At 36.6% G+C, this 133,772-nt stretch overlaps 3 protein-coding genes across 3 annotated transcripts in view; 1 reads left to right on the top strand and 2 right to left on the bottom strand.

The window, feature by feature from the left end:
- The first annotated feature begins 12,187 nt into the window (after positions 1-12,187).
- On the top strand, positions 12,188-55,181 carry CDHR2 (cadherin related family member 2). Its single transcript, XM_072401042.1, has 32 exons — positions 12,188-12,290; positions 17,227-17,296; positions 18,320-18,388; positions 19,677-19,816; positions 21,370-21,423; positions 22,256-22,345; positions 23,538-23,627; positions 25,045-25,188; positions 26,168-26,311; positions 27,350-27,425; positions 27,507-27,625; positions 28,717-28,944; positions 29,375-29,530; positions 29,861-30,025; positions 34,373-34,434; positions 35,166-35,409; positions 35,503-35,742; positions 36,712-36,781; positions 37,173-37,784; positions 38,109-38,180; positions 39,275-39,324; positions 40,239-40,390; positions 40,499-40,601; positions 41,782-41,870; positions 42,884-42,964; positions 43,914-43,991; positions 44,966-45,026; positions 46,131-46,255; positions 46,671-46,784; positions 46,973-47,056; positions 49,976-50,036; positions 54,346-55,181. The coding sequence occupies exons 2-32, from the start codon at positions 17,245-17,247 to the stop codon at positions 54,460-54,462; spliced, it is 3,942 nt and encodes a 1,313-aa protein (XP_072257143.1). The 5' UTR covers positions 12,188-12,290; positions 17,227-17,244; the 3' UTR covers positions 54,463-55,181.
- A 726-nt stretch (positions 55,182-55,907) lies between these two features.
- On the bottom strand, positions 55,908-90,444 carry GPRIN1 (G protein regulated inducer of neurite outgrowth 1). The gene is made up of 2 exons (XM_072401041.1): positions 90,317-90,444; positions 55,908-65,845 (listed from the first exon to the last, which is right to left on the bottom strand). The coding sequence occupies exon 2, from the start codon at positions 65,792-65,794 to the stop codon at positions 63,188-63,190; it is 2,607 nt and encodes an 868-aa protein (XP_072257142.1). The 5' UTR covers positions 65,795-65,845; positions 90,317-90,444; the 3' UTR covers positions 55,908-63,187.
- Positions 90,445-125,470: 35,026 nt separating this feature from the next.
- Positions 125,471-133,772, bottom strand: part of SNCB (synuclein beta) — a 47,824-nt gene continuing 39,522 nt past the window's right edge. The window contains exon 7 of the mRNA XM_072401040.1: positions 125,471-126,381. Coding sequence (XP_072257141.1) covers positions 126,349-126,381 — 33 coding nt within the window. The 3' untranslated portion in view covers positions 125,471-126,348. The remainder of the gene's footprint in view (positions 126,382-133,772) is intronic.

Genomic DNA, 133,772 nt, shown 5'->3' with positions numbered 1-133,772 from the left:
TCAGTGACCACAAAAGTATTACCTAGATTTAGGTTAAGTTCCCATTAGTGGCTTCTAACGGTGGTAGCAGGCAGTAATGGTAAGGCCTTTGCAAGCAATTGCAAAAGTCTAGTAAAGCAGTTTGGGCTTTTTTACTTTCTTTTCTTGTAGTAGGGGAAATCACTGGTATCGGTGTCAATTTGATGACCAGGTCTGTTAATGGGATCTGGGTAGACATAATCTAAAACATTATTTACCTTTAAAGATTCTTGTTGCCTGGCCATTGTGCTGATCTCCTGGCCTTATTACTGTCTACGTAAAACTGACTATTTGGAAACATGGAATGAGATAAATCTGAGGATTGCCATTGCTCACTTTTCTTGAATATGCTTATCTCTCAGTTGTCATGGCAATCCAATGGCTTCAATACTTTATGAGCCTCTGGCAGGCAACGCAGGTCAGGAGTCTGACTTTATTGACTTACTTGTTAGAGAGTAATATTAATAATATTATGAATCCTATTATTTTTAGGCATTACATATGCAGCAATGTACAATAAGTAGGGGCTGTACTGACAAACCCTTAACAATGACACCCTGCATGATGGAGCCTACAATATTCGACGCGGGGGGAGTAATATACAATAGGTAGGGGAATGGAATGGTAAGTAATTAGTGTTGGGTTAGGGGAGAGCTGAATAGGCAATTTTAGGAGTGGGGTTTAAGGGGTTCCTTTCATTGATTTTTAACATACTTACTTTTTTAGGTGATAAGCACTCTGTAAATGTACTCTCCCCACCCAGTTGATCACAAGCAGTCTTCATATCATTCTTCATTCCACTAGATACATTTAAAATGTAATGGCTATTTTTTATCTTCTAGGCTAAGTTATTAAGATGCCATATGATTTTTTCACATAATAAATTGTATTCTATATGTGAAGTTAGATGGGATTTTGTATATAAATGTATGCACTTTTATGTTTTCTGTGGCCCTGATGAAGGGATAATGCTTAACCGAAACATGCTGGACTTTTTTTTTGTTACTATGTAATGGGCTATTAAAATAAATTCTGGACAAATTCTTTACAAAGTGACCATGGCACTTTTTTTATTTGTTAGAGGTGGATTCCTGTGATCTACAGGTATGATTATGTGCTTTGCTCTGCCTACCTCAAAGCTAATGAACATGTTGAATCATTATTGCACCTTTGGAATAATAATGAAGGAATAACATGAAGTCCAAGTCATTCCACTTGCTTTCTGTTTAAATGTGTGCACAGATTGTACTATAGACCAAGGGAGGATATGAATTTACCAGAAGAGGCTCACATAAACACGTTTTAATGTTGTGTGAATGAGTTGTAAATGAACTTGTTACAACTGTTTTCTACCGCTGCAGTCAGAAAGTGTCTCCAATACTACACTGTAGGTTTTTATGATGAAAGTGTCACATTTAAAGAGAAATGTCACAACTGACTTGGAAGGAAAACTTGCTGTTGATCTTAGCACTGGGATGGCTTAAAACTTGTTTTTTCCTATAGGCTATATAGGACGTCAAACTCAGAGATGAGTTCCACTTCAGAGATGAAATCTCTCAAAAATAAAGTGAAATTCCCTAGTGAACATGTTTCCCCAATAAAACATTTACCTTTACCTTTAGATTTAGTAAATTTTAAAATAAGCTTGCTTTTTTTCTGAATTTAGCTTGGATTCTGTTTCTACTTGACTCAATTCCTCCTGCTGTTGGCTGTGGCTTAGACCAGGAATATAGAAAATGGTGTATTATTTATTCCTAGTAGTGTTTCTGGATTTTTCAAGCCGATTTCTGGCACTATGTTTTTTGTAGGTAATTATGTAAAAAGTCAAATTATTTCTCTGATCAAGCATCAGCATGATCTAAATTAAGTTACAACTAGTGACCACAAAGGCCACAGGGTGCCTGGAAAAGGGGGTCTGGTAATGAGGTCTTGGGGAGGGGAGTCTGCTATTGAGATCTGCAAGGGGGGTCTCTTACTGAAGTGAGTCTATTACTGAGGTCTGTAATGGGGGGAGGAGTTTGTGACTGAGGTCTGAAATAGGGGTCTAGTAGTGAGGTCTCTTATGGTGGGGTTAGGGGGGTCTGTCATGAGGTCTGCAATGGGGGTCTCTCTCTTACTAAAGTCTGCAATGTGAGTGTGTTACTGAGGTCTGCACAGACGATCTGTTACTGAGGTCTGCAATCGGCGTCTCTGTACCAGGATTGGTGAGGCTTTCTGATGCTACTACTGGAGACCCACCTAAGAGTTATTCTTTTTTAGCAAGTTATTATAAAAAATGGAATACTGAATACATGTATTATGGATGTATAGGTTGATTTGTGTAAATTGTCTGGTTTGTGCCTTTGTGATCATCCTGTGCCTTTCTTCTCAACCTTGTTGGGGGTGGAAGAGACCAGATACGAAGAAAGTTATGGCTGTTGATGCCCCGACAGGATAAGAAAGAAAGCAGCTGGTAATCTACAAAAAATAATATCTTAATTGTTAGTACATTTCTTTACAGTGTAATGTAACAAGGACGTTTGTCAAAAATGTCCAACAGTCACGTAACAATTTGATTGGTTAAGATCAGTGTATAACTGTTAACTACAGATACTTTTTGCTGACACTGACCCTTTGTGGGTATGCGTAAAGAAATGCCAGCTTTTCCCTGCTTGACTCTTCCCAGTTAGATGATATGGAAATGAGGACTCCCTTGGGGTAAACCGAGTCGCGTGATCTTGCTGTTGGAGCTGTTGCTGTTTTGGACCATTGTACGCATCCAATAAAAATAAGTACTAACTTTTAATTAAGCAGTGCCTGAGTGTTTTGTGTCATTCTTTAACCCTTCCTGACACTTGTAGTCCCACAAATACTTCCACATTGTTACATTCTGTTACTAGAGTCTGCAATGGGGGTCTATCACTGAAGTCTATTTAACTGCATTCCTTTTAATCTCACCCAATATTCAGTGCTATGTAGCAGGCTAACTTTTCACAGCCAGATGGAGGGAGTCATCAGTCTGGTGAGCCAGCAAGGGAGCCAGCAGTAAGTGGAGCCTGACATTTTACATGTACTTGTCTTCCTTGCAGGGTAGCTCTGATCCAACACTTGCACCTGGTTCCTGGTGGTACGTCAGATGCAAGTGAAGGGTCTGGGCTAACCAGCAAGGGAGCCATGAGACAGTCATGGCTCTGAATTAGCCAGCAAAAGAAGTGCAAGTGGAAGGTCAGGCTCCATTTGCACCTGGCTCCCTTGCTGGTTACCCCAGACCCTCAACTTGAATTGAAATGTCCGATGGCAACCCTGCTTATATCACATGGTCTCTGAAAAAAGCCTTGTTGGTATTTCACATCATTGAATACTGCAGAAAAATCTGCTTTCAGAAAAGGCAAACAATACATTCAATTCATAGAGCTTTAATTAAAGGATGGGAATCCCTATTTACTTGTAATTGTAACCATTATTCATCATTGTAAATAAAATACCTGTCACTTAAAAAAATATGAATCCTCATCCTGATTTTATTTTGGTGAATTGAGCATGTCTGGTAGACTTGCAGAATGATGAATATAGCCATGGACTTTTAATTCTATTTTTAAATGTTTTCACCCAAGATTCACCCAACGTTTACCCAAGATGTGCAAGAATTTAGAGGAACTATATTTTACAAATAAATCCCTGTTTGTAGGTATGTTGTAGAAGGGGCAAGTGATATGCAGTCTTCTGTAGTGCTTACTCTGTGCAGTGCTACAAAAACTGAGCTGTGCAGTGTACAAAACTGGCATACCCAGCTGCTGGGAATGAATGAACTCCCGCACACATGAGCAGGAGGAACATCATTCTGGCCTGGCCAATCCAGATGACCAAAGACCCAAACCCAGGAGAGAGGATCAGGTGAAGATGCCAGTGCACAATACAGAATGAGGTGAGTGTACTTGAAAAATTGCAAAGAGGAAGGTAAGTTTAATTTTTTTGCAACAGGGACATCTGTGACTGTCCTTTATAAAAATAAAACTTTAAAACTGGGTCTAATAAGGAAATATTTACATTATGGTTAAAATAATTGACACATTTACTAAATAAATAAAATTAAATACAAATATTAATAAAATATTTATAAAATAAAAATATTTATAAACACACCCCTACAGGAATACATATAAAATAGGCAAAGATGTCTGTAGACATGTACACTTACAACACCTAATAACTACATAAGATTTAAAAAACACACACTAATAAGATTACTTAAATAATGATATCTTTTATTGGTATCTTAAATAAACAATTAAAAAGCACAGTTTTTCTGTAATACACTGGTTCTAAAGGGGATGGTCTGCAGTTAATGAATCCCTGACATGTCAGTTTTAGTAGGTGCAGAATTCTGCTTAATACTAGACTGTCAGAGACAGCTGATGTGTTCTGTTCTCTCTGTGTTCATCCATCTATATATAGAAACACTACCAAGATACTGAGCAATCTGGATTGTAATGACTGCACTGCCACCTGGTGGCTAACTGTGATTATTACACCCCTATAATACAAGTACATTTTAGCTCTTCATAGTCCTAGTCTTCACTTTAACTTTAAATACATCTAATGAACAATGCAACAGAATTACAATTATTATAATTTCAAATCAAATAATATGAAATAAATTTAAAAAATAAGACGTGCTTATGTTATAATAATTATGCATTTTACATGTAAAAGTGTTTTCAGCACAACACCTGTGACCTGGCCCTGGTATACAATGCAAAGTCCAAACTGGAGAACCTCTATCAACGAATGATGATAAAAAAGAAGCTCATTAAAATTAAAGTGTATATAAAAAATGCAGTTTGTTCTCCCTAATGTATATATAAGTTGAGACCCCTATCAAGCTTGTTTTCTTTTTGTGCCCCCCAGTTGGTTTCCCCTCTGTCCCAAAGAGTAGAAAATTACAGAAAATCTTTCCAAAATGAGGGACCATGCCTTCTTACTCATCATGCAGACCCTAGAGTTTCTATGACAATTACAATCATTTTGTGATTGCCTTGAGAGAAAATCAAAAACTGTTGAACCAACAATATTTCTATGAGGGATATCAGGACTTTATAGGCATAAGGACTTGTATATGATTTTCATGATCTTTCAAACAATGCATCATGAAAGATCATGAAAATAATATACAAGTCCTTGTACCTATAAAGTCCCAACTTCCCTCAAAGAAATATTGTTGGATAAAGTTAGGGGATGTGGCACTGTATATGTACTATGGGATACTTCAATATTACCAACTGTTAAAACAAAGTTAAACAACTGTTGTTTACTATTGATGGGAAAGTACTGAGATGCCTCCTGCTTGTTGACCCCTCTCCTCATAGAACAGAGCAGCGCTGCCTTTGCAGAGCTTGTTTCTACTTTTACTGAAAATGATCACTAGTAGTCACTTTCATTGATATGTGCGAAACATGTTCAATCAAAGGATCCTACTAATCTAGTAACTACACAAATATTTTGGATTTCCCATCACTTTCTGTAAAGAAACCAATGGTTATCAAGAAAAATATAGTAAATGTCTCTACTGACAAACATAAAAACCTAAGAGAAAATTTACCCCCTTTTCACATCATGATGAAGACTTGGGGTTTGCATATACTTAAGGTTTTATAAAAAATAACTCATACGTTGAGATCATTTCAATTCTATTCCTAGCAAATGAGATTAGATCAAATTTATATATCAATCATATTACAACTCAGGACTTAAATGGTATTTTGGTGATGCATTCTGTACTTTAATTTTTTATGTGATTAACCATTCAGTCCTATCAGAAAGAGCTTTTCAGTTCAGCACATGCAGAAAATTTCAGCATACTGTATACTTCCAGGGACTCCTCTTAGCACGGACGGACACACCCCTACCCTGCTTCCAGTTATGAGGAACCTGTTAAGCAATACACAAAATAATTATTGGTTGAATTTTTCTATTTCTCTTTTCACCAGCTTTTCAAAATAACAAATGTGATTGTTTAGAACAGGGGGGTCAAACTCAAATACACAGAGGGCCAAAATTAAAAACTTAGACAAAGTAGCCGGCCACCCTTGAAATGTATTGAAAAAACTTAGGACATTTTTTCTTTATATTAGATATACATCCTTTTTATATGGAAACAAAGAGGTTTTGCTTCACATTCAGTCTGGAACAAGTTTATAATAGAGAAAGAGGCATAAACATTTTTTTTTTTTTTTATTTAGGAAAAAAACTTTATGCCTCTTTCAATGGTAACCTTTTGCACAGGCTAACATTAATATTACCAATATTCTTCTATGATAATCCAACCATCCATGTCCATGCCTTGGAGTAGCAAAAGTACAGCTGAGGGGGAGTGCTGGAGAGCTAAATCTTATGAGTGGCCTGCCGCTGAAACTCTTCAATGAAATAGAGCTGCTACTAAATTTCCCGGCATTATTTGCATCTATAAAACAGTCCAATGCAGGGGGCAGCAAAAGGGGGGTAATCTGTGCCAGGCATTTGTGGATACATTGAATCACTGAATGGGCAATAGGATTATCATGATTGTCTCATAGATACTGACCCTGTATAATGAAGGGGGAGTATTGTGACCATGGGTGTGGTTGGGTGGGCAAAGGTTGGAACACCTTGCCCTCACTTTTTTTGGGCATGGGCTGGCGTGCCCACTGTTATTTTGCAAAGATTTCTTTGGTGGTCCGCGGCTCAGGCCGGTATGGAATTGCAGGCTCAGGGCCGTTGGTTGTCTCCCATCGCGGGCTCAGACCTGAGATGGGAGAGTGGGCAAGTTCTGGTATCAACACGTCACTCTGGGGGAAGTTTCTTTTCCTTTGAGTGACACATAGGCAGGGGTGTAGTGGGGCGGGCATGTTTACAAGGATAGAACCATGCCCCCTTATCTTTTTTTTACGACTACACCCCTGCAAGTGACACCTAAAAAAATCCTGTAAGTGATATAATTACGGTACATATTTCATAGCATGCGCACACTTAACAAAAAAAAAATCAAAAACAAAAATATTGGCATTGCCTAGGACTATCCGCATTCAAATACATCCTGCCTAGGAGCTCCAATTCTACCATATTAAAATCGACCCATCAAGGTACTTTGATATTACCATCCCTCCAAAAGCCAATCCAACGTTTGCAGAAGGCCTGAAGCTATGTACAGCACCCTGCTCATTCCTTCCATCAGCTTTGATCTACCTACAATGCAGAAGCATGAATACCCTATTAGTGATGACATTGCTGGGTGTAAATTATGGTATACAATGAAAGCAGAAAAGATTTGTCGATAACAAAATCATTAATCTGTGGATGTAAGGAGAAGGAGGAAACAGAGAAATTAAAATATTTACAGATTAAACTTTAGCTTTAACTATAAATGTGTCATTAGACAAAAACTCAGAGAACCATTTATGAAGCTGAATATTGCTTATGTTCATATGATGTTGTTCATTCAGAGCATTTATCTGATAAGATCTTGAGTTAGATTGGAACCCAGGATGTTAGATATTACACCATATAACATATAGTATAAAACACATTACTGTATACAAATGAAGAGAAATGCAGAATAATGATCTTATCTTACATGATCTATGTTATATCCAGTCATATAATGTATATGAATTACACGATTATGATGGCTGGGCTGTTTGTCTCTAACACAAATACAAAGAGATAAAAGGAGGGAATGATGTATTACATATATATAATAGACGAGAAGCAGCAGACAATATCAGCAGATATCCCATGGAATGTAGAAATACACAGATGAACAAAGAGTTGCAAAGGGAACATCCGCATGGCAGGCTTTACACCTTCCATGGCATGGAGACAGTTCTTTAGAAGCAAAATAATTAAAAGGGTTCTAAAAACCTAAATAACATAATTGTCCGGTCCAACAACAAAGCAGCCACCGCGTAGGTTACTTTCAATGGCGATGTCTGGCTGAGTGAGGATTTGCCTTTGTGTCGGTTCCTGCCTCTTAAAATGCTGGTTGTCATGGTAATAGCTGGGTGCTGGTGTTGCAGTGCTATACCAATCTGTCAGTGAGCAGGAAATATTAACATTACAGAGAGTGTTTTATATATATATATATATATATATATATATATATATATATATATATATATTGTATTGTGAAGATTGGAGAGTAGGGACAATTTATTTGCTAAAATGCAAAGAGATTCCTTCCCATTGTTAAATCAAAGCAGAAAGACTCACAGCGAGCAAATATAGTCAGTTACAGCAGAAATGAAGTGATAGCAATGTATGATAATTAGGATTTCTGGAGCAGAAAAGGTCAATGGGAACAGACTCAGGAACTGTGGAAAGTAGGGACCCATGAACCCTGGAAGGCAAAGGGTCCTTGGAAGACAGATGCTTTAGAACTCCATAGCCATAGCTTAGGAATATAGGAACTCTGGAAGACATGAACACAAGAACTCTTATAAATCCAGATTGACACATAGATGAGTCAATATTTAGTACATAGTCAAGTTCAGAGGTCAGATTCAGCCAGATGGAGAGAGCACCAAAGCCAAAATGTAATTGGGGAATATAGTAAATAAGCCAAAGATCATTACTAAGTATAAGCAGAAGGAAACAAAGATGTAGTCTGAGATCACAGAATAGGTATATAGACAGGTATGACACCTGAAATGATTGTAAACCATAAATCTATTTTTTTGGTCTGTTTGGCATCATGTCTAAATGTATACAGTTTTATTTTAGTGCAAAGTTTCTTGCCTGGAAATCCCACCAGTAACAGCATAGTCATGTTAAGAAGTATTCACAACCCATGGCAATTACAATTTTTTCACCATATTTAAACAGAGTAGTATTAGATTTTCATTCAAACAGTGCCCACAGATAAGGCTGATATCTTTAAATAAAATATTAAAAACTAAAAATTGCTTTGTATATTCTAAAAATATCAATAGATTTAATAGTGTATTAGGGGAAAAGTAACACACCCTTGGTTTCATGAGCTGGTATTACTCACTAGTAGACATTTTGCACATCTTTTCACCAGTATCTGACTTTTTTCACTTACAATGTTTGCTTCCATGCACCTCCTGTTGAACATTTCAAAGGGACTGACATCAGGGCTTATTTCCATCTGCAATCCTCAATTTTCTGTTTTTGAGCTATTACTTGGTGTGATCTGGATCAATTACAACTTCTCACAGTTGTTGCAATTACAACTCACTGTCAACTTTTAGCCATAACCTACTAATATCATCAAGCACATGTTGATTACTCGATGAACCCAATGACTGCAAGCTCCCCGGGCCCTAAAGCAGCAAAGTAACCCCAAACCATAACTTTGCATCAGTGAAACACTGTCTTCATTTTGTGCCAACACGTCTACTGTTACTATGTTTTTATGTAATCATTCCACAGCACATTGTTCTGGTCTTTTTCAATATGGGGTGGCAAACTGTAGTCTAGCTTTATTGAATTTTGTGGACAGCAAATAGTTTTTTTTAGCTCTTAGACTGAATATTCTGGGCCTACCATTAAAAACCTCTTTTCCTTACAGTGTAATGATTATGTTCAAAAAAATTCATGATCTTTTGCTGGACTCCTAGACACCTACAACCTTTTTTCGTAGTTGCTTTTTCGATGATGACACCACACATCAATAGCATAGAGAACATCAGACCCTTAATCACTGCAATTTCAGAAATACAGGTTTTACCAGTATACTCTTTAAGGAGAGTTGTATTGTTGACATCTGATTCTAATTACATATATTTCAACTGTTAGTAAATGTACTTATTTTTACCCACGTCCCAATTTTGTTAACGTAGATTATGCGTTTTCAGTATCTCTAATAATAGTTCAATTAAAAAAAAATCTACAGAAACACTTTACATTTTTGCTTTTGCAAACTGTTAGCAAACTTAAACCCCTGTATTGAAATGTAGTTGTTATGCATCTTGTTAGGCTCAATTTGTTTTTGTGGACAGAAATCAGACGTCAGTGTTACATTAGTCATTATGAATATTTCGAAAGCAAGATGTCTGGAATGTGAGAGGTAATGATATGGGATTATCATGTATCATTACCTGAAAAGATCATATTACACATACAGTAACATTTGCCCTTTGTGCTTTGGCCACACCTTTATATTATCTGGTTGTTTCCTGAGAAATTTTGTAATGCAGACTTAAGCTAGGTACACACTTGCAATATTATCGTTAGAAAACGAACGACTAACAATTATGCACAAATATGCACGATTATTTGAAACGATCATATTGTGCACAATTCTGTACATGTTGTAACAATACGATCGTTAAAATATAATCCACCAATAGTGTACACGCGCTAGATACGATCATTTGAACAATGCAGGAAGTGACATGTAAAGGAGAAAGTGTACTGCAGAACCATCCACGATCACTGAACGACCGTACACACAATAGATAGTGAACGATCGCCGATCAATCAGATCTGCCGGGACGGTCATTCGTTTCCAACTTTCTTTGTTAATGATTATCGGACGATCGGTTGTTAGTCATTCGTTTTCAATGATAATTCTTGCAAGTGTGTACGCAGCTTTAGATTCCTGTCCATGAAGAGAGCTACCAGCATGTATATATAATATGGGTTTTGAAGAAATGTAATTAGTATATAAAAACACTCTTGTTTCTTTTTTCCTATTCCTATGCACCAATCACATTTATTTATGATCTATATTACTGTAAACTATATTTCATCTATGCATAGGTGTTAATAAAGCATCTGTCTATTGATAATCTCCCTTTTGCACTGATTGTTTTAGGAACCCAGCATTTATTTTGTATTTGCAGTATATTTACTATATATGTAGGAATTCTTTATCTAATTCATTTGGACATCCCCATTGCTAGATATAAAATACACAACACAAAGGGACTGATTTATTAAAGCTGTCCAAGGCTGGAGAGGATACACTTTGATCAGTGAAGCTGTGTGATCTAGCAAACCAGGAATGGAACCATTTGCTATTTTTTAGTAAATGATTTCAGTCCTGGACCAGAACCTCTCCAGGTTTGCTCACCCAACTTCACTGATGAAAGTGTATTTTTTCCAGCCTTGGAGAGCTTTATTAAATCAGGCCCAATGTGTAACAAATCAAAATATTTTCCCATTGTTACATTGTAAATCATAGGTTTTCTATTCCCCCAAAAAAGTAGATTAAATCTGCTAAACCAGGGAACGCCAACCTTTTCAGGTCCACATACCACTAAAATTACCGGCTCCGGACCGTGTGGCGAGCTGGGTGTCACTCAAAGGGGAAGAAACTTCCCCCATTGTGACGTCATGATGCTAGAACCCGCCCACTCTCCCATCACAGATCTGGTCCAGAGACACAACCTACCCACTTTCCTAAGCTTGCGATCCGTATGTTGTGTGTATTTTTTTATACAGGGCAAAAATTTGGCTTATTCCATTTAAAAAATGACCATTTTAAATTCAGTGAAATATAAATAAAAATTATGTAACTTTTACAATCTAACTAGATCTAAGGATCTAACCCCATCTATCCCTCTCTATTCAAAAATGTTTGACTATACAATGTATTTTTAATATTATTATTATTTTCCTTTTCACAAAGTGTCAAGAAAGTACACAGTTCTGTCTAATAAATAGGAATTGTGTCACATTTAAATAAATAATGACTTTTAAATTAGTACATTACTACTATAGTTACATTAAATAAAACATTTAACGTAATTCTAATTTCTTTTGCAACTATATTCAATAAAATATTATTAATTATTCAGTGTGTGCTAGGAAAGGTTTGAAAGTAATATTTAAAAAGGATTTTATTGTGAAATTATACATAAATATTTAAATAGACACATCTAGATGTTAGGAATGAATCAGGTACAGTTGACAAAATCCTTTGTCAGTCATTATCAACCCCTTTTAGCGCAGTAGATCAGCGTAGATATCAATACTTCTATGGGATAGGAATAAGATAAGAAGCATTTTATTTACAGCTTAGTGACGCTTTTTGTTCAGTGTAGTAAAGAGTACAGTATGTCATGTTTATTGCACAGTATATGCTCTGAGGTCTTCTTTGGCCTTTCTGATCATAGGGTAAAAGTTTGAAACACAGGGAGGAAATGGTAATTATTTTTTTGCTTATTACCTACTGTTAATCATTGATCCATCCGTGATGAGATGAAGAGGTGAGCAGGTTACAAAGGTCCACAAAGTGAATTCTTCTTACGTAGCCCGGTGCAAGACGAGAAACAGCTTTCCTTGGACTCCAGGTAGGGAACATTTCTATTTCTATGTTATTCTTGGAATTTTCCCTAATAGCAAATTTTTATGAAGGTGACTTATTTACATAAACTTGCTTTTATTTATAGAAAAAGCATATGGTGCTTTGTTCCTGTAGTTTTAGGCGGTGGCTGTTACTCAGACCAGGCTTTGTTTTATTGCGGCAAGTCCAAGTCAGGGTTACAGAGCTATTACTATTTGTTCTGCTAGGTTATCACACACCTGTTAAAAATATGGCTACAAATTCACCTTTTAACAGAGAACATACACTTCTGGTGCCAAAACCTGCAGCCCAGGAGCTACCTGCTATCCTGCAGATAGTAGTGTCTTGGTGCTTTTTGGTGCTGGTAAAAGTCAAGTATGACTTGTTGATTTTTTTTTTTTCCTTTACTACTTTTTTACTTTTTTGTTCTTTCCACCCCTTTCACTTTTTTTTTTTTACTTTTTTAATAAGAACTTATTAAGATAAATATATGGTGTTAAATGTTAGGTGGACTAAACCAAGATCAAAAGTTAATACAATTTTGTTTTGTTCTCTGATTTTATGTCACTTCAACAACCCCTACATCATGTTCACAGTCTTGGAATATCTCATGTTGTATGTCTGCAGTCTAATAAATTTCTGTAGCATGACAATGATGTGTGACCTTTTGGAAATGTTAGGAATCACTTTCAAAGCCTCCTGTACCAAATAAGTTTACAACTACTGCCATGGACCATTTTCATAAATTCTTGTTCCTACAAACCTTTACGATTTAACATTCATACTAAAGTCACCCATGCATACAGACATGTATGCAAGACATTTAAACTACCAGTTTGATTTTTAGAATCCATCTATCTATCTATCTATCTATCTATCTATCTATCTATCTATCTATCTATCTATCTTTCTCGGCTATTTTAATATTATTCCATCTATGAGAACCTATATTTAAGGCCTACTTCAGTGAAAAATGTTATTTTTAGCTTTGAAAAGATTGGGAAAGGCTTGAAGATGAGCTAGGTTTTATTTCTGTTTGTGTCCCTATATGAGGAACACTTTCTGACACTTCTTGTGTGGTTCCCAGGACAGGAAGGTAACAGGACTCCAATTAAGACACAGCAGTTTACACTTGGTAAATTGAAAAAGGGAAGTATACCTAACTAAACTTTATTTGCTGTGTCCCCAGTGAGTGGACTCATCTCAATTTACCTTTGGTCATAAGGACAAGTAACATGGACAAAAACAGCAGCAATATAAACCACTAATTCTAACCTTTCCTTGCTAGACCTAGAACTAGAACATGTTTTCTGAAGGTGAAATAATTAAATATGTTTGCAGTATTACAGGTCTAAGCCTAATTCTTGGTACTTATTTTAGGATGATGTTTAGATTCCATCACAGTCATTGTAAAAAAGCAAGAATAGGTCTGAAACAGACAGCCAGTCAGAAGTGGCGCAGTTATCGCTTCTCAGCTACCAGAAACTGCATTGGCATTCTTCCATATCAATTGATGGATTGAACTAGCCAAACAGACAGGTGATTGCCAGCCATTGTAAGCAGTATCATGACAAAGTGTAATGTTTAATTTGGACCAGGGTTTATTTTCAAGTGTAAAATGCAGTAACTCATTGCAGCCATTCAGTATACACTTTATTAAAGTTGGGCAAGTAGAAGATAGAATACGATTGGTTGCACTTTGCCCCTTGCACTGTTCTGTTCAATAAGCTGATATATGCGATGATATTGTTGAGTGTGGCAGCACCTACCTTATCTCTTACAAAGAATGCTAATTATGACCCAGCAGAAATCTTTTTTACTTGTAGAGATTTGTATATGGTTGGAAAATGATATCAATGTAACTGCAGTAAAGATCCAAAAGGAACAATACTGTGTATGATGTATAGTTACCATGTACTGCTGACACAAATATTCAGAGAGAGGAAGAATACACTTTCATCAGTGAAGCTGGGTGATCCAGAAAACCTTGAATGGATCTGGGCCAGGATTCAAAACATTTGCTAGCAAAAGAAATGGGACAAAGCTGCAAAATCTATTGTTAATCGTTAATACATTTGTAATAACAAATAGCTGTCATAGGTTGGACTTTTGTAGGAGAGGACCTGTACAAAGCCATCTTGGTCCCCTCTGCAGACCTAATAATCTATGGCTATTATTGACAGATTGATGGGTGGATATATATGCAGGTATTATCCTGTCCTGTGTTTGAATGTGTTCCTAAGGAGAAAAGGGGGCCATACTAACAAATTAAAACTCCATTGCAGAGAACAGGCTGTGTTTAAAGAAATGTTGAAATGTGTATTTTAAACGGAAAAGCTGAGTAAGAATGTTAAGTGCACCCAAAAAAACAGCTGTAATTCTCACCTTCTCACTGCACAATCCACAAAATGAATAGAACACTTCTGCAGAAAATTAAATTTCTGTTGAACCCTCAGCCTAAATTTAAGTGAAAAACCTGCACTCGGTACATAGTAAACCTAACCTCATGCAATTTAAAAAGAAAGTACCCTTAGATAGGCATCTAATTTTAAATGGACTTTAGGTAAGAAACAAATGAAACTCAACTTCAGCTACAACTTTTTAAGCATTTACAGCAACATTATAATAAAGATTTATACATTATGAATAAAGCTGACAGTGGTAAGTGCCCCTCTCTGTGTCATATGGGTTGTCCCAAAGCTGAAACTATCACTTTTAAACGTGAAAAATGTTTTTCTGCTACTGGCAGGGGCAACAGATTATACAATGATACACGGGAGTACCTGTAATATGATACAATCAGGAGGGCTCAGAAAAACGTAAACTAATGTGGTTGACAATCTGCCTTGTTTATTTTTGCCCAAAGTTCACTTTAAGCATCATCTTGCTGCTTGTATTGCAGCTTCTCCTATATAAATGGAAAGAAAAATATTTTGTTTGTATTGGTTTTCTGTATAAATTATGTTCAGTTTAAAAATGTAATATTTAACAATTAGCTAATTTTTAATGTGTATTAGTTTTTTATACCCAGCTAATAGGTGACACAATTCCTTTTCTTTTGTGTTATTTTCTTTTTTAGAGCTCAACAGTTCAAGCTACAGTTTGGCCAAATAATTAGTCAGTTTGATGACTTACCCCTCCCCTAATGAAAGGGAAGAGGGGTACTTGCCTTTTCCACACTTCCTTTTTGACAAATCAGATTTCAAAGACTTTTAATGGATAAGAGCAGGGGCACATACATACTCACTTCCCTCATTTCCTATCCAAGATGGGTCCAAGAAGCCCATTCAAGAAATAGGGGAGAGGGAGTCACATAGTATTTTGTAATGTATTTTTTTTATCATATATTAAAAAAAAAAAAACACTATATCTTTTACCTGTAATTTAAAGTCTGTCATTTTCACCTGAGCCCAATTAACTCTAAAGCTGCATACACACGTGCAATTATAGTCGACTAAGGACTGAACGATGTATGAACGAGTGCTGTACATGCAGCACTGTTCTGCTCCACAGAGAGAGGAGGGGGAGAACGACGGAGTGGCACCCTGCTGCGCGCTCTCCCCCTTCCCTTGCATTACAATCATTCGTTGTCCATCGTCTGTGGATCCACCAGGGCGGTCATTCGCACGATGGACAACAGGCGCTGTACACACGTCAGATTCTCGTCTGATATCGGCCCTGAGCTGATTATTGGGAGAGAACCATTTGACGTGTGTATGGAGCTTTACCCTTATCATCTGTCACTCTCACCCTTGACACTGCCCAAGGTTTATACTCAAGTCAATGTTTTTTTCTCTGTACTTCTGTTTATTTGGATCTGTATATATTCCAGTATATATAGTGTATATTCATAAAGAAAACATTTGATATGTCTGGATGCATATGAAAAAGCTGTCCTTTTGGATGAGGCTACAGACAGCAGATCCAGTATAGCTAAAGATTCTCCTTCCATATCTTTACAATCCTTGACTACGGAATTTCTGATGTTCTTTTGCATCCTGTCTTGGGGATTTTTAATTAACCTGTCGCAAAATGCATTATATTATCAAGGAAATGATAAACATTTCATACATTGTTTATTTTTCCCCTGCTTACTGTTGGTGATGTAAATGTTGAAACACCATTGCAATTGTGACTAGTTTTCTATGCTAATATGGGCTTTTTCTTAAAGAAAGACTTTGCTTTGCTTTTATATACTAAAACCCCTTTGAGTGGATATCACCAAACCCTTTATGCATTTTTTTTATACAGGTATATTTTTGTGTTTCTTTTTGCTGATATTGATGTTATTTTGTAAATTTTTGTTGCTTTCTTTTTGTGAAATTAGTTTTAATAATTAAATGTGAGAAATATAAAAATTTGTAGTCCTGCAAAAACAAATTGCAAATCTGTGAATGTGGGTACATGTACAACCCCTTTGCTGTTTTTGAGGTTGTATATCCTATATTGTCAGGTTGCTAGGTAGTTTTTAAGGTACCCCCTCCCACCCCCGGCTATAGCTACATGTAAACCTTTTTTATATAAATACTTAACATTACACATTCATACAATACATATTTCAACATTCTGAAAAAAATATTCTCAGAACTAATTTTTCTTGTACATAAAATTTTCAGACCATCTTCATCCCTCCCTTCATTGGTTGGTGCACTGAGATCTAACTGTCCAATAATAATGCTTTTCAGAGGGTAGCATTATAATGAAATAAATGGTCCACAGTTTAAATAGGCTGGGTTACAGGTGAGATATGTAATCACAAATTGGAACTGGTAGAGAATGATTTGGCGAGAAGCCATCATTTTTAGTATATATTGGGAAGCCATAAAAATGTTTCAACATGGCAGGAATGGGTCACTTTGCAAGTACTCTTTAAAGTTTTACAAGGTTAAATCTTCTAAATATGGTTTACAATTATTACTTACCATTCAAAATTTGTTTTACAGGGTACAAATGTTGAAAGGATGGGCTTTTCTTTGCTCCTGATCCCACTGCTCCTTATGAGCGCAGTTCAAGGTGACTGTATATTTATACTTTTGCTTAAAATACCATACATTGGGACTGTTTTACTATTGGAATATAGGCTTGTTCACATAGCAAAGTTATTTATCCCCTTGTAAAGGATGAAGCTATGCTGACTTCATCCTGACCAAAAAAAACCCTTCCTCCTCTTCTCCTTTTCTCAATATGCTTATTCTAGGGTTGGCTCTAATTATATTAACTGAATTATTGGACTGAATCTGGAAATATAGATTTACTCACTATGATCTCAATATCAACACTATACTATTCCAATACCCAGTAAAATTAACCAAGTATATGAGAGCTCAGGGAGTTGTGCCATGGACAAGGCAAGTTTACTAAGTGTCTATTGATAAAGTAATGAATCTGACTTTAACTGAAACATTCCCTGGTGGAAAGTCTTCCAGATCCATTTGTTTCAATAGCAGAATTTGATTTGTTCCAACAGGGAACATTTTAATGATTGTTTTATTCACTGCTTTATAAATTGACCTCTAAATATCAACCAACACCTACTGACTTTATTAGGTACACCTGTTCAACTGCTTGTTAACGCAAATATCTACTCAGCCACCCAACACATAAAAGGCATATAAACATTGTTAAAACAAACTGCTGAAGTTTTAGAGTATCAGAATGGTAAAGAAGAGTGATATTGAGGATTTTGATCATAGTAAGGTTGTTGGTGTCAAGAAGGCTGTTCTGAGTATTTCAGAAACTGCTAATCTACTGGGGGTTTCATACACAATCATTTTTAAGGTTTACAAAGAATGGTCAAATATCCATTGTGTTGTAATTCCCCGGGCCAAAATGCCTTATTGATGACATCACTTGTCCTTGTGTCATAATGAACCTACCTGAATGCAGGTTTTTTTTAATAACTATAGTTCTACTTTAGGGCAAAAGGGAGTCCAGTCCTAGCAAGATGTACCATGGTTTAAAACTAAGTATAACCAGTATAAATATAACCTAAATAGGATGGTGACAACTTATCATTTATGTTTCTTTGTTTTTTAGTCTCTGCAAACAATAGACCTCAGTTTGGACCCACTCCCAATGTAATTATACCAGAAGATACTCCCATTGGTAGGTGATTTTGCACAAAGTGTGTAATCTTTTAAGTATTTATTATAGGAAATCGCCAAATGTAGTTTTGCACATAACTATCAGAAATACCTGATGTTGCTTTTTTATCAGTCTCTTTTAAGTGACAGCACAGGGAATTAAAGGGTCAGCATTACAACTTCATCAGTGTGCTGTTTCCTCTAATTTTGTAAAAACACTATCAGCCAAATTGATGACCAAGCTGCATTGCTTAACTGCTGCAGAACAAATGAAACTCACCAACCTAGATGTGCTGTAGGAGAGAATTGTCTGTATTATAAGACCTTGGCCTCTGAGAGCTCTGAAGGTAATACATTTGCTTAAAGATTAAGGAAGCAGGAAAGATCTGTGATAAAAAGACACAGTGCAGTCATGAATCCGTGTTATCTTTACATGCACTTAAAATTTTCCATGTTTCAGTTGTCTCAACAATTTTCTCAGTGGGCCCTTACTCCTTGGGTTAACATACTGGTACCGAATGATGTACTATGATGCACGTATTGAATGCAATAACCTAATGAGAACCAACTCCTTGCTCAGCTGCAATGTTTCATCTGTCCCTAACATTTTGAGAAAACAGTTGCTTGCTGATGCTAATATTGAGTGATGATCCCAAAATATAGAAGTTTATTCTTGGACATGCCCCAAAATAATATTCATTATACTTACCCCTTTCTTCTGCCATGGGGCCTATGTGAGGATAACATCACCATCCTCCTTGGCAGAGCCGTGCGAAACATAGAGCAGGCAAAATCTCACCCTTGTAACTTGAAATGGACTGGGGGATCTTTTCCCAAGATTTCATCTGCTTTTCAACATGACACTACCCAGAATTAAGATAAGGTTACACCCACTGATGTGGTAGAATTTAGAAAGGGGGCTCTGCAATCATAAATAGACCTTTCTTTATACTTGTAGGTACACTTTAGTCCAGCATTTCTCAACCGAGGTTCCATACTATCCTAGGGTTGCCCGAATGATTTCTCAGGGTTTTTTAAACAATGATCAATTTGTGCCTTATTGCTCAGTTTACCTGACACCAATGATCTTTTTGGCTGTAGGGGTGGCATTCACTGGCCAACAATGAGGGATGCATTCTTTCTACTTCCATGCTAATATACTGTGAGCTTTGTATATAACAGTTATTTATGGGGTTCTCTTACTACTAAAAATGTTGCCAAAGTCTGCTTTTGACATTCAAGTTTAGCTTTTAAAAGTCTACTTGTTTAAGTTATTAAAGTAATACTACTTTATTTTTGTCTTGAAACAGGAGCACATATATTCAATATCACTGCTACAGACCCTGATCGTGACATCTTGACATATGGCATAGAGGGACCAGACTCCTATTATTTCAGTTGTGCACAAGATACTGGTGAGGTGGCGCTTGCTGTTTCTGTAGATTATGAGGTATGTGGCTATTAAATAGCTTACATTTTTTAAATGACATACAAAATCGACATAGACAGAAGGAAAATCACAAAATATATATTCCTAATAAAGTTACTTAGGATGCTACATATTACACATAATATATTGTAAAAGGATTACAGTTAATATTTACTCTTATTTAGTAAGGGGAAATATGTTTGCTGTAAAAATTGAAACACCATATGACAGAAGCACTTGGCAGACACCGCTCGCCTCAGCTATGTTTCTTCCAAAACTAGGCCCAACAGGGAGCTAGGTAGAGGTAAATCAATTCATATTCACTGAGCTTGGCCCCAGTTTTTCCCTAAAAAAATGTTGCCTGCAACATTCATACCACCCACCTCACTAAAATGAATAGCAAAGCACAATATGCAGCAATGCTAAGAAGGACGCAGAACATGATTATGTAATGATACATATATAAATATTTTACATATCTATATATGTATTTTTATATGTATATTGTACATGTACACATACATATAAAATTTACAGGTATATAGTGAAACTCTTTTGCTGCCATGCCCCATAATATATTTTTTCATATCAGCTGGTCTAGTGAGTTGTAATATTTAGTATCACTTTCACAAAAAAAAACCTAGTACATAGTCCACAATATGGAGTCGAGAAGGGAAGTGTAGGTCAGGTTTTTATTGCACTTTCCCTTTTTGTCCTGATAACAACTGTCACTGGGACTGAAAGTGGAGGAAAAAATATGAAACGTTTTAGACACTCACTGGATAGGGAAAAAACCGGGGACACTACGAAAAGTTTTTCTTTCTTCTGGGAAGATATCATTTCACTTAATATTGTGAAAGGAAACAAATCTATTTTACCAATTCCATGCAAAAACTAAAACAAAAACTCTTATTGCCTTTAGATAAATTTAAGCCCATCTTTAGTGTATCTGAAAAGGAATACACTTGGACATCTATTACTGTGCAATCTATGCAAACTCAATAGAAACTGTATGAGCAGAAACTGAAGAGAGAATCAAAGGGCAACTAAGAAAGATAAACTCTCATCCTTTAAAAAGATCTTCCAAAACAAAAAAACAACAACAGAAATAAAAAAAACAACAAAACTGACAGGTGTTTTGCCTACTCTAACCTAAAATTAAAAAATATTTTTTTACCATTATACTATACTTATGGGATACTTATACAAATCCCATACTGAAAGTAACTGGATTAGGAGCTAAATGCAGGATGCCAGTACTTTCACCCACTTCCCGAGTTGCATTGGTAAAAAAAAACTGCTTAGAAACTGTAATCATATATTCTTACCTTGCCATTGGTAAGGATGATATAATTCTCCTTTTGTTGAGATACCAGTGAATTCAGAGTATCCCACTCTGCAGAAGTATCATCTCATGGGGTTTGGTATACTAGGATATCATTTAAACTTTGTATGTGTTAGTGACCAGTGTCATACCCAAGAATGTGTATGAAAATTTGTATGGAGCTGTTTGGTAAATTGTAAAATCTAATGCTATGTTGTTTGTTTAGATTTTGATTTTGTTTCCTCCTCAGATCAAAAACCTTCTTTCAATTACTTTGACAGTGACTGATGGAATCACTCAAACAGTAAGCTTCCACTGTTTTTTGGCTTCTATACTGGTCGCTTGGGGTTATGTGACATATACATCACATCAATATCAGCACACTGCAATGGAAGACAAAAGGGCAATACCGGAAATAAAATACAAATGCCTGTGATTTTGCATGGTAGTTGATTGATTTTGGGCACCACAAGTCTCCACACATGTCCTCATCAGAGCTCCAATTCAGAGGGAAAACTTTAGTCTAATCTCCTCTTAAAAATAGATGATGTTTACAATTAGCTTTGCAGGATGTAAATGTATGCATATGCTAGTGTTGATGGCACCAATTTGACATGTACTGTGTGCACTGTCTTGCTGTCAGGACAAATGTGCACATGTATGCCAGACCAAACAGAACCAAAACTTTCAGCAGGGCTGCAGTGTAGACCAGGGTTGCATACATGACTGAATGTAATAGAATATTTAACTAAGAGGAAATCAGACAGCAATACAAACCTGTCCGGCTGGAGTTCTACTTCAAGTGAGCATCTCTGCAGCTGTACAATCATTATACTAGGTATAATTATTCATCATGCAATTAGAGAAATCTTTGATACTTAAAAGGTAGCCTTGATAAGATCTCTTGCTTTCTACCTCCCTTTGAACAACAGCATCTCCATCCCTTGTAGATGTCCTAAAAAACAAAACAAAGTAACTTTTTAATTGTGGCTCCTTGTTACTAGGAATCGATTAAATCTCAGAGTGACTTTAACTCTTTTTTTTTTGCATGCATGTATAGAGAATAATACTAGGAATTGTATTTTTGATTGTTGAATGCACTGGTAAATGTTCTTTTTTATTCCTTCTCTTCATAGGTTACCAAGAATATTGTAGTGACCGTGACTGATTGCAATGATAATACACCAATATTTGAAGGCACTCCTTATTTTGCCACAGTCAAGGAGGTAGTGTGAATTTTTTCCTTAAAAAGTGGTGATCTCAATTTCTTTCTAATGTATACATCATAAAAAATTTGTCATATATTATTTTGTAGAGGTATTGCTAGACCTGGGCTTTGGAGAATGTGCTGTTCACCACCTGTCTAACATGTAGGGTAGCCATTCAAAACCATGGTTCTGCAGAAGTTGCAGAGGTTGTTTGGGGACCCTTTACCATCAATTTAAGGAGCATTTTCCTATGGGAGACCATTTTACTAGGGTCCTTTACTGACCAAAAAAGGCACTTATTTACTGATCAATAAAATCAGGGAGGAATAGAGTTTTCATTGACTGCTGTATTTTTTGTCTATTATATTTCGATATGTTTCATTATTATTAGTAAAATATTATTTTTTATAGAGTAGTCCTCGGTGTCAGGCATACTTCATTCATAATAAATTTTAGGAGCAGTTCCCCAAGACTTGATAGTTATTTTTCTTAAAAAAAAGTAAAAAGAATGAGAAAAGCTCGCCCACGGTCTGGAGCCTAAGACTGCCTTTCAACTACCTCCATCCCTGGCTTCTGCCACAAACCTATTATGACACCAAATCAGATTTGCTGTAATAGTGCTGCAGTGGTATGTAGGTGGGGACAGGAACAAACACCAACACCTATCCCAAGAAATGAAGAATTGATGAATGAAATGAGCCCATGTATATTTAAAAACCTGCCCACTAAGCTTTTAAATAAAAAAAGTTAGACATCACTTTGTAAATCAAAAACACAACAGTTCTACAAATTATCATAACCATGCTTTTTATTTCTGACCCTCACCAAACTACGAGTCATTTTTAGGAAATCTCTGTTTATAACAAAGTGTGGTATATTGTCACTGGGTATTGTTTTATTGACGAGTGGGAAAGCATACCACTTACTTTTTTAGCCTCACTCCCCTTGCACTATGATCCTGTTGGCAAGTGAATTTTTTTATAGGTACTGGAAAAAGGTCTCAGAACTTTGTTAGTGATATGTCACCAGCATCAGGATCTGCTCAATTTCCCACCACCATTAAGATTGACAGTGTGACATGCCCCTAAACCCTTATGTTTGAAAACTATCCAGATAACATAGCTTTGTGGTTTACTTTAGAAAAACAATGTTTTGCTTAAAAAGTTTGCATTCAAGATATTTTACAATTTTCTTTCCTCCTTACTTGTAGAACACCACACCAGGCACTATCATCTTAAATGTTACAGCAAAAGATTATGATGACAACGGGAAAGCACCAGTTTCATTTGAAATCATTCAGGTATTGATCAAAATCAATTAGAATGAAATACTTTTTCATTATTTTGCCCAACTGATGTGGACAGGGTGATTAAACTGTGATAAATTACAAAAATAGTAATATGTCCAATGTTTTAACACCGTTATTCCTAGGTATAGCTGATTTGCATTAACAGATCAAAAGCTGATCTGTAAATGGCTACCCTCTTAAAGCCCAACTTGCCAGATGCTTCAATCAGGTATAGGGCAAAGCGAGTTCCAGTGAAGTGTTGGAACTGCAAACTGTTTTTAGATTGCTGTGTATGTGATTAGGTATTCTTTGCAAAGTGAATTTTAACCACACTTTCTAAGATAAATCTGTGATGTATTTCCTAGCATATACTGTATTTTCTGTAGCAGCAATATTGGTTGTTATTATTGTTACATATGCATTTGACTTCGGTTTTATATATAAATAGAATAAAATTTTTAGAAATAAAAAAGTAATATACATAATAATAAAAGTGTTTGTCTTACAATATATTTCCCCCTTAAATTCCCACATTTTGGTTTCCTGATCCCTTCTACAGATATATAGGGATAAACCTAATATTTTTTTCAGATTTTTCATAACAGCTGAGCATTTTTCTTTGTCTGCAAGCCCACAACAGATCATGGTCACCTGATGCAACTTGTAGAAGCCAGCTACTAGAAATGCCAAACTGTGTGACCACTTTAACCTCCCTAGCGGTTCATTTCTTTCCGTTTTTTTATGTCTAAAAGCGGTACATTGTTTTTCATGAAAATTTATTTTACAGTATAATATAATAGTATGAGTATAATAAAGTTTGAAACACAAAATCATGTAAAAATAATAAATACATTAAAAAAAATAGTTTTTTTTCTTTTTTTAAAAAAATAAATGTTAACAATGTACTGCTTTTACACATAAAAATCCAATGTATTGCATTCAATACGGTTTTTTTTTGAGTTTGGCGCACTGACGTCACTGGGAACTCCACGGTGACTCATCGGATGAAGAAGCAGGAAGAAGAAACAAGACAGAGATCAGGGCACTGGACAGCGCCGAATGCCGGCGTATTAGGTAAGCGCTCTATTTACTAACCTTCCCATAGGTTTTTTTTTTACTTTTTTTTTGCTGGAACTTCATCTTAAGGGTTCCCTCATGTTTCAAAATGTGTTTTGAATAATTAATACAGTATGTTTCCTATTTTACTAAAATAACATAGTTTTTTATCCACACAGTCACAGCATTTGAACAGATACACTGAAACTGGGAAGGGCTTTAAGAACAGTCTTATCTGTGTACCGAGGCCTCCTTTGCTCCAGGGAGCCATAAAAGTTGCACATGAGTTGATACTTATTGTTATGCCCTTGGACATTATATAATACATTTGCCAAAGTTTACTGTACTAAGTATTGTTGCTTTTATTCCTTAGATCACACCAAATATTCCAGGCTCTCACCTTTTTTACATCAAGCGAGAAGCTGAAACGAGCCCCACAGTTGGAAATATTTATCTTAATGATACATTGAACTACAACAAGTTGAGCACCTTTTACCAACTAAGTATTCTGGCCAAGGTAAGATAATGTACGTTTACTAGGCAGAAGCAGACATAACATTGTGCAACTGTAGGAGGGCCTGGGGCCTTCAGCTGACAGGGGCCTAACTATAGTCTGATCTTCATTCATGACAGCCCTTGGGGTCACAACAAAAGTGCCCCTGGGGCACCAACAGTCTTGTTTAAAAAGAGTAGCATTGCCCTTGATAGAGATTATAATGAGATGAATTATAGATGCAACCATTGCAACTAGCATGGTTCTTATTTTAATCTCTCTACTATAAACTTTTTGTCCCATAGATGGGGGTCTCCAAGTCTATTCTGTACAGCAACCCGCTGATGGCTGCATCCGCCACTTGTATTAGGCATCAGTTTTTCCTCCCAAGTAGCTATATGTTTAAATACTGTTAGAGTATAGATCAATTCTAATTTTTGTTTGGCTTTGAGGTTGCAGCAACCTCTCAGCAGGTGCTATGTCCGATAATCCTTTGTTTTTTAAAAGCATAAACCAAGTAAAATTATCTGAAGCTAGGCTTACACAAGAGGATATATTCATAATCAGGTATATGATAGATATCTATCTTGTGTTGATTGTTGATAGAAGTGCACTACTTAATGTCAGTCAGATTTCAGCAGGAATATGCTTAAATATGGATCTTATCTAGTATTGCAGTTTACTTTTTAAATAACCCAAACATTTTTATATATATCTTACATTACAGGGAGCACGAACATAGCCTAGAAGAAACAACCTCCAGATTATTAAATTTTTATCCTTGAATCAAGCAAGTCATCAGGTTCAGCTATTATATTGATTTTTAGTCAGTGAGTCGCTGGGTAGGGAAGCCTTGCCTAGTATTGATTACAGCCCAAGTGGTGGCACCTCTAAAAAATGTGAATTATCTCTTATATTTTAGAAAGTTTTATAGAGTTTTATTTGTATCTTTTTAGCTGATTGTTTTTACAATGTAAATAAATATTTTTATTGAAATTTACAGGACCGAGGTGGACAACTCAATGGTGTATATATTGAACAAAACTCCACAGTTTATGTATCTGTAAATGTTGTGGATGTACCAGACTTAAATCCAGAGTTTATTGGAGCTCCATATGTCATTTCTGTTCAGGAACATACTGGACGAGTAAGTAGCCCATCAGTTGATATTATTGTACAAAAAAACATGCAGAGCTTTCAGAACTCCACAGGGATGTCCCTGTTTGGATGAAAGAAGGTACTTTTAAACTGTAATATGACAGTCTCAGTTGTGTCATGACAATTACCTGTATCAATAGTAGATCCAGTCAATCAGATAATCCCTAACAGGTTAAAATTTTCAATCTTTTAAAATTAGCATCTTTCTTTAAAATAATAGCTGGTAATCTTGCCATGAAAGTCATTGTTTAGGCACTGCCTTTTATGGAGTGACTACAATTAGTCCTCTACTCACCTGCATTGTCACCTGAATCTGCTTCCAATGGGGACTCTAATTGTGCAGACATAATCTGCTGTTTTTAATAGCAGAAAACGCTCCATGATCAATTATTTGCAGCTTCAGCTGGAAGGACTTTAAAGCTGTGTTAGTGCACTTTGTTTACCTTCATTACAGTTTATGCCACTTTTACACTTACACATGAAGTATAGAAGCACAGCAAGTAATTTGCATACAACTAGCTGCATATTAATGTTAATAAAGGACAATGTTTTATGTTGTGTGCATACAGTCAAGTGCAGTGATTGGCATCAGTTAATTGCTTGTTACTCATCACCTGAAGAAGCGGGTTTACCCACGAAATTGTGATTGACAAGTCTTTTTGGATGATTACTCTTAACCTTTATGTACACTTCCCAGTGTTATATTCATGCTTGATGTACTATTATTAGTGTGAATTGGTATAAGATTTTAATCATTTGTACATAAAATTTTGGGTGTTTTAACTGTAACAAGTTGTAGCCACATTACTTCCTCCTTTTGAATCCTCTTTTGCCTTTCTAACTATTGAAGGCTTGGTTCTGTTTTTCTATATCATGCAGTGTTTAATGTGCACACAACAAAGAAAAAAAATCTTATTTTTTTATAGTAGAACTGAATGATATTCTGTTTACTTTTTAATTAAACCTCAATTTTTGCTATGTCATAATAAACCACCTTCTTATTATTGTTGTTTGGGTTTTTTTTTAGGGTGAAGTGGTCCAGAAAGTTTCAGCCATTGATGCAGACAGAGGAATTGATGATAAAATCCTTTATTCCATCATAAGTAAGTATACAAACTCCCTGGAACCCTCTATTAAAAGTGTAAACTGGATAAAGAATTTTCATGTGGATTTTTGTTCTTAAGGTTCCACAGTGGGTGGTCTCTTCAGCATAAATGAGTCGACTGGAGAAATCCATGTAATTAATGACATAGACAGAGAGAAATTGTTGGATAATGATGAACAGGTTATACTCACTGTGATGGTAAGTAATAAATTCAGATCCCCCTGAAGCTACTATGAATGTGAGCTTATGCTCAGTTCTGTAGTAACATATGGGGTACATGCCAAAATACATCACTATTATTAGAGAGGTAACAAGTAAACATAATAATTACAACTAAAAGTCAACATATAATAAATAAAATGAGCCAAATTGAGTCCTGAGTTCAAATATATTTATTTAAAGAAGGTAATCCGTTAAACTACATATATATGCCATTTTATGCAAATTTGCATAATGATTAAACACAATCCTGCATACAAATTGTGACAAGGATCTTGCCTACAAGTTGCCCATTTTTTGGCATATTTACAAAAAAATAGAAAAGTCTAGGAAAATGATGACAATCTGTGGCATTTTCCATATATCTAAGTGCATTTTAGAAGGATATAATGGCAGCAGAGGAAAGCAGAGCTGAGGAGTTGAAAGTGTATTACTCCAGGTCCAGATGTATACTTCTTAACCCCTTGGACCAACTTACTAGCCTTAGTATCAACAAGATCCAGTATCATAGAGACACAAAACACTAAAACTGAAATAAAAAAGACTAAGGGTCTGTGTTGACCAGCCAGTAAGGTTACAGTACCATCTTTTGGACAGCAGTTGATGCCCACTTTGCCCCCTAGTTATTTTCCATGAAGTTTCTATTATTCTAGATTAAAAACTCAAATGTGGAGGTCTCGCGTTCATTTGGTATAATGTCTTTGTACTTGTCATTGTCTCAAGTCTTCAATTCCTATCCATTTACTTTTCTATCTCACTGCCTAATATAAATATATATCAATATCAATAATGCTTTGGTGAGAATATATCCGGTAAATGTTATGCTGTCCCTGGTATACTGTAATTGTTAATTCTATAGACAAGTATAAAAATACACACCATAAAAAAATCTATGCAAACATTTGATGTGGTTTTATATTAATTATTCAGATAAAACTTTTTGATATTGGTGGTTCTGTGTATATAATGAACAGTTAAATTTTCAAAAGCAAGGTTAAATATCTTAAGTGTGACAGTGCTGTGCTTTTATATTAGAACAGCTTCTGAATATTTTTTTTTACTTTTCTCAGGCAAAAGAACAAAATTTAAATATACATGGACAACCTGCAACAGCAACCACGACTGTTACAATCCGTGTATTAGATATTAATGATAATAAACCCCAGTTCTACAACTGTGAGGTAACTGACTGTAATTTCCAAACTGACCAGAGCAACTTCTATGGGGAAATAGAGGAACATTCATCAGTCCGAGTACCTGTGGCAAATCTCACCATCACTGCTAATGACCCTGATAAGGTATTTAGCTTTCTGGGCTCAGACCTCTCATTGTGATTATATTTAGTTGATTAAAGTCCAGTAAATTACAGTCATGCTCCTATAGGTGATGCCTTAAAGCCTATGTGTGCATCGATTGCTAAACACATACTGGGTAAGTAAATCAATGTTGCCATTGTCAACTGGCATGGTTTTTGCAACTCCATCCCACTGGATAACCATAAGATACCGATAAGATAACCATAAGATACCAGCAAAGGCAAAACGACAATGGTCTTTGAATTGGGGGTATTCGTTCCCCATACTAGGTTGCATTTGTAAACAGCTTGTAATGTATTTTGATGTTACTAGTATTTATTCAACAAAAATTGGATACACTACATGTATATTCAAGTTTATCTTAGTTTGCTTTGCACTTTTATTTATTATTCTTATTATTAATATTTTCCAGGATCAGAATGGAGCATTTAACTTGTATTTAAGGGGAAAGGACGCTGACTATTTTACAGTATCTCCAACACGGGTGACTAACACTGGATTAGTCCAGGTTCTGGTGAAAAATCCTGAGGCTATCGACTATGAAAAGGTTCAGAAGATGTATGTAGAGGTATGACAGCAATATATAAGATGAACATTTTATCTGTTGTTTTGAGAATTAAAGCTGAATGTGATGAATATCTTTTTTTGAAGTACATTCTGTAATGGTAACTATAAATTGTCCTTTTCCAACTGATTCTCCTCTCCACTATGTTGAGTATGCACCTAAAACCCAACATGAACATTTTAAAAGCATGTTTATGCAAGGTGTGTTGGAGTTTCATCTTACAGTTTTTAAAATCAAGTAAGCAAGTAATATCTAAGCATGTCTATCTGACACCAAATCGATTGTTTTTTGCATTTTATTTATTTGTTATTTATTTATCTTTTCCTGCATTAGATTGTGGCTAATGACACCAGAAAAATAACTGACTGCTGCTCTGTGGCTTCTGTAACCATCCAGCTGATAGACATAAATGATCACATTCCAGAATTTCCTTTTCCACTGTATGACCTGAAGGTTAAAGAGCATTGTGCAAATGGTACCAGTCTAGGAAGAATAACGGTAAATACAAAAATCCATATGATAACTCATAGTATAATCCCAGTTACATTGGTTTGTTTAGTCCTTGCAGTTCTTCCAATCACATATAAACTGTATTTTTTCAATTCTTTCTTGAAACATAACCCAGTAAAATATTTGAATTGCATCATACATTTTCTAAAGAAAAAAAGGATCTTTTTTTTATTTTCTTTTTATTGAATTTTTCCACATACAAACCAGTACAAATATAAACAACATGTATACCATTAACATCAAGGGTGACAACAGGTGGAAATAAATGGGAACGACATCTGCTATATGGAGCTTTTCCCCCACCTTTGGTCACATTAGTCGCCATCAGAGACGTATAAAAGTAACCCTGTATTGATTTATAGAGCTCAGAGATAGAGAGTGAAGGTAGAAATAAAAGATTATCATAACGGTTATATCTTAAAGCTCCTTGAACATCTGGCACAATTGACTTAATATAACTGGTTACCTGCAAGTAATGTAGCGGGTGTGGGAGAAGCATCGTTTGCATCAGTTTCACTCGCAGTTCCCTAAAGGTAACTAGATGCCCTGCTTCCTGATTGTACAGATCACCTGCTGCTGTCAAGTTTGCGGCCCCACTTACGGAATAATGGATAAGTATCCACCAGTGGGAACAAATGATTCCCACGGATAGGAAGATATCTTGAGAGGCTGAATGACAACTTCATCCTCCTCCTCACCTCTCTCCATGCCAAAATCGTGTCTGTAATGAGAATGCTATTACCTAAGTGTGCGGGAAGTGATGGAATCGGGATGTGAAGCAGGGCTCTTATATGTCTCGTTAAACAGGCCAGGTTATACGTCCTAACATCTGGACAATTCACCCCACCCGCTGATTTAGGCAGATACATTTTCTGTAAGGAGATACGGGGGCGTGCGCCTTGCCAAATAAACTTCACGAAAAGCTTATTGAGATACAATATATCTCGTCTTTTTAATAGCAGAGGTATGGTTTGTAATGGATAAAGAAGTTTAGGGAAGGACATCATTTTGAATAAATGTATACATCCGAACAACGATGCAGGTTATGTCACATCTTGTCCAGGTGGGACAACCTGTATACATCCGAACAACGATACAGGTTATGTCACATCTTGTCCAGGTGGCTCCAAGCCTCTTCAAATGGCGTAATACCGCGATTCGTTTATTAGGGGATCTCAACCTCTTAACATTCCAGGAAATTATGCATAGAGCAAGAAACACAGCATGTCAAAGGGCATATATACTAGTATAAAAAGACAAATACATATAATCTTACAACAGTGTAGGCAGTGTAGAACCTATGCATTATCCAGAGCTAGATCCATAGTCCCAGGGAAACAGCGGACTAAAACAAAACAGTCTGCCATTAAATAGAAAAGGAACAGGCCAGAAAAAAACTTTGTAGAGCTTAGATGTAGGGGGAGTCAATAGGTGAGGTGTCAGCCTCAGAGATCGTCACATGAACAATCAGATGATATGATACATGCCAAACAAACTAATCTCGTGTAGGACTTTCCATGTGTTCCCACGGAAGTAGATAGAAGTAGTGACATCCTTCCATTTATTAAATCAATGAAAAGGAGAGATGGGCTCTCACTCGCAGGCGTAAACAATATGATAAAATATGATTAGAAAAATATAAGGCAACGATCCAACAATAGTACGGTGACTTGCAGCAATAAAGGCTCAAAAGGTGAACAGTCATGGACAAAATTAGCGGTTTTACATGAACTTTTTTCAAACTTCCCTTCCATGGACTTCTTAAACACAGCATCAAGATTTCATAGCTTGAGAAGATGGAGGCCCGTCCGGTGAGGTGCTGCCCTCACGCAACAGACATAATCAAGGGTTCTGCGAGGTAGGCATGTCGCTATCCCCCAATGGCTCTGGAACATCAGTGGTACTCATAATAAATTCCTCCGCCTCCTCTGCCGCTGTTAAAGTGTGGTTGTCACCTTGTAAATTATTTAAGTGCAAAGTGGCTGGGTATGCCAAAGTAAATCGGATTTTGCGTTTAACCAGCAGCGTGCAAACCTGCTGAAAGTGTTTGCCTTTACGTGCCATTTCTGTGGAGTAGTCAGTAAAGATCAGGAGACGGTTTCCCTTCAAAGAAAGATTACATTGCGCTCGAAAAGCAGAAAGGACCCTTGAGCGATTTGCATTGTCCAGGTATTTTACAATGACCAGTCGGGGTCGTCTGCGATGACGAACAGGAGGGCCCAGGCGATGAGCGCGTTTCACTCTGCAAGTATTATCTAGCCCCAGTAATTCTGGTATAGTGGAGGAGCAGAGTTGAGACAGATGATTAGGCTTAATGGATTCAGGGAGACCGATAATTCTCAGATTATTCCTTCTTGATCTGTTGTCTAAGTCATCCACCTTGTCAGTTAAAAGACGTACTTGGGCTTCCATACTCGCCAACTGTGATCTAGCTTGTAGTAAATCATCCTCATTAGTGGGGATTCTGCTTTCAGCAGTATTGAGTCTGGTGGATTGACTTTTGATTTCCTGCTTCAGTGATTTTAATTCCTTAGACCAGGGGTGTCAAACTCTGGCCTTGGGGCCCCAATGTCCTTTTTTTTGGCCCCCAAAGGAATCCTTAATATGAACTGCAGCTGGCCCGCCGCTGCATTGAAATAGCGCCACTACTACAATTCCTGGCATTACTCGCGTCTATAGACCAGCGGGCTCTCTGCCTATGCGTGGCCCCTTATTAGACTGTTTTATAGAGGCAAATAATGCTGGGAATTTTAGTAGTGGCGCTATTTCAATGAAGTGGGAGTTTCAGCGGCGGGACAGATTTAGCTCCGCATTGGCCGCGTCTGGCATTTCAAGCACTCATCTTCAGCTGTACTTTTCAAGGCATGGACTTGAATGGTTGGATTTTCATAGAAGAATATTGTTAATATTGTTAGCTTGTGCAAAACGGTTACCATTGAAATTTAACTCATTTATTTTAACTAAAATAACTTTCTAATAACTTTCTAATAACTTTCTCTATTATAAGCTTGTTCCAGATTGAATGTGAAGCAAAACCTCTTTACTTCTATATGAAAAGGGTTTTTATCTAATGAGAAGGAAAATTTTCCTAAATTTTTATAATAAATTTCAAGGTTGGCCCACGACTTTGTCTAAGTTTTGAATTTTGGCTCTCAGTGTATTTGAGTTTGACACCCCTGCCTTAGACAGTGCTGAATCTATCACCTCCTGTATGGTGGGTTTTAAAAGTATTGCCACTGCCTCTGCTATCTTATGATCCCTAGGGGTACACTTCAAGTCAGCCTCTGCATCCTCTGATTCTGCAGTAGCATGCGTGGAGGGGCTGTCCGCCATCTTGGACCGCTGCACGCGGCTCTTGTATTTCTGCTTGCTTGGCGCCAGGGAGCTGTGGTTTGCAGATTTAGCAATGAATTTATCCATCGCTCAGGTCCTACTAGCCTGTGGAACATGTGGAGGGTGTTAGGGTGGAGAATCGGCTGTTAAATTGCAAGGCACCTCCGAGTGTGTAGGAGCCTCAGCGTTCCACTACTCTTCCATGGCGGCCCAGAACCAGAAGTGGGTCTTTTTTTTAAAGCAGTACCCTTTCCTGGTGGAAAAGTGGCAGTGATTGATTTACCACCAGTCAATGTTTGGTGAATGTCAGAATCACTGCCTTAAAAATAGATCCCAATGTGTATGTGTTGTAAAAATTAAAAGCAAAACATATTCTACTCATCTTGCCAAAACATGTACGTTTGTTTTTTGTTTTCACCTTGCAAGCCATAAAAATACTTATTGAGAAATGCATTGAGCTTCTAACTTACGGAAGTGTGGTTACAAAAGTGCATCTGTTTTAGTGAAACCCAAGCTGTTATCAGTCGTAAGTGAGTTTGCGGTTTGCCTGCCTGGACTACAGAACAGCATTTTCAAAGATTTCATATATTTTATTTGGGGGACTGTAGAGAGAAAGATTTGTAATTCAGCAGAACAGAAGATTTTAGTGCACCAGAGAGTTTTTTTAGCCAAAAAGGAAATTAGTTGCTGAGTATATTTCTGACAGATCAATATTTCTGTATTTGCAGTGTATGTGCATATAATTAGGGACCTACTGCATATGTTTTTTTGTCCCCAGACATTCCAATATATGCAAAATATGACCGTCAATTGAAAATGATCATGATACCTGCTATCTCTACTGGCAAATGTAGACTAAAGTGTGGCATATTATATTTGTTATTTTAACTCATACATCACTTTTCATGTAATTTTCAATTAAACATGCAAAAGAGTGGTTGTTAGTGGTTGCTTCTTATGTAGATCAGCCTACAGTCATCTCATTAAGTCTTATTGTTTTAGGCAACAGACCCTGACTCTGAAATTTATGGATTAATCACATATGGCTTGCTGCCACCATCCATGTGAGTATAAAAAGCTATCCGTGTCTATATTATCAAAGAAAGCATCTTCGTTTCTTGTATAAAAATTAGAAACTCACTTTCCATTATAAAAGCTTTATTTTATGAAGTTTGAAAACAACCAAGTGGATCTCCATTCAGAAAACCAAGCCAATCCATAAATATATATTCTATATAGATGTTTTATACAGTAAACCCAGTACCCTGCCCCTAATTAAGCCAAAAAGTACCTTTGGTCATCACTTCTGGGAGAGCTGTTAGAGGAGAAAATCATCATTAACAAAAGAAGATCTGAAGAGCAAGAGTTATCATGTAACTGTAAAAACTACAGCTGGGAGATGGGGGGTTCCCAGGGGCAAGTGGAGACAACTCAGGACTCAAGGGGTGAGCCAGTAATCCAGTAATCAGACATTAGCATGGGTGAGGCTGCCTGTCAAAAGATAAATAGGCTCCTAAAAAGCTAGAAGAATGGAGGGTACCTGGTCACTGTCACACATGACATCTTCAAATCAGGGAATAATTGCTAAAGGTACAGTACTAATCATTTTCATCACAGTAAATTCCCTGTGTCCCTGGCAAACAAACTTTAGATTTCAAGTATAGGCCCAAAATAAAATTTAAAAAAATAATGACAGAATATGCAGGCCTGCCATTTTCTTCTAACTACATTATGAATATTGACAATTGATTGGGACATCATTTACTGTGACTAACAGAATTTACTTTTTTTTAAGACTGAATTCTTTCAATGTAAATACCGCTACTGGAGAAATCACAGTGGTCAATGGAGATCTTCTGGATAGAGAACGTCTATCTCAGTACTATGCTACTCTACAAGCTCGAGATGGAATAAATGCCACTGGAACTACTCTTCTTGAAATCACTTTAATAGATATTAATGACTGGCCTCCAGAAGCAACAGGGACATATAATATATTTGTCAATGAGAACAGTGATGATGTCCACATTGAGATTACGGTAAAGAACCATGTTAATTAGTACTACGGTATGTGATTGCTTGCAAGTTTCTGCACCATGCCATCTCATATAGTTGTTTTTCATTTTCCATAGGCTTTTGATAATGATGAACCAGGCAATAGTAACAGCATGATAAGATTCCGATTGCTACCAAGTTACTTAAGTGGAAATTTCAGCATTAATTCTATCACTGGCGTTATCACCAGCAATGGTCCTTTGGATCGAGAAGAAATTGATATAACACTGAATGGACGCATTGTACTTACAGTAGAATTATATGATCTGGGAGTCCCATCTTTATCATCGGAAGTTATAGTGACCATTAATGTTGAGGTAATGTTACAATTAGGGGTAAAAACCTTTTTTTCACAATGCATGGAGATAACTTTTAATAAAAATCCACTACCAGCTATAGCATTTTAAAAGAACAATTACTTTGAAAAAAAAATGGTATGATCTTTTAGTATATATTTTGATCTAGATGAAAAATTTAAAAATATTTGTTTATAATGATGCAAATATAAAATAATACAAATAAAAAGCATTCCGTTTTTTAATTTTTAGTCAACAGGCTGTGGTTTGGGCTTATTTGCATGTTTACCAGGCTAATTTTAGCTGCTATGCAAAAAAAAAAAATATCTGTATTATATACAAAGCTTAAATAAATGAACAGTTGAATGAAGCAAAGGTGTGATGACTGAACCCAACATCTGCTTTTCTTTCTTTGCTATGAAAGGGACAGTCCAAAAGCAGATCGCTACTGCTTTACTATAAAAATGTTTAAGTTAATCCTTTACGTACCTATAAGCATTTTACATAAAATAATACAATTCCACATGGAAGTTGAGTATTTAAGCAAAAGCTTCTTTATTATCTCTATTTCTTTTCTGTTATTTCTATTTTCTATTTCTATTATTTCTAGGCTTTTCATTCTGCTATAAGTGATTTTCAGTGCCAGACATGTATCTCATTTCAGTACAAAGTAGGGCTACATTGGTTTGTGTGACTTTTCTGTGATGTGGACCTAAACTCAAAGTTAAGGCTTGCCATTTTACAGCAAATATAAGGATATGTTACTCATGCCTAAACACTCCAAAAATTATAGCAAATCAAGCACACAAATTAGGTAGGGCTTACCTTACTCTGTGGGTCTGTTTGCCTATATGTACTACTGAAATCCAGTAGCAGCTTGGTAGAACTAAAAATGTATACATAAAATAATATATTGTTTTCTTTTATTATTATTAGTGCTACTGCAACATGTAACTTTAAGGTAACATAGTATACTCATTTCTCTTTCAGGATTTAAATGACAATGCTCCAGTTTTTACACAAGAAGAATATAGATTTTTTGTTAATGAAAGTACAGAAGGTAAGTATTTATCAGACTATGATATCAAATTATGTAAATTGCTTGTTTTTGCTTCTCATGCATATATTTTCTACCTCTTTTTTTTTTTATAGTTTTACTATAACATTGTTACTTACTGGGGTATGACTACAAACTTGCAGACCCACAACAAATTATACCACAAATCCTTTCTTTTTAAATATGTGACTCTTTTATATTTTTCCTTCTCTTCTCTTTCACTCTTCTTTTTTACAGGGAAACATAACATAATAGGATGCGGTTCCACTCTGAGCATATTCTAAAGCAATGCCTTGCACCAGGGCATAAAAAACATGGAATTCATATGATTTAAGATTGAGTATGATATATATTTATAAAATCATAGCTAAATAAAACCCATTCTTCCTTTCAGGAGTCTACGTTGGGAGCCTCAGTGCCAGTGATGCAGATCAGACAGAACTAAACAACCGTATTAGTTTCCGAATTTCTCAAGGTGGATCTGGAAACTTTATTATCCGAGGACAGCAAGTGGATTTAGGCCAATATATTGGGCAGCTGTTTTTAGATCCTGAAGTCCAACTGGATTATGAACAGCAAAAGAATTACACTTTGATTATTGAAGCACAGGACTATGGATTTAAAGGCGTCAGTAACTCTGCAAATGCCGCAGTCATTGTAGAAGTGCTTGATCTCAATGATGAACCACCATATATAAACCCCACAACTCTGGTTGATCTCTATGTTGTTGAAAAATGGACAGGTGTTCCAGAGAAGATTGCACAATTGAATGCCACTGATCCTGACACAAACAGTGATCTAGAATTCCAGTCATTGTCTGTCACCTGCTATAAAAATTCGAAAGATGCAGGCAGCATTTGCTACAACTGGTTGTGGCTGGCACCTGATGGACAGCTGTTTGTGAGTTACACTGAAGATGTTGACTATGAGCTTTGCGACCGGATAGACATGCTGTTGCGTGTGGAGGACAAGCTAACACTTCTTGGGGACAGATACAGCAACAATGGTCTCACCAATAAAATTTATGTTTAGTGACAATTTATAAATCTGTTATTATATAATCAATCCCAGTGAGGAACACACACACACATGAATACACACACATATACGTGAATTTATTAAAAATATACAGCATCTAATTAAATAACTGCTGCTGCATGAGATAGGTTGGTTGAGCCTGCAGCAGATGGGTCTAAAATGGCCCTTAGTCTATATTTTAAATTTTACAAATAGCTTCTAAAATGTATTGAAAACTTCTTAGTATGTTTTTAATGATTTAAAATGTTAATGTACTCTTATGTATTAACATATTGTTTTTGTCTGTGCTTAGTGACCCAGAGAGTCATCATACTGGATACCAATGACAATGCTCCAGAATTCTTAGAAATTACACAAGCCTTTGGTAAGTTATAACTAACATTTAATCTTTGGGATCTTGCCTACAGTGCTTTATGCTGTTGGACTTAAAATTACGGCTTCCAACAAACCATTTAGATGTGTGAAACTTGCTAGAAAATTCAATGTTTATTCGTTTTCTGTTTTCCAAGTGATATTCTTTCATGTCTCAGTGACTGAAAATATTTAGTAAGTGACAACATAGTTTAATGATGTTTTCTTGCTATTTGTGATTGCTGTGGCTAGTGGATTTCACTCTCCAAAAGCAAGAAGTGCAAGTCAAAGCACAGCTGCGAATGACAGCTTGAACTGTCAGTTAACAAACAAGCCTTGCACTAGAGGACTTTTCTCTAAATGAACTTGAGATTCTGTAATGATTTGCAGATAAATTGCTGAACTTCATTACTGACAAGCTGCAGTCTTTAAGACCTAGGTATATAGGACATTTTTGAGCACCACCATAGGTGTGATAATAAATCTCTTTGTTTTAGGAGCAGGTAAGCTCACACAGGCTAAATGGATGCTGCACTAACCTTAAAAAATGCACCAACCCACAGTCACAAAATTAAAACTTATATTATTTTACAACTATGGGAATCAATATAGAATTGTGCTTTCCTTGGAATTGCAACAGCTTCCACTCTTCTGGGAACACTTTCCACATAGTCTTGGAATGCGTCCAAGGAAATGTCCAAGATTGTGTACTGATTCGGGATGAGTAGATCTGTCTCACAAACATTGTTCCAATTATTACCAAAAGATTTTATACTGTTGAGGTCAGAATTCTAAGAAACTTAGGTTCCCCCACACCAGACTTTGTCTTTATGGACCTTGCTTCAAAAGCCCATACATGCTAGAAAAGAGTGCCTTCTTCAAATGATTGCAACAAGGATGAAAGTGCACAATTGTCTAAAATCTCTTTGAACTCATCTTTAAAAAGTTTGAGCTCAATGATTTAGAGGGGTGATCACATACATTATCTATACCATACACTATATTAGTAAAGCGACCTAAATTTTCATTTTTTTAAAACACATTTTACATTTTGAACAGTTATGTTTTATGACAATGGTGTTTGTTTGTTTTTTTATATCCTTACAGTGGTTATACCGGAAACTGCTGTCATCAACACTGAAGTGGCCTCAGTAAAGGTAGTATTCTTTTTTTTTTTTTTACAAAATAAATAGGAATCTAGGTATACAGAGAGGATCTTAAAGTGGACCAGTTACTTTTCTGTGCATGACCAAAGCTTAGGTTCACTTTAAGTATTAGACTGAAGAGTTAGGGCCATTTTATTTTTTAACTGGAGTGATTGGGAACTATTTTGTGCACAAATTTGTAATGGTTGTGGTAGATCATGGTGCAATTCTTGAAGTTTTTTTTGGAAGAACCACATTACAACTACAAGGGTAATGCATGCAAACACATTAAGCTGTGGTATGGTCCCTATTCCTGGGCGCATAGCAGCAGTTTGGTATGGACATTGAAGCGGCTACCCATGCAGTTTTCCACTGCAAGTGTCAAGGTAACTTTTAAATCGGGTGGTTAGGCATAGTTTTAGGAATTAGGTAGAATATTGTAAATTTGATTTTCCTAATATTGGCATGCAGATCTGTATCTGACCCAGTTTATCAATCAATGATATTGTGATCAACATACTGTATGGTCCTCTGCAGGCTGAGTACCTCAACATGTCAAATACATTTCTTATGTTCTGCAAATCGATTGGCTCTATGGACTCAGAACTTTAGGACACTTTCATATATCAAAAGTCAGAGCAAACTTGTCAGAGCAAACTCTATCTGCAAACTTGTTTTAAGCTAGTTGCTTCAAATTTTAAAGCAAGTGGGTTAGTATACAGCCAGACAACTAGCACTTGCAGAATAGGAGGCTATTAAGCATGAAATACTCAAGTAGAAGATTTTGGGTATGCAGATTATTAAAGGTCATATAAAAAACCAACAACAAAAAAAGTGTATGGGTAAAATGTTACCATTGTGCTCATTGTGCTCAGTGACCAGATACAAATTGCAAAGAATGTTAACAGGTTTATTGACTTTTGCAGGCACAAGATAAAGACAGTGGGCAAAATGCTGAGCTATTTTTTTCAATCGAGAAAGTGGATTTTATCTTTTCAACTGGTGGAGACCAGCAACTTGGCAATTTATTTTCTGTGGTTACCATCAATGAAAACAACATTTATGTTGGCTCTGTAAGGTCAGTTACCATTATAACACTAATCAGAATGTTCTCCTTGCGTTATATTGATCTTATATTCATTAAACTATGTACCTACAAATATTTGTCAATTTTTTGTCTTTGCAGAGTTGCCAGCAATCTAGATAGAACCTTGAAGGGGCAATACAATGTAACAGTTAGAGTGATGGATAAAGGAAACCCTCCACTTAATGCCACCCGCTCTATAACTGTAAGATAGCCACCATGCTAAAATGCTGAGAATTAATACTGTTATATTCTTTTTTTAAAGTGCATGTATAGCCATTTTCCTGTTTTGAATAGAGTGGGGAAGTAATATTATCTCGACTGTCAGGTTTCTGTTGGTGTCTGGGTCCCTGTTGGGGTGATTTACCCTTGTGATAGGAAATGCAAAATTATAGAGGTGTCACAATACCAAAATGTTCTCTCTTGTCATTTGGCAGCAAAAAATAAACATACAACCATTTTCTAATATATTTCAATCTAAAAAAAGGTTTATCTGGTTTTAGATTGTTTGAGCCATAACCCCAGGCCACATATTCTACAAGTGAAAGTCCGACAGCTTCTATTTTCAAAAGCAGAGTTTGACAATATCAGCCTGCATGAAGCACATGCCAGGTTTCTTTTAAATCACAGACAATTTGACACTGGATTTTTTGGCACATTTTTTATTGATTTTGGAAAAAAATTGATATAAAAGTTGCATTTTCTTGTACATTGTTTGACACTAGCATTTCAGTTATTTTGAAGCAGACAGTTTAAATAGACCTATTGGGCCTGATTTATTAAAGCTCTCCAAGGTTGGAGAAAGTACACTTCAATCAGTAAAGTTGGGTGATCCAGAAAACCTGGAATGGTTCTGGTCCAGAATTCAAAATGTTTGCTAACAAATAGTAAATGATTAAGAAATCCCTTCTAGGTATGCCGTATCACCCAGCTTCACTGATGAAAGTGTATTCTCTACAGCCTTGGAAAGATTTAATAAACCAGGCCCAATATTTGGGAAAACAGAGGACATAGACATGAATATTGGAAGTGATTGCAATAAAGGTTACCTGGGCAACTTTGATGAAGAAATCTAAAACAATCCTTTATTTCATCAGTAACATAGATATTTGCATGCTACAGGTATGGATGATGGTATACAATGGGACACACTGGCATGCAAACTGTAGCAGCATAGATAATTAGTCAAATAACTGAACAAGGAATAGTTAACTTGTTCTTAGAATTCAGTGCATTGTGGGATGCCTAAATAAAGGTATAACATATTTTTTATAGAATAATTTATATAAGAAAAAAAGTAAATACAACATTTTTTGCTGTCATTACCTACAATTTATACATCCTAATGTAATGAACTCATATTTCCCTTTTTGCTTTGTGTTAAGATATTTACAATAGATGAGTCTTATCGATCTATATTGCGATTCTCAAGGTCAGTGGATGAAGTGACAGAACAAATTGCTGTGATCATGGGGTAAGGAGAAGCATATTTATTCTCATTGATTTGACATTACATTAGGAGCACGCATAATATGGAATAAACCACAGTAATGAGCTTTCTCTCAACTAATAGCTAAATATTTTTCTTGTCAACTAATAGCTAAATATTTTAAGAAATCTGTTAAAGGTTTGCTGCATCACCCAGGTTCGCTTATGATACTCTATCTTCCACCGTCTTGGATAGCTTTAATAAATCATGTCAATGGGCATGATTTATTAAAGCTTTCCAAGGCAGGAAAGCATACACTTTCATCAGTGAAGCTGGGTGATCCGGCAAAGCTTGAATACATTTCTTCAAAGTTGTTTGCTATTTGCTAGCAAATGTTTTAAATCCTGCAACAGATCCATTCCAGGTTTGCTGAATCACCCAGCTTTACTGATGAAAGTGTATTCTCTCCAGCCTTGGATAGCTTTATTAAATCAGGCCAAATGAGAGAGGAAAACAATCACTTCTTGAGTTTGCTGTTATTCTCTCTGTAGTTAATTCACAGTCTGATGGTCAGAGTGGTGACCTAACTCTTTTGCCTAACTGTCATATATTCTGGTCACCATCTTGGCTATGCTGCCTGATCTGGCTCTGTACATTTGGGAACTGGCTGAATTTACATGGCATGTAAAAAAAGCTCCCATATACCTTAAGTATTTTTGCTGTTTTTCTAAAGTAGAGATAACGGGCCTGATTTATTACAGCTTTTCAAAGCTGGAGAGGGTACACTTTCATCAGTGAAGCTGGATGATCAAGAAAACCTGGAATGGATTTCTTCAAACGCATTTGCTATTTGCTAGCAAATACTTTGAATCCTGGACCAGATATATTCCAGGTTTGCTGGATCACCCGGCTTCACTGAATAAAGTGTATCCTCTCCAGCCTTGGAGAGCTTTAATATATCAGGCCTAATATCTCAGACATAGTAGTAGTTTCTTTATGATAGTTCAACTGATGATTGCTTCAAGTTACATTTTAATATCATGTATGATGTCCAACAGGCAATTATCATTGGCAACCGGTGCATCAGTATTTGTCTCTGGAATTGAACCGGAGGAAGACACAAGCAGAATCTATTCTCGGTAAGGACTGAAGCTAAAGCACGGGTTTACTTGCAATAATAAATTGATTAGCTAATATTATTTTTTCCAGAACAAATTGACAAGTATCAGTACCCCTTCCTGTAACTGAATAGAAGTATTTAGCATTGCAAACTATTTTACAGGGTCAAAAAAAGTAACAGATTATTCACTACTGGATACTGGAAAGAAGTGTATTTTTTTACTGAACTTAGATTTCACTTTTGCTAATATTAATTTGTTTCACTTTGGGAGTTCTAAGACCTTAGAAATCATGGGTAAAAGTTCATCCTTACATTTTCTAATTTAATCAAATTTATACATGTCTACATGTTGGGTCTTGAAAACCCCTAGAGTCTCAGTATTTCTCCTGTCTCATCCTTTATTCAGCAGAAGGCTAACCTATTTTAATCACTGAAGTATAACTTTTTGTTCAGACATAGATCAAACTTTTGTGAACCTGCATGAAATGTATTTTACAATTGAATATATTGGAAATTGCAAACTGAATAAAAGAATTACCTGAGAAATAGTTCCTCTATATTGCCATATGGTGGAAAGTGGGTTGCACCAAATGAGTAATTTTATCATCTCTAGCCTGCTGCCTACTGCTAAACTGTGTTATGGTTGTTCTTTCACTGACAATCCATCCTAATAAATGTGATATGAACAAAAATATGTCTGTCCTATATTTTTCATTCCACATTCTTTTATGTAGGTATGTGCATGACGATATATATAAAACATCTGGGGAACAGCGGTAACTATATAGCAAATACTAAAAGTGACCTACATTAAAAGGAAAAGAGAGAGGGAAAGAAATATGTTATTACACTATTACTCCTGCTCAGACCAAATGCTAGGCCATTTTAAATTGGCAAACTTTAGCACATCTTACAGGTTTTGTTCAGTTTACAGTGTTCTCTTACCATTTATTAATTTTGTTTTTTAGGGCCAGTAAACGAAGCATCCTATCTGTATATTGTGTGTTCGCCAATGGTACTGCAATAACACCAGATGAACTTAGCAGGTCAGTATTAAAGTGCATAGTAATGAAACAAGATTGATGTGTGCAAACATTAAGTTATCCAACATTATCAACTTACAAAATGCTTTTAAATATTATTACAAAGCCCACTTTCTTATGTTCAGTACTCAATGTTTCTGGTGACTGAATGAGAACTGGCGGTTGTTTTAACTTTAATAACTACCATACACATTAGCTGACCATCATCCTATAAAAGGGTGACAGTTGAGCACAGGACTGTGTAACATATTACAAAATAATGATTACATGTTGAATTCAAATTATGTTGGAAGAATTGGAAATATTTAAAGCATTACCAACAAACCAGAAGAGGGTAAATACCCACATCAGCCAAATAAAATCTTCAATATCAACAACAACGACATTTAGGAAAAAAGCAATTAAATGCAAACTGTTCCCAAACAAATATAATTAAGTTAAAATATTGATCGACTTAAAAGACTGTTCAAAGTTTAAATAGGTCTAACAAACATGCCATAATAAAAAGCATGGTCTTCAGATATGAGCCCAAACTAAACTGCTAAAATGCATCTGCATTAACTTTGCAATCATTCCTTCATTGTAAGGTGACCCTGGCGCCATCATATAAGTACTCATTGGCAGCCACCCTGTAAGATTAGGCTGAATATTTACCTGGTAGGTGGCAAAGGAAATCTTTATTTACTTCATGAGCTTCCATCGCTACTGCTATTTAAAATTTCTAGGTGTATTGCATGGTGTGTCCCTTGCCACTGTGTCCTGCTGCTGTGGTTGTAACCCCTAAATGACTACATTACAAACATGGTCCCAACAAATGAGTCCATTCACAGTAACTGATTAGATAAGTGTTTAGTTGTTTTTTACAGGGTGGTCATAAGGTATTTTTAGATTACTTGCAGGGCTGTTTCAATTTAGTCGTAGAAAACAGTTGTGTTCCTATCACAACATTCATTATGTATATGACACCTTTTTTTCAGAATCATACAAGGTAATGAAGAAGTTCTCCGTACCCTACTGACATTAGGCCTCACTCTAATTGTAAGTATTTGTCATCACATATACTTTATGCAGTTCTCTTTTTTTAATCTTTTTTAAATTCCAGTACTTTCATACTTTTTATACTTATTATCACAGGAGTAGTGCAGGAGTCAGTCACATCACTTTTGTTAAAATCAGCAAGGTAAGGTTCTGGTGTTAGAAATAGATGAAACATTACACAATACGCTTCATTTGTTAAAGCTCTCCAAGACTGGAGTAAATAGACAGATGAACCTAGGTAATCCGGCAAGTGTTGAATTAATCTAGTCCAGGATTAGAAACATTTGCCAAATTATTTTTAGGAAAGCCATTCCAGGTTTGCTGGATCAGTGAGTTCTCCCCATGACAGTCTGTCATCTCCAGACTTGGAAATCTTTAATAAATCAGGTTCAGTTTTCTTAATCATCCTGACCTATCAGCTGACCCCTGCTCAAATAGAGAGAGAAGAAACCTTGTGGGTTTCTCTTTATTTACCATACCATAGATTTTAGACTATGCATTGAAGAACACCTCCATGCATACCAAGGCAAATACAAGTGCTAAGCATTGGTGGTAAACATATTTTTAGAACAATTAGGGCTTGCGTAGACTAGTATTGTTTTCCTGTCTTTAAAATGCATTTTGATAAGTTGATGAATTTTGGGATGACAATTCAGAAGTTGTTCTTTGGTCTGCTATGTGCTGCATTTCTCTGGATGCCGCATGTCCTTTTAAGATTGGTTTGCTTTGAAGTCTAAGTAAACCAAATGCAGCCTTTTGTTGTGTTTTATTTTACATGTGTGTGCTTAAGGTCCTTTAATATAGGGCCTGGTTTGAGTATTGAAAAATGTATTTTTTTTTAAATTTCAAGACTTGAAATACATACACAGGTAGTTGTCAACTTAAACTGATTCCTATAGATAAGCATATCTTGTATTTGAGCAATGAGAATGAAAACAAACCAATTCACTGTACTGAACAAACACATTCTGTAATAATATTATACTATATTATTCATTATAGATTCTTGCAGAAGCACTGATATCCAGTGGGGAGATATATTTCATTATACAAGTTTAACTTTTGCATATTATGTTTACTTGTCTCTTTCCTTTTTTCAAATAGGGAACAGCTGAAGGTCCACTACAGCAGGGGAATAAAATACTTTATGGAATAATTGCAGGCCTTGCTGCTGTTTTGATTGTTCTTGCCATTTCCATGACCATCTCGTTGGTCTGTATGAGGAAAAGGTACTTTGACTTTTGAGTTTTGTAGACCATAACCATTTGAATACAACTAGCCATTATTAGACTGATATAAGAATCTAAGTATTCAGTTAAAAAAACTTAACTGCAGCCTAGGCAAAAAGTTTGCATTTTATTTTCTAGCCCAAGAAACAAAAAAGCAGCTTTGGCTGTTCTACTGAGCTTAAATTTGACACTGTCTCTTAAAGATTTAACCATTTAGGATTCCGGGGTTGCTTCTCTTCTAGCTTGAATGATGCCCACCATCATTCAAACCATTTCCTGTGAGCCCAGGGCATTATGGTCCCCCACTCCTCCACCCTGGACTCACATGATAGTGCTGTATAATCTAATAACAGATACATTTTGTATAAGTAATTCATGTTGTTGAAAAATGTAACCCCTTTGTTTTGTTTGTAAGTCACAAGAGAAAGTTACGAGCTGTTAAAGCTTCAAAAGTTGCAAAAGCTTTACCCGGAGAAGCTGCACAAGGTGTGGAGGCCATACCTGGTACCAACAGATTCAACAAAGATGGGTAAGAATCTACAGTAATTTAAAGGTTTTTATTGATATTACAGAAGTGGACTGTTTAAATTCATTATTTAGAAATGATAACATGCCAGGCATATTTTTTCATTGATGTAGATGTACTTTTTGTGTTTACAGTGTGTATATTATGTTCCTTTTTATTATCACTATATGCATTATATTTTTTTACTCTAGTGCCAACCCAATGCTGAATGTTGATATGGGCAACTTTTTAGACCTGGGCTTTGAAGAAAATAGTTCTGTTAGTGATTCTGTCAGGTGAGTTTTTTTTTAATATTTTGCACAGGTCTAGCCTTGCTTGACCTGCACCTAACATAACCAGATCTTGGACACCATCTATGAAATGCCCACCACATAAGTTACAATTTGACTGTACAACCTCGTTTAGACCTATGAACAGCTATGTAGCACAAGGGTCTGCCTGACTGAATAGCTTAGGTAGGTTTTCATAATATAAAGTATTATCAATTGTACAGTCAGATTCTACCATGTGAGTTTTAAGTTGAATTTACAATTGGCTGTTATCTGGAATTTCAAAGACTATGTTGGAACTAGTGGAAGTTGTAAAATTCTCTCAATAAAAAAAGAAAGCCCTCTGTTCAGAGCACACAAAATAAGCCATGATGAGTGAAGAACAATCTCATTTTGCACAGAAAGTCTTAGAAAGTGACTGTAAATCTTTACATTGGGGATAAAAATGGAAAAACTCAACAGAAACGTTACCCACTATACCAAACGTATAATATGAAAGCATTAAAGTGCAAGTTGGAGAGGCTTTAACCAAAAGGTTTGCTGTCTTCCTGGTGAGTTCAACAAGTTATGGATTGGGAAGACACACAATTGGGAAGGGGTAAGAAGAACCCTGCATTGGCAGAATGTATACTAAATACATGGAGAATCCTGAATAAAAAAGTAGAAATTTAGTTGTAAGTTGAAGAGAAATACCATTAAGCTTGTGTTCTCTGGGGGTTTGCCTTTGTCTTTTGCAGTACAAAAGGGACAGTTGCAGTCTTAGTGTAAGCAAGTATTTGGGTCACAGGGCACAGAACTGACTTTTGATAATCCAAAGAAAAAATTTCACATTGCAAGGCAGTAAAGACAGGTTCTAGATTACAGCCCTAACCCTACACCTCTAGAAAACAAAGTCAGTAGTTGCCAATCCCATATTTACCTAATGATGAAGGTTTAATTAGAACCAATCCTGATACATATTCAAATTTAATATTATTATTAATTATACCTACAATTTTATACATGATTTCTGCAAGCTCTTACTATACATTTCATGAAATAGTCACTAAGAAAACTTAAACTGCACTTTTATTTGGGATCCAAGTTTCGGGATTCTTTTTATAAAACATCCCCCATATATTCTCTCATGGGAATGAATTGCTGCCATTAAAACAAATGGACCTGGAAGATTTCCATGAGGGAATATTTGAGGGAGTGTTTGATTCCCTGTGTTATAAATAGAGCCCTTGAAGTTCAAATACCAGACTTTTGTTATGTGAGTATTTCTATCATTCATGGACTGATCTGCTCCACAGTGGGAATGGGCAAGTGTAGTAAACAATGCTTTTCTGTTTGAAAGGCCAATAGTTCACCAGTACAAGAAATTAAACCGATCTAAGGCTGATATTTAGAATAAGGAAGATTTCCTATACTATAGAATGCTATAATTCACATTTTTGTTTTTGATAAAGTACAAACAATGAACGATCCTGTTCAGTTAATGATTGATTTCATGAATAAAATAAAATGTTTTCTCAATATTCCATAATATCATATTTTGGCACAAACAGATTGTTAAATTTATTGGCATAATTTATATGCTACTCACAGAGCTCAGTTCCTTACCATAGTTGTTTAGGACATTTACCAATGGTGTAGTGTCTTTCTCCCCTTTTACTCATGTACAGGTGCATGACCAGGTGAGACAAATACTGGAAGTTTTCTTCCATCATCTCATCTGTAGGCAGCCATCCATCCCTAGAGCTAAAAAGGCCCATTTACAAAAGAGCGTAATGAGCTGCAACACATTTTCGCACCCTGAGCATCAGTATTATTGTGCCCTGCATTATGTAGATTATTCAATATAAAAGGGCTGTAACCCACAAAAATGGGGTCACCTAGCATTTCTGTGCAGTCTATCACATCTTAATATTGCTTTGCAGTGCATAGCAACACAGATGAATTCCAAACAAATGTTAGTTTGCAAAAAATAAATGGCACAGCAATGCACAAGTACAAGCATTGTATGCCACAGCACATTTTGTCACATCATTACAATGCGGTAATGTAAACAAGAAAAATGTCAACCTTGCTATTAGAATCCGGGCAATAGTTTAAAAGCTCTCCTCTATATCAGTGGTCACACCAGTGGTCTGCGGGAAAATTATAGTGGTCCGCAACTCTGAGCCACGGACCATGTCTCCCGTATGGATCTTAGGCTCAAGGCGATGGGCAGGATGTGTCTCTGGACAAAACTCACGTCATCATGACATCATTCTTGGTGAAGTTTCTTCCCCTTTGAGTGAAATATGGCTCTCTGCTCATGCGCGGTCCGGAGTTTGTACAAAAATTGTCAACCACTGCTCTATATCATGTATGAAGAAAAGCTAGAGATGTTACAGGCTAGTGTTTCAATTTTGTGAGACTGGATCATCTACCCAGTCTTTTAATTCTCAAGGACAGAGTTTCAGACTTCACTCCTACTATGACCTCAAGGGAAATATAGAGTTTGTCCTCATATCCAGGTTTTCCTTGTCATTCTTATCTGGGTCAGTGCTAAGCAAAAGAATCAAACTATTCCTGCTTTAATCACAGGCATGAGTTTAAATAGTTAGAAGGGATACTGATGGGTAGCTCAATTAGCCATCATACAACTAAAATTGAAACTTTTTGTATACAATGCTTGTGGTGTGTGCTATACATTGTACACCCCTGGTTCAAGTGCAACTGTGTGTCAGGACTGTGTAGCTGTGTCCACCTAAAGGCAAAGCCAAAAGGCAGGGGACTAGGGGTAAGGTATGTTAACAGGCTACCTGGCTCAAAAGTAAAAAAAAAAATAAAGTTATCTAATAATTTGTATAATGTTGTTAATTTTTTTAACAAAAACATGTTCAGCCTGTATTTGTAAATTGTGGTGTTAATGCTTATTTTTACTTTTTTTTGCAGTATGCACTCTGATTACAATAATATTGTTGTTGGGGTTAAAGTTGACATATCTATGGACCAGGTATGTATTAGCAGCTAAATATATGTAAGCATATCTATTGTGTATCAAGTGTCATTCCAGTGCAAAATGATTCAAGTTTCAGTTTAATTGTATTAGTTCAACATTTATTGGCACTGAAACAAATAAACGGATTCCTTTATGCCCCAATTTTTTTTTTATAGAGGGATGTAATTGGCCTAATAAAGCGACCCATAACTAGGAGAGAGATGAATGCCTAAATATTGCAAAGAGGCAGGGCAACATTCAAAATCAAAATTTGTTTAGGTGTAGTCACAAGCTCTGGAGCTACTGACTACTGAGCGATTCACTCACAGCCCCAAGGAGGAGGAAAGGTATCAAGTGGTCTAAACAAATTTAGAAGAGACACAAGAGGATAGGTCAAATACATAAAAATATCATCTGCAAACAGAGCAAATTTGTATTCCACAGAATACCACTGTAATCCTCATATGTTGGAGTTACTACAAATCAATACTGCTAAGGGTTTAATGGAGGAGACAGGGGACAACCTTGCCTAGTACCTATTTTACAGGGATGTTGTGGGAGAGAAATTCCCCTAAAGCAACCTGAACTTCCTGATAATCATATAAAATTGAGAGTTATTGCAATAAATCTTGTCCAAATTTTATATAATTAAGTACATAAAAAAGAGTACATTGTAGTTGGATTAAGTGCATAAAAAAGCCCCACAGATTTTTAGCAGAAATCATTGTTCCTGGTCTATACAATTACCAGTTCTGTTTCTAAGTACCCTGGCACACCCACTGTATATTCTAAAATGGGGCTTTAAATTACAAGCCAATATTTACTACAAGCCTGCCTAACGCCCACTCCCAAGCTTATCTCAGTGTGTATTGCCTACTGCTTATGTTAGCATGCTGGAGTGTTAGAGAACAAAAAAAAAACTGAATGAAATAATTCTACTACAATACAGTGCCCATATATGGCAAACATAGGTATACTTTGTTGCAGCCGTGCATTTCCAATATAAGCATTTATACTATGGTCCTATATAAATACAATAAGGTCCAATGTTTTCACATACGTAACTTGTGTTTCACACATTTAGGTTTATTGGAAACATTTGTGTAAGCATAATTTTCTGTGAAAACATTTTAAAGTAGACCTGTATGTTTTAGCCTCCTTCCTTGATATCATGTTTTGATGCCTAAATTTTATTACATTTTGCAACATAAATGCAGCAAAAAGCATCAAAATGATTAAAAACAATTAACACCATTTTATAACACCTTTGTGTGGGTTCATTTTTGAAGTACTTTTGCTAAGTGATGTCATATTTTATTTATCATTACTTGCGCCTTTATATTTTTACAATGGTGTTCCATATAAACATATCTGCGTGATCCCCTTAAAAGAATTCCATATATTATACAATACAAGTTTTAGATGGTCCTAAATGACCATAAATGCCCTTTAAGACATGTAGCCATGTGCGTTGCGATAACACCCATTTGTTATTGTGGTATGTGGTTTCCCTCTATGCAATGCCTTTGTGTCGGAGCTGCAGTGCTTTGAGGTGCCATTTAATGCTAGTGTTACTGCAACACACCATGGTACAAAAGTGTGTGTGAGCCTAAGCAGAAAATTACACGAAAAACGTAGAAAAAAGTGTATATGATGGACAATATAAATATATGTATACATTTAAGTTTCATCTTCATATAGTTTTTCAAACTAAAAATAGAAATAAAGAACTGAGGTTATTACACAGACTCACACAAATAAGGCTGCTTACATTGAGACAATCATATTCAGATTTATAAAAAAAAAAAAAAAAAAAGTTTTCTTTTAAGCAAAGGTAACCGTGTGTTTTCCTAACAAAACACGTCCCAGGTATATTAATTAGTAACATTGTCAGCAGGCTAAAAGAAATGTAATGGGGCTCACAGAAGGAGATGATGAGAAGTAACAGAAGACACCCACACAGATACAAGCTTGTAGAGTTGTTGACAGGTTTTACTGCAGTGCTTTTCAAGGGAATAACAGGCCAGGCTGACTCTATTGCAAACTCCATAGAAGCAGATTAACTGTTTGCAAACAGCTTTCCTAGCAGAGTATATATATATATATGATATCATGTTTTGATGCCTAAATTTTATTACATTTTGCAACATAAATGCAGCAAAAAGCATCAAAATGATTAAAAACAATTAACACCATTTTTATAACACCTTTGTGTGGGTTCATTTTTGAAGTACTTTTGCTAAGTGATGTCATATTTTATTTATCATTACTTGCGCCTTTATATTTTTACAATGGTGTTCCATATAAACATATCTGCGTGATCCCCTTAAAAGAATTCCATATATTATACAATACAAGTTTTAGATGGTCCTAAATGACCATAAATGCCCTTTAAGACATGTAGCCATGTGCGTTGCAATAACACCCATTTGTTATTGTGGTATGTGGTTTCCCTCTATGCAATGCCTTTGTGTCGGAGCTGCAGTGCTTTGAGGTGCCATTTAATGCTAGTGTTACTGCAACACACCATGGTACAAAAGTGTGTGTGAGCCTAAGCAGAAAATTACACGAAAAACATAGAAAAAAGTGTATACGATGGACAACATAAATATATGTATACATTTAAGTTTCATCTTCATATAATTTTTCAAACTAAAAAAAAAATAAAGAACTGAGGTTATTACACAGACTCACACAAATAAGGCTGCTTACATTGAGACAATCATATTCAGATTTATAAAAAAAAAAATAAATGAAAAAAAAATAGTTTTCTTTTAAGCAAAGGTAACCGTGTGTTTTCCTAACAAAACACGTCCCAGGTATATTAATTAGTAACATTGTCAGCAGGCTAAAAGAAATGTAATGGGGCTCACAGAAGGAGATGATGAGAAGTAACAGAAGACACCCACACAGATACAAGCTTGTAGAGTTGTTGACAGGTTTTACTGCAGTGCTTTTCAAGGGAATAACAGGCCAGGCTGACTCTATTGCAAACTCCATAGAAGCAGATTAACTGTTTGCAAACAGCTTTCCTAGCAGAGTATATATATATATATACAAATGTGTGTGTATATATATATATATATATATACATTTGTATATTTATATCAGAATTTGTATTTCTGATCATAGGAAAAGTAGTGGACAGAATAACTGTATATTTCCCGGTCATCCCCTATAGCAGGCCCATGATCTCCAACCACCTCTTGCAGCATTGTTCATAGTCCCTGGCTACTTTCTGCAGCATGTCCGTAGTCCCTGCTTACCTCTATTCATTGTGCTGTACTGTACAATTATATTTTACATGTATATCCTAAAAATAATAAAAATACTATAGTTTTTTTTTCTTTTGGTATGTACAAATATTATGATTTCTTTAGAGACATTGGTAGTATCCCCATCCCTACAAACAAATCCACAGTGCTGCACTTTGGGCTTTATGAAATGATTTTTGTAATACATAAAAACAGTCTCTGGATTTTAGTCCAGACTAATGTTTCTCAACCTTTGAAGTGTTTAAGAAACCCCTGCTATAATTACCATATTCATAACTCATAGTACATTAGTGTGGTGATCAGTGAGAAGAATGCTGGCCAGTGGGAACCCTTACAAAAACCTAAAGAGATCATTTGAGTCAGAAGTATCTGACCTGAGAAATCAAAATTGCTAGGAAGCCCTAGCAACCTCTGGAGGAACCCTGGTTGGGAAACACTGGTCCAGACCAACATATGAGCAAAGCCTTTTGGGGATTGGAAAAATATTGTGATGTTTCTTAAGAGTTTTTAATAATTCATTTACATCAAAATGAACCCATTTAAATAAGCCACAACCTTATTTAAATTAACACACATATTCATTGTCTTTGTGCCTTCTGCACACATTTATTTTTCCCCCCTTGTAACCTTCCCCTAGTTGACATCTCTAGGATTAACGAGCTTATTTCTTTGTCATTTCTCATTTCTTCCTCTGCCTATAGACAGAGGAAATGTCAGCAGAGCTGATATCTGTGAAAACAATGTTTAACATATACAGTAAATCAGTGCTGGAAGGTGGAGCTAAGAATAGCTCTTATCAGCTAAATCACACTTTTGCGTTGTGAACTGCATTGGAAATGTTGCCAGTTCTGCTGGTGTGAAGGTAGTCTATTCATTATTAACAGGCGTTTCTAATGAATGCACTTAAATGCTTGGCAAAGCACACTAGAACAAGTTGTAAATTGGTCTTTAGATTCACCAATGGTATGAATGACATTTAAAAAAGTCTCTCTGTCATTAGAATTGGCAATATTCACAGTGTATATGTTGATCTTTTTTTTTTCTTTCAGGATTTATCACCATTTTCTAAAATTGACAAAGACAGAGAGGAACCTTTAGTGGCAGCTCTTAACGAGAGACAAAAACTGTCCTATGAGAATGCAGCTTTGGACACAACTGACCTGTAATCTGTTACAGCAGAAGATTAAAGCAAATCTGTTCATAAATTAATCCCTCCCCCACGCACACACTAAAAACTAGGAACCCAAAGCATGGCTGCCATAATGGAGGAACTTTTGTACTGGGTTTGACCTTCGCAATGCTGTACTTTTTAGACATAGGGGGAAGGGGGGGCATACATTTCTGATAATGGCCATGACCTCAACATCTGAATTCACCCCTTCCCCCCATGTGACAGCACCTGGGAGACCGGTTTGTTCAAAGTTCCTCCAAACCTATAATTACTGGAGAAGTGACACTAAAGGGTCTTTTTCATAATATTTTTGCACATTACTCACCAAACTTTCACCCAACATTTACATGTTTTCCTACAAACATAAATGGACCTCAATGTGTAAATTTAAGTACCAAAGGGTGCCTAGTGTACAGGGGGAAAGTGTGTCCAGGATTGCATTGAAGAGTTATTTAAATTGATATCATGTTGTTTACAAAGAATACCATTCTATTAAAATTTGTAATTTGTTAATGTATATTGTCAGAAAAAAATAAACTGTCAAGAAATGTACATTAAGAAACCATTCATTATCTGCAAGCTCTATACTCTTCAGAACATCTCTCAATTTCATTCATCTACCAATAAAGAAATATTTATTTGGGAGATATACTGTATGATTCTGATCGATGAGAGGTTTCATGCTAATAAACATAAAAACAAAGAAAGACACACTACTACGATTCCATCAGTTATGTTCACAGTTATGACCTGCAACTAAACATTTTTACCTTATTATTGTGAAGAGGTTCCAGAGGAAATTGGATAGATCCACAATTATTATAGGAAACTTCTTTTAGGGATTAGAGTACTTTTAGCTTCAGGGGGGATTTAATCTGAGTCCATTACCCTATTTAAAATACAATTCCACCAACCTGAAGCTTAAACAGGTTTTGCTTTCACTCCTGGTGGTTGAACAAACTGTTGCATAAAGTAAAAGGTAAGTAGATGTGTTTGTGTAAGTCTGCATTAAAGTAAACATGCTTGCATGAGCATAGGCTCACTTCAAAGAATCATTTTAGATATGATCAGTGATATAATGGGATGCACTACATGGTTGGAGAGAAGGCTATCAAAGACAAAACTGTGATTAAAAGTGCCCATGGAACTATGATTAAAAGTGCCCATGGAAATATGATAAGGCCAAACACTACATATGACCTGGAAAATATATTGCAACAGCCCAACTGTCAGGTTTTAAAATGGTTTATTAACATGGCAGATATTTTACTATGGATATTCTTACAGCTTTAATATTGCCTTTTGTGTTACTTGTAGAAATTGGATTTAACCAATGATATGCATTCCAGATGGAGCTATGGATGATATGATATTTTACTACCGAATTCAGACATTTATTTTTATACCCCTAGAAGCAACACCAAAAAAAGACAAAAAAACTTGTTTTTTAGAATTTTATTAACCAACGTTCAGCTCTACAACTTTTACCCACAGCAAAGTAGGTAGGAAAATAGAAGGAAAAAGACAAGAGTACAGCATTTCACCATATCACAATAAAATAATTAAAAATGATTTATATGGCACATGTTAGAACTTCACATTGCAACTAGAACAGCAAAAAAGGAGGAATGAGAAACAGCTGCTTAAACTACAGGAACATTAAAAATTGAGAGACAGCTGCCTGGCTTGTACCAATCTGTCACCGAGGCTAAGGCAAATTGTTAATGCAGACCTATAGTCAACAGGTGACCTCACTTCTCTGCTATCCTGCCCAGCCCACTCCATTGAAACATTAGAGGTAGCAGAAGGCACAAAATATTTACATTTATCTCCAAAACCATTGCTTTCGAGATCCCATGGTGGCTAGTTATGTAATCAACTACCTCCTAAGTATTCAGGCCAATCACATCTACTGAATTTTGATCAATTCTTTCAGAAGGAATGTTGGCAATGACCACCAAAGATCTCAGAGGGGTCTCTTTTACAATAAAAATAAATATTTTGTCACTTTGCCATATTTTTTTACTTAATTGGAATGGGACGAACAGGATATCAGGGGGGAGAATCGTATTTTAAACAAAGATCTGCTTTAAGAGAGAAACCAGCATTACCAAAATGATGTTAAGTATAAAGTACACAGAAAAACTGCCAAATTAAAGCCGTCGTACATCGTACAGTGATCATAATAAAACCATTGTATTTGTGCTTTAATACCTCATTGAAAGATTGTATATTCCTAATATTCTGAAGAATAAGGAACATTTTAAATGAAAAAATGCAATAGATTGTGACTAATTATTCCTTTTTACAGTCTTCAAATTTAACAAAGCTAAAACGTACAATTAACATCAATGCAGAACCCTATCGCTAGTAGCCAAGGCGTTGATGGTTACTCCTTCTATTAAAAGTAAGGGCACTTTCCTTTTCATGGTCTAAACCTGTAATGTTTTGCATTGAATTACCTGATTATACAATGAGGCACATTGGAGTTTGATCACCTTTGGGTGTATTACCCCAGTGACCTTACTCCTGATTGTCTGTCTTTGCTATTATTCACATTGTACCATATAAAATGCAGTCTATCATCTCCCATATGAAAAAAAGTTCCAATGCTCCTAAACATACTATAAGCCTGCAGGCAAATAAGATACGGGTGCGAAGATGTAGGATACATTAGGAGCAGAGGCCAGTATTAGGTTTGCTAATGTTACAGCTATATACATATGTAATACACTCTCAAAGTTCAAGGTCTGAGGTAATGTTTTATTTTATTAGCAATTCCATCTTAGATCTTCACTCCGGTGGTAATGGGTATTTACATCACATCATGTCTGTTTGACAACACAATAATGAAATATAAATTCTTTGTTTGATGAGATGAAAAAGTTAGGTTCACCATGCATGTGAACCTCACATTCTGCAAAATCCAGGTTGTGTGAGGACAACATGCAAGGTGATCAACCATCTTAACTAATCGATGTTTTAGTGAATACATATTGGTCTTAGGCTCTCTGTGACTATTGACTCATTGCTAGATCAGGTCTAAAATGACAAACTTCCTAATTCCTAGTCCTTGTGAGATGACAGAACAGGGACATCATAAGAAACTAGGTTTCACCATGGTCCTTAGTGCCAACCAACATATTTTGTACAGACTTCCATGCACCTTAACTAGTAAAGAATATAAAGATCTTGATGGAAGTTATTGTGCTTAGTTGAAGATAAGCTTAGTCAATTTTATGTTTGATCTGTATTTACAACAAAGCTTCCACAACAATCCTTTGGATCATCCCACTAAATTACTTTGGGATCCAGTCTTTAAGTTCTCTAAGTTCCTGAGATGATCAGCAACATCAACCTTGCCCCATCACAAAATGAATGCTAAAAGTGAATTTCACAGTTTAGTCAGGTTTGTTTTCCAAGCAACTTTCCTGCATAAATGTCTGTGAATAACTATAAATCTCTTTGTACACTATTCACACATACACTTAATAATATCTAAGATGACATTGGTTGCAGCTTTACCTGCTCTTCAGGCACTATGGCAGGCAACGTTCAACTTACTTAACAATTATGATGTTGGAATTCTGATTTGCTTCTTCCACATGGGCCTTATGGTTTTCAGCTGCTATCCCACTAGAATCTCTCTTTTCTAAATCAAAGCCTTACCACATCTTTTGCTCTTCTCCCATCTCTTTCAAAATTTTAGTTCTATCTTAAACCTCAACAGTATACCAAAGTTTAAAAAAATAGAAATGATGCTCAAAATGGTGTTATCACACCCTATTAAATAAGCTAAATAACATGGTTTTAAGTAAAATGGGCAAAAGTGCCTACTTTCTAGAAAAAGATACACAAAACATTTGTACAACACATAATAGAATTGGTAATGTGTTTACATTTTAATACCAATACAAGCAAACAGTTGTAATTTGCAAATACTATGGAAACTGGCACAAAGGAAACCAAACTTTTTAAAAACAGGCTTTTGGACCATTGTAGCAATTGTTTGTGTAAACAGTCATTAAAATCTGTGTCTGTGATGCCTTTTAGTTTAAACACTGATCAATTTATTTACCTTTCATAAATACTTTTAACACTGATTTGTCGATCAATTCAGATCAAACTGGATACTCAGCTATTAGCATTCCATATTCAGTTTCAAGTCTTCGGTAAAACATATATTCATAAAACTCACATTTTTTGCATTAACGCTTAATAAAAGAAACATTGCTGGTAGACATCAACAGCTTGACAAGTCAATGAAACAACCTCAAGAAACCTTGCAAAATCATACAGGGATTTCCATGTTGAATTTTCATATTTAAAATTAAGTCAGTTATCACCTTATAGTTTTTCCATACCCAAAACAAAGCTAAGAGAACATTGTACAGTCAAAAATGTTATATGTATTAACTGTACTCCCAGTGTTTGAAACTTATTCTACCCAAAAATGAAGGGGCGGAGAAAACAACTCTCAGGTGAGACAGAATTGGGCTTTACGTGCCCCCTAGGCTTCATTGTAGTCCTTCAAGGGTTTTCCATGTAGTAATTCTGCATTTCCTTATCATTTAACTCAAAGTAATGTTTACAAAGGTAGTATAAAAATAACAATTACATACTTCACTAAACCTTTAACCTGTATGTTGCCCAAAACATTGAAAATTTTTGCACAAAAAACATTTTGGCTTTCACATAAAGAGGTGATACCTTTTCCAAGGTAATTCCTGGCCAGTTTCTACTGTAGCTACACAAGGACATGTTTTTATAATAAAATATCCAACTCTACATCATTACCATTTTTCTCAAGTTACAGATCCTCCTCTTATTTAGTAAGGTGACTGTCTAATGCAGTATCTCGTCAGGCACAAATTAAAAAAAATGTATACAGATTTGAAGCAGAAGTCTACTGCGTATAAGGTTTAGGAAGGGTATGTACATCACAGTTATATGATGTTTGCCATGAATTGTTGCTCTATGGAATGCAGTGGAAGAGAGGTAAAAATAGAATTGAAATTATTCCTGTGGGATGCTATACACAAGCATTACCAAGTTCAAATACAGTACAGTGCACCGTGCTTCTTCGCTAAAAAGGCAGACTGTTCTATTTTCAACTATGTGTTTAACTATGCATATATTAAGCCTGACACATCTGAAGTTTATTTATGAGAGTCAGAAGGTCAGGGAGAGGGTGACAATTGCTACTAAGAGAAGAGTTTACATATCTCAACCCCTTAGATTTTGGCAGTCTACTTCTCTTTGTTTAGAAAACATGCAATGGCTAAATGGTCCAAAGCCAGCAGTTATTGTCTTGCAAAAATGTATATTTACTGCATGATCTACGTTCTCACATTTTTCATACAATAAAACCCAATGTGCAGCTTGCATTTGTAAAATACTTTAACATTAGCCATTTTTGTTTTTTGGCCAAAATGAGTGATTAAACTAGACATTTTGCAGTAAAATAAAAAGAATATAGGCAAATACATTATCTGCAGGGGTGACCATACTGAATGTACAAACAATAGGGATTATGTTGCTGCAAAGGACAAATCTATTCCTAGACCCTTTCCCTCAGGGATTGATTTTAATTAAGGTACCTAATTATTTCAAATACACAGAAGTGACTCTGACAGCATTGGTGACTAGAGTGAGTGAGTGAATAGGGAAAGTTTATCAATAATTTTAAAAAAAAAATTGGGATATCCAAGTACCATAGTAATTTTGTCATTTGTAACTCTTTCCTAAAAACTACACAATACTAAATGTTCCACAACAAAAAATATAGTACATACAACTGCAGAATAAAACAATTGAATAAGTGTTGTGTCACCGTGATTTAGTTGCCATTTTGGCTTTATCACTCAGAAGATTGGGCTGGTGGAGTACCTGGCTATCCTTCCCTTTGAAGAAACAAAGTAGAATACATAGGCGCTAGTGCCTGTCTATATGTGAGAAGTGATTTAATATTGAGTATGGAAGAAGACGTTATTGATGGACAGTGTGATGGTGCTGAGGCAGTATGGGTGCAGTTACATATGGGTGTGCCTACTGCAAAGTTACTTATTGAATTTTTTCAGGCCCCTGTGGTGCTAACTGATATCCTTACACAACTTTTGGCTCCTCACAGAATGATTTTGACTGGTGTAATGGCACTACTATATGTGCAGTTTAATACAAATGTTTATATAATGAAAATTTCAGTATCAGCGTTCATGACATGATTTCATTTCATCTAAGTTGTAAACAAGCACATTCTGGAAAGATAAAAGCACATCTTAACAGATGAAATTAGCTGATCTTCGGGATTTAGGCTGGAAGGAAAAATTGGTTAATGTGGTGCCTATATTTAAAAAGCAAAGTCTTTACTAAGTAAATAAACACTTGTAAGTTTAACTTTTATAATTAGAAAGATGCTGGGAGTTTGATAAGAGGCCACATAAAAGAATTAAAACTAGAAAAGAAAAAAACAAGTAATAGTTAACATGGGTTCACAAAGAATCTAGGTTTTCAAACAAGTTTATTTTCTTTTCATAAGGAAATTAACAACATTATAGACAATTTAGGGTCTATAGGCATAAAGGCTTTATTTAGAGAGTGATGGTTTATAATTTCCACTCTAAATGGTCTATGGTTGTTATGTATTTACCTCAAAGTTCAAAATGGGGTTATGATCACCTTGTATAAATATATAAATGGTCCACATAGTAACCTTGCTGCAAAATGATTCACTTAAATGCCATTGCAAAGGACAAGGGGACGCTCTTTTCATCCACAGTAAAAGAAGTCACACACAAAGATCCCCTTAATGAGCCAACGTAATACGAATACATCTTCATCTTATGCTGGCTACAGTGGTTCTGTTAGCAATTTCTGTGGGCAGAGAGTTATTATAATCAACAAAACAGAAATGGCTGCCCATAAAAAAAATCACATATCTTTGAGAAAAAAATACATTGTAGCCCTATGGGGTCTATTTCAAACGCAGTTATTGTGACATTCACCATTCATTCTCTCATGAAGAGCTAATCACTGCCATTGAAAGCACATGGAACAGCATTAGAGAGTTAGAAGCATGAGTTCATGGTAAATGAGAAGAGAGATGACAGTGAGATCAGACTGTGTGTTTATGTTAGCATAATGGTGGGGAGAGGGTGAAGTTGTCAGAAGTATAGAATATTCCTACAAAAAAATACAATGTAGGAGCAAGTTTAATGATATATAAACATGTATGTACTCTGTTTTCCTACTCAGACATTGATACCTATGCTTAGGGATTATATAGCTAGCGGATCCCTGTTTATATCTGTGGGTCACACTCCCCTCAGCATATGTGAAACACATTCTTATTTCTTGCAAAGTATTCCCTGGTAATCAATAATAAAAAAAATTGTGTTTGGTTGTCAGAGGTCTCCGTTGTTTGTAATATCTTTTTAAATATTATAAAATGTTCTACTCTGTAAAATGGAACATTAGTTGAGAAATTACTTGCTTCTAATGAAAAAAAACCTATACTTTCTATTGAAATATGGTGGCAGCCATAGCTAATCTCTTTTTTCTGAAAATGCTAACTGACCCCCTGCCTGTGAACCAATTTGTAAATCAGGATATATGTTGCATGCTTCCTCTAGGTCTGTAACAAAGGAAGTATGAAAACCAGCTTGGCCAGAAAAGTAGCATTTTTGGGAAGAGAGAAGGGAGGCCCCCATATTCCTTGCTCCCAAGTTTCTCTTAACAACATAATAGGATTACATCTTCAGCTGGATGGAAAGTAGCGCTATAATGCCTTAAGGCAAAATAAAGAATTACTTGTACATATTAAAAAAAACAGATCATTATCACAATGAACAACTGAATTGCTATTAAATGTATCAGTCATTGGCAGTTTGATTATTTATTGTGATAATCCTTTGTAGGAGGGTTTCTATCAGACAACCACTTACTAGTGCTTATGTAATATTGTATAGCTACTTTGATCTGACATTTTTTAATCTATTTCCATAACTGAGCTCTCAATAAATATATGTGACTCATGAACGCACCTGTCAGTGCCATAGCTAGAGGCCACTGTCATTTCATTGCCGTTAAAACACCTACCATACAAACAAGCATCACACAAATTAAAATTATCATGTGATAAAGAAATGATCTTGTAACTGTCAAATAGACACTTTTGGTGCTTTTACTACAGCAACATGAGTGTGCAGTTATTAAGCATTTGGATGGCAAAATAGCATACAATGATGTATAGACCATCATCTCTTTACTCTGCACTTTTAAGATTTAGACACAAATAATTAATTACAGAATCAATGCTAAATAGGTATATATCTTTTTGTGCTGGCCCAAATTGGGAAATTATCGCAATTAAAATTTAAACATATATAATGATAACATTGGTCTGAAAGTTCGTAAAAATAAAATGAGTAGGGGATTTTTTGTTTTATGTGACTAATGTATTGTTATTATTTTAGTAGAGTGCTGAAAAATAAAAGCACATTCAGTAAGATTCCAACTGCTCCATCATCCCACCCTATTCCACAATGAACTATACCATTCTTAAGCCCACAACTGATTTCTGAAAAAAGAACTGTTCATTCATCTGAGCATTTCAATACAGTTTCGACCTCTACATGAGCTATTCATCAACATCTGTTTTGTGTCTATCGTCAACTGTATTCTTTGTTAAAAAGGCTTAAAATGGCTAAATTCTTTTAAATTTATTCAACAGCAGGAGCAGCACTAGAGCAGCAACGTGGCCGCCTGTGAAAAAAGCTGCGGAAAGCACCAGGCTGCCGTTTACTCTCACTCTTAACTGCTGCACCTCTTACAGAACTACCTCTAGTATTTTGAGGTGTCATTACTTTCTCCCGCTTGCCATGTTCTTCAATCTGTTTTTCCAAGTGCTTCTGTATAGCCATGCCTAACACCTCAACTTCCATTGAAGCTCCATATACTTCCCAGGTCATCCCCTTTTCATCCCAGCTGACTTCCCTTACTGGTTCTGGGTGACTTGATTTGACTTCTTTAACATGGATGTCAGGATAAGAAACTCGTGGAGATTTTCCTCTTGGTGTCATTGGGTCAGTTGCAATAGATCTGGTTTCTACTGGAAAAGACACTTGCAATTCAGCATCTTTCATAGCTGGTTTTTCTAATAGCTGTGTTTGCAATGATGAGGCTTGGTTTATTCCATCCGTATGGAATACAAATGAACTGGATCCATCCAGTGGAATCATGGGACTTATAGCTATAGATGAACACTGTACTGTAATATCAACTTGAGTTCCTACATCTTGGTACTGTGGTTTTGTCTCTGATAATGTATTTGAAAGTTGGCTTATATTGCAAGAGTCTTGCTTTTTGGTTTGCTCATGTTGCTTGGCCATTTGTTCCTCCTGAAATGTAAATGACGAAGATTCCTGTGAAAAAACAAAAGGACTGATAGCCACGGACACACATTTCACTTTGTGTTCGGCTTCTGTGCTTATGTCCTCATCAGGAGGTGTTATTTCAAATGAACATGTTTTAGGCAGCACATTCACACAACCTGAATCTTCTTTTCCCTCAGTTCCTTTTATTGTAAGAATTTCTCCTTTATTTTGAAAAGTAAATGAAACTTCATTGGGTGGTATTATTGGGCTTACTGCTATGGATCGATATTCCACTCTTGGTGTAGCTCTTATGCAGTCATCAGGGGGTGTAAGCTCAAACGAATATGTTTTTGGGAGATTATCTACAGCTTTCATCTTTTCATCTTTGCTCAGCTCTGTTGCAGGTGAAAGAACTGTCTTTTCAGAGAGGAAAGTAAAAGAGGATGATCCACCTGGAAGCACAATGGGACTGACTGCCACCGATACACATTGCACACCAGTGCCAGCCTGTGTGCTTGCATCTTCATTGTGTGCGCATTTTGCACAACTGGCTTGCTTGTCTGATATTTTATGTCCACTTTGTTGTTCTGATTGGAATACAAATGAGGAAGAATCACTCGGTGGGATAATCGGGCTAACTGCAACTGAGACACACTCTGCTCTGGCCTGAGTTCCAACATCCTGACTGGGAGGTATCAATTCAACACGACAAGTTTTAGGTGTCAACTGACCTCCCACTGTGCTACCATCAGTTCTTAATGGATAAAACGTGAATGAGGAACCCTCCTGTATAATAATGGGACTAACAGCTACTGATTTATATTCCACTCCCCCAGTGCTATGATTGACATTTTCTTGTGTACAGACCTTTTGAGAGTTGTCAGCCTTTTCAGTATCTGTTCTTTGAGTTGTAGCAGATACCATTGGATCTCCTTGAGGATGTGCACTGTGATCTGTCTGAAATGTGAATGAGGATGTTTCACCTGGTGGGATGATAGGGCTTACAGCTACAGACCTATACCTTGCCTCTGTTCCACCATCATGATTAGGAGGGACGAGCTCAAAGGAATGTGTCTTTGGTAGATCATCTTTTTTGCCTGTCTCCTTATCATCAGTCCTTACTTCATATGTATTTTTACCACTTGGTCGTGGAGCCATTGTTTGAAAAGAAAAAGATGACTGTCCATCAGGTGGAACAATTGGGCTAACAGCAATAGATCTGTATTGTCTTTCCTGTGTATCATCCTGCTTGTTTAAGAGCACTGGGTCAGATATTTGTGTTTTTTTACTTAGTTCCCCATTGGAAAACTCTCTACATCCAACCAACCCTTCTGCTTGGGTTTCTTTGTTTTGTTCCTTAGTAGTAACGTTTTTTACCTTTTCCAAATCTTCAACAGTTTCTTTTTTGTTGTTTTTTAGGGAAATATTTGTATATCCTTCTGTACCACAATCTCCAGAAACAACATCTGTGTTTGTTTCCAAAGAAAGACTCACTTCTGTTACAATGGGAGCATTTACAACTTGTCCTTTCAAATCATTAGTATTTTCAGAGAAGCAAACATCTTTCCCATCTGTAATGCTTTTGCCCTGTATGTATGTCTCTGATACACTGTTATCAGACTTGTTTAAGTCTGCTTGTCTTGATGAAGTCTGGTCTTCCCTGCTTTCATAAAAAGAATAAGTGCATTCAGCGTCTACAGAAAAGTCTTTATGCACTTCTAAGACACGGTCTGCATCAATGTCAAAGCTGAAGCCTTCTGGAAATTCATGGTCTCCATGTACACTGACACAGAAGTTCCTCATGCAGAGATCCTCACCATCAAATCCTGAACTATGCGTAGGGTCTTCAGCCTGCCAAATTCTTGAAGATATAGGGGAACGCAAAGGGACATTTTCACTGGCACCATCAGGCCTTGTTAACTGTAATCTCTGAGGCTCCTTAGGACTGCCCATGTCGGGACAAGGCCTTTTCCATAATATTTCAAAATCCTTCTTGAGAATATCCTAAAATAAAATACAGAGGAATAAAGAAAATACATAAGTAGAGAAAAGGAAAGAGAAAATGCACAGTAATGCAAATGTAGCACCACAAATGTGTACACAATCTACCAACACTAATATTTTTTTTAGTCAAATATTTAAAGACATTTGAAAAAAATAGGCTGCTTAGATGGACCCTTTACAACTTGTGAGTCTGGAGTCATACATTGGCCAATGGGTAAACTATCAATTTCTTCCTCAGATCGATCATTCTCTGGCATAACTGTGGTGCATCTACTGACCAGTACAAATGAGTTCAACTCTACTTTGACTCTGCCTAATCTAGTTAAGGTAAATCAGTTAGTAGTGCTCCTAACAACCAGCAACCACAGAAGCTCTATCCACTGTTTACAATAACTACAGATAAAGCCGGTACAGCTGTCCTTTGGAGCCATTAGTACCGTATTTTTCGCCGTATAAGACGCACTTTTTCTCCCCCAAAACTGGGGGGGAAAAGTGGGTGCGTCTTATACGGCAAAGGCCGTTTTAAAAAATAATTAAAACAACATACTCACCCGATACCCCGATCCTGCGTACGTCTCCTCTTCTCTCCTCTCCTCGATGCTGGCTGCAGCGCGTGTCTCCTCCTTCCCGCAAAGCACAGCGAGAAGAAGCCGGCACACGCGCCCCCGCAAAGCACGGAACACGGAAGCAAGCTGATCCCTGCCCTAAAGGAGTTCCCTGGCGGAGAAAAAGGTAAGTAATCAGAAGGGGATCAGAAGGGGAATTTAAATTGGCACAGGGTGATCAGAAGGGGAATTTAAATTGGCACAGGGTGATCAGAAGGGGAATTTAAATTGGCACAGGGTGATCAGAAGGCGAATTTAAATTGGCACAGGGTGATCAGAAGGCGAATTTAAATTGGCACAGAGTGATCAGAAGGGGAATTTAAATTGGCACAGAGTGATCAGAAGGGGAATTTAAATTGGCACAGGGTGATCAGAAGGGGAATTTGAATGGCACAGGGTGATCAGAAGGGGAATTTAAATTGGCACAGAGTGATCAGAAGGGGAATACGGTATGAATGGCACATGAGTGATCAGAAGGGGAATAGTACAGTATTTGGTTCAGAATCTTTTTTTTCTAGATTTTCCTCCTTTAAAATTGGGTGCGTCTTATATGCCGGAGTGTCTTATACGGCGAAAAATACGGTAGTTGCTGTGAATAAAACTTAACATGGTTTTCTCAGTTTTACCTGTCAAGACTGTGCAAAAAAAATAAAATGAGGTTGACAGGTAGGGGTTCCAACTAACCTGTTTTGGTGGGAACTACTGACTTTGTTCCCCGATTCCTGCTCAGCTTATAGAGCAATGAAATCCCTGCAGAATATATGCAACTGGTGAGCCTTATCTGACCACGTATGTCGAAAGGAATTGTATATAGGCATCTCCTGAGGAAGCAATTTAAAGCGAAACACTAAGGAACACTACCCAAGCCAGTCTTTTCAAATTATTTATTATTATATGACTAATAACTTATTTTATCTGTGGTTACAATTGTTGTTTTATAAATATTAAAGTGTTTGTATTAATGTTTATGTACTTTTGAAATCCCATATGCTTCTTTTTAAAAGTTGTTCTCATCAAGTAGTGAGTAGTACTTTCTAGACCCAATTACTTTTATCTAGACCAAATTCTTTATATCTTCCTATATAAACACTTTGTATAGCAACTTTGTATACTATACAATATATAGACTTGAACCCTGAATGTTTTATATCAGTGGTCGCCAACCAGTGGTCCATGGAGAAAATTTGGGTGGTCGACAGAAAAAAATGGATAATATTTGCAATTTTTATGTTTTATTAATAATAGAACAAAAATACTATTATAAATAATTCTTATATTCTGAATGACAATTTTCGCCTTTATATTGCACTCATTTTACGAACTGTACTAAAGACGGAAAAACAAGGGAGGCCTTAAGTTGTATGAGGCAACTGTTGCTGAGCTGTGTGCTTCAGTATTGTTACCTTACCTGTTACCTAAACTAGTATGTATTTTCTTTAATTGTTATATTTAATGGCATCAAATAGTTTGACTTTGATAACTATCATTTCTAGTTTGGTCTTAGATTGGAATAAAATAAACCCATAATGAGTGAGAAATAGCAAATATTTGGCATTTCTTTAGTAATACCAGAGATAATGCAACTAATGATAATAGTAACAATAGTAATACTTCACTTAACCGTCAGCTGATCAATAAATCAGAGCCTCCTCAGTCCTTGTCAGGCACAATTAAGAAGATCATTATTTTCCAAATGTATTTATATTTTTTTAAAAATTCCTAATAATGGTCTGGAAGATTTAAAATAATGAATTAAGTGGTCTGTGAGGTCCAAAAGGTTGGCGACCACTGCTTTATATTACATACTCCCAATGCTTGCACTCTTTACAGATACACCCGTACTGCCATTTTAGGATTACCAGGCTGCATATTTCACTACAAAAACTGTAATCCATAATGACTGTAAAAAAAGTGTAACACTAACTTTGAGGGTCTTTACACAAAATTATTACAGGTTTACTGATGTGGTACTTGGATAAAGTGACAGGAAATTTCTTTTTCATTAAAGTTAAAAACATATATTTTAATTCATTTGATTATTAATCACACCCAAGCTGGTGATCTTATGTTCCCACTATTTTTGCTGCTAATAACCAGATGGCTAATTTAGCTGTCAGCTGGACAGATTTTACTTAATCAACCCAACAGATATCCCAAGTTATGTAACCCTGAGCAGCACATACAGGATGTAATTGACTCTGGTTCTTAATCTACAGAGATGTTTTTTCATGACTTATTAAAACTCCTATGGGCCTATTTATAAAGATGTGGCAATCAGATAACAGATTCACTGCTTCATGATTCATATAGCTGAATACACTCATAAAATTATAGTGACTGATATGGTTTTACAACACTGTACTACAAGCATGACAATGGATTTACTTTTTCAACAATAATAACAAGACATTTATTAATTATTTTCCAGGATATGTAAAGGGTATCATGTACCCCTATACTCATTCTCCAGGGTGAAGTGCCAGTTATAGGAGGCCTTCCTAATAAAGGGGGCTTACAGATTCCAAATACAACTTCTTTTTGTTATACTTATTTCATGTAAACAAATAAAACCAAGACATTAGTAACACTGTACAGGAGGATAGAGAGGGCCCTCCTACGTTTCAGAGCATCAGGCAGCAGAGGAGAATTCTGGGGAGCAAGGAGTAAGTTAAGTTAATTTCCATATTTATCATTCCACAGAAAAAAGCAAGAAGTCCAAAGGGTTATCCATGGCAAGGGTATTAGTTTTCTCCAAAGTTCATTTTTTTTTTTAGGGCCCAGGAATTAAAATGGTTTATCCAGTTCTACAGTACAACTGTACCCATTCTTAGAGCCTGCAATGGGTCCCAGTTAGTGCTTTGGCTGAAGCTAATACAATTAGTTCCTGTGATTGTGATCTTACTGACAGTGCTTGCTGACAGTAAGATCACACAGGGAACAAACAATCAATATTCTAGGTAACCTGTTGCTGCAGAACTATGGGATAAATGAGGTTCCAACCTGATGTATTACAGAATCCCACAACATAAAGAAGACAATACATAAAATGTAAAATAAGTACTTTTAGAAATTATAATCATACATGCGTTATATTCATACATCACACTTTTAAACAAAAAAAATCATACATTTAGGCTATACTTAGACTGGCAGTAAGAATATGGTTACCGCTACCTCACACCGGAGAGTCGCTGCCTCAAGGGAGACGATGAATGTAGCATCTACTCCTGACATTCTAATAGAGTACTGGATTGTCTATTTGGGAAAAACAATTAGACAAAATTTCATTTGCCTGGTCCAATCCCATTCTTTCCCAAGATCTGTCAGGCTAGATACAGTTCCCGGTAGACATAAAACTGTATCCTGATGCAGTCAAAAAAAATGTCCAAATTAGCAGTGTGTCATTTCATGAACTTGTACATGACAAAAATGTCAGCTCAATCAGTTAAGGCATAGTTTACATGGACGTTTTCCCCAGCGTTTACCCTGAGGCTTTAAAAACCCATGTTTGAAATCCCCATGCATTCCAATGTGCTAATTCACAACAGGAAGTTTCCTTGAGGCACGTTTATTAGCATTATCTTTAACGTTGCTTGTAATGTTTAAAAAAAAAATGCGGGGTTAACGCTGGAATACGCCCAAAAACGCAGGCAAACGCTTCTATTGATTTAAATGGGGCGTTTTTCCATGTTTTCCCGCGTTTATAAGCACTTAAAACATAAACGCAGTAAAAACGCAGTAAAAACGCAGGAAAACGCGGCATAGACATTTTCCAGGGTTTTAAAGGCAAGCTTTAAAACGCTAATTAAAGTGCAAAAAACTCATATGAACACAGTAGGAACCTGTACATACGTTTTTAAAACCGTACGCTGTAGACCCAGCCTTAAAAAAAAAACCAATGGCAAAGGTATTATTTTAAAGTAAATGTAGGTTTATTAATAGATTTTCCTTTTTCTATGATGGTTTAGATTTAATAAGTTTGTAAAGTTTAAAAGCCTGCATCTTTATGAAGTAATTAAAAATGCATTTAGATAATCAGTGAACAATAGATTTCATTTATAATATAACTATACTTTCTTTTTCCTCAATTATTGTGTAAAAGAAAAAAGCATATATTTAATTGAAGAGCTATTATTATTTGCATTGACACAGTGGTTGTTTAATGAATAAGTGCCTATATAACTTAAAATTAAAATTGGAATCTATGTTTTTTTGTTTTGTTTTTGCTTTTTTAATATGAATGTGAATACAGGTTGGCTGCCTGATCCAGCTTTAACAGTTACAAAAAAAAAAAACCTTTCCAGGCTGGCCAGTTAATCTTCAAGTCTTGCTTATACATAGATTCCTATTAAAGAGCAAATGAGACAGATACATGCTGGTCGCGAAGTAGAAATCTGTCATTATATTCCTTTTAAATATAAAGTTAAAATATATACAATACTATGTAAAAGCTTTAGGTAAGTGTGAAAAATGCTGTAAACTTTAAATGCTTTCACAAATAGAAGTGTTAAGAGTTTATTTTTAAACAATTAATATTGCACAGAGGAAGAACAGAAGAGAAATCTTAATGAAAACAATATGTGATGTGACCACCCTTTGCCTTCAAAACTGCATCAATTCTTCTAGGTACACGTGTACACAGCAACCTTCTGCATTTTCAAGTAATGACATTTTTCTGAACCCCAGTTCTTATGTCTTCATGCATAGTTGCTTGGCCTTGGCTCCATGTATGAGGTATGGCTTTTTGACTGCAATTCTTCCATGAAGACCTCTTCTGGCCAGACTTCCCAAGACAGTAGATGGGTGTACCTGGATCCCAGATGCTCTGCTGGTTATCTTCTAATTTTCACATTAAAGTAAGCATGATGTGTCTGTCATCTGCTGTAATAGGATTCCTTGGCTAACCACTATGGTCTATGGTCCTCCACATTGCCTGTTTCTTTGTGCTTCTTCAAAAGAGCTTTAAAATCTTTGTCTGCGTGAGACCTTGCAGTGGTAGTAGAACTACCTTGTGTCTTGATGTGCTAAGTCTTCCCATGGTGTATGAACTGTGCCATGAAACTGTCTTCCACAACCTCATCTTTGGTAGCAGAGTTTGGTTGTATCTCACCCAGGCTTAGGCCTCCTACACAGTTGTTTTGTTTCATTTAATGACTGTGTATAACCTACACTTGAGAATGCATGTTTGGTATAATTGGTTAATCATACACCTGACCAGAATCCAACAAAATCTCTGACTTTGTGCAGACAATCTGGAAGAATTGAAGCTGATTTGAAAGCAAATGGTAGACACACCAAATACTGATTGAAAATTTGATTTTGAAAGTTAAGAAGACTGCTAGCTCACTCTTCTTGTAAATATCTAAGAATAAACAATTCAAATGTATATTTGTGAAACCATTCTTACTTACAGCATTTTTGTACACCTGCCTAAAACGTTTACACAGTATTGTGTATATATATGTTGCTCTCTTTTTTAGAACACAGCTTCCTCTACAGTGGCAGCTGTGCATTCCTCAATTGCAGAAATATGCTAGTTCCCTTTACCAGCTCCCTCAGCAAATCAGTTGGTAGCACAATCTGATGTATTCTTATGATAGCTGAATACCTTTTCCTAAAGCCTGTTCTAGAACATTTACTAAATAATTGGAAACAGTGCATGTTGCAGTTTTTCTGTAAACGGATAAACATACCTGTGTGCTCACCTTCTGCCCGTCACTACATTATAGCTGAACAAAGAACTTGGCTCTAATAATCCGTTAGTCCAGCAGAAGCTACAGATGAATGTTATACAGTCTCCTGCTGCTAACTGCCAGACTATTTAGTAAGTTCCTTTGTATTAAATTATGGGCTGCTGCCTTGTTTAAGTTTGAAACTAAAATCATGGTGAGTCACAAAGTTTCTGAAAGCAAGGGCGTACTTAACACAAAAGCTATATGTCAAAAGTTCTCCCTATTTTGCATATTCAGGGCTTAGAGGAAAAAAGTAAAAAGTTGAATAATTTAAACTGATGCATATGTCACTTGAATTTTGCTAATGCAATTATTAGAACCCTAGGCTATAGTCCATATGGTAATATCCCCATTTTTCTCTATGAAGTAATGGAGATCAAGGCAACATCAACACATGTCAATATTGAGAGTTGAATATGGGAAGTGATAGGAAAAAGATAATAGGAAAAAATACCACAAACTGTAGAAACTAATGGAAGGACTGTTTCTCCATTAGTCCCTCCCATCCACCCTTTGAGTGTATGAATCCAAATTTCCAAAGGGAAATTGAACACAATAAATCTCACCAGTCTTTACGTGAGGGTATGCTTTCCCGTATTTTCACCTGATACTTAAACTGTGTACAGATGTTAGATTTTATTCTTGATCTCAACATCCATGGTTCCAAGCTATCAGGAGTGCACAAGAGTTTGGAATATTTCCAAGTGGATTACTCTTTACTTGTGGCTGTTTTAAAGGGACCTATAGATATAGCTGCCTCCAACCATGTTGCTCTTTGTCCTAGCAGTTAACAGCTGGTTGATAGGCATAAGTGTTTGTTTAAGCAGTGGACTGGATAGACAACTGATTGCCAGATACTGCAATTAGAATCTCAAAGTGTCAGATCTACTGTGAAAGCCTGTGGTATTTACAGTGAATGAGACTCCCCATTTGCCAACTCTTATCATAAAACCCTATAATTCAAGGGAGTGATAAATGTTATGGAGTAGTGGTAGATGGGTGGACTGGATGTGTTGCAACTGCCGTGTAACCATTGCAAACCCATCCCTGTAGACAAACCCCTATTGTTCTGTTGGAATTTTGGTTTTTATTCTAGTAATTAAGAAAAGGGCTTTCTAACACTTTATTAGCTTCTTTCTTCTTTTGTTTGACAACAGAAACTTGAACCATATTCCTTCATTTCTTGCTTTGTCGCACAGTCAGGAAGGAAATCTCCAAATGCTGACACAGGTGAAAAAAACACCTATCTCGTGTACAACACAGAGGGTGGCACTGTTAAACTTTTGTTTGGAAAAATCAAATTGCTTGGTTTTCATGCTACCTCATTTTAACTGACCCTCAAACAAGTAAAAGTAATTTGGTTTTACTAATATGTTCTAAAATGTAACTAATATGTGTTACCTGTATAAATTGTTTGTGTCACCAACAAGTTACGAAAGCCAAAAAGTCATCATATATAGTCTTAGCCTTAGATATATAGAGATATTTATATATATATAGAGAGAGAGAGATATAGAGAGATAAATATAGAGAGAGATAGATAGACACTCATAAACACAATACAGCCTGTATAGAACGTACGTTCATCGCGCATGCTCGGAACATGCACGATCACTGAACGACCGTACACACGATAGATGGTGAACGATCGTCGTCCAATCGGATCTGCCGGGCCGGTTGTTCATTTCAACGACTATCTTCGTTCGTCCGCATCGTCGGTCACTTTTTTTTAAGAACGATTTTTGGTCAATCGGTCGTTCGTCGTTCATTTCCAACAATAATAATTGGACGTGTGTACGCAGCTTTATGATTGCATAAAAAGACCTCAAGGTACTAGAACCAGTAAAATCCTGGCAGTGATTCTCATTCTTTTCCAGTTTATACAAAAATAAGAAATGTTTTTTATTGGGCATATACCTTAAAACATTAAAATGAAAGACTAAGGTTGTTCTATGCCGGGGTATAAGCAGCCACAAAACCACAGCCACAGACCTATACAACAGACATGGTAATGATCTGCGATAAACTAGAAATAGGAATAGAACTTACAATCTATCAGTAATAAATTCAAACCATCCCTTGAAAACTATTTTTATTGAATCTGTATTACTATAGATTTTCCAATGTGCACACCCAAAAACAAACACACAGATATTTATTAAACCTATCAATATAAAATATATAATAACATAAAATATAATATATATGATATAAAAATCAAAAAAGCTTACTAAATAACATTTAATCTAATGAAAATCTGTACTAAGATTCACATGCATCCCACATCCATACATACATAACCTAAAGGAAGAGGTTCCTCATACCTTTGTCCATTATCGGAACAACTTTATTGTTTTTTAGGCGGATTCCCTAGGACAGTGTTTCTCAACTAGGTTTCCTCGAGAGGTTGCTAAGGGGTTCCTTGTGCCATGAGAAATTTGTGCCTCTTAGGTCAGTTTACCAGACACCAATGGCCTTCTAGTTATCTGTAATGGTAACATTGTTTCCAATAGTCACCAATGTAAGAGTGATTCTTCTTACTGACCATCACACTATTGCACTGTGAGCTGTGCATATAGTAATTATCGGAGGGGTTTCCTGAAAGAGATTTTCAAGGGTTACTCCATGGAAAAAAGGTTGAGAAACACTGCCTTAGAATCATGTTACAGTTTTGATGCTACACTATCCTTTAGTTGTGGAGCCACCCTAAAGAGCACACGTCTGTCCAATGGATCTGTAAACACATATGGGAAATATATTCCTCTAAAATTGTGGAGCCCACTAACAGCATGTATGAGTATCGATGCCACATCAATGGAGACAATGAGAGTGGAGTATGGTATTTACAGAGAAGAACATTCTGACTTTTTAGTCTGACATACAGATTTTAATTTGTTGTTCGTAGCCAAGAGGAAATAAAGCAGAATGGAAATTAACATGAGAAAAAAATCCTCCTCCACAGTAATTGGAGTCTCAAGGCTGTTTCTATAGGAACAATTTCACAGAGCAGAGCTGTACCCTGATGTTCACTAAACTGCTAAGTACTGAGGTCTGTGATCACACATTACCACCATGCCCCTTTCCAGTATTCCAGCCTCCTTCCATCCTCCCAGATCTTGTGTTACACACATACTACAAGTTCTTTTCTTCATATTCCTTTCATTATATGTGTGGGCAGACGTTCCACATCTTTGCTGTTTGTGTGACGTGTAAGGCACAACTCAGCAATAGGTTGTTGTCAAGGACCATGCTCTACAACTGGCCTACAAAATCCTTACACTGAATGTACAATTTAAAGCAATTTCATTAGTAATATAGAGTAGTTGTAAATTCTGAAATACGTATTCTGGGATACATGACATATGTATACCAGGAGGCTGCAGGTTTCTTATTCAGTCCTTCCTGCCGTGGTGGTAGAAGGGGGGGTCCTCCCCCCAAAATTTCAAAACCCATATCCATGATGGTCACTTTGTTCTGTTTCCTGTGCTCATTTTTACATTTTTTTACGGTTAAGATTTTCCTTCTACACTCTTTGGAAGTGCTTACACCCCTTTGAACATTGTTGTAGAATTGAGACTATTATTTTGCTGAAGCATAACATTTAAATCATAACTAAGCTTACTGAAGTACTCTTTACATCCAACAGTCCAGAGATTGTAGGGTGCCTGGTCCCTCTCTGAGTGCTGTGGTTCCATCTACTTCTCCTTACAGCTTTACTTTGTTTTTTGTAAGGTAGGGTGTCAGTGGAAGGAACCAGATGGACCAGGCATCCAACAATCTAAGACAAGTTGGATTCTAAGGATTTTTAAGCATAGGTAATTATTTAATGAGTAGGTATTACTTCATTCTTGTGAAGGTGGGATTGTTTTTAAATTCTTCCAGCCTACCTGTATGATAGATTTTTTGTCTTACTTTGGTGTCTCTACAGTTGTTGACTCAAGACTTGCAGGGGTTTCCTTCTAAAGTCAGTATTAGAATACTTAGAGATCAGTAAGAATTCAGTCTATGATCAGTTAGGGAATTATTTCATGCATTTAAAATGACCTGTGCAGACTTATGAAAGCCAAGCAATGCCAATTCAGAAGCAGAAGACTAACACTTGTGTGTTCTAGACTCTAGATTGCTGAGTGATAGATTTCCAGCACACACACTTTTCTTTTTATCCAACAATTTCTACTTTCAAGGTACCTTTTTTCTGTGTTTAAAAGTTTTAGTCTACTGACACCTTGTCTACAATTCTGGTGTTTCTGGCTTGAAAACAGCTACTTACAAGCATGTGAAATTTCAACAAGATGAACTAATGGCACTCTGCCCATTCTAACTGCAACAGAATTGATATATATCAAGGTACCCACAGCTATAAAATGATATTTGTCTATGAAAGCTATTTGATACATATCCCAATTTTTGAAGAATACACTATTAGCAATGATCCTGATTATGTGAGTGCTTAAACTGTCCCAAGAAAAGGTTATCCGAGTACTCAAAAGCTAATTAAAGAAAAGCTCTCATATTGCTTTTTGGAATAGGCATTACAGAATGTGTGGGGCAGAGCTGTGGACTAATATTGCAATGCACCCGTATACTACCTAAAATAACTGGTTATCATTTAACAGATGTTTAACTTTAAATGGCTATTGAATGGTGTTTGGTGGCCAGGGCTTTACTTACTCTGACTGCAACCCCACTGCATGCTAATAAAGCTTTCAAAACTGGTAGAATAATGGAGTTTATGTTCACCAATAATCTGTGTTTACATTTCCAAAGTACTATCCATCTGAGCTGGAAGAGCAGCAGGAGGAAATGAAAGCCAAAAATCTGCCGCAATATTACATTTGCCAATTCTGTCGCCATTCTGGACTCTTAAGCGGCTAGTTCTGGAGTGTGCAGTATGGTGTACAAACTGTACAATGGTCATAGTGCCAATCAATTATTAGCTGTTATACAGATGGTATCTGTAAATTAGCCTATGAAGACAAATATCTAAAATATTAGTCATCACCTATAAAGCCTTCCTTGTTTACACAGACTATAAAAATATAAAACACTGAAAAGTTTCCATAGAAAGAATTCTTTAAGTTCTGGTGTGTGCTGAATGATGAACAAACTGTGCAATGATTAAAGGACAAATTAAAAAAATGATGATGATGTATGTCTGCTCTAAATCCTCCAGATGTTTTTAGAGAGCATTATTACCACTATTCAAGGCATAATATCAACATATTATAAACCTTGATTTTTTCTGATTTTACAGTATACCACAACCTGGCCACTTGGCAACTTGGTTCTAGATACTGTATTATCTCCTGATGCTTTGGTATTGGATTAGCTAATGATGGGCCACTTTGTACAGGAACAGTTTAGGCACCCATAAGAAAAGCTGAGGTTGAAATATACATACATAGCTTTGCACTAAGGGAATTACTGAAAAATCATTAGGATAATAAAACGTACACTGAGACATTCTGTTCAGTGTTAATGTGGATTTGTACACCAAAGGATAAAATATAACTCCACACTAAAGCTGCATACACCTGCTAGATTTTATGTGTCTGGAAACAATCTTTGTGCTGTTTGCTGACCACACAGTGCTGTTTTGTTCCTTGGAGAGGGGAGAAGGATGTAAGGGGGGCATGCCACTGGATTCTTCCCATATGAAATTACAGCAGTCATCCCCACCTGCCAAGCAGATTGCTAAATGACATCAGGGGACCACTGTACACAAACTAGATTTTCTCTCTGGATGATCATGGTTGTTTGTTTTGGGCAACAATTATCTATATTAGCTGAATGGCTTAAACTATGTATACATAGATGTATAATTATTATTATTACACACTATTAATATAGCACCAACATATTACGTAGCGTTTTACAGTCCATTGTCATATCACTACCTGTCCCTTAAACAAGCTCACAATCCAAGTCCCTACCATAGTCATATATCTTTTACTACAATCTAATGTCAATTTTGGTCGGAAGCCAATTAACCTAACTGAATGTTTTTTGAATGTGGGAAGAAACCGGAGTACCAGGAAGAAATGCACGCAAACACAGGGAGAACCTACAAACTCTATACAGATAGTCTACTGGCCCTGATTTGAACCTTTTACCTAGCACTGCAAAGGCCAAAGTGCTAACCTCTGAGACACTGTGCTACCCGTGCTAGCAAAATAAATATAATAAGCTTTCAGTGTCCAGAAAAATCACTATGGCACCAACCCTTTTCTTTAGGTGCACTTACAATAAAAGGGAAGCAAAGTAATATTGAAAGCATATCAACATTAAGGATTGCCCCACTATGTATTGGTAAAACTTAAAGATAGTGTTCTCAGTTTAAGGCTGCCAATGCAGTATTCTTCCAAATTCAAAATTGTTAGCAATACTTTGCTGCCTCACATCAGCTTAGCAGTTTATCCTGTATCTAATGTGATCACTGCTTGTAGCAACACAAAGCTGCTAAAGCCTTTCCACAGTACCAACAAATCAGAATGGAAAGATGGAACCAAAAGGTATTTATGAGCATTTCGAGTTATGTACAAATTTTACTAGCTTGCACTGGATCAACATATAATATTATGGTAGGCTTACATTAATTTTAACTTTTTGTCATAGTTCATAGAAGGGCTTAACAATTCGGAGGTAGAGTGTAACAGGTATCAAGGTGGTAACTACTATGAAAATGTCATGAAAAATAATGCAACATAATATGAAATATAAAGTCCAACAACTCCAGGTTGTTTCCTCCAAAGTTTATAACTCAAAATGGAATTCTGTGGGAATGGAATGGGTAGGATAATGTGAAAGAAAAAAAGAAACTGGCATAGAAGTTTCTTGTATAAATTAAATCATTATCATCCTTACAATCCTCAGAATTTCCAAAAGCCATAGACTGCTGTGTTTTTGATGAAACAGTCAATATTTCTGCAACAAAAATGAGCTATTGCTTTTTTTTTCCATTGTGTTTGCTTTATCCTAATTAACAAAGTCAGAACTGAGATGAACACCACAAAGCATGGCACTGATCACAAATGCTGGAGGGTTCAACATCACTTCCACTGACCACCAAGAGGGAATTTTTGTGGCCACCAATGATGTTGGTTGCCATTACTGATACCAGATTCATTCCAGGTTTGCTGGATCACCCAGCTTCACTGATAAAAGTGTATCCTCTCCAGCCTTGGGGAGCTATATTAAATTAGGTCATATGATTCCACAAATGTCTAAGCACCTCTAGTAGTTGCTATACAAGTCTAGGTGAGGTAAGGGTAATTTTTTTTACTGCTTCAAAAGAAAGAAGTTCATCTTTAGAAAGTGATTAACATGACCTTGGGGTACAACCAAGAGAATTATCTTCATATCAAAAAAGCTTAGGTAAAGCTTTTTTGATATGAAGACCTGTGCCTGGAATCCAACTCCTCTGGTCTGCCACCTGTCTCCACATTGAGGCCGCTCCACCTTTCCTTTTTGAGGTAGGGTGACCCCAAGGGTCGCAACCTGGTGACCCCCAGCAGTAAAAGGCCCAGTGGCATCAAGGCTACTGGCCCATCACCCCTTGCGGGGTGCCCTGGTGAAGACCTGGTGTTACTTAGACTCTGCGCCTTGGATGATCCCGATTCTAAATTCCACATGGACATTATTCCTGAATCAAGAACAGACAAAAAGCAACAGTATTATAGGCTGGACACGTAGTCTCTACATATCTATAAACAAAACTACCTACAGGTATTAGACACTCCAAATTTTCATTTGTCTTCTAAGGGCAGGCCTTTTGGTCAGCTATCCTCAGTCAAAAAGATGAATCATAAAATGTTTCTGTTCATTGTTTAAATATACCATTCACAGCATTCTTTACAGTAGGAGTAAAGAATGCTATGAACAGGACATTTATACTGTCAGATATGGAGCATTTCATTGATCTACTTTATATCAAGCCCTTATACTGGAATGTGTGGAATTTACCTGCATGATTTGGAATTGGTATACTTATCAGATTTATCAGATTAAGAATATTCAGATATTTAATCATTTACTGGACTTTCCGCTTTGTCTAATTAGGATAATTAGAGAAATCAAAATGAACAACAAAGTGTGGCCCCCCTCCCATTTTTGAAAAGTTGACCCGTTTAATAGGCTTGGGATTTTCCTGGACATGAGTCAGATGCAGTGAGTGTGTGTTCCCCACCTCTCCTAAACATAAAATATCCTCTCGATTTTGGTTTGCTAAAGAAGAAAGTCTGTAGCTCTTTCCCTATTGGCAAAAATCAGACCCCTGCCTGTCCTGTCCTCAACAGCTTGTAAATTTAAAAGCAGCTAATGCTAGATTTGTCATCATGAGACGTCTTATTTGGACACCACTGGACCCTGTAGGCTCTCCTTATTTGGATTTCTATCTTAATCCCGCAAACAACCACTATACTCACCAATGTTTTAGATTCAAAAGTTTTCCTCTGTTCATTCATAATTTTTGCTGTTTTTGCTGTCCCCTCCTGGGTGTAAAAACGTATCTAATACCATATAAGATCATAATATACACATATTTCTCCAAGGACAAATCTTTGGGAAAAGTTTTGCCTGTTTCTTTTAGATTAAGCCTTCCTCCTTGTTGCTGTGGAGTTTTTCCTCTACCTCTTGTACTATGCACTACGTCAGGCTAAGTTGCACCCATATCTTAATAATTGATGTGCTTTTATACTGTTGATGATCTGTACATGAAAATCCCCGAGAAAGGGATTATATCTGCAAAACGCATGGGATTGTGAAAATTGTTACAGTATCATAACAACTATATCTATCCAAGTTTTATCAGCACATTGAGCACGATTTTATTCAGAGTCTGTAAATATACCTACCAGGATGTTTCTAAGGAGGTAGTATGGACCTTTTTAATAGGTTGATCTATGTAAAGATTTTTATATTTCGATATAATAAAAACTTTGTTCTTAGTTTAAAGAATTTTTGTTTTGACTGCCTTAAAAGTCCCACCTATTGAGATGTTTTGTTTTTACCATTTAAAATAGGGATATTGGCAGCATGATGTAATAACATGAGATTTGACAATTACCTTTGCAATGTTAAGACACAATCTTACTTAGACAATCTCCTATATTTATCTATTATCATCTTGTTTAATAAAACAAGGATATATTCCTGGAAAATATATTTTTATTTAATATTAAAACGTCTCTCCAACCAAAAAAATGTTTTATTTAGCATTTATCTAGAGTATGGAATTGTTAAGTCCCATTTCATATTCTTTATTAGCTCTCAGTGTTCCATTGCTCTTGATCTCATAGCAAACATATGTCCACCTGGGCTGCTATGGTGACAGCCATACCCATGGGTCCGAGGGCATAGCTAAACACCTGCAGCATTATTTTGAAAAACATATAGGATCCCAATATCTCATTATCCCAATCCAAATCTCCTCATTATCAACATCTACCTTAAAACAACATGCCTATTATAATACAATATTAAGGCTAATAAGCATTTTCTTGAACACAAGCATTGCATTTAAAAAAATGCAAATACATTGCAATATAATCTCAATATTATCTGCAATATAACTTCAAAACTGAGCTCCAATGCACCTTTAGGCAATTTTCTTTTTAATTTTAGATTGATTGGGGGAGAATTAGACCTTCTACCAAGTTTTTTATTGTAGTCTGTCTTCATTAGAGAGTTTCACCTTTCTACTTCTACTGGTAGTGACCAATGTTGTGGAACGGAACATGATGATAAAGAATTTTAGAGTCATCCCCAGAACAAGAGATGAAGTAAATCTTTAACTCAAGCTGCGTACACACGTCAGATTTTTCTCGCCCGATAATCGGCATCGACCAGATATCGGGCGAGAATCTGGCGTGTGTAGAGTCGGCGTCATTCATAGTCCGTGGATCCGTCCTGGCGGATCCACGAACGATGGACGACGAGCGATCCTAATGCAAGGGAAGGGGGAGAGCGCGCAGCAGGGTGCCGCTCTGTCGTTCTCCCCCTCCCCTCTCCATAGTGCAGAATGGGGCTGTATGTACAGCACTCATTCATGCATTGTGTGGTCCTTTGTCGTTGGAAAGGATTGTGAAAGATCTCTAACCTCAGCTTGTGATTCAACAATGAAGTAGCAGTTTACCAATGAGCTCATGTATTCTGTACTCATGTATGCTTTCATGTCCGATATCAGCATATTTCAGTAAATGTGAACTAGAGTACAAGTGAGTAAGTACATATGTATGCAGTACAACGGAATGACTCAGTGTGCTGTCCTTTCCTTACCATTCTACTGTACAGGGTTCTAAAACAGATAGAAATCGTTACATGTAAAATATTGTGGAATACATCCATTTGTGTTTCATATGCTTGCAGCTTTGAGTTCAGCTTTAAATTCCCTAGACAGTGCCCACATTTCCTGACACTAGGTATGATACCCACTTTGGCATTCTATCCAGCTAAAAAAAAGACAGTGAAAAAGCCAAGTGATCCACTGATCCTTTAGGATTTGCGTTCAGAATTGGATTTAAAATTTATGGGATTAGGAATAAATGTTTTCCAATCTTGGCTGCAAATGACATGTTTAAAAGAACAGGCTAAACTCAGTCCTGGTGTGTGGCGGGTCACAAGTATTTAGGATTATCCCTGTGGAGGAGCTACAGATGTCAGATTACATTTCTGCTTGTCTCTGTGATGAGACTGCTGCCTACCATCAAATGGTGAGAGTCTGTCATCTGCATTAAAGCAAACTTGATTATGCAGATAAAACTACCCTCAACAAACACTTTATTTTAATGGCCGATCCTTTAAAATAAAGACTCATTTGCTATAGAGCACTCATAAAATGGAAAAAACACAGTGCATGGGTTTTGTTTGATAAATATTCTATATATATCAATTTATAAACTATTCAGGGCAACCAGAATCAATGCTTACAGGATTTTTAGGCATATCTGTTTCAGAAGACTATGTAATTCTATGCGGTTCAGACTTAGTCATAGAGAACAACTATACAATTCTACAGGGTATTGTGGTGTGCTAAATGCATGCAGGACATCTCAGAAGCCATTGAAATTAGCAATAAAGTGGATTTCCAGACAAAGATCTAAACACACACACATTTGAATTGTATATACAAGTATGTAAACAGTTTTACTAGCCAAAGGATTTGTAATACTGCCAAGCCAGACCTGTGATTTACAAACCTCCACCACATAATGGCACCACTGTTTTTTTGTTTATCTTTTCAGTTGTTCCTTTTTTAACTCTCTGGCAATGGGGTGTGTAGTAGAGGTGGGTAAATCACAAGCTTGACCCAACACAAATATTAGCCTTTTAACAGATGTAACCATTTATATACATGTATTCAATCAATGTAGTCAGTATTTTGCTTGGAGTTTTGCATAAAATACATCATCTAGCAGTAGGTATTCACATTCAACTAAACTTGTTTATGTAATGTTAAAACCATTTTGCAGCCAATCCTATCTTAGCTGTTTCATCAGTTTGCTGCTCTGCAACTACTGATATAGCAGCTTGGATAGACTGCGGGATGTTTTTAACATTTCAAAAACAAGTCCAGGTGAATGTGACTAACTACTACTAAATATACGATTACCTAGATTAAAAGGAATCTTCACAGGCAACACTGAAAACCTGTGTGGATACAAATATAGAAGCCGATACATTAACCATTCTTACTAAGACTGGTCACACTATGCAGCTTTCACATGGAAAGTGAACCTATTAGTAATATACAACATGACATGCCATGTTACTGATCTCAGCGCTCATATCAGTCAGATTTCTGTGTATGCTGCAAAATATATATCTGTCACTCAATCAGACTTTTATTTTTACATATATGAGTGACAAAATAGTGATGATTATGAATTTTGGTTATTTCATCATAGGTAAATTTTGCTGTTGACTATGGAGATGGGGAAGAAGGACATATTTGAGCTCAACATATATAGATGACATGTGTTCTCCTTCCACACCCCCTATTTACAGACCATAAAAAAAAATACACAAAAAAAGATTAGTTAAACCAATGTTTTTTTACAACTACTTTATTTACCAAATGGAATAATATAGAGGCTAAATGTGTAGTACCAAAAAACACGTTATAATAGTTAAATATATAACTTCTATAAAGTTGTATATATCAACCCAAAATGAGGGATAGCGCAGGAGGAAAGGGGTACAGTGTACCTGATTCTAAAAGATGGACAATCACTCCAAATCAGGGACAGTTGGGAAGTGTGGTGGCCATTAAGGAGGTTGGAGGCATAGGGCCTGATTTATTAAATCTCCCCAGGGCTGTGGAGGATACACTTTCATCAGTGATGCTGTGTGATCTAGCAAACCTGGAATTGATCTGTTCCAGGATTCAAAACATTTGCTAGCAAATAGCAAATGACTTGGAAAAAATCCATTCCAGGTTTTCTGGATCACCCAGCTCCACTGAAGAAAGTGTACTCTCTCCAGCCTTGGAGAGCTTTAAAAAGTCAGGCCCACAAAGAGGACAAAAGAAGCTGAACTGATCAAATAGAAAAATGAATGTTAATTAAACAATAAAAAGTGCATTACCAGTATAATAATGTTGAAGATTTGTGTAAATTAAAAAATGCATGTAAAACAGAACAGAAGAGGACTGAGGAAGCTTACTGCAGTTTTGTCCACGTGACGTGTGTTACTACACCAGGTGACAAAATAAAATTATACAGCCACCACATCCAATACCTGGTTAGCTGGGATATATTACATTTGTGCAGACAGAAATCGAGGATTTATAAATCCCTTTGGGTGATCTTATCTAGAGTTGTCTAAGATTGGATATTTACATTAGGAATTGCTTAATGTGCCCTAGAAATTAAACTTGACAAGAGTCATGGATTAACAGTCTCAGCATAAAACATTTTCCAATATACAACAAGGGCAAACTTTACTTTCTACTTTCCGGTACATTTTACTTTTCAGTTACTTTCCTTCCAAATGACATAGCCAGTTATCATTCACATGGGAAAAAGTCAATATCAAAATGATTGTTTTTGTCTAAGTATTTCTTTATTGAGAGAACCAATCTACAGGCTAAAGTACAGAAAGGAAGGAGCTGTCCATTGTGCTGTTTTGGTGGCTAGACTTTTTCAGTGACTGATGCATGGGACATGGATAGGTAAAGTGCTGCTCCTCTTTATGATCACATAATCACAGCATCAATACATTTAAAGGAATTGCATTTCCCCAGTCTGGTTATAAGTCCCCACTGGGTAAACTCTGCAAGAGAGCTCTTAAAAGACACATATGCTGCTCAGTAGAATACCAACACTCTCCGAGACTCATCTTTCATATTGCTTTATCATCCTTCTCTACAAACTTCTAAAGGAAGCTACATAGTGTTAGATCCAAAAGAGGTATTTTAAGTATACTCAGTAATAATATGGGTAATAAAAGGGGTGGTACCTGTTTAAAAAGGGGACATCATTTATTGGCGCCTAGGGCATAAAGGCCTAAAAATAGGCCATTTCTGAGTAAGAAAGTCTTATCAGATCTAGAACTTACCATATTTCTTTAGTGTAAAACAAACAACCCTAGAACAGTTCATGAGTTTATTATCATGTTCCACAATGTGCCCACCAATAAATCTAGGTAAAAGTTTCAAATAAGCATATCTATTTTTCAGTATGTTTGGCATCATGCCTCATTGTATACAATTTTATCTTCAGTCTTAAACTGTTGCATCAGCCTCTTTCCTACACTGAAATGGATTACTTTGATTTCATTTTTTAAAGTCAACTTCTCACAGTGTTCATTAGAATCAATTTTATTGACCTAATAGGAAATCCAATAGCCAACTGCAGGAGTACACATGGCAATCTGGCAAAGGTGCAATTCGTTGGAAGACAGTGTCGTAGCATTCTTAACTTGTAACATAAAGTGTTCAAACTGGCAGACTCTTCAATTAAAGATCCAGCAGCATTTTCTTTAAAGAATGATTTAAAAGAATTGTTAGAGAAAATTGTAGCTCACAGACATTATGATTACATTATTATACAAAAAAAATGTCTGAGTCCTTATCTTGGAGCATATACCAGTCTATCAATCTGTAAAGTATATTCTGTGTTTGTCGTTGTGCCTATGCTGACATAGCAGTACCAGTTGGGGTTATTTACATAAAGTACTCCCTAACAATAAAGGTGGGCAGAATCCAGGTAGTGCACACATAGCTTTAAAGTGTAATACGTAGGTTTTTACTTGTATTTTTCTTTGTATTCATTATTGCCAGGATTAAAAAAAATGTTTTTTTAGACTTTCCTTAGACAGAATGCTAACTTCTGCTTTAAGAACACCCACTCAGTGAATCTGAGTGGATCCTGTATTGAATGTTTATTTGTAAAGCAAAGATTTTGTATAAATATAAAACAAAGTTAGATATAAACCACTTGTTTGGTTATGTTCATACTAGCCATGAGGTTGTGGTGTGTTCTGCTTTCTTGTGCCACAGAACCACTGCCTCTTGAGAGATCCTAGATGTAACTTCTCATGGTGGCAGCTCAATAGTGAATGAATGAGAGTGGCTGTGAGCAAATTGCCAGCCATGGGGAACCACTTTTGCAGCTACTTGAAAATGCCTGCAGAGGTGTTTTGCAAAAGCCTGAAATAGCCTAGCAATGACTGTGTTACTGCTTCCAAGCACCTGGTGTTTGACAGTAGGTGCTGGTCGATAAACACTACTGTAAAATACTGCTTGTCTGAATATGATCAATATGTTTTTGCAAATAGTAAATATTTCAAAATTCAACAATGAACCGAATATTGCCTTTGAATTGCATTTTTAGTTGATTTTCTAGTGGTGTTTTGTAAAGAATTCAACAAAAACTATATGCCTCAATAGGCTATGCTCAGTAACTTGCAATTAAGAAATAACTTCCAGTTGACTACAGAATCATTACAGAATTTGGAAAGGATCAGTGTAGAATTTAGCAATTACTTAGTGATTAAACTGCAGTGAAAGTCAACAATTTTGGTTAGAAAACTTGGAGATGATCCGCGTCTAGACCCTGTCCATGTCTAATGTAATTAGCTTACTATAACCACCACAAACAATTATAAAATATTTAGGGCTCTTTTAAGGCTTGGTAAGATTTTTAGATTTACTCTACATTTAAGGGTCCACAATGAAATCCACTTTAAACACCTAAGCTTACAAATTGTTTTACAGTCTTATTTATTAGAATAAAGACCTTACAAACGTGTGTACAATCATGTCATGCCAGGGAAAAAATTGCCAACAACAAAATCACTAATTGAGCAGGGCTGGGCCTCACCAGCATGGTAAAATAATTGTTCTTTTGCTGCCAAAAATGTTTTTCTTTAATTTTTAGTAGCAATAGGTTTTTTATTATGATCAGAATCTTTTTATAGAATATTGTCATATGTACCATTAATACAACATTTACCGTATCTTACAATGAGAACAAGGTAAAAGGATGTATGATTGCCCACCAAACAAAGATTCTGAATGTACAATGGTGATGTTTTTCTGAAGAAGCATTAGGTAGAACTCATTAAACCAATGTTTTTTTTTAAAACCTAATCCATTATTTTTAATTCAAATTATTCTATTAGGTGACTCACACACTTCCAGAATCCCCCCTCTGTAATTTAGCCTAAACCGACTAGATGGTACAGACTGTAACATTTATTTTACATCAAGTGGGAGTTTAGACATAAAAAAGTAGGCAGTAACAGCCAAAACCCCCAAGTTAGCAGGTGCAAAGTGAGTAAGATCTTTCTGTTGCTGAATAAGTCAGCTCACTAGTCTTAATCCATAACTTAACATACATTTTTGATGTATGGACCTTTAAAGCAGAACTAAATGTATAATAAAAAGACAACCTTTAATGATTTAAGAAACTATAGGTGTAGAATCTTAGCAACACGTCACAGTGGGACCCAGAACTTCCCAGCATATGCAAGGAGTTATGTCATCCCACGCAATGAAGGTGGCCAAAGACCTAGAACCCTGTAAAGGACTAGGAGAGGAACAAAGATTTTATGGTTGTAGAAGTGCTAAAATCTGTCATAATGTCCAAATATGCTGTGCATACTTGCACATTATAGCAAAAGGCCAACACAAAAATGTTACTTTTGCTTTATTAAACTGGAACTAAACCCTTGACTTCTCACCTATCCCTGTTCCATCGCAGGGTGCCACCATCTTCCCTCTTCCCTACTTCCCAAAGACAATCTTTGGCCATATCAAACGGGGTATGTGCCGGGATAATTCCCGCCATGCACAAGGGAATCAGGGTTTTCTGAGCTGCGCATGCACAGATTACCAAAATCTGACAGCTTGTCACCAGAAAAAGGAATGTAAGAGGACTTTTGCAGAAAGGACATTTCCTGTCACTTTCTGCAAGAATGACCTGCCTAAATTCAAAAAAATGTGTAACAATTCAAAGGCGACTGCTACAGCCTGCACGCAGCAGTAATGTTAAATCTTGCTAATGTGCCAAAATATTGGTGCACCAGAACCCGGAACCATTTCCTCTAAGACCTGCCCCTTAATATTTGCAAGTGCAAATTTCTTCCCCATCACCACCCATGAATTTGCAAATAATGTTCTACCTGTTCAATTAACTGTTGCTTTCCTGGAAACAGTTAATTTAGCTTATAAAAAAAAATACCCAAGGCTTCTAGATTTATCATTTAGAATAATATTTTTCTTGCGTTGTAGTCTGGAGGTTTATAGACTTACAGAACTAAACAGCCCCCAGCAACTGTCACCTGTATTTATGTTGTGTATTTATGATGAGACAAGAAATCCAAGATTTTCCCAAGGCTATCATATAAAAAAACTCTAGCTTTTAGAATAGAGGAAAAATGGACAGAATTCAGACAACAAAAAGAGAGGTAGTAGGAAAAAAAACACAAAGCCAAAATAGTGGAGGCAGAGAGTGGAAGTATGATGGTAGGCCAGTCGTCTCCATGGAAACACGCATCTAGCTGCATGCAATACGAAGAAATGGAATCCCCTCTGTTAAAATGTTATAGCAGAACACAAATGCTAAAGTCACTGATGTAGCCATACTGTGATAAATTGGCTACAACTCTCTTGCACATGAAAGAATGTGGCATGAATGGAAAAGCTTTGGCTAATTACATGACCTCATGCAATGCCCTACCTAAAAAAGACCTGGGCTTTGTATAGGAGGCACAGGTGTCTCAAATCCGTCACTCTCTACTATTTGACCACCTAAAATAATAAAGATGTTTACAATGAACACAATAAAGCTTATGTTTAGCTGGATGTTTCTATTATGGTATATCTGTTTTACCAAATTGTAAAATATTGACCCCCATTTTACATTACTTTTTCTTGTATTCAATGGATTACAGTTCAAAAGTCTGACGTTTACAAAAACAAAACCTAAACAGCCTTTATACTCTAAATGAACAGATATATCAGTAACAACGACAATGATCAAGTGAATAAACCAGATACGCAGCAATGATGTACAGTACTATTGCCATTTCTAAAAGCCATGTTTACAATACGTACTATTGACAAAGCACAATGAATCACAAAAGATGAAGAAGACAGCTAATTTATGGTTCATCTGAAACACACACATTGACCATTGTTTAATTATAAGGTGCAAGTGTAAAAAAGTGCATCAAGTTAACATGAAAATGTATTCTTTGAAATGGTTAAAAACCCAAATCATCAAGTGAATTGACTGAAATTTGCATTAAACAAATATACCACATTCACTTAAGGTCATCTGCTGAAATGTACATTGAATCATGCCACATTCACTAGAGAGCATCCACTATTTAAGCACGTGCTGCCTTCTCATAGATGGCACTGCCATCCTTACCAGCAGACAAGAATTCTTCCTGTGAGCTAAATCTCATTGACATAAGTCTAGGGACCAGTGATGAAAGTAGCCACACATACAAACACAACAAATTTAGGAAAATACCTTGCTGTATAGAGATCACAGAGCAGATCTTGTGCTCTGTCTCAGTGCACAGTAAAAAGTATCTAAAAAGTCAGGGTAAGGTTGCCCTGGAAAGCTGCAGAAACATTAGATCCCCCTGATCCCAAGTCAAGAGTGATGGAAAAATGTTTTTACCTTGTGAGTCACAGCAATAAACCTGGAACACAGATCCTCTGTGCCTGCCTCACTCCTTCTTCCTAGTGCTGCTTGTAGCTGCTTGCTGCAGTCATGTGTGTGGGAGGAGAGAAAGACACAAGTGAATGTTTTTCTCCCATCAGATTACTCTGTATCACACTAGGACTCAGCATAGATGCAAAAAAACAGTTGGGACTGTTACACAACCAAAGAGAAGGCAGTGAGGTGTCAGATGAAGTGTATGCTAATAGCACTCATAATAGAAGCAGGATGTTCAGATACAAATAATATCCTAACATGGTCAGATGGATGGAAATGATAACTGTTGGCATATGGACATTTTTCCTAGCAAATGTAACTGCTTCATTGTAAAAAGTGATACTTCAAGACCAGGTTACAACAATACAGCCTGATTGCACATCATTTGGTAGCTTCCAGCTGTCCATGTTTTGGAAGGGCATTCTATTTTCTAGACCAAAATGCTAACCTTTTTTTTAGAGGAATAATTCTTTAAATGGACCCGAGCATATTCTTTTTCCAATGGCTACTATTGAGTTATCAATTCATGTGTTTTTTCCAGCTCCATCTATTCTTCACAACTGTACCAGCTAACCCAAATTTATCTTTTCTTTACAACTTCCTTTTAGAAAACAGACTATATTTTTTTACACATGCTCCTCTCTTATAGGTAAATTGCTTTTTCTGTTGATTCCGAATAAATCTTTCCTTCAAAATTGACCCTCTTGTTAAGCCAGATTTATAATTTCCCAACTGTTATTTGTTAAATTCCCGTTTTGGTCCCTATCTTTGCTTCACCATTGTCCTTCTATTAATACCTTACCTGTCATGCTTTGTAAACGGGGCCTCTAGGGGGCACTACGGCTTGCACAGAAGTGGTGTGAGCCCTTAGAAGGGGCAAGATGCAGAATCTAAGCAGTAACCAGGTCTTCTCCAGAGCCTCTAGTGGTGAAGATGTTGCGCTACCAGTTACTGGCGGGATACTGAATAAATCTGGAAAAGCAGGCGTGGCTGAGCTCAGAACTGCCCATATGCGCAGAAGAGAGGCACCTGCGCTTTAGCGAGGATGAGATAAGTGTGACATTACCAAATTTCTCTTCACAACTGATCTTCTTTTGAAACCAAATCCATTTATCTTCAAAACCTATCCTCTTTTGGAGGAACAATTCCCAATTTGTTTCGAATGCATTTTCCATCACGACCATCCTTTTGATCCCAATTGCATGTTTTCCTAAAAACTGTTATTCTTGTGAAATTATATCTATATTTTTTTCGTAAATATCCTCAGAGGATAATTGAATCCTCTGTACCTAAACTCTCTACTCTACCTAACTACCTTTTTTACTGTATGTGTATGTTTTCCCCTGAAGAAGGATTATACCTTTTATTTGTCCCTGGAGATAACTTCTAATTTGTCAGTTCTGTCTGAAGTCATGAAGTTACTCTCTGCATCCACTCCCCTTTAATTCACTTTGCTCAGTCTTTCATTTGTTAAAAGTGTGAGAAGAGAGCCTTGACAAGGATCACTATGAACATACAGAGGTAAAGGGGAGCTTACTGCTGTGATTGAAAGAAAGACTTGTCCTCTCCACATAAGCAAAAAAGTAAATGGCATCGCCTGTCATCATTTCTCTGATGGTGGTTGGATGCATCAGAAAAGACACTTTAATGTAATTATTTTTTATATATCTGGGCAAATAACCCCCCTATGCCAACTTTTAAGCTGACCCAGAGTTCACATTTAATGAATAATCATTTATTTTGAAAGGTATTAGAAGTTTTAGGTCTTCCAAGCATAATCCAACAATCTGGTGAGCAATAATAATTAGTTACCAGAGAATGCAACCTGGTTATGGGCCATATTCTTGTCTACAGTAAATCCCACCTCACCATTACTTGTGGCAAAGGGTTACACGCCTTCCCATAACATTTGCACTGAACTTCAAGACTTACAAGGCTCACTTTTTTGGCTGAAAGCAGAGAACAGAAGAGTTCCCTTTGTAATGCACAGTAAAAATGCAGGACAAGGGCTGAGTTGGACAGCTCGGCTTGGATGATGTAGACTATTGTCAAGAAAGTCAGAAAGCTCCATGGGAGGTAGCTATTAAGAAAATGACAGAAAGCATAGCGCAATTAAAGACAGAGTTATGTACATGAAATGCAGATGAAATACTCCTTGGGCAGTGATTTAGAAGGGGATGTCCCTCATAGAAAAGGCAAATAGTGCCTAGAAGTCTTCCAGGGCTGTCAACACCTTCAGAGAGACTGCTCTAATAGTACACAGAGGAAGCTGTTAAACTAGAACATTCCATTACCAGGAGTCAGGCCGTAGGGCAGCTAAGTGGAATGACTCCAAATTTCAGAGATATGGGGGCGACTGTCCCGTTATATGTGGCCAAAAGATCAATTGTCTCTTTGTTACTGACTTACAACTCATCCCCTTACCAGAAGGATCTCTGCAGAAGGGGCATGGTGATCATGTGTGCTTTTGGGTGGGCAGGGGGGCTGGTGGCAATACTAGGCATAAATATCATCTGGGAACTGAGGGTGAACTGAGGTGGATGCAAGAGGGATACCCTGCACTTTTGGGGCCACCCAAGGATCTAATGCAGCAGGTAATTGCCGACTGTGCTACTACAACATCCCATTTTGGGCATGACAATCTACAATACCTAGAGAGAACAAACCAGGACACCTACAACACAAACTCATCAAACTCATTTAGACCCATAATGAGGCCCATAGGGTTTTTTTATAAAATGTGTCCAAAAGAATTTGAGGCACAAACACCAGAGTTTCCAGAGCTGCAACAATAGCTACCTCCTCTTCTTCCACCATTACCTCCCATATTCCCAGAAAAAGCCATGGGTCCTGAAAAAACTCCAAAACCCAGTAGCCACTCTACTCAGGTCCATGTCCCCAATATTGGGACCAGTAAACTGTCATCCGCTGTGTAGAGAAACGTTGTCTTTGGTCCTAAAAGATAGAGCCAAGACTCAACCCTGGAGGTGCTTTTTTAGATCTAACTTTGGCAGACCTCTGTACACTTTGTTAATTATTCATTTAACTGGTTTACAAACCTGCCATGGATGGTACAGTGTAGGATGTGCAGTGTAGGTCCCTTTACCTGGATTTCCCATGGTTCTCTGGGTCTCTGTACATAGCAGTGGGTATTAATGCCTCTGTTCGTCTTCATCAGCAGTTCAAAAAGGTCAGAACTGTTGAGACAGAGGTAGCTAGGCAAGTGATTTGCAGCCTGGTTAGTGGCCTCAACCCCTGCATTAGGTACTGAGGGGAGCACCTTCCTAATTGCTACCAGAGTTATCCAGTCCTAATGGAGTGCCCTCTCATAATCCCATCCTTTGGCCTTTGATCCTTTGGGGTGTTTACCTGTGCTACGAAAGTTGTCCTGTACTTTACTTCGAGGGACATTATTTGCAAAGGAAAACACAAGGTATGGCTGTTTTGAGCCAATTCACTGAACTGATGATTCTTAGTTAAAACTGTGTGTTGGTAAAATGCCATTTAGGGCTTATTTATCGGGCAACCTGTTACCCTGATTAAGTCACAAAGACATTGCTGTGAAGAGTTTCTAATTTCTGGTGGACAGGTGCGACTGGAGAGATTAGGATTGTAAATTTACCTCTATATGAAAAAAAAATCATATGTCTAATGTATTTAATTCAGACTTTAAAAGTAATTTATGAAATGTACCATGTGTGTGAGTAATCTGGATGATCCGCATCAAACTAAGGTAAATTACGTTGCAGTTTAAACAATATTTCCATCAAAGATTTAGGTTTTTCAGATTTACAAAACCCAGTCTAATGGAAAAAGACATGCTACATTTTATCAAAAGCTTACAAAAACCAATAGACTATGTAAATTACTGGTAAAATGTGATATAGTTACACAAGAAATATCCTTTTTTTTAGCTGCCTTTGTCTTATTGGAAAAGTTTTCCTTGCTTTTAATCTTGGAGATAAATCAGGAATTAAAATAAAATATCTCCAATGTGGGGATACATCTTTTTTAGACAGTTATCACCAACCAAAACAGGTGTCCCATACCTATACGTATGTATACAACTACTAATGTCCCTGTGTACAACTCTTTGTAGTTAGTAACCTGAAAATACTGGTGAGCGCATACCTAATAACATAATACATAAAATTAGTGATTGGGGTAGAGATGCATGGCTGATATCATTCTAATTTAAGTTCATTTCAGAACCTGTTAAACAAAGTTCTAGTCATGACCACTATTGCCAAATATTTATTGCCAGTTATTATTGAGGAGTTTACCAACTTAATGTCCTTTTTACGTATTTAAATGTTAACTTAAAAATTTTGAAAACTAGATACAGGGTAATTTAGATACTACATTTATGCTACTTATCCATATAAAGTGGACATAGACTCAAAAAATTAGGATCTGCTTTCTTAAATGGAACATCTGGAAATATAATTGTGAATTACATTGTGTAAATTATAGATTATAGCTATAAGTGTTCATTTTAGGCATGGTTGCCTGTGACTGCAAATTTTAGCAGTTTTGGAGTAAGATTTGGTGATATTACTGCTGTTTTGACTAATGTTTTAATGTGTGCTTGCTTGAGAAAACTCTGTACATGAATACCTGCAATGTGAGGATTCCCCTACTTCTGCTGCATTGTTTTGTGGATCAGTGGTTTCTTTGTCTCTTGCTTTCTTGAATATTCCCTGAGCAGTCATGAGTGTACTGTTCTCAGGAAGGTAGCTCTTCCATATGTTTGCAAAGCATTGCTCCTTTACCAAAATGACCACCTTAGTAAATAGGGAGCCAACAAGGCAGACTTGTGTATTTTTCCCCCTGTTTTTATATAGATCCTCGTTAATATCAGTTGGGATAAAATATCAGCCATATAAGGAGGAAGTATTTTGTTTTCAATGAGTCAGTCAGACAATCTGCAATGCAAAAAGAATCAGTGACACATAACCATTGTGAAGCCATGCAAACCAAGATGACCCTTGTATACAAAAAGCAATACAAATCATAAATTGATAAAATAATTACAAAATGATTGCATACATTGATAAGATTACTAGAAAATGAAAAATAAATTATTCTACATTCTCTTTATTTTGGACTCACTTCACTGTTGTATAAATTCAAGCAATCTGTCCAAGTATTTTTTCCTGTTAGTGTGCAGATACAATCTAGAAATCCTTCCTGAATGACCCTTTATAATTCTTAGATACGAGCCTGTTAATGATATTTGGCAATTGAAAGTACTGTAAGATTCTACTATAGCCAGCAGTGACTGCTCAAGATTGCCACTGTGAATACAGCCTTTGGCACTGCTTGCTGAGCAGTTCCTCAAACACCCACAACATAGTCCTTATCTGCTGCAAGTGGGATAATTACAAGTTTAGGCAAAGGAATGCAGCTGTGCAGAAGAGTCTTTAAGAACATGATATTTAGAATAATTTCAGGACATGGTTGTGTAACAAGTCTGTACCACTGCTTGTTAAATGTTTATTTCATTTGGTTAGCTTTTGATTACAAATTATAATAAAAGCCAACTCTGATCATGATCTAACCCATAAAATTATAATATACCAAGCTCTAAGCTTAGTTGGTGATAATAATAAAGTGTTTACAAAAGCTACAATGCTAGCTTCTATAATGCTTGTATGATAATGAAACAGGGCCAGAACTAGAGGGGAAAATAACTGTTCTTGTCTTTTGTTTTCGTAAAAAAAAAACGGTGTTGTCTGATATATATATATTTATTTATTTATTTATATCAGACATGTGACATGTGTCGTGAGTGGGGTCATGTGACATGATCCTGCGACACGAGTGGGGTCATGTGATGCAGTCATGTGACACGAGTGGGTCATGTGAAGTGGTCATGTGACATGCTCGTGTGACGCGAGTGTAGGGGTAGTTGATGTACAATGACTGTTACAATGTAGGTATAACATTGTGAATATTTGCTTTTTCTTCACTAATTTTGTTTTTTACAAATACAGATACTGATTGTTTGGTTATATAATCACTTAGGGGAACACCTTGCTAATTGCTACCAGAGTTCCCCTCGCCAAGTCCTCAAGGGTTGGCCTTTCATCCTCAGGCATTGGATCCCTTCAGGTGTTTACCCATGCTACCAAAAGATGTCTTGCACTTTACTGAGAGGGACATAATTTGGTTATGGTTTAAATCCAATTTAATCTGCTATGATAGACTTGACTTTGGGAGATCTGACTGGGATTCCTCTGCAATTAGGATTGCTAGATTAAATCATATAATAATATGTCTAATATGTTTCCCTGCAGTTGTATGGCCTGATATCTATCATAATTCTACTTGAAATAAGTTTTTGGCTGTTCATCTTGGCTAGTGACTGAATCCTTTTAGGTTTAGACCCTAAATACTTTACTGTAATTATTTGTTCACATTAAAACAAATTGAATTGATACAAATTCCTGGCAGCAGTTAATTAGGATAAATCAATTTGAATTGCTCCCCAAACAACTATGTCCAGAAGTTAAATCATTTTTAAAAGGTTTGTAGATTAGAACAAAATTAGACAAATGAGGAGGAAAGGGGGACACCAGGATTTGGTTTGAAATTAGGGAACAGTTAGGAACTATGAATGTCACCAACAGAGTTTACTTTTGCAAGCAAATTGCATAAAATCGTGGGATGACCTACAATAATACAAAAAAAAAAAAAAGATAAACATTTTTAGCTGAGTGAGGATGTTTTTTTTATAGTGGTCTGTGCAATTCCTTCCTGGAAACAACAACTCCTCCCGTTTCTTGGATTGGTATCACAAGTACAAGAAGTGAGGAAATATTGGCCTAAGGCTAAATTTAAAATGAACATATCCAGTATTTGTGATATCACAGTTATCTATGTGTTTCTCAGATGACAATTTATAACATTATACATTGCAGGCAGTTTAAAGAATAGTCAGTGCTTGCAAATCAAGTTACTCCTATGTGTAATTTCAGTAAGACATTAATCTCCCTGGGCTGGTACATGACTATACATTCTGGTCAGTTCAAGTGACTAGACCCAAGTTATTTGTTCTTTGCTCTGTGTTGCTTCATTTTTTTCCCTCCTAGGTTCGGTCTCTTTTTGCTGGTTTTCCCTCCTACACTTCCTTTCTACGCTTTCTTTGTAATCCTCACACTATTTTTTTATGTGTGTGTGTAACATCCTTAGTGTTCATCCTGCCGGCTGATCCAATCAGTATTCAAGTTGAAGCTGGTTGCCTAGAAACTGCAGGCATACGTAGGAGTACATGCTGCTTCCAGTAAAGAGTAGGGAGGGTGGCAGAGGGGAAAATAATGCTAAAAATAGGGGCTGAGAAAACATAATGAACATTACAAAAATAAGCTTGTGTTAGTCCACATGTCTAAATTCAAACATCCATCCTGTTCTTGGTCCATTTTTCATTGCTCACATAACATGATTTGGTTCATTTATGTGAGCAGGTGGTGATGAAGAAATTTGCCAAGTGGGCACAATGCTCTGGCAAAGTTGAAATTTATTTACAGACAAGGCAGAATGAGCTTGGTGTTATTCGGAGAAGATGTGTCACTGAGTTTTTTAAGATTGTAGAAGTTTTCTTTGTTCCATGATGTTTGAAGAAAAAATATTTCAGTTGAAAAAATATGTAGCTTCTTCATGAAGTAAAAGTGTTGGAATGTTTTTGTGACTATTTTTCCAAACTTTTTAGAATTTCAGATTTCAGAAGGGAGATACGGGAATTCAAATGGACACTCCTAAGCAGAGATGTGAAGCATATCCTCACTAGTCAGCACATAAAAGCAAATCTACCTGGTTTTAATTTTTTAATCTGTTTTGTGAAACTTGTTCAAAGTTGCAAACTTTGTGGTGAATCCTTAATCTAATAATAGAGCTCAATTTTATCAAGTAGTAGATTTTGAAGTTTGACACTGTCATGGGGCACATGTGCTAAGAATATATAGAAGAGTATGTTTTTTACACAGAAATGTTGCTCCTCTTACCTTTGAAATGAAATGATCCAATAGTAGCAGCAAACCACAACCTCATCCGTACTGGAAAGTGAAGAGTATTTGAGGATTGAATATAGAGGATATCAAAAAATTCAGGTGCAGATAATAAAGGAAGGAAAGAAAGGCAGAGAGAGATAGGCAACGTACACACGTGCAATAATTGTCTTTAGAAAACAAACTATTAACGACCAATCAACGATTATTCACAATTATTTTGAACGACCGTATTGTGCATAATTCTGTACATGCTGAAACATTCAAATATAATCCACCAATAATGTACACACACTAGATACGATCATTTGAACAATGTTGGAAGTGACATGTAAAGGAGAAAGTGTACTGCAGAAACATCCACAATCACTGAACGACAGTACACACAATAGAATAGATAGCGAACGATCGTTGCCCAATCTGATCAACCGGGACGGTCGTTCGTTTCCAGCGAAAATAGTTAATCTACACAAATCTAGTAGCAACTCTCAGTGCAACAAGCAGTAGAATTAGCTTTGAAAGAGGTGGTGGTGGGAGTTTCTGGGACATTTGGAAAAACTTCTTTCAGTCTCAGCAGTGCCACTCCAATCACCACAATCCCTAATTTTTCATATAACCAGAGGCTTTGGTTATACATCTGGCTATATAAAAATCTGGGTAAATAACAATCCTATAGTTTAAAATATAGCTAAAAAAACTAGAAGCCTACAACAATTCCATATTTTTACAAACCTAATTGGCAGACATTCAGTTATTTTAAACTTTTAGTACATACAATCTTTTCATGTGAAGTACACCTATTTTATATATTGGTGATAAATAGTGTTAGGCTAAAGCTACGTACACACTTCCAATTATTATCGTTGGTAAACGAACGACGAACGATCCTGCACGATATCTGCGAACGATCGTATAGCACCGATCCTGTACATACAGATAACGACACGATCGTTCGTAGATATTGTACACACAATAGATGCGATCGTTTGAACGATACAGGAAGTTACGTGCACCACAGGAACGTTCGTTCATCACGCATGCTCAGACCATGGACGATCAATGAACGATCGTACACACGAACGATGGTCAACGATCGTCGTCCAATCCGATCCGCCGGTCCGGTCGTTCATTTCCAACGACTTTCCTCGTTCGTCGGCGTCGTTGGTTACTTTTTTTACAAATGATTTTTGCCCAATCGATCGTTCGTCGTTCGTTCGTCGTTCATTTTGAACGATAAAAATTGGAAGTGTGTACGCAGCTTAATTGTAAAGATCATTGTGAGCAAACAATCATTTTCATTTTGACATTTTTAACACAATATTTTTATGTTAAGTACACATCAATTTTGAATTAGGTTGGATAAAGCGAGTTGGAAACACCTTCGTGGGCATACATTTTTTTCTTTTTTGTTTTTTGTTTTTTTCATTTTTTAGCTTTCATGGGGAACCCCCACTTTTTATTGAGGTAATTACAATTGTTTATTTAAAACACAAATCATTTTTGGAATAAGTGGTGTAAAGCTACTTGGAAAAGCCTTCATGGCAAACCCTCAATTTTCTTTGCTATGACCAGTCACCACACTTTCACTTTCTGTGAAATAAAAGCCTCATCTCCTCAAGTAGACACACAATTCCCATGGATACATAGCCTAGCATCTACTGTTCTTCCAGCATTGGGTGTCACATGGTAACACCTGACTGACCTGCCCAAGGCTGAAACCAAAGACGAGATAAAACAAGATGGGGAGAAATGTGCAAACACGTTTGACCCAGAAAACAGATAATTTGTCCACCAATACATATCCTAAAGAGAATATTTGAGAACACACACTATTTTTAAAATTTTTAAATATAACTTTATATCTCAAAAATATAAACACACATTATTTGGAAATTACATTCGTTTAATAGCCTAGTAAAACTCCTTTTTAGTACAAAAAAAAGCTTGGTGAGCCATGGATGGGATGCTAACTACAGTTCAAATAACAAGTGCTTCACTATGTGATTGATCTGCTTTCCCTACGGCAACACCCAACAATAATGTTCCCCCTCTCAAAACACATCCTTATCTGCTTTAAGTAATTGAGCCTACACTAAGGGGTAACTTTAAAGCGACGCCATCCCATTTAAAAGTATAAAAAAATTTGGTCTTGCCTAACTTGCCTCCATCTATTCCACCATGATATACAGGATACAAAAATGATCCAAATCTTGCAGAAAAGTCTGCCGAAGTAGAATTTGGTGCTTATACTTACCCTTACTTACCACTAACCCTCTTCCCCCACCACCTTGTATTTCAAGATTTGCTTGCTGGTGAGTTGCTGTAACGTGTATTTAGGTATTATGCAATGTTTGGCGTAAATAATTTTATCTGCCCATTATAGTGTTACATTTATTAAATTGAAAAATCCACTTTTGATTGTAAAAGCCAAAAAAACAGAACAAAGACAATAAGGTATACTAAGCATAATAAAGCTTAAAGAATTTTAAGGTCCAATAATTAATAAAAGAAGAACAAAACTTCTGAATCTGAATGATTAGAAAACATTAGGGTTTTGCTTTCTACATAAATTTAGGTTTGATTAATTTCCTTCTAGACTAGTAAACTACACATTAGACTTGGCTCACTTTGGCTGAAAATAATACATTGACTTTGCTGTTTTGCTAACCGCTAACTAGTTAATACGAAATTGCATTATACTGAGTTTTTTTTTCCACACTCATTAAAAGGTGTTTATTGAAAATAAGTTGCAGAACAGTCCAATAACTTCATAAAACAACAGACATGAACTGATAGAAAAATTAGTTGGGGTGTACAAAACTAAAATTTAGGATACCGTAAGAAGAAACTGGAACTATTACATAGTTGTGAGATAGAAGTATGTCTTATTTGCACATCTGGTAAAAAAGATCTTTCATTGGCAGTATACATTCCAAACCCCAGTTTATTTATGTTTCTGCAGCTAAATTATCTTAATATAACTTTTGTTTGTAATAATACATTTTGCTGGTGGGCACAATAGCTCAGCTGCAGTCAATGTACCATAAAGCACGGCTAGTAAAATGAATCATTTATACTTGCATAAGTTAATTCTGCTCATGCAGCAAAACAATGGCTGCTAATTGCATCCTGGCACAAGTTAAATAGGAATTAGTCTAGTCCGTTACTCTATATAGATTTTAAGGTAAGGTTAAAATACAGTAAAGCCTCAAAAGAAGGTACACTTTCCCTATTGAACAATTTTTTTTTTTAACTACACCTTGAGTTGTGGCAAGACTTTTAGATAACACTAAGGTTTAGCTTTCAGTTTCCAATCTCAATTTCTAAAATCCCATCTCCTAAAAATTAACTGTTCCTGACTATCTAACAGCTATTTTGTTATATTTTCTTTTGATTACCTAAAATTTAGTAAATTCACCATATTTCCAAGATGCCAAATTGTTTGCTGCCTGAAGTTGTTGATATGGTATAATCTATTTAACAGTCAACTTAGAAGCTAGCTTTGGTCTTAAACTGTATAGGTAAGGCTTGTTAAAGTTTAAGGCTCAGTACAGAGGCCAGGTATGATAGGCCAGCATTTACAAATGAGTACAGTTTTTAAACAGTTGCAAATAAATTGCAATTGTCTATCAGCACAAAATATAAACTTGGCAAAGTCTTTAAGGCACAATCCTAGACAATTATCCATCGCCTACAATATCAGTGTTTCTCGACCTTTATAACATAGAGGAACCATAAAAGAAACTTTCAAGACTTGGGGGAACCCTTTCTATACCTACTACCATATATCCACAGCTTTATTAGGCCAGTTATTGTATATATTTCAGATTGTTTTGTACAGGTTGGTGACATGCTGTTGGGTTAAAGGTAACAAGAGCAAATAACCTACATAGTTGGGCATTCTATACTGTCAACTAAGGTTTAATAATGCATTTAGTGAGAAGCTCATTTTACTCTCTGTTTATTTGGATTTCATTAAAAAGATGGAACTGACACTTTCCTCACACACCATTCCTGAAACCAGACCACCACCGGTTTAGGCATTAGAAGAATTTTGGGGTCACTCCAATGTTCGTGCAGGGAAAACTTTACCATTGTGGAAAAAAGTATACGCACCGTCCAGAGCCGAGGACCACGTTCCCCGTACGTATCCCAGGCTCGGAAGTGGTGGGTTATGTCCCTGGGTTAGGTTAGGGTGGGTTGGGTCTGAGCCTGTGATGGGAGAGTGGGCAGGTTCTGGCATCATGACGTCACTAAAGGGGAAGTGTCTTCCCCTTTGAGTGACACCCAGCTTCCTGCACGTGCAGGGTCGGTAAATTTAGTGGTCCGCCGGTCTGAAAAGGTTGGCGACCACTTTTCTAAAGCATAATTTTCTCTTTCGATATGACTGCTTTTTAAAGAAACTATACTGTGAGACATAAACTTTTGTATTCATGAACCTGGAATGTATTAAGCTGATGGTCTTGAAACAACATGAAAATTTCTTACAGTTATCTTTTTTGGACTCCATTTGTTAGATATATGTGCTAATGTTCGCAGGCCTACACATTTGCTGTGTCCATTAAGAGGGACACCCATTCTATCTGACTTTTTGTTATGGATGATGCAGCAGGACATGCTAGAGTACACAAAACTCCAAAACAGCCGAGAAGATTGGAATAGGGTTAGGAGCTACACCTCGTACTCAACAATATAACAAAAAAATTATAGGTATATTGCCTTTTTTACACCCATATGCAAAAGGAATTTCAGAAATAATTTTCAGATTGTAAAATTTTAGCTAATTCTTTCCTAATAGAATGAAAAAAATACTGTTTTGTTGACAGACTATAAGGATGTTACACACATGCAAGGTACAAAGAGTCTAAGATATGAATTTTTGCAACTAGTTAACCCAGCGTATTGCAGGTTCAGTAGGGCCAGTGGAATACCATATATAACCATCCTACCATGGAATGATGGTGGAGGTGGGGTCAAAATATCAATGAAGGTTTGGCTGTTTGTAAAAAAAGGCATAGACAGCGGTTGGGCTGCCTTGGCAGAGTAATCTCACACAATACCCAGAGCACATGATGAGACTGTTTGTGACACGACCAGCAAATCCAAAACAAATCGTGAGTCACAGAACAACTAGCAGTTCTGTCATCTTGTCTCTGAAGTGTCTGAACTGGGTAAATCTGAGCAACATATGAGTTTAGAGTCATAGGCATCACCTAGGAAACAGTCTCCCAAGCCTTTCATTTTAGGACCTGAAGGATAGATGCACTCGTCTAGAACACAAAATCCAAATGTATTTATCTCCAGCTTAAACTGCCCTTGTTTTTTTGCTTCTTTGTTCCCTGCTATCACTCTAGTGTTCTTGTCAGTTTCTTACGTCATTCTTCAGAACATGTTTTTCCCATGTAGACTATTTCATAAATTTTCTGCCCACACACTGATGCATATGACTATTTTGTGAGTAAATGCAAAATAAAATAGAGACTTATAATCAGTTCACGTATTACATACTGTATGTTACGCACAACGCTGAGAAAGACAAATTCACTGCTTTTTAGCAATTTAAGGTTTAAACAGCAGTACTCGGAGATTAACCTCTTGTTGACAGTCAATAATTTTCACTGCATTCATGTGCTGCAAACAGGAAATGTGTGAATTTACTAATCTCACATTTAATAGCTGTCAAATTATCCTGTATGATTTAAGATTTAAAGGTGGACTAAATGACACAACACAAGTATTCTCTCGTGTTCACCTTTCCTTGATCCTAAAAGAGTCAAGCACCAGGACATGTGTCATAAATCTTGCCACCTATTGATTCCTTTGGACCTCAAAATTTGAATACAGGCAATCAAGTAAGCAATATCTAGCAGGGTCAGGAAAAGGCGAGGAGAAGGTTGGGGGGAGTAACTGCAAGAAAGGTGCAGAAAAGTAAAATGTAAAGGTACTTAAATAAACAGAGTACAGATCTCACTGTTTAAATTAACACTTACAATTAAGCCATGTATCCCAATGGTGTCATGGGCATTCTGTACAATTTGGGATGCTGATCTCACTGATAATATTTATATTGGGGACTGAGGTGTTTGTGTCCTGGAGTGCGGATCTCGCTGGTGACTTTAATACTGAGGAGTGTTCCGTGTGTGTTGGAGTATGGCGATAAGGATACTGTGTGTGATCCGGGATACATGTCCTATTGGTGACATGGGTAGTAAGGAATATGATGTGCAGATCTCATTGGGGATATCAGTACTAGGAAGTGAGCTGTGTGTACTGGGGTGCAGACCTCACTGGTGACATGGGTACTGGAGACGGAGCTGTGTGTGTGTATTGGAGTACAACTCCCACTGGTGACACTAATATTGGGGGCTGAGCTGTGTGTATGCTGAAGTGTGGATCTTACTAATGACATGGGTAGTAGGGAGTGTAATGTGTGTATGCAGAAGTGCAGATCTCACTGGTGACATGGACACTGAGGAATGGTCCGGATAGTAGGACAGGGCAATATGTAAAAGACGGGTTTTATTTCACTGCTGGAACAAATTATTATTAGAGACAGAATGCTTCAGCAGAGACACAGCAAATTTTAGTCTCCACAATCCTTTTGAATACTATATAGAAATGGTAACTGTGACCAAATTTAAGGGCAGCATAGATAGCAGTCTAAAATAATGCCCCTTTTGTTTCCGTACTAGAGCTCAGAGATAGGTTGGATGGGTACTGAAATCAGTGCATATACAACATCAGCTTGAATGTATTTGTTACATTCAATAGATGTAATAGATGGTTTTCTATAGGTGTTATATATTGGCAAGTATAATACTGAGGTTTGATTAAATGCAATCAGTGCTACAGAATGTTCAAAACATGGTGTGCCATGGTAACTATGACAACGCCAGTGTTATTAGCAGCCTCTTATCGCTTAGAATAATTCAAAGTCAGAAGGAAAGGGGTGATTGCAGGTGTTGCAAGCTGACTGTTTGGCCCGAAAGAACAGAGTGAAAATATTTTAAGGTAAGGGCTGTGAATAAATAAATTATTAAACATTGCTGTTCTATCAACCTTCATGTCGTTTCCCCCCAAATGGACATATTTCCTGCTACATGTGATCTTATTTACTAACATTCTATAAAGATTTAAAGTTACACATGGCAACCAGGCTCATTCAGCTTTTACATTGTGTGCTGTAAAATAGCATATATTCAAATTAAACAAAATGTAATTGCTAATCTTTTATTATGAACAATCCCATTATACAAACATTTATACATATGACAAATATGGTCTTTTACCGGGGTCTATATTTACATAAATACACTTAAATTTATTAGATATAAATACGTTTATTTACAGCCCAGATAGCAGTGATGATGTAAAACATTGCAACCAATCAAATTTCAGCTTTTATAGATTTTTATTAGTGCAGACAATGACTGCTGATTGGTGGTTGGATGCTGTGATTTACTGCACTTTGTGTCTTGCATTGCCCTGAAAGAGTTTGTCCCCTTTAATAGTATATACATGTTTGTAACAGGTGATGTAGAAACCCTCCTTTCTCAGACGTAAACGTATACTTTACTGAAGTAATTTAAAAATGCCTTTTTTTTATGTTAAATGTACCTTTAATTTAAAAAGAAAATGCACAACATGCTGAATCTGCATTTGGATTTTCTTTTATATGTTATCACTTTCTCCACTAATCACTAGTCTTTATAGTAAACAAATGGCTGCTTTTTGTGAATTAAGTTATCTTATATTTTATATGGATTGATTTTATTAGTTCTTCCAAAAAGGAATTTGACAAGGGATCCACTGTCACCACTGCTGCCTATTAAGTTCACTGCAAGTACTCAAGTGCTGAGGACCTCTGCTGGCCAAACACTATTATATGGAGATTATGCTTTTTCGTTCTTTTGCATGTGTTTTTTTTTAATGATTGCTCTTACAATTATCATTGAAATATAAATATTTCTCTGATTTCACAGTGTTTTAAGCCCAGTTACAGACAAGGCATTTTGAATTTTTAAATAGAGTATTTTTCCTTTTTGAGATTTACCTTCATATTTTAGCGCTGTGACCACAGAATAAAAAAATTGGTGTCCTGGGGTCATATGAATACCCAGGCAGACAGCAGTTAAATCTTGACAGGTTCCAAGTATTACCCACTCTGCAAATAACAATAGTACAGTAGTTGTGTTGCAGTGTCAATCCAAATTGGATACATTTTCCATCACTTCCTGTGCTTGAAATCATGATTGAAAGACTGCATAGACAAACTGGATGTACATGTTTTTTTTACTGGGTCATGGTATGGTGTAGGGAATGAGTATATACTTTGTATTCCTGACTGCTGGTGAAAGCAGAACACTGAGGTGAAGCAAGGGCCACCTACATCTCCATCATATACTAAGTCTATGATCTGAAATAAAATTCTCATTTCTTTTCATGGAAATAAAAGTCCCTATATTAGTAGCTGTCCATGGTTCTGAACATATTCTTTTTAAGGCTGTTATCTCAACCAGGGCTGTAGTAGCCAAATCCAACCCCAAGAACCTATTTATGGATTCTGACTTCAATGTCCTGATCTCAACTATGCATTTGATAAAGTGCGTCTTATATTTCCAAGCATGGTAATGCATGATTGGCAGTTTGGTAAAATCCAATGTTCTTTTAAATTGTACGCCGACACACCTTACATACATGCACTTCAGCTCACTTCACTACAGAGATGGTAAACATCTGTATAGTGTTGTGTACAGCACTGATAAAAAAGTACCTGACAATTTTATGAGGGTTGTTGTGTTTGAAACACAAAAAAGCTACAGAAGCAATTCAAATTATTATGAGAAATAACACGTTAGCATGCATGCATCAAGGTAGGTATGATCAAATGAAAATGGTGGGAGAGGACTGAACCCAAGAGTTTGCCCTCCATGTACATAGCACAGGTATACTTTAAGGATTCATTGAAAACAATACAGCCTCTGAATATTGTGTAATTGATTTCTTCTTAGCAATAAGGAAGTTCATTGTTTTGTTAAATTTACAGATTACTGATTGGATCTGTACCTCTTTATCTTGAATACCATTTTGAAAATATGGCACATCAAGTGGGTAATATATGTATTTTTATAACAGTAACTCATACTTTTTTTCATTTAAAATTGCCATAAAATTCTCATTTAAATCAAATTTTTCCTATGTGTAGAAAATAAAAGGCAGACAAACTATTGTATTGAACGAAAGGCAGCATGTGTGGATATTTGCACTTCTGCTGGATTCATTCCTGACCTGTTTTGTAGCAGGAATTAGAATTCTTTTAAGAGAAAAGTGTTTTCTTCAGGCAGTTGGGCCACTTCCCCCTCCCATTCAATCTCTGACTATTGCACATGACTGATTGCTTTATCTGCAAGACTGCCCCATTGACTTTAGCATGCAGCCGTGCAGAAAGCCAGACAACTTGAGCAGATGTGGAGCTGGCAGATGGAAAGCTGAGGTTGTTCAATAAAATGGGAATGAGTTGGCTGAGGCCTCACTATAACCTTACAGGGTCATCAAATCAGCTTTAGGCAAAACTGTATAAGGGGAAAAAAAATGAGTGGTGTTATCTGACTTTTTATGGACTTTGCACACAGTTCGCTGAGGAAGTCATTGTGCAGCAGTATCACAAATTACTTGCTTGAAATAGCAGTGCACACATATTATATTCTTTGTACCAGCATCCAGGAGATACAACTGCAGGTCCAGTCAACAATCAGTCTACTGTTTGTGTCACATTTACTGAGGTTCATGCACAGGCTGGTAAAACGTGATTTATATTCAAACAATAGGCTGGCCACCAGTTTTATATACACAGTTGTAAAAAGCTACCTGGTACTATTGAACTGAAAAGTTAAATTAATTGAATCAGTTTTATTCCATTCCATATGCATCAAGAATAGGTTGAAAAGTCTATATAGAGAGACTGAAAAGTCTCTCTATATAGATTCAATGGACTGGTAAACCTTCTGATTAGTCAGACTTAAAGCTCTGCAATCAGCAGGCCTCATGCTCCTTGTTGATTGAATCAGAAGTAGGTTTACGTAAGCAGGGAAATTTGGTGCAAATTATTTTGCCTGGAAAATCTCATCTCTTATGTCTCTTAAGAGACTGGTTATCAGTTTTACCACGTTTTTGACAAAAATACATTCAGGGAAAACCCAATAGAGTGTACCCAGGTGTCACTGCAAAGCCATACTGAGCATGTACAGCCACCCCCAAGAACTAATATTCAGTTTAGCCATTCCCCTTGATGTAAGCCACAGATTCATTCTGTTCTTGATGAAGGACAGGGAGGGAAAGTATGTTAGAGAAGAAGACTGAGATTTGCAGCTATACAAGAATCTTTACAAATAGAAGAAGACGTTTTTTAGCAGAATTCCATTCTCTTAGGCTGCATACACACGTGCAGTAATTGTTGTTGGAAAGGATCTTTCACGGTCCTTTCCAAATGACTAATGACTGCACGATGCATGAACAAGTGCTGTACATAAAGCACCGTTCTACTGTATGGAGAAGGGAGGGGGAGAACAACGGAGCGGCATCCTGCTGCACGCTCCCCCCTTTCACTTTCATTAAGATTGTTCGTCAGCCATCATCCATAGATCTGCCAGAATGGTCGTTCGGACGATGAACGACAGGCTTTGTACACACGCCAGATTCTTGTCCGATATCGGCCCTAAGACGATTATCGGACGAGAACCATTGGACGTGTGTACGTAGCCTTAGAAGCAAGGTTAGTCTTGTAATAGTAATAGCTTAGTAATAGCTTAGCTTAGTAATAGCTGCTTTTGTCATCCCCGTTAGTAGCTTTTCAGTGCTACTGCTGTCACAGCATAGTGAGGCGGAATCCATTGTGGGGCACAGGCTACATTTTTTTTACACAGTTTTTCAGAAGTTCTCTGTATTTCCCACAGTTTATGGTGAGAACAGTATATAGAGGTATATACTACAGATTCAGCCGTCTTTATCTTGAGATTTTCCACCCTCATGCTTGAAACAAATTTGAAACGTCAGCCACAAGTTTCCTTATTAGCTCTTTTTTAACCTAAATGTCAGGTTCCCCTTATTCAATCAATTCAACCATGTTAAAGTCCCCCTACTTGAATTTAAAGATAAGCAGTTGACAAAATAAGCCTCTGTAACAGTCTTTTGTAATTTTTAATAGTTTTGCTTTCGTCTTTTTTCCAATGCACTTTCCCGAAATTTTTGTGAAAATATGTCAGGGATCTGCCTATGACATTTTTCCTCTTGTAGTCTATGTAAATTCATCATTTTGCCTCTCCTAAAAGCCAAACATTTCTGCCTGGTTTCATGTGTAGCCAATTTTAAAATTTCTTCACGTGACATTCGTATGTAATAGTTTAAATGTGATTCCTGGTTTATCTTAATTCATCTTTTGACTCTCTTGAATTCTTTGCTTCTATTGTCTGCACTTTATTGGCAAGATTATCATTTAGACAACACCTTAGTTTCATTAAAGGTCCTTTTGTTTTGTCATCTGTGTTGTCAGGATTATTTCAAATGGAGAATTTTCATCTTCTAGTGCTGTTTCTCTGTGCCGGATCATCCATAGACTGCTTTACACAACATATGCTCTAGAATTGTATTAATACATTCTACAAATCTGTTTTTTGAATAAATCTTGAATATGAACTGACATGTTTCAATCAATGTTACATAGATACATAGTAGGTTAGGTTGAAAAAAGACATAAGTCCATCAAGTTCAACCACTAGGGAAATAAACGTATCCCGGATATAAAACCCTATAAGACATAGTTAGTCCAGAGGAAGGCAAAAAAACCCTGGTACAATTTGCTTCAACAGGGGAAAAATTCTCCTTGCTGATTCCATGAGGCAATCGGATGTCCCCTGGATCAACAGTCACTGTTATTTTTACTTTAAAGCCTTAATACCGAGTTATATTCTGTGCTTCTGGAAAGCATCCAGCTATTTCTTAAGGCAATCTATAGTAGTTGCTGAAACTACTTCCTGAGGGAGGTGATTCCACATTTTCACAGACCTTACAGTGAAGAATCCATTCCTTATCCGAAGCTTAAACTTCTTTTCCTCCAGACACAAAGAGTGCCCTCTTGTTCTTTGTAATGATCTCAAAGTGAATAATTGGGAAGAGAGTTCTCTATCTGGACCACTTATATATTTATACTGGGTGATCATATCCCCCTTATATGTCTCTTCTCAAGGTAGAATAGATTCAGTTCAGCTAATCTCTCCTCATAGCTGAGCTCCTCCATTCCTTTTATTAATTTAGTTGCCCTTCTCTGCACTCTCCCCAATTCCATAATGTCCTTTTTGTGAACTGGTGCCCAAAACTGGACTGCATATTCCAGATGTGGTCTGACCAATGCTTTGTACAGGGCAGGATTATGTCTCCATCTCTGCAGTCTATCCCAAATGAAATTCAGCTTTTCCCAATAAACTGATAAATATTGACCTTGGTTAGCTGTGATTGCTACCCCAACCTTTACCCAGTCTGATACTTCTACTGCATAGGGTATGACAGAAGTCTGATGTTAAGATTCTGATACATTTGAAAATGTAACTAAACCCACTATACTCATCTGTCTATGTTCTGTCACTATCTTCTTACTTCTTCTCTTCTGGGAGACGATCTATGGCTATCTTGATTGCCTGGGACAGAGGAATGTAGGTGTACAGAAGTTCATTTATTTCAGTCAATGCCTATCTCTTTCTGTGCTAGTGACCTGCCTGATTAAGCATTTAAAAAACTAGAACCTTAGTTCCGCTTTATTGCTGCCTGGTCTCTTTTAAATATTTCTGTGCTCTGTTGCTGTAAAAGTTTATTATTTGCATTGCCAGTTGTTGTGGTTTTAATTTTTTTTTAATCTTTGTTAAAGGAAATCTGTGCTGAAACCATCTTTTGCAGAAATTATTAATCCACCTAGGCTCTCCCGTTGCATTGTTTGGCCACCAGAAGTGAAGGCGAATCATCCGTGTGTTCTTAAAGTAGTATATCTTGTATATTATACCAAATAGAAACATTTTGCCTGAATTTAGCTGTTGGCCTACCATTTTGAAAGTCAAGTTCATTTATTGACCCTGCTACTGTTTAAAAACACTGACAATTGTTATTTATGTGAAGAGCTGCTATCAATTTTATATTGGTGGTTGTGTCCACATTAGGGAGATGAAGTCACATTGTTCAAATCATTAGTGCCACTGGAAATAGGAACAATAATAAACTCAGACTTTCGAACTGCCACAAGAACAGAAATAAAGGGTAATGTTTTATTTCAGGACATCCCCTTACCATGACAAGTGTCCAAAAGGTTGTATCTCTCCCAACTTTCTGTTCAGTCAATAGGACAAAAAGTGAATAGAGATCCCATAATGAGACACTGATGGCAAAAAAGACTGACAATTGTTTGAACCCTTCCCTACTCTATCCAAAATATTTAAAAAAAAATATTTGGGTTTGGATATATTGTAATTTCTTCTTTCCCCAATAACTCATGCTCACCTTTTTTTGCCCCAACCTTCATTACCCCATTTCCCCTTCACCACCACGTGTAAAATGGTAACCCAGAACTTCAGGTATGGAGGAGCATGTGACACACTCACTTTGTGACATGATGCCATATGATTGACCAGCAACCCTAATATAATCTATGCAAGGTCAATCTGCATATTGCAATAGGTTGTCAGCTGCATTTTGGGAGGCAGGTAAAGTGTCATGCATTCCGTCATATGGTTTGTATTTGAACTGTGCACATGATAGTATACAATATATAGTATATTTCAGGACAGTTCTAGGGTAACATGGGCTCAGAGAATGGCGCTGATTTAATAAAGCTCTCCAGGACAGGAGAGGATACAAAGTAAGGTCTTCAAAGTAATTTGCTATTTGCATGCAAATATTTTGAATGCTGGACCAGATGCATTCCAGGTTTGCTGGATTACCCAGCTTCACTGATGAAAGTCTATCCTCTCCAGCCCTGGAAAGCTTTAATAAATCAGCCCCAGTGGTCAAATTATGTGGACTAAAGACATCTAGTATCAAAAAAACCCAAAAAACTGTAGAGGAATATCTGTTTATTGAGGGTTATTATTGTAGCAAAAACTGCTTTTATTTTATTTTATATATATATATATATTAAATATACTACTGTACGGTTATATTACGTTTAACTAATTTTTTATTTTTTTATTAACCATATTTTTGTGTTTTTTTTAAGTTTAATTTTATTAAATATATTAACTATTGGACATATTTCGGTGAGTTATGCCCAAGAAATATAGGCCTACAATGTAAATTAAATTTCGGTGCAAAAAATTGTAATTGTTTTTGCATGGAAATACGCACAGAATTAGACCGCTAGGGAGGTTAATGGGAAATTTAAAATCTTGTTTGAGTTTTGCTTTAAACCGGTTACGAATCAGAAAGAATTTGTAAAGTCTGCTGCAGTTGTGGTATCATGGGTTGTGATAATGTGAAAGAACCAAAACAATTAAAAGCTGTATTTGCCTGGCCTGTATTTCACGTATAAAAATGTTCACCGAAACAGAATTCCCATTGTTGCTGATATGTGAGAAGGGTTCGTCAGCCATTAGTAATTAATATATATATATATATATATATATATATATATATATTTCAAGAGATTTCAAGAATACTATGAAGGGCTTTGCTTTACTGTGTGACAAAATTGGTACACGTCACGCTGTAAAGGTAAGGATATCTTGTGATATCTGCTCTACTATGCATTAGTTTATAGTTGTTTTATAATGATGTGTTTACTATATATATTCATGTTGATCCAATTGTGGTGCTGACTCCTTGGCCTTTAACCACTGAGACAGAACAATTATGCAGAGCTAAAAATCAGAGAAATGTCAGCCTGTATCTCTATACTTGTTCTGGGTCAGTGGTTTAAAGTAATAAAGCAATATTACTGCCTGGTAACTTATAAATTCAATTACCAAATATCAAGGGCCATGTAAGGTGCCCTCTATGTTTATTTTCAAGACATGTGGCCATAACCCATATGAAATCATAATTTATAGTTTACTGAGCTGGGTGAGCTTTTCAGCATGTTAATGTACCTTGTCTAATACCCTTAATTCCTCTACTGGTATATGTATTAAAAGAGTTTTTAGCTATAATCTGATGGATAATATCTATAGTTACTTTATTTACATAGAATTCCATAACAGCTAGGTTATAGTGTTATGCACATCAATTTATTGTTACACAGAGCAATTGTGATGCTGAAGGTAAAAGCTATAGTCATACATGTATTAAATATTGTCACTTTATACCAGGAGAGGGCACTAAATGTAGATCCCATTCACTATGACTTTGTTTATTCCATTTGCAACCTCCGGTTGGTATGGAGGATTAAAGTATCTTTGTTTATTATTTCTTGTTTGACTTTTATGGAATGATTTCCTGAAATAGATCTTATTATAAAAAAATGTGTACCCATGCGTGATACTCTTTAGCATCTAAAATCACACTATACCAAAAAACAAGGCTGGTATTTGGGGAAAAGATTCTATGGGCTTTATTTATAAAGCAGTGAATCTGACATTCCCTGAAACATTCCCTGGTGGAGAGTCTTCCAGGACCATGTGTTTTAATAGCAATAATTGATTCTCCATTAGGGAACGTTCCACTGAATGTTTGATTTATAAATAAACCCTTATTTGACGAGGGCAGCAAGATTTTACAGGGCTGTATGTGATATTGATTACATGTTTCCAAAGCTGCTGGAAAAATAAAACATTTACAATTATTGTTTAGAACTTTAGGCCCAATTATAGGGTTTTGGAAAATCCACAGGAACAGTATGCTGGGTCCACAGGACGGCAGAGAAACAGAGACCCGTGTTTGTGTTGTCATAGTGACATAAAATAGGACAAGCTTTCCCACTGAGGAGGGGTAATATTGTGCAGGTATACACAAAAGTTTTCAGCACAAAATTTTCATGCTGCTGGCAGGGCAAGGCAATAGTACAAAACTACAAACTACAAATGTATCCAAAAAAGCTATACATATATTCCAGTCAGTTTCCATGTTGGAATGAAGCATAATTATAATTCCAATGTTCTAAGCTTTTTCGCCTTAGAGCATGTACCACCAAACCCAAAAGGTGGAGATACAGACACAAGACTTCTCTGTTGTGTAGCGAAATGGATCTTTAATCTCCAAGCAACTAAAAAAACCTGGTCTTAACCACAAATTAGGTTTCAAACCTTTTCTTCTTAGGTAAACATGAATATCCAGGCGGGATAGTTCTTTTTCTTCAAGTATTTGAAAACTACCTTAATAATCAGGTATAAATAACAACCACACACTTGATACCTACTACACACAAGAAGTATCATGTGAACAAGCATAACCATAGGAAAGTAATATATGATTATCCATAAATATTTTAGTACAATGTTCTAACTTATTACTTAACCTTATCTGATGTGTTATAGGAATGGAATTTGGTTTTACATAATAAAGTGCTATATACACTCATGATTATTTTATGACCTAATTGTATAACGAATAATATGATAAAGCAGCAGTATGTGAACTTCATGTCAAATTTCATGGCCTTATGCTGTATATTACAAAGAATGATTCCTGTATGATTGTTCTGATAAAAAAGTGTTCTTGTATAGCATGATTTGACTTGATGTACATACATTTGATCAGTGAAAATGAAACTTGTTACTCTTGTTCAATTATATAAAATGTATTGTATTGTATTGTAAATAGTATTGTATTTTGATAATTTTGTAACATTCTCGTTTTATTATCAAATCAAACTGGTAACCCATGCAGCATCAATTATCATAACTCCTCCCAAGGCCCACTCCCTCCTCTTTCTCCATGCCTGGGCCCGTTGACTAGTGTGGGACCTGGAGCCCCGATCCTCAGGGCGCCCACTTGCTGGTGTCACGTGCCATGACGGGTGATTGGCACTATTCCCTCCGTTAACACACGGTGGTACACTGTTAGCCTTTCAATATCTACTTGGCTTCCAGCACTTATTTTAATAGTTGACTGACCCTGTTTTTTCTGACCTCTCATTGATTGAACATGGCAAAAATACTAGAATATCTATAATCTTACAGCTATTCAAAGATATGTATTTAATCACATTAGGACTCACCTCTATAAAGTTTATGTTAAATTTTCACTACTTTTTATGATCGCACTCATACTCTTAGCTTTACCTATACTAAACTAATTATTTCCAATCTGCTTAGGTTATTATAAAAAGGAGTCCTATACAGACACACAGTAAGTTCTGAAATTTATTTTATGGACATTAATCTTTTCCCTTGTAAGTCCTATTTTGACAAGAAGACTTATTATACACAGATAAAAACACACATAGATATTTTCATGCTTATGTACTATAGTCAAAGGTAATATGCTGCTTGTGTGACATATCAGTGCATTATGCGATTTTGTGTTGATGACATACATGGAAGCAGTCCATGACTCTTTTCCTACGGTATAATGTATTACTGTATTCTGCTTCTGTAGTTTCTTTGATGGTCTCTAGGCATCCCCTGATGAAGCCTATTGGCCAATCGCGTCAGGAATGAGATCTAAATCGCTTGTACCTCATACTATCTGGTTAGGCAACTTACTGTCTAGTATTTAAGGCAAGAAATCTCTGTAAAAACACACATGAGCTTCTGATCTATTGCAAGAAATACAACTTAAGTATTTGCCACCATAAACCCCAGTCTTTGTCTGTCTTGTACAATCTAAACAGTACTAAATGGTCAGCCAAAGCTATTGTCCATGCTCTTCAAAATGAGAGGTGTATAAGGTAAACAGTGCTAGTGGTTCATAGCCTCCCAGGTCATATCAATTATATTGCCACTGGGGCTAAACATTGTACATGAGGAGAGTCATATTTTAAAGGGTGCTCCCCAATGAGGCTAAACCCGTCCTACTCTACCAGGTGGGTTGGACACATGCAATTACCCTAAGTAACATTTAAAAAGCCAATAAATTTAAAAGAAAAAGAAAAGAGAAGTGAGAAAAAAAGAGAGAAGAAAAAACAGTGGGGAGAGTACACCGATCAGGTCACACAGGCCACAAGTATGAATGATCCCATTCCATAGGCATTAAAGTACTCAATCCATGGTGACCACACTTTCTGAAACCAGTTCATAGAGTTGAGAGGAGTAGAGAGGAACCAAGACATTTTTTGTTTGAACTGTGCTATGGTGGGGGTGGAGGACCAGTAATCTAAAGTGGGCTTTAATGCAAACCTCAGGTTTTAGCAGCGACCAACCAGCGTGTATGCTACTTAGTATATGTGTGTCCAATACCTCCGTAATTTGGGGCACTCCCACCAAAAATGGTGCCCGGCCCACTGAAGGCCCGAAAACAAGTGTTTCTCTGGTCAGGTTTTATCTTGGCTAGGCATTCCAGCACCATAGACCACTGCATGAGCAATTTATAGTTTGCCTCGACTGCCGAGCCGTTTATGCTGCATGGTTGTCAATCCTCCCGCTTCAATGTCACGCCCACATCTCTCCACCAGTGGTCCATGTAGGACAGTGGTGCAGAGGTTCAACTTCGCACCAAACATAATATATAGCATTAGGATTATCCTTTGCACCTAGGGATCTAGTGCGCGCAGGCACTCAAAAACTGTCAGACTGTAAGAGGACACCCTTAAACGAGATTGTATAAAATGTATAATTAGCACTAATTGAAAAGACTCAGAGTGTGGGATGTCTTATTTTTCCCTTAGGGTCGCTGGGGCCAACATTCCGGATGGATCCAGAAAATAGAATATCTTTGTTTATTTCTACCCACTACTTAAAACGTTGCGGGTCCTCTAAACTTGGTGGGGACAACGGGTTCCCTGAGATAGTTAGGAGTGGAGAGTGTGCAGACTCTAGAAGGTGAGTGAGGTATGGACACAATACTGAATCAAAAGCCTTCCTAATATCTAAACTATAAAGGAATGCTGGTTTGTTTTTAGTCCGGGCATAGTGTGTTAGGTGTAAGATTCTGTGGATATTGTCCCCACTTGCCAGTGGGCCCTGGCCCTGATTTACTAAAGTTCTTCAAGGCTGGAGAGAATACACTTTCTTCAGTGAAGCTGGGTGATCCAGAAAACCTGGAATGGATTTCTTCAAATCATTGGGATGGTGGGGTCTTTGATTGCTCCACTGTAGCCGTCTTGGCAGGTGTTGGTAACCCCAAGGTGTGAAAGCAGTCCTGGGCCTCAGACGGCGAGGTGATCACTTGGTTTCCCCCATTGAATCAAAAGAGCAACCTAAAAGGGGTATCCCATCTGTACGTTATCTTCTGGTCCTGGAGCATTCCAGTACGGTTGAGCTCCCTGCGGCTGATAATCATGGCCTTGGAAGGACAGGGGCTCTTTGGTGTGAGCAACTTGCATGAGTTTATCTTTGGTCCGATAGTGATGAAGCTTCAGCGCGATATCACGCAGAGGGCCATCCGGATTGGGTCGGGTCAGGGTGCGATGTATTTGATCTATTTCCAATCGCTCAACAGGTATCTCGGGGCAGAGTTCCTTGAACAAAGCTGTGGCTGTTGATTGCAGGTCAATGATGGAATCAGGAAGCCCACCTATCTGCAGATTCGATCGCCGGGACCGATTTTCCAGTTCCTCCAATTTAAGATGCAGGATCAGAACTTCTTCCTTCAGGTGGTCCAGGTCCTCATCATGGACATCTAGCACTGTAGTTACATCATCCATATGATTTTCAATTTGTACAGTGCAATGGCCAAGTTCCCTGAGAAAAATTATCTGTTATGCGCTTAGCTGTTAAGTCCAGGGCTGATTGTAAAATCAGGTGAAATCATTCCAGCATACTTTCCTGTTCCTGGGGAGGCTGTTATGGAGACAAGGAAGAGGAACTTTCACAGAACAAGTCCGGTTTGCTGGCGGCATGACCGGTCACATGGTCTGCTGATGAGCTGACAGGTGCCATCTAGCCTGGCGCAGGCCAAGGCAGCTTTTGCAGGAAAGTTTAGACTGGTGCTGCTGGTCCTGGTGGTGTTGGTTTTGTGTGCCTCTGATGTGGCCTGTAATCCCTGCACGGAATGGAGCTGGCTCACAGTGCAGCCATCATCTGGTCCCGTGCATGCACACCTCCCCAAGGGCATTTTTAAATATGCATAATTTGTATTCCAGTGACTTACTTTTACACCTGTGCTCATAATGACAGCTTTAGAATCTAGAGGTACAGCTAGCCAGAAGCCCAGTTTATATAAGGCAGAATATTTTGGTATGCAGGGTAACAATACACCAAGATCATCCCAGTTTGCATCTTCATGCTTGGCAAACCGACCTCCTCTCACCGACCTCCTCTTCTCCGTTTGTGGTTGTGCACAGACATTTTGCGCCTAATGATACCTATTGCTAGTCCATCCTTGTTACAGTAAATATACTTGTAATAATACAAAATATAATCAATATAGAATAATATAATATACAGAATCTAATAAAGGAATACAGTACCAGTGTTCTACAACAATAATTGATGTAGATATCCTCCTTTATATGGCTGCTGTCTTCCTTTGAGACTATAAGATCTTTTGCTACCCTTGCAACCTTCCTTGCAAATATGGGATTTCTTTTTTAATATTCTGGTAACTTGATGTGAGATTTTTGACTGCCCCCTATTTCCCCCTCTACATGCCTTGGGATGATATAGATATGTCTATATCTATCTATATCTTTATCGACATTCAGTAGTGAATAATGATTCATACTCCTAATGGTCTAAGGTTATTAGTGGTGTACCCCACGGTTCAGTGTTGGGACCTTTACTGTTTAACATCTTTATAAATGATATAGAGTTTGGGATTAAAAGTACCTTTTCTGTGTTTGACACCAAACTATAGATTCGAATTATGTCCATACAGGATCTTAATAACAGCATGCAATGCCAAGCTGCAATATCTAAAGCTAGCAAAGTACTTTCTTGTATTAAAGGAGGAATAGACTGCAGAGATGGAGACATAATCCTGCCCCTGTACAAAGCATTGGTCAGACCACATCTGGAATATGCAGTCCAGTTTTGGGCACAAGTTCACAAAAAGGACATTATGGAATTGGAGAGAGTACAGAGAAGGGCAACTAAACTAATAAAAGGAATGGAGGAGCTCAGCTATGAGGAGAGAGATTAGCTGAACTGAATCTATTCCACCTTGAGAAGAGACATTTAAGGGGGGATATGATCACCCTGTATAAATATATAAACGGTCCATATAGAATCTCCCAATTATTCACTTTAAGGTCATTACAAAGGACAAGAGGGCACTCCAGGTTAGCTAGATCACCCAGCTTCACTCATCAAAGTGTATTCTCTCCAGCCTTGGAGAGCTTTAGTAAACCAGGGCCTTTGTGTCTGGAGGAAAAGAAGTTTAAGCTCCGGTTAAGGAAGGAATTCTTCTGTAAGATCTGTGAAAATGTGGAATCGGCTCCCTCAGAAAAAAGTTTCAGCAACTACTATAGATTGCTTTAAGAAAAAGTTAGAACGTTTTCTAGACGCACAGAATATAACTGGGAATTAATGCTTTAAAGTAAAGATAACAGACTGTTGATCCAAGGACCATCCAATTGCCTCATGGAATCAGGAAGGAATTTTTTTCCCCTGTTGGAGCAAATTGTACCAGATTTTTTTTTTTTGCCTTCCTCTGGACCACCTATGTCCATAGGGTTTTTTATCTGGGATATGTTCATTTCTCTAGTGGTTGAACTTGGTAGACTTATGTCTTTTTTCAACCTGACTTACTATGTAACTATGTAACCCAGGGTGGAATTCTTCCCCTTTGCAACTTCAGCAATATGCAGAATCCCTTAGGAGTAAAAAGCCGATTTCAAGAGGGTCTGTTGTGAGAACCCTCATTCACATGGCCTTATGGGGTTGTCCACGTGCCCAATGTTTTTGGGCCACATTATATCCTTGTGTTAATTAAATTTTGAGCCTTAATTTACAACCTGTACTATGGGAAGCACTTGTTTGGAAGCTTGAGGACATGCTCAGACAAAGCCACACTTTATTTTCTCACATTTTTAGTGCTGGTAAACAATTATAGCTTAACAGCATATGTCCACATTGTTCAGATTTAGTGGGGAATAATCCCGCTGTTTGCTCAGCAGGCTCTCAGTCTACATAGCAGAGCCTGATCGCACAGTGTGAGTTCTGCTGTGCCTTATGGTGCATACACACAAAAAATTTTCATTGCTGCAAGTGATCTTTCATGGTTGTTTCCAGTGATAGATGAACAAACAGCACCCTTTATGTTCTATGAAAACATTAGGGGATGGGGGAGAAAAACAAGCAGCATCCCACTGTTCTCTTTCCCTTGACTTGTTTAGTAATAGTTCCTGGTTGTCTTTCATAGATTTGTCCTAATGAATCCATGTAAGACGTCACTGTTCATCTCAGGTGATAACACTGATCAACAAACATTTTCCTGCCAAACAGATTAAAGTCATTTTAGGTTATGTTTGATGCACAGATTCCAAATATAGTTTTGATTTTGCTAGATTTGCTCGAGTTTTTGAAATAATGACCTTAATAATAACCTCATAGAAAACTAATGAAACATTAAAATTAAGCTAAAAATAAACTAGCAAACTAGCAAAGCAAACTATATGCCTACATATACAAAATTAAATTTTTGAAATACCTAATGTCAATATATTCTATATTCAGTATATTTACAGAACTAATCACAAAGAAGTCACTGAAAAACTCTGTATGATTTCCTTTTATGATGATGACGTTGAAGGCTCCAGCAGTAGTCTGCCATCATGTGTCTATCCCATCTGCCCTGATACCTTTCTTCTATCACCTTTATATCTCGATGGAACCTCTACCCTTGTTCCTCACTGAAATCCCCAAGGTTTTCTGGAAATGTTTGCAAATGGCTATGGAGATAGTGTACCTTTATGCTCATGGTAGCACCTACATTTTTAAGGGTTAAGAGCAAGTTTTGTACCAGTTCTACATAATTTTGTGTTTTATGGTTACCCAAGAAGTTCCTGACAACCATGACATAGCTGTGCCAAGCAGAAGCTTCAGTATCAGTAATGTAACTTTGAAATTTGAATTTATCAGTTTTGGAATCTGGGGTCCATCAAAAATTCCTGCTTTTAATTTTTCAGTACTCAATCCGGGGAAGAATCTACAAATGTATTTGAAGCAATTACTGTCTTTGTTCAGAGCTCTAACAAATTGCTTAATTAATCCCAACTTTATGTGTAGTGGTCAACCATTGGCTCGTTAATAATGTACACTGCACGTTTTTCCATGTTTTCCTTTGGAGGCCATGTCACTTTTTTCCAGTGATCCTGCTTTGCTCTACTATCCCACAAGCAGATGAAACATGGGTACTTTGTATATCCACTTTGCTGTCCAAGTAGGAAGTTCACTGTTAACACATATGGACCATTGTTGTACATGACAGCAAAGCTTTTGTAAGACAATCTTGATATTTTCATATTCTTCTTTAGGTTTTGTTGAATGGCCAATTGGAATTGATGCATAGCAGTTGCCATTATGCAGTAAAACAGATTTCAAACTTCGAGTGGAACTGTCTATGAAAAGCTGCCAGTCTTCTGCTCGGTATTCTGGTACTCCCATATGGGCTAGTAGTCCAGGGATGTTACAACAGTACACCAAATCCCCATCTTCACTGAAATATGGTAGGAGTCTCACCTTGTCCTATAAACCGTTATTATAACTTCCGGTCTCAGACAGTTCTTTTCTTTTAGCCTTAGTTTTGACAGACTTAGGTCACTTAATAAATCATTAAGCTCTTCTTGAGAGAACTGCTGGTTTGATGACAAACTTCCTTCATATTCACTTCCACTGCTAACTCCTGGATTACACTCCAAACCCTGTATATCCTCCATGTCAGATACAGGAATATCAGGGAGTGTACTGAACACTGGTATGGGAACATCAGCACCATGCGGCACAGGTCGTCTGATTCCAAATCAGGGTACTCCCACTTTTTTTCCCCGTTTTTCTTGTAACGATTTAAACCTTTTACATTCACAGCACAAAAATAATTATCATTATGATGATTTTTGGGCACTCACCATACCATAGGTACACCAAATTGAAAACTTTTCAGTTGTCCATTTTTCCACTGATGTAGACACTCTACACAAGTTTTGCATAACACATGTTACAAAATGTATAAATAAAAAGAAGGCAAATGAAAGTTTCATGAAAATAATGCTACATTTAATATATAAAATGCAAAACATCAGTGTAAATAAAGATTGATAATAATATGCTGTGTTAACATTTGTTGTTGATAAAATCGTCTATTCTGATTCCTGTATCATAAGAACTAGAGCCAATTCAATAAAACTGATGTGATTTCTGGATTCAGCAGACCTGAAATACACTAAATATATTAAAAAATCCTTGGCAAGTGAAAAAAATTCTTTTTTTTGTTGAGCTTTGTACTTATCGAACATGCACACATGTCTTAGACTGCAGGTGTATAGTACATTTTGTATCTCATTAAAACGTATTTGGGTATCATATGATGGTTATTTTTTTAGTTTGAGAACAATGGTATACAAGCTTAAATTTGCCTTTAACTGAATGTTTCTGAATTTCATTTAAATATTTATTCTGAGCATAAGGTGATCAAAACTAGAGACTGAGCTTTCTACAAGCAATTATCCCAATAAATGTGAGGAAAAAATTTGTTTTTCAGAGAGCTCCCACTCAGAAACTGTAAAAGTCTACATCATTATCTCTCCCCACCTTTACTGCCCCCTCACTCAGTATGCTCACCCTACTCCATCCTTACTTTGCAACAGACTTTTGCATAAACATTTCATTTACTAAAAATCTGCCTCATTATAAGTCTGGTTCTGATTAAATTCTGCACATATGTTTCAGTTTAAAGTAAACCTTCAGTTCCACCCCCATTATCAAACCTATAACACAACAAGTTCACAATGCTGTCCAACATGAAAGCATTATACGTATAACTACGAAGGTTACATGTATAAGAACAGGCTTCTATTAAACTTTAGTCTTATCAGGTATCTCAAAAATCATCAGCGCAAAAGGATAAACATGGGTCCCCAGACTTCTATTAGTTGCAGGCTGTAGAGGTTGCAGACATGGTCGTAAAGTGTAAAAAGTGTACAGTGAGACAAAGTGTTACTCCAGCCAAAAAATTTCCAGGATTTGTGAGTGCCTTCACTCAATCAGAAAATCATCATCAGGATTTTTATTTTTTGATCAGGCAGGGTATTATTGCAGGAAGGGACAGTCGATGCCCTTTCTGCAGTTATACTTCGCTGATGGCCAAAGACTGTATCGAAGAACAAAAGAAGGAAGAAGTTGGCAGCATCTGCAATGGAATGGGCAAAGGTGAATATAGTAGCGTTTAGTTCCACTTTAGGCAGTTTAGTTTTTGTAGCTATTAACCTTACCCTCATGACAGAAGCAAAATAATTAAAAAATACTTAAGAAGTTGTATTATCTCCAAAAAAAAAACTAAATCTTGTTTGCCAGTTTTAAAATAGAGTAATGATCAGTCTTGAGTCTTACTTTATAGTGATTACCCCAAAACTTCATAGTGACTAAGAGAGATGGAGTTAATCACTAAATGACTATATCACTATATATCACTATATCACTATAAAAATGGGGGGTTGCTCACTAACACTTTGAAAGATTTTTGCTGGTGATAGACTTTGTATTACACTTGCTTATATGTATATTTGTTATCGATATGGTGGGATATAGACACACAAAGATGGGCTACCCTGATATCATGGAGTAGGATAGCTAGAGCTATATGTATACATTTAAGGATGGAATAATCCAGAATATCTTTTTAAAGGCTACAGTGGGGTTAAAAATTAAATTGAAGCAATATATATAACATTTCTCAAACTTTTCCCGGAGCCCAGTGCAACCTACTCTATGGTCCATCACAGAGGGGGTACCTAGAGACAGGTGAACTCTTCACCCTCATGTCAGAAAAGAATATGTTGAAAGTATTTATTACTAATGATGACTAATCTGTTTGCACAATGGGATAACTAACGTAAGTCTATATTGTTACTATTGCATTGTAGTGGAACTAGGATGTACTACTATCCTAAATCTTTGTCCTGAAGAAGGACACCTTGCAAAATGTGAAAAATAAATGATGGTTTAATGAATAAATTTGGATGTATTTTTTGTTTATGTTCTGTACTCTCGATAATGGATATGACACCAAACTGTTACAGATTCCAGTTTTTCTATCGATAGCTCTTACTTTCTCATGCTTAGATATGCTGTGGGCTTTGGACAGGAAAATGTAAAACATATTTTAACTGAACTCCACCCATACCTTCCATCTTTTATGATTGCAAAGACTCTTCTCCGGTATCAAAATGGCATACTCTGATTTCACTGCACATTGTTATCTTATCACAATATGCAATACAAGCTACAGCGAATCAGATCCCACCATTTTTTTTTTTTTTTTTGGCTGAAGGACATCCAGGATCATTTAGCCCTTTCTTTCCTAGTCTGACTGTCCCTGTCCCACCCTTTTCATTCAATGGATTTAAGTTCTTTCACCATGGAGGGTCAGCATCCCATGTATGTGCTACCACAACTTCATGTTCTTAGAAATCTTTGTACAGTACCTTGCAGAGCCCTCCCACCAGCTCCCACCAATCTGTCTACATTGCAAACAGCACTGCATCTAAAATAGGTTACACGATAAAAACAGAAGGTATATATAAAAAGGTTTCATTAGCATGTTAATGAGGGATAATAAGGCGTGTTATTGAGGGGTAATAAAATATAAGATGAATAAATGTAAAACCGGTTTGCAATGTGCCAGTTTCAGCATCAATCCTTAAGAATGTGCAGAGGAAGAGCATCTGGAAGTGTACTGGCACTAAGCATTTGGAAATTTTGATGCTCACTTGTAGTGTAAATTGTCCAGGATCCCACAAAACCTTCACCTAGTTCTTGCCCACTATTCCAAATCATTAGTGGGGCTGCCAATATAATTTCAAAAACTCACAACTTCAGTCTGGTTTCATTGATTTTCTTTTTTTTTATTCATTTTGCAAAATTATTTGGAACACAAGGACATTGAAAAGTTTCTGCATGGAATATTACAGATTTGAATCTGTTTTACAGAACAGTCACAAATAAGTTAAACCATTTATATATTTGTCGATATGTGTGTATATATGTATAAAAAACAGCAAAATAAATATCACATTAGAACACTGAATAAACTATGTCAAAGATCATTCATCCACAGCTTAATTTTTTTGTGTGTTTTTTTTCCCTTTTCTTAACGACTACCTAGACTTGTAAGAAATCACAGCAGCCGATTAGGGTGAAAAAAACATTTGTAGGTGTTTCCACCTTCTCTTTATAAAAAGTAAAACATGCTTTATTTATATTGGTAGACGTAGAAGAATACCCGCAGGTTCAGTTGCAGAGGGTTGCAGGCCCCTCTGCCACAGAACAAGCTTACACACCAAAACAAATAAAAGGTTACAAAATAATTATGAGTGACGAAATCCACCAAAAAAGCCCCCGGAAATTATTCTCTGGGAGGGAAGCAGAAATAATTTTCTGGGGCACGAGGACTGCAAAGACAATTACAATGCATTCATGGGTTCATACATCACAAAGGGCTTTTTTTTTTTAGTTTAAACACCAGTTTTGCTTGGACTAATGACTCAACGCTAAGGATTACCGTACATGAAACCACTTCACATGAGGCTTTCTGGAGGTGTAGTAAAGGAAGAGCTCACTTCTTGGGAGAAGAGGGGGTGGATTTCACACTCCTCTTGGGAAGGAAAGGGCAGAGGAAAGGGAATTTTTTTTTTATTATTATTTTAATTATAGCTATCTTTGTGCTAACGCTGCTGGTGGCTGGGTCCAGGGCTGAGGGATGTTATGCTTCCGGTTCATATTCCTGGTAGTCATCCTGTAAAAAAAAAAAAAAAGGTAACGTATATTAGGTAGTAGTACAACTTGATTAAATCAGTATTACATTTATATAAACCAATTAAGTGTTGTGGTACATTTTGTGGTTCTGCTGAAACCACTAGAAACAGAGCAGGCTTTTCAATAGATTTCCATTTCAAGGACCAGTTCCAACCAAACCACCCTCTCGTTCTTGCATCAACACCTATTTCTTTTTGGTCTGATTTTTTTTTTGGTATCATTCATTCTTTCTTTATTTATATATATATATATATATATATATATATATATATATATATATATATATATATAAAGAAAGGGAGGTAAGATTGACACATAGATAACATATACAGCAGAGAACAAAACAACAACTACAAAGTAGCACACAGGTGTCATACCCTCCGATATCCAAAATCACCCGTTAGATTGCTAATGATGGTCATACATGGAGGATGAACACACAGGATACAGATAAACTGCGTCAACTGCAATCCAACTGACCTTCTAGTTTGTATAACACATGTGAGATTTGTGATATGCTCTGACATTTAAATACAGGCTAGAAACTGTTCTTCCAGTAAAAGGTTAAGGAGAACAATTTACAGGGCAGCAAATAGTATAGGAGAGATATTACAAAGAGGGCTAAACACTGAGCTGTACCCTGATCTGACCTAACCACTAAAACATGAGATTAGGGAGAGACTCAAATGTAGAAAATATTCATCAGTGGACATAATATTACTCCATATCCCTCTTGGCACAACTATCTAATTGATATCATACATACTTCTATAATTTTAGCTTACTGGGTGTGTCAACAAAGCAGTACACACAACATGGACAGACTGTACTTGCTGCATCAAGTCCACTGGAATGATTTTTTTTCTTTCTAATATTGTTACTTTAAAGTATGGAGATATAAAAAAGGGATTATGGGAGGAATAGGTAAAGAAAGGGGAGGAATAAAGCAAAAAGAGGGAAAGAAGAAGCGTAAAGAGAACTGTAGGAAATTCAGGAGGAAAGGGTGGTCTAAGACTAAGATTGGTTCTTTATTTGGTCCCTTGAGTCAGAACCATTATCTCAGGTTAAAAACCTTATCGAGGAAAGTGACTGTGTGAGTCAAAATGACCCACTGCTTCCTCAAAAGGTTTCCTGGGTATACACTCACAGCCTAAGTGAAGGGGTACCTGCCCATCACAGTATGGAAAACTGCCTTTGTATCAGCAAAATAGAGAATTTTACATTAATTAGGGAGGGTCAGGATGCCTTGCACCAATATATACAGCATGATCCACAACCACTGCTGACATGCAGGACTTTTCTGGTTCAGCAATGCAGATTCCAAAATCACCTCTCAGCTTCTTCATTAAATAATAAATCAATATAATTGTCTCCATCCAAGAAGCAGTAAAAATTAATTCAGGAAGCAGTGGTGTTAGAGTAGAAAGAAAGTTTCTTAACTAACAAAGATTTGAGTCTCTCAAGACTGGCTGGTCAAAATGTTCAACCCAATGGCAGCAATAGTTAGCGTATATGTATATGAACTGTTAAATAATCTGTTTAATGGGAGTTTTGCCTTCATCCATAAAGAGGGATACACTTTGCTATAGAAAAGAGCCTTGCATAAATCTGTTGCACATTAACTCGTCCCATGACCCATAACTTTCAGCATACTTTTTAAACCTGCAGGAATTTTAACCCAACCTATGGTACCAGTAAATTTGCCTAAAACCTTATTTTATCACTGTTACTCACCATTAGACAGCCATGTTATACATTATACCTCTTTTAGTACATGTAAACATACTACTACATGTATCAGGATGCTCTTGTGTTGCTAAATGCAAGAGATACTCATATCTGAGTATATTATAGTCATGTTACAAGAGACTGACTGGTTTCCCGTTACAGTAGATTGTTATAGACTGGTTCCCAGTTAGAGAAGACTGCTGCCATTTTACAGTTTGATAGATTTTTGATATGTTATTCTTTAACATGTGTACAAGGTAAACTTTACAGCTTGCATGGCTTATCATGTAGGTAAAACCAAATAATGACAAAATGCAAAAAAATGCAACAGCAATACTCTATAGTCTTTATGCTGGATTTTAATGTTTAACAATTCTGATTTGTGTGTAATTTATTGATTATTGGATCTAGTTGATGGTATAGCCACCATATCTTGGACATAACCAGTACCAGAGAATACTAAAATGAAAAAAAAATAGTCCTAGGCCCTGAAATAGCTAATATTTAAATATCTCTTATCTTCAAACAAACATACACGGGGCCAATGCTATTAGGCATCAGTTATCCCAGCAGTGTGCTTGGTTGGCTGTGGAAGGAAACCAGAGCACACAGAGAATATCGTTGTTCTCACTTCTTGCATCACCATTGTATGTTGACTCTTGTATCCCTTAGCAATATGAGGAATGAATAATTGGAGATTTGTTTAAAGCCACTAGAGGAATCCTATCAGTTCAGCAGAATGATGAGAAATTTCCATCAGCATTTACTTAGGTAGCAGCAGGTAATAAAATATTACGAAAGGCTTCCCTAATGATAACTGTGCCTTTGCTGATCATGACTTCTCTGCCTGCTGATTCACTGCTACTGGATTCGTATAACCAGTCACAAATTGTCTTTATCTTACTTTACAATTTACCCTGACTGCAGCATCATATTTATACAAGTGCTATTCATTTTACTAATGTCACAGGGCTTGCAAATTAAAAGCCTCACCAATAACATTGAACACAATGGGCCTGATTTATTTATACAGTTTCATCAGTGAAGCTGGGTGATACAGCAAACCTGAAATGTCCAGGATTGAAAACAGTTGCTAACAAATCTAACAAATAGAAAATGGCTATAAGAAATCCGTTCCAGGTTTGCTGGATCACTTAGGTTCACTGATGAAAGTGTATTCTCTCCAGCCATGAAGAACTTTAATAAATCAGGCCCAATGTATACATTTTTGCATTTAGGTAACCAAGAGACAAAAACTCTCCCTAGGTTGGTGCTCCATGGTGAAGATGTACAATGCTATAAAGTCTTATAGAGAACATTAATCCATTCACATCCATCTTGCCACAGTTGTAATCTAAGCATGAGCAGATTTGCTGCTAAATTTGCAAGATCCGACTGATTTTCTTCTCAGCATTCAATCATTGGAAGGTCCCAAAACTGTGCACAGACATTTATATATTCTGTCCTTTAATCATTTTCTCAAATGTGAAGTGATCAAAATTCCAATTAGATGCAATAATAATATTCATAAACATCAAGTGACTTGTGTTTTCAGTATTATTATTATTATTTGCCAACATATTCAGTCTGACACCCAAACATCGACCCCCTACGATGAGTAGACTGCTAACATTTACTAAAAAGAACTCAAAATTGGCACACGTCTACTAAGCCTAGCGCCCCTACTACCATCATGGTCCACCTAATTTTTGAGTTGATTTGCCTACTAGTAAGTTTTGGATGAGAGGAAAAACAGCATTTACAGGTAATCTATTCCAATTCTTAACTGTAAAAAAATGAAAAGTAAAAGATAAAAGTCATTGACCATAGCAACCCACCAACTTAAATGTTCAATATATGACCTCTATAGTTTCTTCTTTAGGAAGGACAGCATTATAGGTCCACAATAACTTCGCTGGATCACACGGGCTCACCCATATTAGTATATCTTTTCAAGTCTTGGTAAGCTTTAATAAACCAAGCCTATTGCATCCATTTAGAATTGAGAGATATTTTATTTTTGTCAACACTCAGAGGCATATCTATCACTAATCAGACACACACACAAGCAGTCATGGAGAAGGAAAACAAGGTGGTGCCAGCTGGACCACGTCATACATTAGTATCTTCATCCAGCCATTTTTTTAAAGAAATAACTTGACTGGCTTCCATTGCGGTGGCAACGCTTCAGTAGCTGTATTATTGTTGCAAAGTTAGACACCTAGCAGTTTATCTCTGGGAAACAGCACCAAATAGACTGGCATGCCAAGATTATCTGAAGCAATATGGTAGTATCTGTAAATAAGAGGATAACCGCCTGATCCAGCCAACTAAATGGCATCAATTCTACATCAGTAAGTACTAAGTGATATTCTTTCTTTTCACTAAAATATATGTAAACACAGTGTTAAGCATGAGGAATTCACACCATGTTACTTCCCGGGCTACTGAAACTAAAACCAGAAAAAAGGAGGGTTGTCAAGTATACATCATCACATCCATAAACAAGAAGGTTTTATTAGGGCACATGTTTATACTATTAAAGTGTAGTATCAACTATGTTTTCCTAATCAACACCCTGTTGACATTGTTTTCATTATTTAACAAAGTATTTGTATGTTTAAAGCTGACGTAAACTCAAGTCACCAGGAGGTAGAACGATTTGGCATAAATTGAGGCATGATATATATAGCCCTGGCTCCTGGTGGCTTTTTGTTTAAGCTCTACACTGTACAGTGCATGTGCTGTGCAGTGTAGAGCTTAGCTTTGTGAGCAGTGGTGCTGCACAAAGGATCAGCCGCCAAAGAAATGTCCTAGACCTGCACACAGGTAAGTCTGTCCCATAATTGGCAAGAATGCTCTACATGCTTGCTGGTTATGGCAGAAGCTCAACAACCACTAAGTATAGTTTGTCTTTAAGTGCAATAACTGATGTAAACCATTCAGAAATTATTCTATTGAAGTCAAACTACTTCACAACAGATTTTGGCTGGTTATACACTTTAATGAATAAGCCACTTTAAATGACCATCTTACACTTTTGGGGGCTTTATTTATAAATAATTTGCATAGATATTTGTCCAGTGAACATGTACATTTGTTTTGTGTAATCGAATAACATTTACATTTACTGACATTTACTAACATTAGTTTTAGAATGTTATTAGCAATGTGTAAAGGTGTGTCTGTTATGCAAATGGAGCAAAACCTAATGTTCTTAATATATTTTTTCTTTAATGCAAATGTTCTGTGCTTCTTTGTTCTAGTGTAGGCTATTGGGCTCTAGTTTTTAGACTATTCTGAGTAAATGTTTTTAGGGTGTTACATTCACCCTGTGAAGACAACTTAAACTTTAGAATGTAACATTTTTCACATATTAAAAGCTAATATATACAACTATTGCATGTATGGGAATAGATTTATACAGCATTTTGTATGAATAGATTAGTAATAGTAAGTATTACTAGGTTGAATTTGAAAAAAATATTTTATAAGGGAAATGCAATTAAAATCTTTAGAGCAAATGATTTTCCTGGATTGTATTCACTATTTAATACAATGTTTATGTTGTAATGATAAAACAAATAAGTCCACAGGCATCAGGAAAAATAAATAAATGCATAAGGTGTTCTGGATTTGATCAAATCAAATAATGATAAATGATAATAGTATGCCATAACCTGCAGTCGTTTTTCAATTTATAAACCAGATAAGCAATGATAAAATAATGAGAGCCTTTTCACTCCTGTGTGTGCATTACAGAGATCATTATATAGTGTTGGTTGATGCGTTGCTGCATGTGACCATTTAGTACATTTAGGTTCTCAGCACATATCCACACACTGGTGTATGTGTTTTGGTGCAGTGGAGGTAATGGGATATGTTTGCTGGGAAGTAAGGGTCTATACAGCAATGAAACATAAACATTTTTAGTAATTGTAACATTTTGTCTTTGATTATACTAAACAAAGAATGCAACATGTATGATCTGCTAAAATTCCACAATTCAGTGTGAGTTTGAAAAGTGACCACCAGGGGGAGAGAGTTCATATGAATTTATTACATATTCATTGTAGCTAACCCTGGATAATGGAGAAAGAATGGAAAAATCTCAATTAACTAACAGATACCAATGGAGCACCAAGCTTATAAATACTATATGTTTTTATTTATCCTGAATAATTGGAATACCCTTACATCTAGTATAACAGATTTAAACACAGAGTATTTCTCTGTTTCCCTTCCCAGAGAATAGGAAATATACTGCACAGTTAAAGCTGAGTTCTAGGCAAATATAAAAACACTACCTAATGCAGTTATGCATTCTTCGAAATTTCAAATGCAACTAGAGTACTTGATTGTGGCTTTGAATTAGTTGTGATTTACTGCACAGCAGCACACAGATAGGGAAAAGAGGGGTGCGGTAAGAGGTGCCAATCCCGTGTGCTATTTTACAGCTGATCTGTCAAGTGATATTTTGGTTGATACTTTAAATTTTCAATCACAGGCAGGGGCAGAGGTGTGACCTGGCTGTATTGCTTAACTCCAAACCTCAGATCACCAACTGTGTACTTAGCTGTTTGCCTGGGGTTTAGCTTTTATGTTTTAGTTAGCATTTAGTTACCTACATGTCCATTTTCAGGATCACTGTTCTTTAATATGATTTTTTTTAGTTACTTTGTCCTGGACAGGGACATGGGTAATAGCAACTATATTATTTTTTGTCCTGGTTCCTGGTGTGCTAAGGTGTATACATAATCTGTTTAGAAGGGATGGGTAGTGGGAGGATAAAATGATCTCTTAGGTCAGGTCATCTATTAGCCAAGTATGCCATTTACAAGGGATGTACAAAACATAAAAAAGCAGGCCAATACCAGGTTGCAGCCAATGCAAGAAAGCTTAAAAAAGAACTAAACCCAAAACAGCAAAAGAAAAAAAAATACACTTACCTTTAATCCCACAGGGTAGTCTGATGGTTCCAGGGGTTGTCCTGCATCAAGTCCCGCGTCGTCCTGGCGTTCCGGGCGCCGCCATCTTCTCTTCTTTTTCCTGTTCTTCTTTCTACGTCCCCCGACCCAGGTGCGAGTTCGGGTGATGTAGGATGAAAACAAAATTTTGCAGATCTCACTGCCCATGCTCCGAGAAGGAATGCCCAAAACCCTCCCGGGATGCCTGACGTAGGCGATCGAGAGTTAGGGGTGTTGCACTTAAAAAAAAGCCTTGACGATCGAGAATTAGGGGTATTGCATTTAAAAAAAAACAAACACACAGGGTTGTCTACCCTTTTATGTAAAGTGAAAATTGTGAGTTTAGGTACGCTTTAAGTAAGTGACCTCTAAATATTATGATTAGCTCTTGCCAGGTAAGGCACAGGGCCAAACTGTTGCAGAAACACAAAAGTATGAGATTCAGGTGATTCAAAAGTATTGTTTTTTTTTGTTTGTTGTTTTGCATATATACACAATATAAAGGTACACAATCTTTGTTTTTCATCTAAACATTTAAATCAGCAGCCCAGCATAAAAACAAAATAGGCTATTGCTACGATACTTTCAACCTGGTGCAGGCCCCCACAAAAGATTTTCCACTAGATGTCAATAGTCACCTTGAATGGCACTGAGCTCAGGCTGTTATAGACACTCT

Source organism: Pyxicephalus adspersus, chromosome 2 (genome assembly GCF_032062135.1).
Source record: "Pyxicephalus adspersus chromosome 2, UCB_Pads_2.0, whole genome shotgun sequence".
NCBI classification, from domain to species: domain Eukaryota; kingdom Metazoa; phylum Chordata; class Amphibia; order Anura; family Pyxicephalidae; genus Pyxicephalus; species Pyxicephalus adspersus.
Note: the sequence above shows the minus strand (reverse complement) of the source record. Positions and strands in the feature narration are given on the sequence as shown.

What these genes read in the sequence shown, in the direction of transcription:
- CDHR2 (XM_072401042.1), top strand. Translation starts at nt 17,245, where the DNA reads ATGGGCTTTTCTTTGCTCCTGATCCCACTGCTCCTTATGAGCGCAGTT. An exon ending in CCTTATGAGCGCAGTTCAAG is followed by an intron (nt 17,297 to 18,319) that starts GTGACTGTATAT and finishes TTTGTTTTTTAG; the next exon opens with TCTCTGCAAACAATAGACCT. An exon ending in TTGGTCTGTATGAGGAAAAG is followed by an intron (nt 46,256 to 46,670) that starts GTACTTTGACTT and finishes TTTGTTTGTAAG; the next exon opens with TCACAAGAGAAAGTTACGAG.
- GPRIN1 (XM_072401041.1), bottom strand. Translation starts at nt 65,794, where the DNA reads ATGGGCAGTCCTAAGGAGCCTCAGAGATTACAGTTAACAAGGCCTGAT.